At 43.3% G+C, this 144,179-nt stretch overlaps 3 protein-coding genes across 3 annotated transcripts in view; all 3 read left to right on the forward strand.

Moving 5' to 3' along the window:
* Positions 1 to 11,583: 11,583 nt before the first annotated feature.
* Positions 11,584 to 38,051, forward strand: LOC308289737 (protein NLRC3-like; the record flags this gene model as incomplete). Its single annotated transcript, XM_080731490.1, has 5 exons — positions 11,584 to 12,516; positions 14,165 to 14,265; positions 14,884 to 15,478; positions 15,674 to 16,420; positions 38,013 to 38,051. 5 exons carry the CDS (start codon positions 11,584 to 11,586, stop codon positions 38,049 to 38,051), a joined length of 2,415 nt encoding a protein of 804 aa, XP_080587616.1.
* A 1,301-nt stretch (positions 38,052 to 39,352) lies between these two features.
* On the forward strand, positions 39,353 to 68,880 carry LOC308289748 (protein NLRC3-like; the record flags this gene model as incomplete). Its single annotated transcript, XM_080731499.1, has 6 exons — positions 39,353 to 39,366; positions 51,528 to 51,721; positions 52,654 to 54,422; positions 67,149 to 67,202; positions 67,515 to 67,644; positions 68,843 to 68,880. The coding sequence occupies 6 exons, from the start codon at positions 39,353 to 39,355 to the stop codon at positions 68,878 to 68,880; spliced, it is 2,199 nt and encodes a 732-aa protein (XP_080587625.1).
* Positions 68,881 to 94,827: 25,947 nt separating this feature from the next.
* Positions 94,828 to 144,179, forward strand: part of LOC308289759 (protein NLRC3-like) — a gene marked incomplete at both ends in the record, with an annotated part of 53,663 nt that continues 4,311 nt past the window's right edge. The window contains 2 exons of the mRNA XM_080731510.1: positions 94,828 to 94,843; positions 94,975 to 96,739. Of these exons, the coding sequence (XP_080587636.1) occupies positions 94,828 to 94,843; positions 94,975 to 96,739 (1,781 nt within the window). The remainder of the gene's footprint in view (positions 94,844 to 94,974; positions 96,740 to 144,179) is intronic.

Here is a 144,179-nt window from a genome sequence, read left to right on the forward strand (position 1 = left end):
AATCAGCAGATCTGTTGACTTTATTTTGTTTTAACCCTGTAGATCGGCTGATTAGTTGATTTTTCTTATTTTTTTTATCCAGGCCCTGTTTTTTGCATGTGAACTGAATCTAACTGATGGCTTTGTTTTGTTTTCAGAAAAACTACATTTCCCAGAATGCAGCAGCTAAGATGGCTGCTTGTTGCAATCAGTTTGATTTGTCAGCACCTGGCCGCAACACAGCTTCTCCGAGTCAGGCAATCCAAATGTTTTTGCTCTTAACCACCGAGCTCTTCTTCACTGTGTAGCTGGCTCTCGAAGGGACTCTTCCATCGAGCAGTAAGCAACTATGTTCTCCTCTGTCGCACATTTGCTCTGTATTTTGCCACATTGCTAATGGTGGTTCTATCTGTTCCCATTGTAGGCAAATTAGGAGCTGCATCTGAGTCTTGGAAGAGAAATGGCATGTGTTAATGGAAGCAACGGCATACTGTGAAACATGTTTCGAATGTAACCCCTGTTTGTTAAGTTCTGGAAAGAAGCATATTTTGAGTTAAAAGCCCCGGTTTTGGGAAGAACTTTATTTCATGTTTTAGGGGAACGCCCCATTGAATAAAACAACGCTTATTGCGTTTTCACCTTGAGAACTGTTTCCGTGTGCTGGTTTGGGTTCAGACTTCACAATACTTAATGTTTAAAAACTTTATTTGAAGACGTTTACTACTTGAATTATTTGAAAACATTGTGATTTAAAAGACATGCCTGAAAATGGCTAGGTTAACCCTCTGTTTTGAAGGTTTACACCAATAACTATGCCGATTAGTGTAAAATCGGCAGAGTCCCTGTCATTTATAGCGCCACCAGAAGGCCGAAAACGCATTCTTCGATATTACTCCTTCAGATTTTATCCGATAATCACACAAATGGGCACACAGTATCTCTACAGTGATGTAATCATGACGGAGTTGTCCAATATCATATTCTATCTAATTGGCTAACATTGAATTCCAAGGTTTGCAGGATTGCTCCTTTTTGAACAAAATGTCTCAAACGCAGTGTGAGATTTTGCACGCACATTCCCACTAGGCCAAGGAACAGATGCCACCCTTCTCACATTGACCTGTTATAGCGCCACCAGCGGGTCAATTTTTGCAAAACCCTTTTTTGGAACAAAATGCCTCAAATCCCGCATGCAGCGTCCGATTGCCGTGAAAGGCCAAAGAACACGTGGTACCCTTTTGACTTTGGCCTATTATAGTCACCACTAGGCCAAAAAAAAAACACCTGACCTGCCGGAGACCTGTTCGGAAGAACACTGCTTCTAGTTGCCAGACCCAGAGGGTCGGCCTACAAAAGGCTTTGTCTGTCGGTCGGTCGGTCGGTCGGTCCCTCTTTTCCTCAGTGTGCACACACAGGTGACGGCACTCAAGGCAATCAGCCGAGCAAGGGAAGGGAGGGCCAGATGCGTGTGTGTGTAACACACACACACGCACACGCACACGCCCACACACACACACACACACACACACACACACACACTCACACTCACACTCACACACACTCATACACACACACGCACCCACACGCACGCACACACACACACACACACTCACACACACACACTCATACACACACACGCATCTGCCCCTCCCTTCCCTTGCTCGGCTGATTGCCTTGAGTGCCGTCACCTGTACGGGACCAGCTGAGTTGAGTTGGCTGACGAGCTGCTGAGACTATAAATTCCTGTGTGTTCATGTGTTAGTTCAGTGCTGCACCCCTTCCTTGCATTCTGATTTTCATTGCGGGTCTGGCAGAACCAGGTGACCTGGTCTAGTTTTTCTTTGATTTCTTCTTTGCTTTCCCTTGATGCTTTTTTGCTTTCCTACTTTTTCTACCTTGGCCACTAGCTTGCAGCTATATTTATGATGTTGATATTGTTGTTCATCTACTGTAGTCTCAGCATTATGATGGTGATATTGTTGTTCATCTACTGTAGTCTCATCATTATGATGGTGATATTGTTGCCTCATAGCAGACTCACAGTTAATATTTCATAATATCATCCTATGTCATTGGCATATCGATAATACAGAATGATATTGAAAATATTACTGACACCGTTCTAGAAATGTGTTGTCGGCAACTAAACTCTCTCTCTCTCTCTCTCTCTCTCTCTCTCTATTTTATTGACTGTAACCTTGACAGGTTTAATAAAGAGCAACATGGAGAGCAAGAAGGAGGAAGCTGACAAACATCACATCCACAGAGCAGAGTCTCCAACACCCAGCTGTGTGTCTATGAAGAGTGACCGCTCTAAAGGACATGGTCCTCTCTTCAGTGATGAACCTGGACCTCCACACACACAGTATGTCAATCCTCCTATACAATATAAAACACTATAACATGACAAAGTGATCTCATGCTAAGTTATATGTGCAAATTACTATAAAACAAGACGTGTTCGTATTCAATCAATAGCTATTAACTTAGTGATCAGATTGTGATTGAAATGGTACAAATCACAACAATATGGTGTTCAGAGGTGAAGTGATTTTTATCTCTGCCAGACTGAAGGCCAAGCATCTGCCTGTTTTCTGTCTGTCTGTCTGTCTGTGGCTAATTTAGCAAACTACTAGATTGAAAAGAGTCACATTTCTTCTGCACACTGCCAATAGGCAGAGGAAGCCAATCCCTGCATTATGTTTATATGTTCATGGTGGCGCTATACCAGCCCACTTTACATTTTGGCAAATGAGTCTTCAACCATCAAAGACTGATAATGTAGCCAACCCGGCCTGGTGGAGATATGCACTCTGCTACTCATTCTTATGTCATGTTGGACAGTCATGGTGTCACATGTGATTTACATGGGTTCTGTTCCCTGTCTGGTTCTGTACAAACATTAAGAGCGTGTTCACACCAGGGTCCTTTGGTCCTCTTAAAACGGACAATGGTCCTCTTTCTCCTTTGGTCCGCTGGTGTGAACGTGCATATGGACCGTCGCCCGGACCAAACAAAGGGACCATGATCCTCTTGAAAATGCAGGACTCGGTCCCCTTCCAAACGGACCATGGTCCGGTTCTCTGCGGGTGTGAACGCATCCGGACTTTATAGAGGACCAAATGTACTGATCAGCCTACAGTGCATTCTGCATTGTGTGCTGTTCATTGAAGAACAATATGGAAAATATAATACCACTACTCCCGCTGGGTGCTTCTCCTCACATGAAGTGCTCACTGTGTGTGTGTGTCCTCCTCTATACGTCGTCTGACTCTTCTCCAACCTGTGTATAACGTGTGTTGCATGCCAAAAATAGCTAATCTGCAAGCTCACAATGCGTCGCATCCACAAGATCACGTGAGGCTTGTATGGTATATTGTAACTTCTACTACAAGACACTACACACTCATCAATTTACATTTTGCAGTTGTGAAGCTGGATTAATAATTCGTTCTAAAAGCATGTCTTTCTTTACAGGAATCACTATTTGATATGATCGCGGCGCTGATATTTCCTCATGAGCTGCAATAGTAGGCTACGTTAATTTTATCATAGACTCTTCTCCCTGTGAGCCGGCGCTGCGATGTGTCTTGTACATGGAAAATGGTTACCCATCGTGTGCGGTGACTCCAGGGGTCGCACTCCGAAAACGGTGATCATTGTTTTGACACTGTTTAACTGTTTGACATTGTTTAACTCCATGGACTGTCAGAAAGAAAGTTTCAAGTGTAAAGATGTCAGCTACAGTAATGTAGCGCAATTGCTGTCTCCTTTAACGCGTCTCCGGCCTCAGACCCTCCCACACGTCAAGTGGTGAACCTCACAGTGAACACAGCTACGCAAAGGTCACCATCTTGTGTGTAACACCGTAACACGGGAGGGGAAGGAGGCAAGCTGCGCGCACAACTTTCATCCAAACGACCACGACACAGAAATGTCAAACTGGCTTTTCTTTCGAGGCATTATTTCTCTCTCTTTTCGCTCTCTCGCTGTTCCCCAGAGGAAAGGCATGAGTCAAACTCTTCACATTGTTGTTGGGACGGCAGTAAGATGTCATCGTGTGCGGTGCGCAAAAATAACTGATTTGCATGATAGTACAGTATAGGCTATAGGATTCCTTAGCACGGCAGTCATGTTTCAGGGCTAAATCCACAGATCTATATAGCATCCAATTCCTGTTAGATCTGTTCTTTTTAAGCATGCGCCACCGCATATAAAGCTATTATGGCACGCTCAACATTTAGGAGTATACATTATTTTATAGTTTTTATTGGTACAAGAAGAACGCTGACAACGTGTCTGCAAACTCTGCATCCCTTAACGCCCGGCACCTCCGTGTACTTCTCCGCCTCTGGTGAATTGCGTTAAGCAATATCATATTGTCCATATTCTTTATCAACGTTATCTCAATCCTATGCTCATCTGTTGCTCTCGACAACGACGAGTGTGCCAAAATGCCAAATGAGCAGGTAACAGAAAGTGATTCTACCCAGTAAATGTGTGCCTGCGTGTTTTTTCCTTCTTTTTAACATTTGGTCCGCTTACCAAAAGTTCTGTGTAAACGCTGACCGGACCAAAAAATGCAACAATGTAAACATTTGGTCTCTGATCCGGACCTCCTAAAAGGACTTTGGGTGAGAAAGGCCCCTAAGGAAACAAGACATTAACTCATACCCTGCCAAACCCGAGGAACCCGAGAATTTCGCGATGTCCCTCCCTGCCACGCCCGAGGAACCCGAGAATTTCCGCCTTTTTGAAAAAAAAAAAAAAAAAATTCAAAAATTTTTTTTTCAAAAAATGTTTTGGGACCCCAAAAACGTTAGTAGGCATGATAGCGATCGCGAAATTGCTTGTTTAACCCCCATACAACCCCCATACAACTCAGGTAGCAGACCTCCAAGCTCACAACAGTGTAAAACATAATGGCTGCTATCTCATGAATGCCTGAACGGATTTCCATTCGGATTTTTTTGTTTGAAAGCTGTGAGCAATGTGGACACACGTGGTGCATTATCTAGGCATGGGTGTGCATGATCCGTGCACTATGAATTACATGGAAGTCTATGGAGACGAATGGCAGTTAAAGAGTACGAAGGTATTGTTAAATGGCAGCATATGAGTTAACTATCAGCATCCTTTATTGTAAACATTTCATCACATTTGCACTGATCCTTTTCATGCGCAAACACACACACACACACACGCACACGCACGCAGCAACACACACACACGCACGCACGCACGCACGCACGCACGCACGCACGCACACGCGCGCACACACACACACACACACACACAGCAAATATAGAGCAGGAAATAGATAGGAATATCTGTCTGTCTGACTTTTTATTACTGTTTCTATTGCTATTTTTACAGTTTTTCCTGTGGTTTCAACATTGAAGAGCCAAAACAGTTCTACTCTCTCATACAAATAAAAATTACTTTTTCATTCACATGATAAATGTATAAACATTGTATGATTCCAGAAGTCACAGAGCAGAGTCTCCAACACCCAGCTGTGTGTCTATGAAGAGTGACCGCTCTAAAGGAAGAGGTCCTCTCTTCAGTGATGAACCTGGACCTCCACACACACAGTATGTCAATCCTCCTACACAATATAACACTATAATATGACAAAGTGATCTCATGCTAAGTTATATGTGCAAATTACTATAAAACAAGACGTGTTCGTATTCAATCATTAGCTATTAACTTAGTGTTCAGTTTGTGATTGAAGTGGTACAAATCACAACAATATGGTGTTCAGTGGTGTTCCCCAGGTTCTATGTTCCCCACCTCACAGCATTAGTTTAGTGAGGTTATGGTTAGGCACTCAATCACTGTGATTTGAGACGTGAGATTACAGAATCACTGTACACGATCTGACTACTCGTCTAGCCTCTGGTTTGTTCACACACAGCTGTCTGTGTCTGAAATGCCCAAGTTACTATGGTAACCCGACAGTGCACAGATCTAAAAGCTCAGAACGCGTCGCGGATGTGACGTGTTGTGAGCTTGTAGATCTGCTCCTTTCAAAGCCAGACCCGCTGTGCTGTACGGGGATGTATAACTCGGACAGTCAGGCTGTGGAGAGGCGACTTTTGGGAAGACGATTGCAATATTTTGGCTTATCGCCGAACCTTAATTAATAGATACAGGGGTGCGGTAATTACCGCAATACCGGCGGTAAATGGGAAGACGGTCACCGCGATAACAAAATGTCGATACCGCCCCACCCCTAGAAACATGTCATCACAATATCACAACAATATGGTTTTCAGTGATTAAGTGATTTTTATCTCTGCCAGACTGAAGGCCAAGCATCTGCCTGTTTTCTGTCTCTCTGTCTGTGGCTAATCTAGCAAACTACTAGATTGAAAAGAGTCACATTTCTTCTGCACACTGCCAATAGGCAGAGGAAGCCAATCCCTGCATTATGTATATATTTTCATGGTGGCGCTATACCAGCCCACTTTACATTTTGGCAAATGAGTCTTCAACCATCAAAGACTGATAATGTAGCCAACCCGGCCTGGTGGAGATACAGTGTGGGGTGAGATTCTGTGGCCTCGATTGGGCTCGGTGAGCCCAGACGTATCAAGCTGCACACACACGTGCCCCACATGCACGCACACACACACGTGCCCCACATGCACGCACACGTGCCCCACGTGCACGCACACACACACACACACACACACACACACACACACACACACACACACACACACACACACACACACACACACACACACACACACACACACGTGCACGCACGTGGTCAAGGTGTGTGACCCACGGTCAACACTACACTTCAATCCCCTACCTGGCTGCTTTGCATAACAATACTCTGGTAGGCAGTTCTCACCTACGTCCTCATTTACACTTGTATATGAAGCCAGCAGAACGTTGGCCTTGCATTCTTTGTAGACTTTTAGCTCCTTTGGGAACCTCTCCCTCCGCTATGCAGCTCCGAGATGAGGTTCCTCACACTTGTCATCCACAATCGGTCCGTTGGCGGCAAGCTCTGCCGTTCGTGAACACTTCTTACCTTTTGTGAACATTCTATCCAAAAAGTAAAGGTCCTATACCGGTCTCTCATCTGTTTACTTCTCAAGCGTGGAAGAAACACTAAGCAGCGTGTTGAAATAAAGAGTTTAAATCGCTCATTTTGTCACAGCTGCATAGCGGAGGTAGAGGAAAGGAGCTAGCAGACTTTACTGTGTGTGGATGAGTCTATGTAAAGTTATTTTATATAAAACCTAAATGAAAATACATGAATTGAAACAAATGTTACTAAATAATAAGAAATATAATTACATTGACAATGTTGTGTGTTGTTGAATAGCCTACAGTATTTCAACTATAGCACCGTGCGGCAGGGATGCGCAATAGCATCTGCATGTACACATGGCGCATGCACATGGCACATGCACGTGACGTGCACGCGTGCACCTGACATCATGAATTTAGAGGGCCACCACTTCAAAAATCCATATCACACCACTGGAAACATTATGCTTTCTGTTCTACTTATTCTTATGTCATGTTGGACAGTCATGGTGTCACATGTCATTTACATGGGTTCTGTTCCCAGTCTGGTTCTGTACAAACATTATGGACACAAGACATGAACTATCAGCATCCTTTATTGGAAACATTTCATCACATCTGCACTGAGCCTTTTCAAACACCCTCTCACACACACGCACACACACACACACACACACACACACACACACACACACACACACACACACACACACACACACACACACACACACACACACACACACACACACACACACACACACACACACAAATGTAGAGCAGGAAATAAATAGGAATATCTGTCTGTCTGACTTTTAATTACTGTTTCTATTGCTATTTTTACAGTTTTTCCTTTGGTTTCAACATTGAAGAGACAAACAGTTCTACTCTCTCATACAAATAAAATGACTTTTTCATTCACATGATAAATGTATAAACATTGTATGATTCCAGAAGTCACAGAGCAGAGTCTCCAACACCCAGCTGTGTGTCTATGAAGAGTGACCGCTCTAAAGGAGAAGGTCCTGTCTTCAGTGATGAACCTGGACCTCCACACACACAGTATGTCAATCCTCCTACACAATATATAACACTATAACATGACAAAGTGATCTCATGTTAAGTTATATGTGCGAATTACTATAAAACAAGACGTGTTCGTATTCAATCATTAGCTATTAACTTAGTGTTCAGTTTGTGAATGAAGTGGTACAAATCACAACAATATGGTGTTCAGTGGTGAAGTGATTTTTATCTCTGACAGACTGAAGGCCAAGCATCTGCCTGTTTTCTGTCTCTCTGTCTGTGGCTAATCTAGCAAACTACTAGATTGAAAAGAGTCACATTTCTTCTGCACACTGCCAATAGGCAGAGGAAGCCAATCCCTGCATTATGTATATATTTTCATGGTGGCGCTATACCATGGCAGAATACCTGAGCAAAGTGGCCGACCCAAAACAAAGAAAAATCTTGACTAGGTACAGACTCAGTGAGCACAGTCTTGCAATCGAGAAAGGACGTCACAGGCATACCCGGCTCCCTAGAGAAAACAGACTTTGCACCCACTGCACACAAAATGAAGTGGAAACTGAGCTACACTTTCTAACCACCTGTCCGCTGTACCAAGACATCAGAGACACATACTTCCCACAGATCATAACCACCCAAGGAGAGTTTCAAAATATGACCAATGATGAAAAACTCCCATACCTGCTGGGGGAAGTAAAACAATGTGCAAACACAGCAGCAAGATTCGTGAGCTGCTGTGATAAGAGAAGGATATCAAATGGAACCCAACCACCTTAAAAACCATTGTATATATCACTGCTCTGCCTGCACGTTACCGTGATGCATGAAAACTGTTTTCACCTGTATATATTCTGTTCTGATTGTATTGTATTGTATTGTATTGTGTACAATTCTGCTTTGGCAATGTAAACGTATGTTTTCTCATGCCAATAAAGCCCCTTGAATTGAATTGAATTGAATATACCAGCCCACTTTACATTTTGGCAAATGAGTCTTCAACCATCAAAGACTGATAATGTAGCCAACCCGGCCTGGTGGAGATACAGTCTGGGGTGAGATGCTGTGGGATCGTTTGGGCTCGGTGAGCCCAGACGTATCAAGCAGCACGCACACCTGCCCCACATGCACGTGGTCAAGGTGTGTGACCCACGGTCAACACTACACTTCAATCCCCTACCTGGCTGCTTTGCATAACAATACTCTGGTAGGCAGTTCTCACCTACGTCCTCATTTACACTTGTATATGCGGCCAGCAGAACGTTGGCCTTGCATTCTTTGTAGACTTTTAGCTCCTTTGGGAACCTCTCCCTCTGCTATGCAGCTCTGAGATGAGGTTCCTCACACTTGTCATCCACAATCAGTCAATTGAGGGGAAGCTCTGCCGTTCGTGAACACTTCTTACCTTTTGTGAACATTCTATCCAAAAAGTAAAGGTCCTATACCGGTCTCTCATCGGTTTACTAAGTGTGGAAGAAAAATGAAGCAGCGTGTTGAAATAAAGAGTTTAAATCGCTCATTTTGTCAGAGCTGCATAGCGCAGGGAGAGGAAAGGAGCTAGCAGACTTTATTGTGTGTGGATGAGTCTATGTAAAGTCTATGTAAAGATATTGTATATTAAACTTAAAGGAAAATACATGAATTGAAACAAATGTAACTAAATAATAAGAAATATAATTACATAAAAATGTTGTTTGTTGTTGAATAGCCTACAGTATTTCAACTATAGCACCGTGCAGCAGGCATGCGCAATAACATCTGCATGTACACATGCACATGATGTGCACGCGCGCACGTGACGTCATGAATTTAGAGGGCCACCACTTCAAAAATCCATATCACAAAATTGGAAACATTATGCTTTCTGTTCTACTTATTCTCATGTCATTTTGGTCAGTCATTTACTTGGGTTCTGTTCCCAGTCTGGTTCTGTACAAACATTATGGACACAAGACATTAACTATCAGCATCCTTTATTGGAAACATTTCATCACATCTGCACTGAGCCTTTTCACGAACACGCACACGCACACGCAAACGCGCACACACGCACGCACGCACGCACGCACGCACACACGCACGCATGCATGCATGCACACACACACACACACACACACACACACACACACACACACACACACACACACACACACACAGCAAATATAGAGCAGGAAATAGATAGGAATATCTGTCTGTCTGACTTTTTATTACTGTTTCTATTGCAATTTTTACAGTTTTTCCTGTGGTTTCAACATTGAAGAGCCAAAACAGTTCTACTCTCTCATACAAATAAAATTACTTTTTCATTCCCATGATAAATGTATAAACATTGTATGATTCCAGAAGTCACAGAGCAGAGTCTCCAACACCCAGCTGTGTGTCTATGAAGAGTGACCGCTCTAAAGGACAAGGTCCTGTCTTCAGTGATGAACCTGGACCTCCACACACACAGTATGTCAATCCTCCTACACAATATAACACTATAATATGACAAAGTGATCTCATGCTAAGTTGTGTGCAAATTACTATAAAACAAGACGTGTTCATATTCAATCATTATCTATTAACTTAGTGTTCAGTTTGTGATTGAAGTGGTACAAATCACAACAATATGGTGTTCAGTGGTGAAGTGATTTTTATCTCTGCCAAGTTGAAGGCCATGTGTCTGTCTGTCTGTCTGTCTGTCTGTCTGTCTGTCTGTGGCTAATTATCTAAACTAGTAGATTGACAAGAGCCACTTTTTTGTGCACACTGCCAATAGGCCAAGGAAGCCAATCCCTGCATTATGTTTATATTTTCATGGTGGCGCTATACCAGCCCACTTTACATTTTGGCAAATGAGTCTTCAACCATCTGTCAAAGACTGATACTGTAGCCAACCCGACCTGGTGGAGATAAAGTATGCTCTCTGTCCTACTTATTCCCATGTCATTTTGGTCAGTCATGGTGTCACATGTCATTTACATGGGTTCTGTTCCCAGTCTGGTTCTGTACAAACATTAAGGAAACAAGACATTAACTATCAGCATCCTTTATTGGAAACATGTCATCACATTTGCACTTAGCATTTACTCACACACACACACACACACACACACACACACACACACACACACACACACACACACACACACACACACACACACACACACACACATTGCTATTTTTACAGTTTTCCTGTGGTTTCTGCATTGAGGAGCCAAAACTGTTCTACTCTCTCATACAAATAAAATGACTTTTTCATTCACATGATAAATGTATAAACATTGTATGATTCCAGAAGTCACAGAGCAGAGTCTCCAACACCCAGCTGTGTGTCTATGAAGAGTGACCGCTCTAAAGGACAAGGTCCTGTCTTCAGTGATGAACCTGGACCTCCACACACAGAGTATGTCAATCCTCCTACACAATATAACACTATAATATGACAAAGTGAAAAGAGACGCATTTATTGTGCACACTGCCAATAGGCCAAGGAAGCCGATCTCTTTATACCAGATCCGAGATGATGAGCTCATCATAGACTCCATGGTGTCAATGCTCCACACTGGACCGCCGTCGGATGCCTCCAAGCCCGGAGTTCACCCAGCGGTGCCGTTGGCGTACGATGACACCCTCCCGGCATGCTTGGACGTCCCCGGACCGGGAAATACTGTATCTAGCTGCCACGCTGAGGCCCGAGTGGCCGCACTGGACGATACGATCCCAGAGCGTCGGTTGGCTGTTGGTCTTGGGGTACCGGAGACTGCTGCACATCTGCCCATGTCCCCTCCCCCGGCTAGCTCTACTCCGGTTCCATCGTGGAGGCTGAACGGCCGGGGTAGGGGACGGGGAAAGCCTCCTCTTACCCTCTCACCCATAAAATCCTCCAATATTAAGAAAAAGTCTCAACCCCCTCCTCTACATGTCCACAAAAACTCCCCACTGGCCCCTGGTTCGACTTCCATCCGTAGCAAGCTCCTACGTACAGCCGTTGCCCGTCACTCCAGGGGCTCCCCCTCCCAAAATCCAGTGGCCCCTCCTGGCCCCATGGCTAGCATGGCTCTGCCGGCCACAGCTGTCCAGGCGGCTGCTCATTCCCAGACGCAGGACAGCAGTACCCGAACAACTGTCTCTCCCGCTTTGCGTCCTCCCAGGCCCACTCTGCTTCCCTTGTTTACTCCCTCCATGGCTATCATCGGGGACTCGATCATGAAACACATCCAATTCCTCAATGCAAAAATCTGCTGCTTCCCAGGTGCAACCACTAATGATATCCTCATCAAACTCCCTGACATTCTCGCCTCTCTCCCGCCCACCACTACAAGCATCCTTCTCCATGTTGTAACCAATGACCATTTCTCAGAGGAATGTAGGTCAAACTTTAAAAAGATCTTCATCCTCCTGAGTGGCCGTGGATTATCTGTCCACATCTCTGGACCATTGGCCACGCTGAACCACGGAGATCTCCGCCTCAGCCGTGTGATGTCGCTGCATTACTGGCTCCAAACGAGCTGCCACTATACTAACTTTCACTATATAAATAACTTTTTACTATTCTGGGATCGCCCATCCCTTTTCATTGCAGATGGCCTACATCTGAGTAAACTTGGATGCAAAATGTTAATGGATAATCTTCGCCGTTCCGTGGCTGCTTACAGAGCACACACGCAGCAACAACAACTCTACGTGTCATGCTATTTAGTATTTGTGCAGCTTCCCTGCTTGAAAGGGATTGGTACAGACCATAGGAGGTTTAACTGGGTTCCACTCATACAATGACCACACCGTTTTCCTTCTTTTACTCTTCTTTACTTTAGTTTGCAGGTTTAGCAGGTGAGCAGTAGGTAGGTATTGTGGGTAAATAAGTTGTAAGGTGAAAAACCTTTAAAGAAAATAAGAAATGACTACAGTAAATACAATGCAGATGAAATAGGAAATGCAAATAAATATACATGCTCTTCATATATGCTTTTAAACAGTCTTGTAAATACTGTTTTTAATTTCTCAGACACTTGTAAATACCTTTTTTAATCTCTCAGTGCCTTTTCATGAATTCACTTTTAATTGTTTTAATTATATTCAGTCTCAATTGAAATGTAATATGAATAGATAAATAAAGTAAAATAGAATTAACTTTAGCAGTATACAGACTGTTTCTATCAATCTACAGATCAACTAAATAAATCCCATTTGTTTTCAAACAACAGTCAAACAATCATGTTACTTTAGCTTCTAAACATCAAACAACAAACAATTGTCCATGAACTAGACCGCACGTTCCAACGTGCGCTACAAACGGTTGTGCAAGAGTTTTACGATCGTTAAACACAACAGTCCGTCTCTCACCGGCCGTTTCTCCAGGCTTTTTATGGCTGCACCAGTGCTGCTTCATTCATCTTTTCCAGCGCAACGTCGCTGCTGCTGGACACGCTGTCTGCTTTGTTTGTAATGGAGGTTACTGAAGGATTCTTCCCTTCTTCTTTCTGTCCTCTGGTGCGGTGACGTGCAAAACGCTGATTTGTCAGGTAACGCTTTGGGAAGGGATTCAGACAGCTGTCACTCACACTCCACTTGTTAACCCCTTCATTTCCAGCTGGGATTTTCCAAGTTGACTTCACACTATGAGTCTTCAACCATTGTTCAAAGACTGACACTGTAGCCAACCAGGCCTGGTGGGAGATACAGTATGCTTTCTGTTCTACTTATTCTCATGTCATGTTGGACAGTCATGGTGTCACATGTCATTTACATGGGTTCTGTTCCCAGTCTGGTTCTGTACAAACATTATGGACACAAGACATTAACTATCAGCATCCTTTATTGGAAACATGTCATCACATTTGCACTGAGCCTTTACACACACACACACACACACGCACACGCACACGCACACGCACACGCACACGCACACGCACACACACACACACACACACACACCAACGCAATGTCAACACGACACACAGACACATGCACACAGCCACATACAGCCACACACAGCAAATATAGACTAGGCAATAGCCTCCAAGCTCACACCACACTGCAATGTGAGTTTGTAGATAATAATAATGGATATGATAGGTTCATGTTCTCGATTTCACTGAATAATGTAATTAATTTGTGTTTGTAGAATGCAGATCGGCACACCCATTCAGACCACACCTGGACTGAAGACATCCAGTCAGACCACACCTGGACTGAAGACACCCAGTCAAACCAGCATTGGACAGAGTAAGACCAGACACAATGTCATCATCAGTATCCATGTTTAAATTTCGATGCTAAACATGTATCAACTCTGTATGAAAACCAGTGATCCACTGTTGTTTCTTTTGCCTCTTTTTCTTAAACCCTATGTGTTGTTTTGTGTATTTTCGGTTTTCACTCAACACTCTAAACATTTTAGGTGAAAATAGCAGATCTACAAGCTTACAGACCAGCTTGTAAGTTTGTAGATCTTCTATGTTCTGTCAAGGTTTTCCCTAGAATACGAATGCTGGGATTTAAGTGGTTAAATTAATATTGTGCATACACATCTGTAGGATGTAAAGTTATAAATTCAACTGAATGTTTAAAATGTCTTCATTGTCTTCTCATAGCAGGTGTCAGTGTGCAGGAGGATTTAAAGGTTTATAAGATCACTTTGAACAGTCTGGATCGTGTGACAGACGTCACTGAAGTGCCCTCCCTCAGCAGCATCTTCACAGCGCTCTACATCACAGTGGGAGAGAGTGAAGGGGTTAATAACCAACATGAGTTCTACCAGCTTGAGACGCTCTCCAAGAAGAACACCCTCCATGACCAACCAATCAACTGCTGTGACATCTTTAAGCCCCTCCTCCTTGGTAGAGAGACACCAATCAGAAGAGTTCTGACCAAGGGAGTCGCTGGCATTGGAAAAACCTTCTCTGTGCGTAAGGTCGCTCTGGACTGGGCAAAGGGTTTGGAAAATCAAGATGTCATTCTCCTGGTTCCCTTCTCATTCCGGGAGCTGAACTTGGTCAGAGATGAGCAGCACAGTCTTCTCTCACTGATCCATGTTTTCCATCCAACGTTGAAGAATGTCACGGCAGAGCAGCTCGCTGTCTGGAAGGTTGGCTTCATCTTTGATGGTTTGGATGAAAGCAGGTTGTCCTTCAACTTCAACAATTACCTCATCTCTGATGTCACAGTGACATCCTCAGTGGATGGGCTGTTGACAAACCTCATCGGGGGGAATCTGCTCCCATTGGCTCTCATCTGGATAACCACCAGACCTGCAGCAGCCAATCAGATCCCTCCTGCATATGTTGACCTGGTGACAGAAGTACGAGGGTTCACAGATCCCCAGAAGGAGGAGTACTTCAGGAAGAGATTCAGTGATGAGGAGCTGGCCAGCAGAATCATCTCACACATGAAGACGTCAAAGAGCCTCCACATCATGTGTCACATCCCAGTCTTCTGTTGGATCAGCGCTACCGTTCTGGAGGACATGATGAAGACAGACGAGACAGGACAGCTGCCCACGACCCTGACTGCCATGTGCTGCCACTTCCTGTTGGTCCAGACAAAGAGGAAGGAGCTGAAGTATGATGAGCCTCATCAGGGGAAAAAAAGAAACAAGAAAAGAAACAGAAAAGAGAGAGAGAATCAAAAGAAGATCATGGTGAAGGACAGGGAGGTTCTTCTGAAGCTGGGCAGGCTGGCGTTTGAACATCTGGAGAAAGGCAGCATCATGTTCTACCAAGAAGACCTGGAAGAGTGTGGTCTGGATGTGAAAGACGCCTCGCTGTACTCAGGAGTGTGCACAGAGATCTTCAAAAGAGAGGGCGTGCTCTTCCAGAGAGCAGTCTACTGCTTTGTTCATCTGATCATCCAGGAGTTTCTGGCTGCAGTCTACCTGTTCCACTGTTTCACACAGAAGAACATGGACGTCCTGAAGACATTCCTGGGAGACGGTGTCAGTTCTTTGGAGGACTTCCTGGACGCAGCCAACCGTAAAGCCATAGAGAGTAAGAATGGTCACCTGGACCTGTTTCTCCGCTTCCTTCATGGTCTCTCACTGCCGTCCAACCAGAGTCTGTTAGGAGGTCTACTGGTTCAGACACAGTACAGTCCAGAGAGCATCCAGAGAGCCATCAACAACCTGAAGGAGATGAATGATCCCAATGCCTCTCCTGACAGATGTATCAACATCTTTCACTGTTTGATGGAGATGAACGACCACTCAGTGCATCAGGAGATCCAACAGTACCTGAAGTCAGGGGACAGATCAAAGACAACACTGTCTCCAACCCAGTGTTCAGCTCTGGCCCACATGCTGCAGATGTCAGAGGATGTTCTGGAGGAGTTGGACCTGGACAAATACAACACAGACCAGTGGGACCGACGCAGACTCATCCCAGCTGTGAGGAACAGCAGAAAGGCTCGGTTAGTAGTCATGTGAATAGAAAACTTAGAACAGAAACAATGTCCTGTACCTTCACACCACTACCCTACAACTAAAACATAATAGTTAAATCAACAGTGATACGCACGCACGCACACGCACGCACGCACGCGCACAAACACACATACACACTCACACACACACACACACACACACACACACACACACACACCCTCAAAGTTACAACGGCCAATCTAAGGCTAAAGGGTGACAGAGCTTTTTCTGTGGCTGGCCCAGCTCTCTGGAACAGCCTTCCATCCCACTTAAAACACACCTCTTCACCCTAGCATTTGAGCCCTAGACCCCTCCCTCCCTGTGCCTTTTATCTGTCATTGTTTTATATCTTAAATGTTTTGTTTTTATAGCTGTTCTTACAAGGTTTTAAATGTTTACAAATGTTTCTATTGTTTTTGCTTTGTATTGTATTTGTTTTTACTGCGTTCTCATGATGTACAGCACTTTGGTCAACCTGGTTGTTTTTAAATCTGCTTTATAAATAAATGGACTTGACGTGTGTGTGTGTGTGTGTGTGTGTGTGTGTGTGTGTGTGTGTGTGTGTGTGTGTGTGTGTGTGTGTGTGTGTGTGTGTGTGTGTGTGTGTGTGTGTGTGTGTGTGTGTGTGTGTGTGTGTGGGGGGTCTGATTGACCACCTCTATTTACAGACTTGTTGGCTTTGGTAGTCTCCTCCAGAAGGAACACATGGAAGTTGTGTCTTCAGCTCTCAGTTCTAATCCATCTCATCTGAGACACCTGGACTTAAGTTCCAACCACCTGGACCTGGATCTACTCTGTGCTGCACTGAAAAGTCCTCATTGTAGACTGGAGACTCTACTGTAAGATTAATTTACAGTCATTATTTCCATCAGTGATTTATCATGTGATTATAATATGAATACTGTGGTGAGACTTTAATTGAAGAGTAGGGATGGGTATCGTCTGCGATACTTTTAATGGTATCGATTGCATGACGTCGATACTATCGGGTATCGGTTCACGTAAAAACGAACGATACCTCGTTTCGATACTCTGGAACGTACCCCTGGCCGGTCGCATCTGTAACAGTTGGGCTACTGAGAGTTTAATGACTGCTTTAGTAGGCTACACTTGTTACTGTGGAAAATAGCCGACAATAGCCTATGATGTTTATTATAATGATGATTATCCAACGTCTATACTCTCTGCTCCGCCACACTGTGTGATCATCATCATCACCTCTGCTGTGGTAGAGCAGTTAAACTTAAATAAAAAGTATCGAAAATGGTATCGTATCGATTCCCAGGTATCGAAAAAGGTATCGTATCGATTCAAAGGTGAACGATACCCATCCCTATTGAAGAGTATGAATAAGGTTAATATCATAGTAACACACATTGACTGGGATAATGAGGAGGTACAGTAACTACAGTGTGTACATGTTCACTAAATAAACTCAAACCATTCAAAGACTGTCTGTCTGTCAGTGTAAGTGGCAATACCACAATGCAGCTCTGTTACTAGTAAAAGTAATAAATACACTTTATTACCCAATACTCAATATGCAAAATGCCCCCTTTTTATGTTTTCAAAATTTGTCGAAGTAAAAAAGTGTATAATAGGTGATAAAATAGCTGGTTTATGTATATTGCAATAATCTAAATCAGATCTGAAGTAAATGGTTACTAAAGTTTTCAAATAATTAATGAGTAAACGGCAGGATTTGAGAGAAAATCAAGCGCTCCCTTCTCTAGTTCAGCTTCACAACACTGTGATTTAGACTTAGACATTGTGTGTTTTATTTCTCATTTAGACTGATGAACTGCTGGTTGTCAGAGAGAAGCTGTGAAGTTCTGGCCTCAGCTCTCAGATCTAATCCTTCTCATTTGAGAGAATTAGACTTGAACTTCAACGTGTTGCCGGTGTCTGGACTGAAGAACTTCTCTGGACTGGAGTCTCTGCAGTGAGTAGACTTGGACTGTGTCCATGTTGGTTAGTGCAGTGATTCCCTTGTTTCATGTTCCAATGGCATAACGTCTATTGTGCTAGTCTGCCCCAACAATCCCCTCCTCCCACCCCATTTATACAGTCATACACCTGCTGAAGATTCATGTTTATGTGTGTAATCTGTTGCAGTAAAATATACAGGCAAAATACGCACAATAAGCTGGGCTTGCATGATTTAATTAACCCTGCATTTTTCCAGTGGTGTAAAGTAACTAAGTACTTTTACTTAAGTACTGTACTGTACTGTACTGTACAGTTTTGAGGTATTTGTAGTTCCAAATTCCAATACTAAAACGTTACTAGTTACTTTGCTGATCTAAATTAAATATGTTAAAACATACATGAACCACTTTAGCCCTATTTTATACAGAGGCTATTTGAAAATAGCAGATCTACAAGCTCACATCGCGTGACGCGTTGTGAACTTGTAGATCTGCTATTTTCAAACATTTTGGACTTTTACTTTTAGTATTTTAAGTAGATTTTGATGCCAATACTTTTGTACTTTTACTCAAGTAAATTTTGAATTCTGGACTGCTACTTGTAACAGAGTACTTCGTTCATAAAGTTATACCACAGTAGCCTAGTAAGAAAAGGGTGTCAGCTTTACATCAACTTTTTTTAATCAAAACACATATTTTTCTTTTGCAAGTTCCCACAATTTTAGCAAATTCATGTAATTTCACTAGTAGCAGAAACACTGTACACTGTCAGGTAGTGGAGACGTTGTGTTAGGCAGTCAGACATTGATGCATTGTTGTTCTACTTCCTACAGAGTGAAACATGGAGGAGAATTCTGGAATTCTAATCCTAATCCTCAACTCCTTTCAAGATGTGAGTATTTGTCTGTCTGTCTGTCTGTCTGTCTGTCTGTCTGTCTGTCTGTCTGTCTGTCTGTCTGTCTGTCTGTCTGTCTGTATTTGTATACAGCGTTTTATCCTCTGTTGGCCCCTCCCTCCCTGGATGCTGTCCTGAAAGCTCTTCAGTAGAGCTTCCAGTGAATGCAGGAGGTTTCTCTGCTCTTGGCCTGGTCCTTCACACCAGCTGATGCTTGTTTACAAAACACAAACACTCCCTCTACCTGACACCTTCTGCAATGTTCAACCCTCCTTCTAACACACATTCTGCTTAATGTCCCTCAAACACACTGGCCCTCATTTATCAACGTGGTGCAGATCAAAATGTTGGCGTACACCGACATTTAGGCAAGTCTCTGCATTTATCATTTCAATGTGACTTTGACGTTGGTGTAGGGCGGGATCAAATCTCACATCAAGTTCAGAGGTGGTGTAGGATTCATCTTACACCTCTTATTCCATTGTAGACATGCAGGGCAGCATTGTCTAACTATCTGACAGACAATGGACACATGTATTCACTCGGAAATGCATATCTAATACACTAATAAATAATCCTGTGAAAATATAACATTTTATAAAAATATATAACCAGCTACATCATGGACATGTACGCTGATTTTATTTCCAAGTTACAATGACAAGCAATCAAAATCTAGCGATATGGAAGCAATCTACATTAAGTGCTTTAACACTAACAGTCTATTGCAGATCTGGCTCAGAACAACCATAGATACGAACGCATGCGAGAGCATTTTCGGGAACTGTGAGCCTCCAATTTATAGTGACGTGAATCCTTTATTAAGGATAAAACCTGAAGGTCCAAACCTGGCTGTGCCCAGCCCAGTGCACACTGTGGATGATTTATTTGAGGGTCCACGGCCCACCGGGGAGATGGCCAGCCAGTGCGGAATACCGGTACATGATTGCTATAGTTTAAGCACTCAAACGTGCCCAAACATAACCGTGGGGTCTCTCAATGTATACAGTAGCTACTGTACATGCTGGAGTTAATGATGAAACCCGACGCTCCACCTGTGCCCACAGCGCACCATCTTCCCCGTGGGCGCCGTGGATTTATTTATGCCACCTGGAGATCACTCAACACCAGCCAGCCTTCATCCATCAATGCTTAGAGCCTCATTCATTCTGCAACCACTGCATTCAGATGACCTTTAGTTTCCAGGATATCTGTCATTAATGTGGCGAGCCTGTGAGATCATGGCCATGGGGAATTATTGCTTGTAACCAAATGAACGCGCACGGGTATGGTTTAAATTAATATCCCAAAGTATTCATGGCAGTGACTTGTGTCATTCATGTCGGCTGCAGTGCTATAGCCTCCTTGTCAAAGATTGTACCGTTGGTTAATCCCACATTCCCACTGTCAAAGACTGCTGTGTAAACCAAAATGCTGCTGTTCCAAGCCTAGTTGTGTGTGTGTGTGTGTGTGTGTGTGTGTGTGTGTGTGTGTGTGTGTGTGTGTGTGTGTGTGTGTGAGTGTGAGAGTGTGTGTTTGAGCTTAAAAATTCAGCCCGAGCCCTGTTGTTGTTAGGACGTATTCCACTTGTTCTGGCCGTAAAGTCGGGGCCGTCCGCCGCCACCTACCTGTAGACCCCCACCTACCTGTAGACCCCCCCCACCTACCTGTAGACCCCCACCTACCTGTAGACCCCCACCACCTACCTGTAGACCCCCCCCACCTACCTGTAGACCCCCACCACCTACCTGTAGACCCCCACCACCTACCTGTAGACCCCCCCACCTACCTGTAGACCCCCGCCACCTACCTGTAGACCCCCCCCACCTACCTGTAGACCCCCACCACCTACCTGTAGACCCCCCCACCTACCTGTAGACCCCCCCACCTACCTGTAGACCCCCACCACCTACCTGTAGACCCCCCCCACCTACCTGTAGACCCCCACCACCTACCTGTAGACCCCCACCACCTACCTGTAGACCCCCACCTACCTGTAGACCCCCACCACCTACCTGTAGACCCCCCCACCTACTTGTAGACACCCGCCACCTACCTGTAGACCCCCCACCTACCTGTAGACCCCCCCCACCTACCTGTAGACCCCCCCACCTACCTGTAGACCCCCCACCTACCTGTAGACCCCCACCACCTACCTGTAGACCCCCACCTACCTGTAGACCCCCACCACCTACCTGTAGACCCCCCCACCTACCTGTAGACCCCCGCCACCTACCTGTAGACCCCCGCCACCTACCTGTAGACCCCACCACCTACCTGTAGACCCCCACCACCTACCTGTAGACCCCCACCACCTACCTGTAGACCCCCACCACCTACCTGTAGACTCCCGCCACCTACCTGTAGACCCCCCCACCTACCTGTAGACCCCCGCCACCTACCTGTAGACCCCCACCACCTACCTGTAGACCCCCCCACCTACCTGTAGACCCCCGCCACCTACCTGTAGACCCCCACCACCTACCTGTAGACCCCCCCACCTACCCGTGGACCCCCGCCACCTACCTGTAGACCCCGCCACCTACCGGCAGGCCCCGCCACCTACCGGCAGGCCCCGCCACCTACCGGCGGACCCCCGCCACCTACCTGTGGACCCCCACCACCTAGCTGTGGACCCCCGCCACTGCAGCCCGCTAAAAAGGCCGTAACTCGGGCCCCCAGCGAGAAACGGGGCCGGCATCTAGGGGGTACCCAGGCGGACCCCGCAGACCCCCACGCCGCTTGGAAAAACATATGGGAAAATAGTCTAAGGTAGCCGATCTACAAGCTACTGCTCCACTCCACGGCCCCTGGTGTATACATGTGACCTGACGGTCAATTATCTCCCCATTAGGGAGTCTTACTGGTAGATCTGCTATTTTCAGAGCACAACACCCGAGCTGAACCAAACATAAAATGACTTGTCTTTTAGGTCTACTGGATCTCGTCTCCACTAGTCCCTCCCTAACATTTTAGTCTACTTTTATTTATTTTTACAAAATTGTCAGTAAATTTAGTCTTAGTTTTAGCCATATTATCTTAAATGTGTGTTTAGTTTTTATTTAGTTTTCCACAGTGAAAAAAGTTGACGAACATTTTTCGTCATAGTTTTAGTTTAGACAAAATCAACACTAATAGCCTATCAATCATAATGAAAATAGACGTTCTTACAAGCAATTTTTACTTAAAAACAGGGCATAATAATTCATAATAAATAAATGTTTTCTCTTCCTACAAATGTAGTGGAGTTAAAAGTACAATATGTGTCTTTGAAATGTAGTGAAAGTCACAAGTATCCAGTAATACAAATACTCAGGTATTAGTACCTTAACTACACAACATTAACTTATTGTGTACTCAGTTACTGCTGGAGATTGTACCGTTGGTTAATCCCACATTCCCACTGTCCAAGACTGCTGTGTAAACCAAAATGCTGCTGTTCCAAGCCTAGTTGTGTGTGTGTGTGTGTGTGTGTGTGTGTGTGTGTGTGTGTGTGTGTGTGTGTGTGTGTGTGTGTGTGTGTGTGTGTGTGTGTGTGTGTGTGTGTGTGTGTGTGTGTGTGTGTGTGTGTGTGTGTGTGGTTTGTGTGGGATGCGGACATGAAGGGAAGTTTATTAGCTTTCCTTTCGTTGTTAGGACGTATTCCACTTGTTCTGTCCGTAACGTTGGGCGTTTCAAGAATATTTAAGGCGTGTTATTTAAATTTCAGCCTACGCATTTATCAAGGCTGAGATCAAATGTACTCCAGGTGTGTCTGTTTAGGACGTGTTCGTAAATGCCACTTGAACTTGGCCTTCGCAAAAGTTGGGGAAAAAACTGTTTTTTACACTCCATTGATAAATGAGGGCCACTGTCTCTGGGTCACTCCTCCTTTCAGTTGGCTACAGACCATGACTGGAACAAGATGCAAATAAGCCTGGAAATGGAGACTTTTAGGCCCTGTTTTGAACAAGCTCATATTCCTTAATAAAGTGATAACGACACCATCTTATGTGCAATTGGTACAGTATTATGCAAGTGGCACTGAACAGAAACATGCTATTATGAACCTTGACCTGAAAACATACAGTTTAGAGGATCAGACCAGCTTTTATGCACAAACATAAATGTTTATTAAGACAGAGCCTCCTCACAGTCCTCAGGTATTAGTGAGGTACTTGTACTTTACCAGGTTGTTTCATTTCTTCAATACTTTGTAGCCTATACTTATACTCCATACTTTCTGAGGCAAATATTGTACTTTTTACTCCACTACAATTATTTGACAGGGTTAGTTGATAGTTACTTTTCAGATTTAAATTATTAATAAAATACACACAGAACCTAAAAAGCCTATAACGTGGCTTTTCAAACAAATAGCAGATTTGCAAGCTCACAACGCGTTGCATCTCAGTGTGCTGTGAGCTTGTAGATATGCTATTTGTGAAAGAAAAATGAAAAACAGTAGCGCTCTTACTTTGTTGGTATAATGACATTTTGTTGAGTATATTTTGATTCCATTACTTTTGTACTTTTACTCAAGTAAAATTCTTAATACCAGCCTTTTATTTTTTTACTGTGTTATTACTACGTTTACTTAATTACAACCGTCAGGTCGCAAGTTACTATGAAAAGCTCCACCAGCTGTCTGTCTGTCCGTCTGTCAAGTCACACGTCACGTCACACTTTTGGCTCTATTCTTATCTCTGCCACCGTTGGCCCTATCAATGCCAAACACTGCACACACACTCTTGGATGGCAAACCACAACCTCCAGCCCTGATTTCTCACATGGCCCTCTTCTAGCGCCACCATCAGGCCGATTTTAGCAAAACTCATTTTTGGACACTGCTCCTACAGATTTTGGCCTAAAATCACACAAAGCGGTACACAGTATCTCTAAAGTCATGTCATCAACATGGATCTGTCCCATTTCCCATATTCCCTCCTGATTGGCTACCATTGCCTTCTAAAGTTTGTGTATGCGACGTGATGGTCGCTTATCTCCCGATTAGGGAGTCTTACTGGTAAGTAAAACATTTGAATAGTTATTCCACCACTGGCCTCATGTGTGACGTGTTGTGAGCTTGTTGCGACCGTCAGGTTGTAGTTATTATCAAAACCTCCACCGCCTGTCAGTCAGTCCGTTCGTCAGTCAGTCTGTCTGTCTGTCTGTCACGGCACGTCACGTCAAGTCACGTCACGTCACGTCACGTCACGTCACGTCACACTTTTTCCCTACTCATATCTCTGCCACCGTTGCCCCTATCCATGCCAAACTTTGCACACACACTCCTTGCCTGCCAAACCACAACCCCCAGGGACCCCCTGGTGCCACTGACAAAAAGTGCAAAAAATACGAAATGACCACCCCAACGGGGCTGCTCACAGGGAATTCCCGGGGACCACCGACTCCTGGTGCTCCAGAACGTTTGCAAAAGTGCTCACGCCACCTACCGGTAGACCCCCGCCACCTACCTGTGGACCCCCGCCACCTACCGATAGACCCCCGCCACCTACCTGTGGACCCCCGCCACCTACCGATAGACCCCCGCCACCTACCTGTGGACCCCCGCCACCTACCGATAGACCCCCGCCACCTACCTGTGGACCCCCGCCACCTACCTGTGGACCCCCGCCACCTACCTGTGGACCCCCGCCACCTACCGGCGGACCCCCGCCACCTACCGGCAGAACCCCGCCACCTACCGGCAGAACCCCGCCACCTACCGGCAGAACCCCGCCACTGCAGCTTGTGAAAAAGGCCGTAACTAAGTAGGGGTGTTTCTGAATAGAGGTCTGCCCCCCATTTTAGTCTAGTTTTATTTATTTTTACAACATTGTCAGTAAATTTAGTCTTAGTTTTAGTCATATTATCTTAAATGTGTTTTTAGTTTTTATTTAGTTTTCCACAGTGAAAAAAGTCAACAAAAACATTTCGTCATAGTTTTAGTTGACAAAATCAATACTAATAGCCTATCAATCATAATAAGAATAGCCGATCTACAAGCTATTTTTGCTAAAAAAAAAAACACATAGGGCATAATAATTCATAATAAATAAATGTTTTCTCTTCCTACAAATGTAGTGGAGTTAAAAGTACAATATGTGTCTTTGAAATGTAGTGAAAGTCACAAGTATCCAATAATACAAATACTCAGGTATTAGTACCTTAACTACACAACATTAACTTATTGTGTACTCAGTTACTGTAAACCAATCTCTCTCTCTCTCTCTCTCTCTCTCTCTCTCTCTCTCTCTCTCTCTCTCTCTCTCTCTCTCTCTGTGAATATTTTAATACTTTTTCAATATTACATATTTTTCCTGTTTCCTGCCTTGTTCTCTCATCAGACTTCCATCGTCTCACTCTGGATCCAAACACAGCGAGCAGAACACTCTGTCTGTCTGAGAACAACAGGAAGGTGACTCGGCCAGTGAGGGAGGAGCTTCAGTCATACCCTGATCATCAGGACAGATTTGATGATAAGTGTAGACAGGTTCTGTGTACAGAAGGTCTGACTGGACGCTGTTACTGGGAGGTAGAGACGAGTGGAGAGGTTAGGATAGGAGTGGCTTACAGAGGAATCAGCAGGAGAGGAGAGGGTCCTAATGGACTTGGGGACAATGATCTGTCCTGGAGTCTGGACTGTTGGGGAGGCGGAGGCTTTTACTGGGTCTCTCACAATAGTAGGAACACTCACCTCCCTGTTGTTTCCTCTGGCTCCAACAGAGTAGCAGTGTATGTAGACCATGCTGCCGGGACTCTGTCCTTCTATGAGGTGTCGTCTGACTCACTGAAACACATTTACACCTTCCAGTCCTCATTCACTGAACCACTCTACCCTGGGTTTAGGCTTGACTCCTCCTCCTCCTCAGTGTGTCTTTGTGAGGACAGATAATGTCTCTGATGAGTTGACATCAACCAATATGGTTGTTATGGATGTGTGTTTGAACACAGGAAGCATTTTGGACATCCAAGGTTTCCAGGCGACAGCAACATAGTTTATGTATATATTTATATTTTATATGTCTACAGTACAGTCAATACTGCAACATAGAAATACTCTGATAAAAGTAAAAGTCCAGAATTCCAAGTAAAAGTGCAAAAGTATTGGCATCAAAATGTACTTAAAGTTGTGTTGATTTCACCGACTAAAAATATGATGAAAAATGTCTGTCGACTTCCTTTTTTCACTGACTAAATAAAAGCTAAACAAACACTGAGCTATGATGACTAAAACTAAGACTAAATATAGAATTGTCAATTTCGTAAAATGTCAGGGAGGGACTATTAGTGGAGAAGAGATCCAGTAGAACTAAAAGACAAGTCATTTTATGTTTGGTTGCGCTCGGGTGTTGCTCTCTGAAAATAGACGATCTACAAGCTCACAACGTGACGCAGCGCGACAGGTTGTGAGCTTGTAGATCTGCTATTTTCAGCACACAACCAAGTATAAAATCAGGCATGCCATCATGGCCGCCAAATAACATTTTAGTCGACTAAAACTAAAATAAAATCAGATGACAAAAATATGACTAAAACTAAATGGAATTGTATTCAAAAGACTGACTACGACTACATAATAATTTGCTGACAAGATCAACACTGACTTGAAAATAGCTGATTCACAAGCATCACAAAGTCATTTCAACACATACCTACAATAGGCGGAAATTAAAATCTATGTAAAATGCTTTGTTTACTTTGCAGTGACTCTGTGAAACGTGTGGTTCTACTGAATCCAGCAATACCAATGTGTAAATGTAGCTTGTATACTCATGCAGTTTATATGTCACTCTATGTATATGGTGTCCCAAATGGGGTGTCGCTCATAAGGATTGCATTGGCAGCTGCAGTACTCAGTTCTCCCTTATACTTCAGTGGTGGCGGTGTCTCAATCGTAAAACCACTCCAACTTCTATCTGAATAATGTAAGTCTGAAATCAGATATGATCTGCCAGTCTGTAAGAACAAATTATTTTATCCAAATATTTTATCAGACTATATTCCCCTTTGATGTGAAAATCTTTTTTATTTTTATAAAATAAAATGTTTATATGAACCCCTGAATCTTTGCAGTTTTCTTAATAGTGGTATACTTTAAATCCTCAGGTTAAGCTCATTATGTCTAATCATGTGTGTACTTAATAAATGCATTATGACGTTAATGATGATGCTCTATGAACCCTACTATGATTTTTTTATAAAATAGTCAATATTTGTTTATTTTATTATAAAGCATCCTGAAGTATAATCATATTCTATGTGAATAAGGGTGACCAGATGTCCCAACATATCCAAAGCTATAGTGTTAAGTAAACGTGTTTTAAATAATTTAACCCAGTTTTGGGTTTTTATGGGTCACAACTCCAGTACATATCCCATAGAAAAATTTGATTAATTGTAAAAAATAAATAATAATGCTTGGCTCTCGATCTAAAACGTTTGGGAACCACTGGTTTGAACTGACGTGAAAATATTATCATAATCACAACACCTCACAACACATATTAGACGTCTAATATACCTCAAAATGTTTGCTGGGAAAGCATTATAGGAATATTTCACTTCCAAACAGTGTTGCCGTGGTCTTGGGTTGCGCGCCCCCGGCAAACCATATCTTTTCTGAGCCGGGGTCTCGCACCCCCCCAAGTTATAGCGTTAGGGTTAGCAGCTGGTGCAATGGTTTTATCAGTATCTTACCATCCACTTGAATGGAGAAATAAGAGATTGTTTATCTGTTATCTGGCCCAGTGGGAATGGGCCTTAAGTCTTACGTTTTCATAATTACCAACCCTTCCTGCATGGTTCCTGGACCAAGGCCTAACATACAGCCTATACAAATCACAGTGGTTTACATTACAGAATATGTGCATGCATACATGTCTGTCTGTCTGTCTGTCTGTCTGTCTGTCTGTCTGTCTGTCTGTCTGTCTGTCTGTCTGTCTGTTTACACAGGCTGGGATAGTGTTTAGGGTTTAAATTCAGGCTATTCCATTTCAAATGATGTAAAACATGTAATACAGGCTATATGTATTGTAATGTGACAGTTTGTCCACAAGGGGGCACACCGACACCACATCTGCAGGGTTCTGGTGACCGTCAGAGCAGTGAGTCAACAACTGCCAGACATAACAACAGACATAATACTTGTGTTTATAGGCCTATACAATAACAGACACAATACAGACATTATTGCATTTCTGTCTATACAAAAACAACAAACTAATATTAATATACAAATTATACCACAGTTTATTTCATTTAATATTACACATAGGCTTATGTTTTGTCATAGATTTCCATGTATGTATGTATTGTTTCTATTATGTAGGCCTGGCTATTATTGATGAATTGAGTACAATATACCACAGTGGAAACAAGCCCCCTGGGTTCTTTTTGTGTTATCCTTTTAGCAGTGGCTCAGGGGTAGAGTGGCCGGATGTTCGATCCTTTGCTCCCCCAGGGTTAGTGTTGAAGAGTCCTTGAGCAAGACTCTGAACCCCTAACTGCTCCTGGTGAGCAGGTTGGTGCCAAGCATGGTTTCCTCTGACATCAGTGTATGAATGTGAGATCAGATGGATGGATGGATGGATGGATGGATGGATGGATGGATGGATAAATGACCACATTGTAACTTGTAAGATTTGATTCCATTTGTTGATGTATTTCTTCCAAAAATAGTTTTTGTACTGTCCACACTCACTGGCCTCATTGTTAATAATAGCTGATCTGAACACAACATGTGAACACACACACACACACACACACACACACACACACACACACACACACACACACACACACACACACACACACACACACACACACACACACACAGGAATACAGTAGGTTTATTTTTAAATAAAAAATCAAGACTGCTTCATTCAGTATAGGGAACGTGCGTATGACGTTTTGTAGGCCGATTTGGAGTCATCGGCCTACAAAACCAGCGCCATTGCCGAGGGGGACCAGTAAAAAAAAAAAAAAAAAAAAAAAAAGAAGCAACAGTACTGAGAGATCAGATGTTGAAACATTTTCCAGTGACTACATATAAAATAGCCTACAATTTAAAAAAAAGTGTCCCCATTATGCAAGTAAACAACATTCGATTGTGATTTAATAAATAGGCTTAGGCCTAAAGAGATTATATTTTAATCGGCAATGCAACACAGGTCCCGTCTTACAATACAAAGTGAAGCTCACTCGACCATTTCTCTCTCTAAACGGAAAATGACTTACTTACCTCTGTAGATAGAAAATAGCCTAAAAGCATTCCTTTCTCCCTGGCTTTTGTTTCAATGTTAATATTATAGATTCCTAGGCAACCAACCAGCAGCATTGACAATAGTCTACATTTATGATAAAGTTTACACCGCTCTGACTTCTGACAGTGCCTGTCAATCAGTTCACACAGCTGCAGACAGTATGTTAGATTGAGTAGACCTCACCACATGAAAGGCAGAGGCACGCATGGACTTTTAATAGCCTAATAATAAGCTAAATGCTCGGGTCTCTCTGAACCTCGGAAATAAACGGATTTCAGGACAATGTCACAAGTCTCAAAAAAAAAAAAAAAAAAAGGAATCAGAACGGGACGGAAATGGACAAGACCATTTACGGGGCCACTCGTCTTTGGTTTTGTAATTTGGCATAACACATATATTTCTATTTAATATATTATAGGCTTGAGCATGTCTCTCTCTCTCTCTCTCTCTCTCTCTCTCTCTCTCTCTCTCTCTCTCTCTCTCTCTCTCTTCTGTTGGATAATTAGAGAAAGCGCACCTCTCTCTCTCTCTCAATACAAAGTGATCCTTGCTTGACCACAATGTTCTCTCTCAGATGATCTGCGTAAAGTGGCAGAGTTGACTGAAGTGTCTAGGCTAATACATATTACACGGGAGGTTGAGGCCAGTAAATCTGTCATAAAAATATATCTATTGAATATATTAGGCCTATAGGATATAGCCTACAATGAGATTGAGCAAACGGTTTTGTTTAAAGAGAAAATATATCTGACATGGCTGAACAAGGGACAGACACATGATCTTTACCAGGATAAGAAATAACACTAGAAAAGTTGTTATTTTGAGAGAGAAATGTCCCGCACACTTTGATATGGTTTATTTTGATGATAACTGTTGTAGCCTACAACAATCTATCTCAATACATACAGTAATAGGATCGTCATGGAGGTTGTGTAAACGTTGTAGTGCACTTATTATTATTATTATTATAAGTGACGTCCCTCGAGGATGGCGACGGGAAATACGTCATCTGGAGCGAAACTCCGCCTTACGCTCACTTTCTATATGTTCCCTTCTCCCCCTAGTGGGCTGCAGGTGTAATGCAGGTAATCACAGTGTTGCCAGATTTAGCCAAGTCTATGATAACATATGGTATGCACAGTCAGCAATAGGTAAAATATAGATTATTAGTAATAATAAACTTAGTAATAAACTTACTTACAGACTGTGTGGGCTAGAACCAGGGGTCTTCAACGTTTTCAGGCCAAGGACCCCTTAGTTGAGAGAGAGATGAAGCAGGGACCCCCACAATCTGTTCATAGATTCCATAGTTTCATTGTTTGACAGCACAATCATCAGTGTATTTTGGATTCATGTCAATTTGTGTTTTCAGATATTTAACCACTTGAACCTTCAATACTTAATAAACTTGACCTTTCACTCTGTACTTAGTCTGCTCTTTTTCCCCTCTACACCAAACCTTGTTAACAAAAAAAAAAAAATAGCAGATCTACAAGCTCACTGCGAGGTGTTGTGAGCTTGTAGATCTGCTATTTTCGGCTAAAAGAATATGGGCACTATGGTTCAAGTGGTTAATATAAAAAAGGATAAAAAAGGAGTTTCTGTCACACAAAGATTTGGAGGACCCCCTGTACTCTGAGGACCCCCTAGGGGTCCCGGACCCCCTGTTGAAGACCCCTAAACTAGAGCACTAATACTCTACAATAACTCACTACACACTTTATCAGATACTGTATTAAGCTTTAATTTAATGTTTCACATTGCAAAGTGTTGTTAGCTTGAAAATGATTTATTGGTGACAAATGACAGGTCAAACTACAGTGTATAATTTAGGCTTTAACTTTGACATGTTCTCTTCTCTATGTGTCCATTTATTTTACTTCTAGACGTCAGAATCTGATCATCCAATCATAGTCTGGTTAGGGGAAAAAACGCGGCTTTCTCATTGGCTGTGCTGAACCGCATCAACCCTGCTGACAAGTGGTGTCAGGTAAATGTTTTGTTTAGAATCACACAAGTTCTGCCTCTGTTTAGGGTTAAATGGTAAATGGTGCATTCATATAGCGCTCTTATCCAAGGCGCTTTACATAGATTGTGCATTACATTCACCCATTCAAACACACATTCACACCGGTGGCGGAGGAAACCATGCAAGGCACCAACCTGCTCACTGGGAGCAGTTAGGGGTCTTGCTCAAGGACTCTTCAACATTAACTCAGGGGGAGCCCAGATTCGAACTGAGAACCCTTCGGGAACCCTTCATGCTCTAATAACGGTTTCTCTTCCCCTGAGCTATGCCGCCCCTTAGAGTTAGGGTTTTAATCCACATGTAGATCCAGTAGATCCATGAGGAATGAATCTAAGTCACTGTTCCTGGTTTAATCCACATGGGAGTCTTCAATGTTTTCAGGCAAGGGACCCCTTAGTTGGAGTAATGTGTTTCAGACATTTAACCACTTGAACCGTCAAATACTTTAGTCTGCTCTTCTTTTCCCTCTACAAACCTCTCTGCCAAAAATAGCCGATCTACAAGCTTACAACACCAGGGACCCCCAGGGTTCCTCCAGTGGGTTCTAAATGGACCCTTACAGGTCCATGTGTTTCCATTTATTCATTCTCCAGAACCAACCGTCTCAGTTCAGTCAGTGTGTTGGTGTTTGCATGACTTTCATCATTGACTGATTATTGTTGTGATCAGTGAAGTGTAGTTACCCAATGTGGCCACAGGGTGGCATCTCAGTGCACCATCATGTAGCAAAAAAACATTATTTTTAGTTTGCCTGTTTGTGCATGTTTTTTTTTTGTTCTTCAAAATACAAAAAGCACATACATAGCACATGTACATGCTTTTGATGTGCTGTGAGCTTGTACATCTGCTATTTGTGACGAAGTATACAATAGGTTACAATTATTGTGGCTCTGTATTTGGCATAAAATGATGTTCTAAGCCATTGGTTCTCAAAGTGAGGTTTGGGGACCCCCAGGGGTCCTTGGGGGGGTTCCAGGGGGTCCCCAGGAAAAGTAGTCAACATAGCATCATAATCATTTGAACCACTTTATCCATTGGTAGGTTGCCTATTCAAAAATAACATGAGCTACAAGCTCACAGCTTGTACAGTACATGTTTGAAAATATTTGAAAAAAAAAAAACATATCAAAAATGTTTAGAATATTTAGAATAATTGTGAAAAGTGTTTAACACAAATGCTCTCTTCCAGGGGTCCCTGTTCAAAATCATTTTCAGATGGGGGTCCTCGGCCAAACATACATTTAGGGGTCCTTGGCATGAAAAGGTTAGAGAACCAAGGCTTAAAGGACATCCCTCATCTTACAGGATGTCATTTGTATAAACTGTAGATGTGAGTGGACTAGGATTTTCTCACTCTTCTGCCAGTGATCAGTGATCACCCTTTTTAATTTGGGTTTAGCTTATGACTTTATATCAATTTCACCACTTTTGCAGTAAAATGTTTTCATACAAGAATCCATGTCATGCATGGGAGGCCTTAGAGAGAGTTGTGTTTGGTCCTGTGTTTCTGTGTGTTTGTCTCTGTGTGTTTGGTCCTGTCTTTCTGTGTGTTTGTCTCTGTGTGTTTGGTCTTGTCTTTCTGTGTGTTTGTCTCTGTGTGTTTGGTCCTGTCTTTCTGTGTGTTTGGTCCTGTCTTTCTGTGTGTTTGTCTCTGGTCTGTTGCTGTTGGACTGGTTTGACTCACAGAGAGAGATGGGTGCAGTCTGGCACCATGCCAAGAGCACTTGAGGACGTTTAGAAGGTGTGTGTGTGTGTGTGTGTGTGTGTGTGTGTGTGTGTGTGTGTGTGTGTGTGTGTGTGTGTGTGTGTGTGTGTGTGTGTGTGTGTGTGTGTGTGTGTGTGTGTGTGAATGTAATGAATGTGTGTCAGTGTGTGAATGGTAATGTAATGCACAATCTCTGCAAAGCACCTTGGATACACACACACACACACACACACACACACACACACACACACACACACACACACACACACACACACACACACACACACAGGGTGGGGATGGTGTTACGTTACAGCACACACTTGTGTTTGTCTTTCTCTCCTGATTTCGTCAAAGTGGAGAAACTCCTGTTTAGTTTAAAGACATACCGTATCGTCTGTTCTGTTTTATACACTCCTGTATAGCTGCACTTGAACAACCGTTCCAGGCTGCCATATCCAGCCCAAGAAACCGTAGAAACAGGGGAAAAAATGTATCATACCTGTTGCTAAGGTATGGCAACATGACTGGTGCTTCACGCGTGTGCAAGACACCAGTCATGTTGCCATACCTTTTGATCCCATCCTATTCTACAGTACACATTAAGACATAATAAGACATAATAAGACAGAATAAAGCCATTATAAGAAATAATGTGTTGGTAATTAGAACTAATATTATTTTATAAGATAATAAAGCAGTCCCGGCAGTAGGACCGGCGGCTGCCGCACGGAACGGTAGGTAGGACCGGCATCGCTGGTAACAGCCGCTGCAGCCACCACCACACGGACGGGAAGTTTACCTCTACGGGACCTGCTGGTCCGTGCGGCGGGAATGCTGGTCCTATCGCCGGTGATGCAGTGCGACTGCTGGTCGAACTGCCAGTCGTGTGGCAGTGTCTGTCGCTGCAGTTCCGCGGCAGGTGCCGGTGCCAGAGAATGTATTTGCTCTTTCTACTATTCTGTCTTTGTTTCTGTCTAATAAAATATATTAGCTCTAATTACCACCACATTATTTCTTATTATGGCTTTACCCTTATACACTGCTCACCTGTGGGGCAGGTACATGGCTAAATCCTTAAAGCGACTGAATGTAGCCTACAATGATGCTCTGCGGCTGTTATTGCGTGTGCCTAGATGGCACAGCGCCAGCCAATTATTTGTTAGCCTGCAGTTACCTACTTTTAAAGCCCTTCTAAGAAACTTGATGTACAGATTCATGTGTCGGTTGAATGAATCTGAGAATGACATTCTAATGAAACTAACGGACCCTACTAAAAGCTCTCTTAGGTATAGCTCAAGTCTGTGGCGCCATTGGCGCAGAAGCCTTTTTGTTGCGCACTGACAGCATATGGTAGTTATGTGCCTTTTATGTATTTTATGTATTTTTGTATAATGTATTGTTGCTGTTGTTGTCATTGGTGTTTTTGATATGGACCCCCTGTGTGTTTCCTGAATAAAGATTATATATATTCTGTCTTATTATGTCTTAAAGTGTACTGTAAAATAGGATGGGACCAGCTTTTTCTGAACTGACTGATTCATTCAGACCAACACTCCATTATTCTGTATAAGAATTTGTCTTTAAAACATTGAAATGTAGACACCCCCCACCCATTCATTATGATTAGATCTAGTTGATCCTGCTGGGGAAATATTTAGCTCCACCCAGGTGACCTCTATCACAGTTAGAGGGTCAGATAATTCATAGACATGGTGACACATAGCGGGGCTTGGAATGGAACCCTGAAACTTGCTTTGCAGGTTGGCTCTGTTTCTACCCATATATCACTGAGAGAGAACAAGCATGGTGTCTTATCTTACCAGTCACACAATATGGTTAAACATTGACCGTGTGTGTGTGTGTGTGTGTGTGTGTGTGTGTGTGTGTGTGTGTGTGTGTGTGTGTGTGTGTGTGTGTGTGTGTGTGTGTGTGTGTGTGTGTGTGTGTGTGTGTGTGTGTGTGTGTGTGTGTGTGTGTGTGTGTGTGTGTGTGCGCGTGCGTGCGTGCGTGCGTGCGTGCGTGCATGTGATATGGCTGCAGGTCAATGTACCACATTGTTTCATAATGGGGGCAGGGCAGTCCGTCCTCTAGGATTGAGAACAACACACAGCTGTTAGTGAGTTGATTCACGTTCACCTGAAGAGACTGGACTCCATTTAGTTTGATTCACCTGAAGGGACTGGACTCCATTTAGTTTGATTCACCTGAAGAGACTGGACTCCATTTAGTTTGATTCACCTGAAGGGACTGGACTCCATTTAGTTTGATTCACCTGAAGGGACTGGACTCCATTTAGTTTGATTCACCTGAAGAGTCTGGACTCCATTTAGTTTGATTCACCTGAAGAGTCTGGACTCCATTTAGTTTGATTCACCTGAAGAGACTGGACTCCATTTAGTTTGATTCACCTGAAGAGTCTGATCCGTTTTACTTGGCAAAACAAAATGGAGTCCAAGGCGTAAAGATTGTTGCAGGGTAAGTGATTTTAATCACTACCGTGTTAAATGGATTTTTCATCCCCAGAATTGTGTTTTTTCCTATCCATTACTCACCCCATGGAGAATGAATTCATGGACATTTGTCTTTGTTTGTTTTTATCGCATTCCAGCGACAATAATTTGAGGAGGCTCTTTGTGTCTCTATAGGGAACAAACCAGACTCTTTGCAGGCTCTTTGTGTCTCTATAGGGAACAAAGCAGACTCTTTGTGTCTCTATAGGGAACAAAGCAGACTCTTTGCAGGCTCTTTGTGTCTCTATAGGGAACAAAGCAGACTCTTTGCAGGCTCTTTGTGTCTCTATAGGGAACAAAGCAGACTCTTTGCAGACTCCTTGTGTCTCCATAGGGAACAAAGCAGGCTCTTTGTGTCTCCATAGGGAACAAAGCAGGCTCTTTGTGTCTCAATAGGGAACAAAGCAGGTTATTTGTGTCTCCATAGGGAACAAAGCAGGCTCTTTGTGTCTCCATAGGGAACAAAGCACTCTTTGTGTCTCCATAGGGAACAAAGCAGGCTCTTTGTGTCTCCATAGGGAACAAAGCAGGCTCTTTGTGTCTCCATAGGGAACAAAGCAGGCTCTTTGTGTCTCCATAGAGAACAAAGCAGGCTCTTTGTTTCTCCATAGGGAACAAAGCAGGCTCTTTCTGTCTCCATAGAGAACAAAGCAGGCTCTTTGTGTCTCCATAGGGAACAAAGCAGGCTCTTTGTGTCTCCATAGGGAACAAAGCAGGCTCTTTGTGTCTCCATAGGGAACAAAGCAGGCTCTTTGTGTCTCCATAGGGAACAAAGCAGACTCTTTGTGTCTAGTTGTAAAAAGGACAACTGTCAAAATGTTAAAATAATATATATAATAATTGTATCTAATAATAATTGAGTGTGTGGCCAGGGCATGCACACTGACTGCACACAGAGAAAGACAGTTATACGTTTTGCTCTGTGTATGTTAGTGACACCCGACACCGTTGTTTCAGCTGCAGACAGAGGAGAGGCAGGAAAAGACTGCTCTCCTCTCTTCCTTAAAGTTCCCTCCATGAGCTTCTCTTGAAAGAAACATTTAAGAAACTGTAATAATTATGACAACAGTGAAAATGTAATGTAATATTTGTCCGTCTGTAATGTAAAGGAGCTCTAAGCAGCTTCTCTGTTCTCTGCTGCTCTCTGTCACTCACTGGTTTCACTCCAGACTCACTGCCTGCTCTCTTCACTCGTCTGTCTATGACCACAACATTTAGTTGAGTTAGCTCCGCCCCAGTCGATCTGCAAGCCCACAACGCACCGCTGACATAACGTGGTGTGGACTTGTAGGTTAGCTTTTTTGTCCCAGCACGAGGCCATTGTACGTTGAAGCAAATATAGCAGGCACCAGCAAGCAGACCCTATAGCCGCTTTCCAATCCGAAGGGTTCACACTTTGAGGTGCGCATTTAAAGGGCTATGACGTCACTGGGCCAAATAGCAATCTACAAGCTTACAATGCGTTGCGTTGCGACGCATTGTGAGCTTGTAGATCTGTGACCAGTGATGTCATAGCCCTTGAAATGCGCACTTCAAAGTGTTTGAACCCTTCGGATTGGAAAGCGGCTTATGACATGAAAGTAGCACTGCTCTGTGTGTAGCAGGTGTAGGTTAGCCTTGTAAACTGACTCCTCCCATCTACGAGGCTAGGTGTAGGTGTGGCTGTGAGGAATGACAGGGAAGTGATCCCACAGAGGAGGGGTCTTCAACGTTCTAAGGCTAAGGACCCCTTAGTTGAGAGAGAGATGAAGCAGGGACCCCCACAACCCATAGATTCCATATAGTTTCATCATTTGACGGCACAATCATCAGTGTATTTTGGATTCATGTCAATTTGTGTTTTCAGATATTTAACCACTTGAACCGTCAATAATACATTTGGCCTTTCACGCTGTACTTAGTCTGCTCTTTTTCTCCTCTACACCAAAGCTCTTTACCAAAAATAGCGCTGCGAGGCGTTGTGAGCTTTCAGATCGGCTATTTTTGGCTAAAGTTATCAGAATATGGACGCTAGGGTTCAAGTGGTTAATATAAAAAAGGAGGAAAAAAAGCTTCTATCACACAAAGATTTGGAGGACACCCTGTAGTAACTCTGAGGACCCCCTAGGGGTCCCGGACCCCCTGTTGAAGACCCTTGCCACAGAGTGACTGTCAATCAACAACAGCCGTGGTGGACTGGAGGAGTACAGAATGAGTTCCTATGAGCTTAGACTGTGTGTTTGTTTCTGTGGTGTGAATGCAGCTTCACCCTCATGATGAGCAATGGCTTTCTGTGGTGTGAATGCAGGTTCACCCTCATGATGAGCAATGCCTTTCTTTACTTTACTTTATTTGTTTATTTAGACAATGCATATTAATGAACACTACATAAATGCAATGTAAATACACCGGAATTAGCAAGAATGCTAAATTTCATCCATAGTCCCCACATGAAGACAAAACAATACATACCAACAAACAGTAACCCTACATTAGGAGAGGGCATTTAAAACATACATACAAGTACTATATCATTCCTCCTGTAAACAAGAAACAACACATATTACCAACAAAACCCTACATTCGAAAAAAATTAAAATCAGATGAAGCCACTCCTCCTGGACTCTTTGCACATGTATTTCTGCCATGCACATCAGCAGCATCTGAACAGTCAGGGGACAACCTTTAACAATGGATTCACAAAGTCATGTCAATTCCAAAATGTTGACTTTCACTACAAAAATGCTGTTATTTTATCTATGGTTTTGATTGATTGAAGAGTTTATTAGCAGTTTGCAATAGAAATAAAGTATACAGTTTCATGACAGCACAAATGACTGGTACAAGTTCAACTACATATTAGGAGATCCAAATAAGCTTTACGGCTTATTTACACAGGAACCACTTCATGTATCTCATATAACACTGAAAGACAGACGGAGAGAACATAGTACTATGCATAGGATAACATAAATTACAAAAGCAGAAAAAGAAAAAAAACAGGGCAATAAAAACTACAGATGGGTCTAGTGTATTTAGGCCTGAAGGTGACTTTTCAGACCATTTTTGAAGGAGGCAAGGGATTCGCTCTCCTTTAAGGCCTGTGGTAGGGTGTTCCACATGCTGGTGGTATAGCAGGAGAATGAATTAGAGCCTTGTTTAGTGATGAATCTAGGTTGAACATGATTAGTGGAGCTGCCTCTGGTGTTGTGATCGTGGACATCCTTGACCTTTAGTTTGTCAGGTACATGGGTATCCCTCTTTCTACTTTACTGTAAACCACGTGTCTTCAGCAGCAGTTGGCCAATGGCCATGAGAGAGAGAGAGAGAGAGAGAGAGAGAGAGAGAGAGAGAGAGAGAGAGAGAGAGAGAGAGAGAGAGAGAGAGAGAGAGAGAGAGAGAGAGAGAGAGAGACCTGGGTGTCATATAACAACAGCAGCAACAGCCAGTGATAAAGATACAATAAGATTAGAATATAGACTGGATATGAACGACATCTATCTAAGCCCACACTCACCTCCCCTTTCCACTGTAAACATCAGCTTCTTCTGTTTATTTTATTGTTGTCAGGCAAATTCGCCTAAAACTATTGGTGTGATTACTATGGAGTTCATAAGGTCAGGATAGCCGTGTGTATACCAGACCTACTAATGGTCATGGTTTGACAGGTGTCACCACTGTCAATTTAAATTACAAAGGGATAATATGCAAACATGGACAGAGGGTAGGCGAAATGGCTCTTAAACGGCCGTGTCTGTCTGTTGTGTGAATAGGCTAGTGTGCCAATTGTATTTCAGCTTGTGTTCATGCAGGGTGAACCCTGTCCTCACGTCAGTCAGCCCAATGATCTTCTATTGTGTGTTTAAACACTGACTACAGTCATAGCATAGGCTACTCATAACATAATAACTTGGAGTTGGAATGAGACATGGTGGGACTTGCCCAACTCCTTCCCTGACTATCATGTGTTCACCTGTGTATGACGATATCATCTGACTGACTGTAGCCCTAGAGCTGTAGAGGCGGGTCAAAGTCACATCATAAAGGAAATTAAAGTGCGCAGCTCGGGAACCATTTTGAGACACGACAACAACTGTGAACTTGACAGCCTTTGCGGATGACAAAACAAAACAGAATGGACCAAACTTAACCAACTTTACGTAAAGTAAGTGTTGTTGTTTTAATATTCACTACTAGAACCACTTGGTTCTCACAGGAACAGTTTATAGGCTACTTTATGCTTCTGGTTTCTACTAAAGCTACCACTCCCTGTTGTCTAGTCTGCCTGTCTGTACTCTGTGGTTAATCTGGTTATGAATCTTATGATTGATGTCACCAGCAAAATACTTATTTAGACGGAGCAGAACATTATTACATAATTATGTTGATTATTTAACCATATAAGTGACGCATGCATTTGGTATAATTATTTATGACCTTTTATGACGGTAAACCTGCTGCTTCAGCGTTGCACTCTGCAGTCTTTTCCCACTTGGCTGAAACCTTGTCGGTTTCATTGTGAGTTAACAGTGTCATCCGGTCTAGAGCCCGCCTACTGTATCCTGTTATTTGCACACACACACACACACACACACACACACACACACACACACACACACACACACACACACACACACACACACACACACACACACACACACACACACACACACACACACACACACTGCTAGTGGAATGGAGCACACATGCAAACACAGAGCGTTTCCGTTGCAGACCAGATGTGCAACATGCAGATAGACTTGATCCCAGTTTCAATGTCTACTCTGCTTGAATATAAGAGGAGGTTGCCTATGTCTGCCTATGCCTATGACTCACCTTTTCAGACTCTACCTAAACCCATAGCACTACTGAAACACTCAATGACCATACATGAAGCTAGTTAGCATTTGTTTTTAGTTTTTTTTTAGAATCCTTTTTTTTTAACTGATTATAGTGATGTATTATCTGCTTATTGTAAGTCGCTTTGGATTAAAAGCGTCTGCTAAATGCCTAAACTGTAAACTGTAAACTATGTGAGGGAAGTTGTTTTAAGGGTGTGGTGGGGTTTGGTTGGTTTCCTTTTGAGTATTTAGTGTTTGTGAATGTAGTAAGCAATGTTACAATTAACAGTTTTAGAATAAAAATAATTGTAATCCAATCAAGAACAATATGTACTGTATATTTTAAATATTTTAATACAAAGGAACTAACCGACATCTCAAAGCTGCCAGCAGTCCATGACTTGGTTTAGTGAATGAAACATTATTTTAACCAGGGTAAAGTATGTTAATCAATAGTATTATTAACATGATATTCAAAGGTCTACCTTGTTCTGTTGGAACATGAGCGTCTCCCTGTTCTTCTATTGTGATATTTCAATTCTGTGGTGCAGTAGGACACCTGTTGGTTGACAAGAGCTACTGCATGCATCTGCATCTACTGTAGTCTCATCATTATGATGGTGATATTGTTGTTCATCCACTGTAGTCTCATCATTATGATGGTGATATTGTTGTTCATCTACTGTAGTCTCAGCATTATGATGGTGATATTGTAGTTCATCTACTGTAGTCTCAGCATTATGATGGTGATATTGTTGTTCATCTACTGTAGTCTCATCATTATGATGGTGATATTGTTGTTAATCTACTGTAGTCTCAGCATTATGTGGTGATATTGTTGCCTCATAGCAGCTCTAATATTTCAACATATCATCCTATGTCAATGGCATATTGATAATACAGAATGAGATTGAACATATTACCGACACTGTTCTAGTTGTTGTCGGCAACTAAACAGGCGGCCAGGTGCGAGGCCTTTGCAACCGCACCACTTGCACAACCCTAGTGGCTGCTCTGTGTGTGTGTGTGTGTGTGTGTGTGTGTGTGTGTGTGTGTGTGTGTGTGTGTGTGTGTGTGTGTGTGTGTGTGTGTGTGTGTGTGTGTGTGTGTGTGTGTGTGTGCAGGCTTGTGCACACATAGACATCAAATGGGGCTTGAACCCCTGCCCTTTTATCTCTCTATAAAAAAGTGCCCTCTCCAGACCATGAATGCAGTTTTTACTATGGTGAAAGAAATGCAAATGCTCTCTTTCCATGCCATACCTGAAGGCAGCATTCAAGAGAATGCCATGTCCAAACTAGGGCATTCACCAAATATTCAAATATCAAAGTCACTATTCGAACTTTTTCACCGAAGTCGAATATTTGCTTATTTCTTTATTTATTTTTCTCTTAAAAAATATATAGTTTATAAAGCTTGGGTAGATAGGAAGTCATAAGAATGAGTTGTCAATGCCCCTGGTGGATGAATTTGTTAATGCTCTATACCAGGGGTTCTCAAACCTTTTTAGGCTGTGACCCCCAAAATAAATATATTTGAACTGGGGACCCCCGCCCTGACAAGCATTTAGAATTGTAGTTATTACATTTAATGTGACTCGGTTCCGCAGATAAATATTGTAAAAATAGCAGATCTACATGTGTTGTGAGCATGTAGATCGGCTATTTTCACAATGTTCACCTCTTGCTTACTTAATATTTGACAGTTTGGCCAGTCCTGCCGAATATTCAACTATTCAAATACTTTGAGGTTGAATAATTCGAATTCTAAAAATCACTATTCGTGAATGGCCTAGGCCTAGTCCAACTCTCTTGAACTTGAATGCAGCTTGTTATTATGTTGAAATAACTTATATTGAAAGCATTACCCTCTCTGTGTAGAAATCCATGCCGTTACACCACATCTACAGTATTCACTTGATTGCTTAGTTCAGTGTGGTATCAAGCTCCGTAAATAACCGACCTCCAAGCTCACAACGCGGCGCGGCGCAGCGTCACGTGTGCGCGCGCGTGTGTGTGTGCGTTTTGTACATTCATTCATTAATCATTTACTATTTTCTGCTAATCTTGACAGGTTAAATAAAGACCAAAGATGAGTGAGTGTGTGGAGAGAGAGGAGGAGGAGGGAAGAGACAAACATCTCATCCACAGAGCAGAGTCTCCAACAGCCAGCTGTGGGTCTAAAGATGAACCTGGACCTCCACGCTTAAAGTAAGACAATCCTCCTGTACCATATACACACAATGGCAGTGGTGTAAAGTAACTAAGTACACTTTTGAGGTATTTATACTAGGGCTGGGACTTTAACTGATTAATTGCGATTAATTAATGACAGAACATTAACGCGATTAAAAAAATTACTTATTTTAATCGCACTTAGTTTTTGCACCACAGAACCTTCAGTTTCGGGCAAACCGATCATAGCGATGCACCAACCAAGAAGAGACAACAAACGCAAAGGGAGAAGTAGCCGATCAGAGCGCTTTGCTTTGCCCAGTGGATGCGAAATTTAGATTAAAAAAACTCACTTGTTGATTCACTCGTACAACAAAATGTGTTTTACTTGAAAAAAAAGCTTCTCAGGTCAAATATTTATATGCGATTAAACATGTGATTAATTTCGATTAATTAATTACAAAGCCTCTGATTAATTCGATTATTTGTCTAATCGAGTCCCAGCCCTAATTTATACTTTATGGGTACATCCAATTTGCACCTACTTTTACTTCTACTCCACTACAATTATATGACAACTTTAATTATGGCTTTTTAAGAAAGTCCAAAGCAAAGCCCATTGCCTCCAAAGCATGCTAACATGTCTTTTACGTTTCTTGACTCAGTCACATTGTTGGAAGTGGAGGACATAATTATGGTCAAGAGATGGGGACAGGGGAATTGGGAGGAGAGGGATCTATGTGTTCATTCACATGATCATTGTATGAATATTGTTGTGATTCCAGAAGTGTTGACCACAGAGCAGAGTCTCCAACACCCAGCTGTGTGTCTATGAAGAGTGACTGGTCTATGGGAATACCTCTTCACTTCAGTGAACCTGGACCTCCACATACACAGTATGTCAATCCTCCTATTAACACTATACAATATACACAACATCATAACACAACACAGAGTCTAATAACAGTATCCTCCCCTTTCAAGCTTTATTCATAGCAGTGGTTCTCAACCTTTATAGGCCTTGACCCCCAAAATAATCATATTTCAAACAGGGACCCCCACACCCTGACTTGGAATGTAGTAGTTGAGGCATTCAATTTAGTTTCACTCCGTTCCATAGATAAATAGTGAACATAGATCAAGATCTACAAGCTCACAACGCCTTGAGATGTGAGGTGTTGTGAGCATGTAGATCGGCTATTTTCAAATGTACTTTCTTGTTGTACAATTTACTGTGAGTGAAAGAATTGAGTGGGCCAACAAATGATCATGAACACATTGACTTCACAATGATAATTGTATGAATATTGTTGTGATTCCAGAAGTGTTGACCACAGAGCAGAGTCTCCAACACCCAGCTGTGTGTCTATGAAGAGTGACCTCTCTAAACATCATCCTCCAGACTTCAGTGAACCTGGACCTCCACACACACAGTATGTCAATCCTCCTATTATACAATACACACTATAACACTATACAATATACTAGGGATGACCAAATATAGAATTTTTCTTAACCGATAACCGTAAGGCCCTATCGGTTAATTAACCGTTAACCGTTAAGGACATGTGTTAAAAAATAAGCTATTTTAGAGATTTAAAAAAGGAAAATACACGATACTGTTTTTCCCCATAATCAAGTGCCATATTTACACACTAAAAACAATAAAACTAGGAGAAACAAGAATACAAATGTTTCCTAAAAGAAATGTGTTTTTGCAAAGAAACAATGGGATTGAAATAAAAAGTCTAATGTGATGTGGCAGTGCCAGGCACGTGCACACATAGACAAAAGGGGGCTTGAGCCCCTGCCCTTTTATCCAAGTGCCCTCTTCAGACCATGAATGCATTTCTTTTTTACTATGGTAAAATAAATGCAAATTTCCCCTTTCCATACGATAACTGAAGGCTGCATTCAAGAGAATTGTCCACCTTACTTTTTTATAGTTTGATTAAAGGGTTCTTCTTTTTTTCAACTTTTTCAACTTTTTTTGAAATTTTTTAGGAAAAAGGTTACTTAAATTGTCACTGTCATTTGGCGACCCCCCAAAAATCATATGGGGACCCTCCTGGGGGTCCCGACCCACAGGTTGAGAACCACTAATCTATAGAATTCAAGGTACTATGTGTGCTGTTTGTGAAATAATTCATGTTGACATTCATTCAGTAATCATTGTGTCGTGTTCCTTTGTTTACATGAAGTTCAACTATACAACAATGTACAGGAGATAAACCCTGAGATGTTGTGCTATGTTATTGTTCTGTATTGGGACAACAAATGATCATGAACACATTGACTTCACGATCATTGTATGAATATTGTTGTGATTCCAGAAGTGTTGACCACAGAGCAGAGTCTCCAACACCCAGCTGTGTGTCTATGAAGAGTGACCGCTCTAAACATCATCCTCCTGTCTTCAGTGAACCTGGACCTCCACACACAAGGTAAGATCACCTACGTATATCTGTGAAGTTCAACTGGAAAGTGTTTGGTTACAGATATGGACTGTAAGAAAATACCAAATACACACATTATAGTGAAACACTGATCTTCTGTGGAACAACACAAACAATGTCTTGTATCTGCTCACAGATGTGGACAGTAGGGATGGGATGATATGCGATGTTATCGTTTATCATGATAAAAAAGATTTAATTCATTGTGATATCGTCCTCCGTCATTCACTGGAATCAATTCACCTTTAATTTACTGAGCTGCATATCCGGTACCATTTAAACCCGCTATAATTGGTAAAAGATACTTATACTATATGTACTTGATACAGTCTTTTTTTAAATGTTTAACTTTTTTTACATAAATGATTTGTCGACGCATCGGAATAACCCCCGCGAGTCGACTTGATAAATCCTGAGTCGAGGACAGCTCTATTTGAAACAGGGACCCCCACACCCAAACTTGGAATGTAGTAGTTGAGGCATTCAATTTAGTTTCACTCCGTTCCATAGATAGAGTGAACATAGAAGATCTACAAGCTCATAACGCCTTGAGATGTGAGGTGCTGTGAGCTTGTAGATCGGCTATTTTCAAAGTACGTTTTGTTGTACAATTTACAGTGAGTGAAAGAATTGAGATGTTGTGCTATGTATTGTTCTGTAATGGGCCAATGATCATGATCACATTGACTTTGTAAGGGATAACATCTCGCTCAGCAGTCATTATAGAGCGATAAAAGCCCTTCATATCAACCTGAAGGGCTCCTGTCACTCTATAATGACTGCTGAGCGAGATGTTATCCCGCTTATTACCTGGCTACTAAATAAAATGAATAATTTGACTAAAAACTAAAAACAAAACAAAGTATTTCCTTGTTTACAGACGGCTGAAAGTGCGTCCCCCCCAGCGTAACACGGTCGCCTTGGAAAACAAAGAAGTGCTGGTCAAATGGAATCCATCTCGCCTAAAATGTTTTTAAAGACATTCTTCAGAGCAATGTTTAGTTGTAAATGACGCTGTGTGTTTGTTTACATGGCTGCCATGTTGGATACAGCACTAAATTCACACAGCGCAGCCTGAATGCAGCAGCTGCTCTGAGCCTTTGATTAGGCAGCGGTGAATTATAGAGTGGAGCGGTCATTATACGCTCATACTTCACCGCTGATTTCAGTGCTCGACCAATCAGAATCAAGCATCCAAACAAGCCGGGTAATAAACAATGATAATTATGAATATTGTTGTGATTCCAGAAGTGTTGACCACAGAGCAGAGTCTCCAACACCCAGCTGTGTGTCTATGAAGAGTGACCGCTCTAAACATCATCCTCCTGTATTCAGTGAACCTGGACCTCCACACACACAGTATGTCAATCCTCCTATTACACAATACACACTATAACACCAGTAAGACTCCCTAATCGGGAGATAAGCGACCGTTGGTCGCTTATCTCCTGTCACACTGCTGACATCAGTATGGCATCACACCGTACACAAATGACCCTTATATAAGACCGGCATTATCTACTGACAGATTAGTAACAAGATGTCAAAATCATTGAAGGTTTACCCTACTAACCAACTGTTTACCATAGCAACCATGTTTTTTACCTTAGCAACCAACTGTTTACCCTAGCAACCAACTTTTTACCACAGCAACCATGTTTTTTTACCCTAGCAACCAACTGTTTACCCTAGCAACCAATTGTTTACCATAGCAACCATGTTTTCTTACCCTAGCAACCAACTGTTTACCCTAGCAACCAACTGTTTACCATAGCAACCATGTTTTTTACAGGGCCTGGGATTGATGACATCAGAAATCTCCATATATGGGCATGAAAGGGATTTTGTTTCTGGAAATATGTCTGTGGGGTGCCACATTTGGAAAAAAACACTTACATCACACATCTGGATATCCATACAGCCCATCTAGTTTGCCTGTGTCCATTTATGCCCATATATCTGATGACATTGGGACAATGATCTCCATATATGGGCATAAAACTTATGTTAATTAGTAAAGCCTGGGGATCTCCATATATGGGCATGAGGGGTACCCTAAAAGGGCATCATCTGGGAATAGCAAATATAGTTATCCTAGAAAGTGAAAATCTTACATCAAAGGCCATAACTACCTACCTACCACCATACTGCATTCCTCATTAAACTACCTACCAGTAAGATGCCTAAGGGAGAAAAGCAAAGGGTGAGGTTGCACCATTTCTTGGTCTTCTGGCCAGTGATGTATATCGGACCATTTAACCATATATGGAGACATCTGGTACCCAAAGATATTCACAGATATGGGCTTAATATTGATGACATAAGGGATCTCCATATATGGGCGTAAAAGGGATTTGGTTCCCCTGGCATCACAGGGATCTCTATATATGGGCATAAAATGGATTTGGTTACCCTGGCAACACGGGGATCACCATATCTCCATATATGGGCATAAAAGGGATTTGGTTCCCCTGGCATCACAGGGATCTCCATATATGGGCATAAAAGGGATTTGGCTCCCCTGACATTACAGTGATGTCAGTGGCTGGTTCTACAGAGGGGATCTCCATTTATGGGCATAAAAGGGAATGTATGTATGATGATGTCAGATATCATAGACGTCATAGGACTTTCACATAACGAATAACTGAGTAAGCATGTAAACCCGTAAAATCTATATTTGGGCTTGGCTGATTTATGACCTCATCATGATGACACGAGCGCAAACAGCTGAATTGTATAAACTAGAAGCTGGGCCACCCTTCGGGCGGCCCAGCGTCTAGTCGGCGACCTGGCCAACTCGGAACAATGTAAATAGGGAATGAATGCCCAGCCCTTTAGGACCCGTTTTGACCATCTGTCTGCCTGTGTCCATTTATGCCCATATATGGAGATATCTGTATCTGTCTGTCTGTCGGTGTCCATTTTATGTCCATATATGGAGATCACTGCAGTTATAGTTCTGGGTCCATTTTATGCCCATATATGGAGTATCTGTCTGTGCCTCCAACTGTGTTGCAGACACAGTGCCGGTTCCCCCTTTAATGCAAACCTCATTATACCTGTTGTCATAGGACCCGTTTTGAACATCTGTTTGCCTGTGTCCATTTATGCCCATATATGGAGATATCTGTATCTGTCTGTCTGCGTCCATTTTATGCCCATATATGGAGATCTTTGACCATCTGTTTGCCTCTGTCCATTTATGTCCATATATGGAGATATCTGTATCTGTCTGTCTGCAATCCATTTTATGCCCATATATGGGGGCATTCATTTTATGCCCATATATGGAGAACGCGCGTGCCCGTGGGACGAACGGTTCTCGAGATACGCGGATTATCTTTGACCATCTGTTTGCCTCTGTCCATTTATGTCCATATATGGAGATATCTGTATCTGTCTGTCTGCAATCCATTTTATGCCCATATATGGGGGCATTCATTTTATGCCCATATATGGAGAACGCGCGTGCCCGTGGGACGAACGGTTCTCGAGATACGCGGATTACATACATACATACACACTCACAGAGATTTTTTTGTTGACTCATGTGGCGTACGTGATGTCAGAGCCTTTTATGAAGTGATGTCACAATGAGTCAGAGCTTTCGCCGATTTCCTCCGGAACAGCCTGATGTCAACAATCAACCCCGCATAAGGAGATTCCGAACGTTTCGCGCCGGTTCGGGAAAACCACGCGTCGGGTCGGGTCGAGACCCGGCACTGCACTCCGTGCCGCGGCGGGGAACGCGCGTGCCGAATCTGAAGCCGGTGGGACGAACGGTTCTCGAGATACGCGGATTACAGACAGACAGACACACAGACACGCAGAGACTTCTCGCATTTATAGATAGATGATCAGTGCAGAAACCAACAGAAGTATTTGACCAAGACTCTTCGATTTAAACATCAACAAAGGTGTGGCGTTTGACGTGTGACCGACCGACCGACCGACGGACGGCCGGTGGAGGTTTTGATACTAAACTGCTCCCTAACGGTCGCAACTATGCAATATACCCAACGCTATAGATATACAAGCTCACAATGCCTTAAGATGTGAGGTGTTGTGAGATTGTAGATTGGTTATTTTCAAAAAATGAGCATCTCTCTTATATTATTTGACCATTTTCTTACTTTTTTATAGTTTGATTAATTTTGATGGAGTAATAAAGGGTTCTTCTTTTTTTGGTAACTTTTTTGGTATGAAAAAGGTTACTTAAATTGTCGCTGTCATTTGGCGACCCCCCAAAAATCATATGGGGACCCTCCTGGGGGTCCCGACCCACAGGTTGAGAACCACTGATCTATAGAATTCAAGCTACTATGTGTGCTGTTTGTGAAAGAATTGTACAATTCACAATGTGTTCAGTATACAGACTGACTGACTGCCTGTTACTTTGTTTATATGATTTATACCCAACGCTATAGATATACAAGCTCACAATGCCTTAAGATGTGAGGTGTTGTGAGATTGTAGATTGGTTATTTTCAAAAAATGAGCATCTCTCTTATATTATTTGACCATTTTCTTACTTTTTATAGTTTGATTAATTTTGATGGAGTAATAAAGGGTTCTTCTTTTTTTGGTAACTTTTTTGGTATATGAAAAAGGTTACTTAAATTGTCGCTGTCATTTGGCGACCCCCCAAAAATCATATGGGGACCCTCCTGGGGGTCCCGACCCACAGGTTGAGAACCACTGATCTATAGAATTCAAGCTACTATGTGTGCTGTTTGTGAAAGAATTGTACAATTCACAATGTGTTCAGTATACAGACTGACTGACTGCCTGTTACTTTGTTTATATGATTTTATTTCATCCATGTTGATGTTCATTCAGTAATCATTGTGTCGTGTTCCTTTGTTTACATGAAGTTCAACTATACAACAATGTAGAGGAGATAAACCCAGAGATGTTGTGTTATGTTATTGTTCTGTAATGAGACAACAAATGATCATGAACTTATTGACTTCACAATGATCATTGTATGAATATTGTTGTGATTCCAGAAGTGTTGACCACAGAGCAGAGTCTCCAACACCCAGCTGTGTGTCTATGAAGAGTGACTTGTCTAAACATCATCCTCCAGACTTCAGTGAACCTGGACCTCCACACACAAGGTAAGATCACCTACGTATATCTGTGAAGTTCAACTGGAAAGTGTTTGGTTACAGATATGGACTGTAAGAAAATACCAAATACACACATTATAGTGAAACACTGATCTCTGTGAACTTCAACTGGAACAACACAAACAATGTCTTGTAACTGCCAGGGCTGTAACCGAACGTTCGTAGGTTCAAACCTCCGTTCATTATGTGGGCAATCAAAGTTCTAAATTAATGGGTTCTTTTTTTCATTTTTTTTTCATGAAAAATATATTATCAGAACATGATTCAGAATATCACAGTAGTAGAGAAAGCCAAATAGTTTACCAGTAAACACTAACGGTTAATTGTGACTGTTAATAAGTAGTTTTAAAATGCGCCAGAACAGCTTGGAGCGATCGAGGATCGTCCTCCGCTCCAATTCCGCTCCTGTTGGCAGGGGTGTCGCACCAAATTCTGGGCCCTGGGTACGAGGATTCACTGCGGGACCCCCATGAATGTTCTTCATAGGGGGGTGGGGTTTAACCCATTTAGACTGGGAACGCATTATTACACGTTATTTTGTGCTTTAACTATTGAAAAATAGCAGATATACAAGCTCACAGCGCGGCACAGAGTGCCTTATTGGGCCCTAGTAACTCAGTCCAACCCCCGCCCCCCACCATTTAATACCCAAAGGGTATTAAATGTAGAATATCAAATAATGTAATGTTAAAATATGTTTTCACATAGGATCAAAGGTTTTATGGTCATGATTCACTGCAATCCTGGATGGCTTGGTTCTAGGCTTAACATAATTGTTTTGTCATATTTTTGTAAAAGTCTATGGGGAAAATGAATGGGAGATTTTTTAGAGGGATCAGTAAACCACCTCCGCTGCGATGCTCTATAGGAGTGTATTCACTTTTTTACTAATTTACAAATGTACACATTGTATTAATTTACAGAGCAAATAAGAATCATGAATAATTCCAACCCCAAGCAGTATAAGAAATATCCTTCTATCCACCAGGAATATAATCATAATGAATAATATAAATAAATATCCTTCTATCCTCCATGAATATAATCATAATAAATAATATAAATAAATATCCTTCTATCCAGCAGGACTATAATCATAATAAATAATATAAATAAATATCCTTCTATCCACCAGGACTATAGTCCTAATACATCATTCTTCTCCTCCACAGGAAGAGGAAGAGGGTGTGTGTTGTGACAGAGCAGGCGTCCAGGTGTTCAGTGTGTGAGGAGGTTCTGACAGATCCAGTCTCTAGCAGCTGTGGACACTGGTTCTGCAGACAGTGCATCACCTCATACTGGGAGCAGTCTGCTCCAACAGGACACCATGACTGTCCCCAGTGTGGAAAGATCTTCAGGACCAGACGTAGACTGAAGACACCCAGTCACACCAGCAGTGGACACAGTAAGACTGGACACAATTTACACTAATTAACATTCACTGTTAATTACTTTAATATTTAGATGGTAGAAGACATTTTCAAATAGTGTAGCTAAAGACAAAAATATCACACACTATTATTTTCCTGGCATTTATTTTCTTATTGCGACCGTCAGGTAGCAGTTACTATCAAAACCTCCACCGGCTGTCAGTCAGTCAGTCAGTCAGTCTGTCTGTCTGTCCCTCCGTCACGTCACACGTCACACTTTCCCCCGCCTCATATCTCCGCCACCGTTGCCCCGATCCATGCCAAACTTTGCACACACACTCCTTAGCTGCCAAACCACAACCCCTCATTTCTCACATGGCCCTCTTCTAGCGCCACCATGAGGCCGATTCTTGCAGACACATTTTTGGACACTGCTGCTACAGATTTTCCCTAAAATCACGCAAACTGGTACACATTATCTCTACAGTCATGTCATCAAAATGCATCTGTCCCATCTAGCGCCACCATCTGGCCGATCTTTGAAAAACACATTTTTAGACACAGCGCCTACAGATTTTGCCCTAAAATCACACAAAGCGGTACACAGTATCTCTAAAGTCATGTCATCAATATGGATCTGTCCCATTTCCCATATTCTCTCCTGATTGCCTACTAACTAGTTTGTTTATGCGACCTGACGGTCGCTTATCTCCCGATTTAGGGAGTCTTACTGGTTCTATTTGTATTAAATTATTTTTCTAACAGAGGACATGTAACACTAATGTATGTACACATCTGTAAGAATGTAAAGTTATGAATGAAGCTGAATGTTTAAAATGTCGTCATTGTCTTCTCATAGCAGGTGTCAGTGTGCAGGAGGATTTAAAGGTTTATAAGATCACTTTGAACAGTCTGGATCGTGTGACAGACGTCACTGAAGTGCCCTCCCTCAGCAGCATCTTCACAGCGCTCTACATCACAGTGGGAGAGAGTGAAGGGGTTAATAACCAACATGAGGTCTACCAGCTTGAGACACTCTCCAAGAAGAACACCCTCCATGACCAACCAATCAACTGCTGTGACATCTTTAAGCCCCTCCTCCTTGGCAGAGACACACCAATCAGAAGAGTTCTGACCAAGGGAGTCGCTGGCATTGGAAAAACCTTCTCTGTGCGTAAGGTCGCTCTGGACTGGGCAAAGGGTTTGGAAAATCAAGATGTCATTCTCCTGGTTCCCTTCTCATTCCGTGAGCTGAACTTGGTCGGAGATGAGCAGCACAGTCTTCTCTCACTGATCCATGTTTTCCATCCAACGTTGAAGAAGGTCACAGCAGAGCAGCTCGCTGTCTGGAAGGTTGGCTTCATCTTTGATGGTTTGGATGAAAGCAGGTTGTCCTTCAACTTCAACAATGACATCATCTCTGATGTCACAGTGACATCATCAGTGGACGGGCTGTTGACAAACCTCATCGAGGGGAATCTGCTCCCATTGGCTCTCATCTGGATAACCACCAGACCTGCAGCAGCCAATCAGATCCCTCCTGCATATGTTGACCTGGTGACAGAAGTACGAGGGTTCACCGACTCCCAGAAGGAGGAGTACTTCAGGAAGAGATTCAGTGATGAGGAGCTGGCCAGCAGAATCATCTCACACATGAAGACGTCAAAGAGCCTCCACATCATGTGTCACATCCCAGTCTTCTGTTGGATCAGCGCTACCGTTCTGGAGGACATGGTGAAGACAGACGAGACAGGACAGCTGCCCACGACCCTGACTGCCATGTGCTGCCACTTCCTGGTGGTCCAGACAAAGAGGAAGGAGCTGAAGTATGATGAGCCTCATCAGGGGAAGAAAAGAAACAAAAAAAGAAACAGAAAAGAGAGAGAGAATCAACAACACATCATGGAGACTGACAGGGAAGTTCTTCTGAAGCTGGGCAGGCTGGCGTTTGAACATCTGGAGAAAGGCAGCATCATGTTCTACCAAGAAGACCTGGAAGAGTGTGGTCTGGATGTGAAAGACGCCTCGCTGTACTCAGGAGTGTGCACAGAGATCTTCAAAAGAGAGGGCGTGCTCTTCCAGAGAGCAGTCTACTGCTTTGTTCATCTGATCATCCAGGAGTTTCTGGCTGCAGTCTACCTGTTCCACTGTTTCACACAGAAGAACATGAAGGTACTGAAGACATTCCTGGGATGTGACGAATATGGACGTGAATACAAAAGTGACTCCTTGGAGGACTTCCTGGACTCAGCCAACCGTAAAGCCATACAGAGTAAGAATGGTCACCTGGACCTGTTTCTCCGCTTCCTTCATGGTTTCTCACTGCCGTCCAACCAGAGTCTGTTAGGAGGTCTACTGGTTCAGACACAGTACAGTCCAGAGAGCATCCAGAGAGCCATCAACAACCTGAAGAAGATGAACGATCCTTTAGGCCGCCACTTCTCTCCTGACAGATGTATCAACATCTTCCACTGTTTGATGGAGATGAACGACCACTCAGTGCATCAGGAGATCCAACAGTACCTTAAGTCAGGGGACAGATCAAAGACAGAACTGTCTCCAATCCAGTGTTCAGCTCTGGCCGCCATGCTGCAGATGTCAGAGGATGTTCTGGAGGAGTTGGACCTGGACAAATACAACACATCAGACGAGGGCAGAGGCAGACTCATCCCAGCTGTGAGGAACAGCAGAAAGGCTCGGTTAGTAGTCATGTGAATAGAAAACTTAGAACAGAAACAATGTACTGTACCTTCACACCACTACACTATAACTAAACATAATAGTTAAATCAACAGTGATACGCACGCACACACACACACACACACACACACACACACACACACACACACACACACACACACACACACACACACACACACACACACACACACACACACACACACACACACACACACAAACACACACCTCAAAGTTACAACGTCCAATCTAAGGCAAAACGGTGACAGCTTTTTCTGTGGCTGGCCCAGCTCTCTGGAACAGCCTTCCATCAGACTTAAAACACACCTCTTCACCCTAGCATTTGAGCCCTAGACCCCTCCCTCCCTGTGCCTTTCATCTGTCATTGTTTTATATCTTAAATGTTTTGTTTTTATAGCTGTTCTTACAAGGTTTTAAATGTTTACAAATGTTTCTATTGTTTTTGCTTTGTATTGTATTTGTTTTTACTGCGTTCTCTTGATGTACAGCACTTTGGTCAACCTGGTTGTTTTTGAATCTGCTTTATAAATAAATGGACTTGGCGTGTGTGTGTGTGTGTGTGTGTGTGTGCGTGTGCGTGTGCGTGTGCGTGTGCATGTGTGTGTGTGTGTGTGTGTGTGTGCACGTGGTCTGATTGACCAACTCTAATTACAGACTTGTTGGCTTTGGTGCTTGCCTCCTGAAGGAACACATGGAAGTTGTGTCTTCAGCTCTCAGTTCTAATCCATCCCATCTGAGACACCTGGACTTAAGTTACAACCAACTGGACCACCTGGATCTACTGGATCTACTCTGTGCTGCACTGAAAAGTCCTCATTGTAGACTGGAGACTCTACGGTGAGATTAATTTACAATCATTATTTCCATCAGTGATTTATCATGTGATTATAATATGAATATTGTGGCATGAATAAGGTTGATATCATAGTAACACACATTGAGTGGGATAATGAGGAGGTACAGTAACTACAGTATGTACATGTTCACTAAATTCACTCAAACCACTCAAAGACTGTCTGTCTGTATCAGGGTAAAACAAATCCAAGTGGCAATATCACAATGCAGCTCTGTTACTAGTAAAAGTAATAAATACACTTTATTACCAAATACTCATTATGCAGAATGCCCCCTTTTTATGTTTTCAAAATGTGTAAAAAAAAAAAAGAAAAAAGAAAAAAAATAGCTTGTTTATGTATTGCAATAATCTAAATCAGATCTGAAGTAAATGGTTACTAAAGTTTTCAAATAATGAATGAGTAAAAGTACAGTATTTGCCTCTATAGATGTAGTGCAGTAGAAGTATAAACTATACAAAGTTGACATAATCAAGTAAAGTAAATTAAAGTAAAGTAAACTTGTACTTAAGTACAGAAGTTGAGTAAATGTACTTAGTTCCATTCCACCACTGGTCTGTATCGTCTCTTTCTCCAGCAGATGTCCTTCCTGTGTCTGTGACATCAGCAGTTATCAGCTTCACTTGTCTTAAACTGTCCATCAATTGACCTTTGACCTGTTAGGTCTTATGTGTATAATGAAGCAATAAGCCACAAGAGGCATGTGGTTACCCACTATTTTATAACATCTGAAAGGCGTGGTGAGACACGAAGCGAAGCCGAGTGTCTCCAACCCTCTCAGCCGTTATAAAATACAGGTAACCACATGCCTCGCGTGGCTTCTTGCTTTTCTAAAACCGTTACAATATGTCAACATGATAAATCATAGACATGTACCAACTAAAACTGTTCTATTTCACTAATAATTCACTACAAGGTCTGCAAGAAAGGAGTTCCCAGCTACAAGAAAGTAGTTCTACAAGAAAGTAGTTCCCAGCTACAAGAAAGTAGTTCCCACTTCCCAGCTACAAGAAAGTATAGTTCCCACTTCCCAGCTACAAGAAAGTAGCTCCCAGCTACAAGAAAGTAGTTCCCAGCTACAAGAAAGTAGTTCCCAGCTACAAGAAAGTAGTTCCCAGCTACAAGAAAGTAGTTCCCGGCCAGGCTGCAGAAACACCTGTTGCATTCAGAATGGGGTATAGGGGTGGAGCGCTTGGTGTTTTTACAAGCCACGTCCAGTCACTCAGTTACCGTCCTATGTGTGTGGGCGGTGCTTAGAAGCCCCGCACGGCAGGATTTGAGAGAAAATCAAGCGCTCCCTTCTCTAGTTGAGCTTCACAACACTGTGGAAAGAAATGACGCACCTGGGTTTGATATAAACTGATTCAAGGTGTGGATTATTGTGTCTTTTAGACACTGGTTTAATCAGAAACAAGCCAATCAGAATCAAGTATTGGAACTAACCATTTTATAAACTCTGTTTACAGTCACTTTGCTGGATCATCTGTTTTCAACATGTTGCTGTTTCCTGTCTGTTGGGAGATTAAGTAAAGATTATTTAGTTCATGTTACTCTGTCTGGTTTTCTACTCTAAAACCCAGACAGTCCATCCAGACCAGGTCTTTTAATAGGTGGTTGTAAGCAGGTTCTCAGAATAATGTATTTTATAGAAGACAATCAAACAGTGTGTGTTTTATTTGTCATTTAGACTGATGAACTGCTGGTTGTCAGAGAGAAGCTGTGAAGTTCTGGCCTCAGCTCTCAGATCTAATCCTTCTCATTTGAGAGAATTAGACTTGAACTTCAACGTGTTGCCGGTGTCTGGACTGAAGAACTTCTCTGGACTGGAGTCTCTGCAGTGAGTAGACTTGGACTGTGTCCATGTTGGTTAGTGCAGTGATTCCCTTGTTTCATGTTCCATGGCATAACGTCTATTGTGCTAGTCTGCCCCAACAATCCCCTCCTCCCACCCCATTTATACAGTCATACACCTGCTGAACATTCATGTTTATGTGTATAATCTGTTGCAGTAAAATATCCAGGAAAAATACACAAAATAAGCTGGGCTTGCATGATTTCATTAACTCTGCATTTTACCAGTGGTGTAAGTACTTTTACTTAAGTACTGTACTTAGGTACAGTTTTGAGGTATTTGTATTTCCAAATTCCAATACTAAAACTATAGTTACTAGTTACTTTGCTGATCTAAATTAAATATGTTAAAACATACATGAACCACTTTAGCCCTATTTTATACAGAGGCTATTTGAAAATAGCAGATCTACAAGCTCACAACTCGTCACATTGCGACGCGTTGTGAGCTTGTAGATCTGCTATTTTCAAACATTTTGGACTTTTACTTTTAGTATTTTAAGTAAATTTTGATGCCAATACTTTTGTACTTTTACTCATTTTGAATTCTGGACTACTACACTAGTCCAGCATTATTGTACTTCTACAATGCAGTATTGATACTTTTACTTAAGTAGAAAATGTAAGCACTTTTTCCACCACTCACGTTCACACAGAACACACAACTGTGCTGTGAAAAAACAGTGCTCCGGTGTGTGTGTGTGTGTGTGTGTGTGTGTGTGTGTGTGTGTGTGTGTGTGTGTGTGTGCGCGCGCATCAACTCTGTGCAGGCAGAAGATATAATCTCTTCCCTTTGCTCAATAAAACGCAATGTCTATATTATCTGCTCCGTTAAAATTCAAATAATGACAATTTAAAGCTATACTGTGTAAGATGCCCAACTAGTGGTCATTAGCCCTATAGCAAACCGCGGTCGCGTCCGCGTCTTTCGGACGTTTTTCGTACCTTCAGACCCCCGCGTCTGCCTCCACCTCGCTGAGATCTATCTTTTAAGGGGTCCCTTGTTCCTGTGCGTTCAGTAATTCCAGAGATACGGACTCCTTCACCCTGCCTGGTAGGCGAAATTACCTAGAGAAGGGATGGTACAAACAGGCGACAACAAATATGGCTGCCATAGCGACCCCACTTCAAGATGCGCTGTGATTGGCCGGCAGTTGTATAACCCTCGCTGTGATTGGCCGGTAGTATGATGACGCAATTTTGGCGCGAAAGACCGCCCCGGTCACTGCCCAGTAGAAAACATAAAGAAAAGGCTTTCAGAGCTGAAATTCACGGAGTGGGGGTTCTAAAACTTTAGCGATTTAACAGTTAGGACAATTTTAAGATTTGTTTTATAAAAAAAGTTACATAGTATAGGTTTAAATGAATCCTACTTGATGCAACATTCATTGCACTGCTTGTAAACTGAGCTTTGCCACGTTCATAAAGTTATAGTGTCATTTCACTAGTAGCAGAAACACTGTAGTGTCAGGTAGTGGAGACGTTGTGTTAGACAGTCAGACATTGATGCATTGTTGTTCTACTTCCTACAGAGTGAAACATGGAGGAGAACTCTGGACTAATCCTGAACTCCTTACAAGATGTGAGTGTCTGTCTGTCTGTCTGTCTGTCTGTCTGTCTGTCTGTCTGTCTGTATTTGTATACAGTGTTTTCTCCTCTGTTGGCCGCTCTTCAGTAGAGCTTCCAGTGAATGCAGGAGGTTTCTCTGCTCTTGGCCTGGTCCTTCACACCAGCTGATGCTTGTTAACAAAACACTCCCTCTACCTGACACACCTTCTGTAATGTTCAACCCTCTTTCTGCCACACATTCTGCTTAATGTCCCCCAAAAACACAGTGGCCCTCATTTATCAACGTGGTGCAGATCACAATTTTGGCGTACACCGAAATTTAGGCAAGTCTCTGCATCTATCATTTCAATGTGACTTTGACGTTGGCGTAGGGTAGGATCAAATCTCACGTCAAGTTCAGAGGTGGTGTAGGATTCATCTTACACCTCTTATTCCATTGTAGACATGCGGGGCAGCATTGTCTAACTATCTGACAGACAATGGACACATGTATCCACTCGAAAATGTATATCTAACACACTAATAAATAATCCTGTGAAAATATAACATTTTATAAAAGCATATAGCCGGCTACGTCATGGACATGCACGCTGATTTTATTTCCAAATTACAATGACAAGCAATTTAAATCTAGTGATATGGCAGCAATCTACATTAAGTGCTTTAACACTAACAGTCTATTGCAGATCTGGCTCAGAACAAGCACAGATACGAACGCATGCAAGAGCATTTTCGGGACCAGCTCGGCGCCGCTGTAATCTTACATTTTCGTGGACTGTGAGCATCCAATTTAAACAGTGACGTGAGTCCTTTATTAAGGATAAAACCTGAAGGTCCAAACCTGGCTGTGCCCAGCCCAGCGCACGCTATGGATGATTTATTTGGGGGTCCACGGCCCACCGGGGAGATGGCTAGCCTGTGCGGGAAATATACTGTATATACCGGTACATGATTGCTATAGTTTAAGCACTCAAACGTGCATTGCACTCGTCACAGATATTGGGTTAAATTTATATCCAAACATAACCGTGGGGTCTCTCAATGTATACAGTAGCTACTGTACACTATGCTGGAGTTAATGATGAAACCCGACGCTCCACCTGTGCCCACAGCGCACCATCTTCCCCGTGGGCGCCGTGGATTTATTTATGCCACCTGGAGATCACTCAACACCAGCCAGCCTTCATCCATCAATGCTTAGAGCCTCATTCATTCTTCAACCACTGCATTCAGATGACCTTTTTTTTTGCGTCCATAAAGTTATTATTATTATCCATGACGGAGGCGATGAGCCGACTCAGCGCCGTTATCGAGTTATGTGAATAATGTAATAATAATAATAATAACTTTATCACCGAAAAAAAAAAAAAAAGCCATCTGCGGTGGGCAAGCGGGGACGCGAACCCGCGGCTCATGGACCGAAAACAGAATGCCTTAACCGCTCAGCCACCAAACTACAACTTTGAGGAAGGTATTCAATATCTATTTATAGGAAAGAAAAAGCCTAACGTGCGTTGTTGCTTCTTGCGTTTCTGCCGTTCACTCGGTGACATGGACACTACATCATTTCGGCTTCATATGAACGCTTGATAAAAAAGGCAAAACGCAACGGCAATATCCCGGGACCTCGCCGTTTTCTCTACAGAGCGTTACCATATGTACGGGGCCTTAGTTTCCAGGATATCTGTCATTAACCCTTTCAAAGCCACGGGGAGCCCCTTAATGTTAAAACCGTACTATATCGCACATCCCAGCAGGGAGTCTCAGCCACGCCGTACTTTCCCGGACTTAGTCATTAAAACCGGAATAAATGATTTTGATCCGAAAATCGGCGATCGTCTAACCTTCCCTAGTCACCACTCGTGCATTGATAGCTCATGCACGGTCTGACATGAAGCAGAGGTGACGTCAGCTCCTTTCCTTCTCCAAGTCTACTCCCAGCCATTCGTTTGCTGTCTGTACCCTGGTGCTCCTACAGCAGCCATGCTAGGGGCTATGCTAGCGAAAATTTTCAGTTCTGCTTTTGAGTCACACATGGATTATTTGCGGGGACATTTACGTGAAGGGATCGCGCACGCGAAACGCACAGGGAGATCGATGATCGGCCAAAACCCCCATTCTATCCCAACGGAGAACCAGATAATCACGGTGAGTTTATGACCTGGGGGGAAAAAAAAAGAAAAAACAACGGCGCTGTCCAAGAAGGAAGGGCGGCGGGCTCATGTTTATAAACATAATATTATGTCTCAGATCACAATACAATCATAGAAATTTCACGGCTAATCTACCAACCACCATTCTATTTCGGACGGCAAAGTGTTAAAGGACAACTCCGCCCTAAATCACTTCTAGGCTAATTTTCCTACTTATATTGATCCAAAAAGACTGTCCATGGGGTCTATTAGGCAATAATTCCCCTGTTGTCCAGTTTCCCCAGCAGAACCCAGCAGCTGTCATAGCATAGAGTGGAGCCTATAAGCCTATCACTTTGACACTATTTGTTGTGGTCAAAAGTGTTTTTATTTTTCATGAATGTGGTACTAGTTGTCCTTACAAACACATCCATGTCATCGTTGTCCCACACAAGCCATCACACTCTGCTAACAGATGTTATGCTTTTATGTGTTTTGCCAAGTCCTGGAAAAGATGCCCTGTGATTGGCCAGTGCAGTCACTTTGATTGGCACTTGTGCCGAATGCTCACCCCAAAACATTATTTATGAGATTGTGGTGGCTTGTGTGGGACAACCAAGGCATGGATGTGTTTGTAATGACAACTAGTAACACATTCATGAAAAAGAAAATCACTTTTGAACACAACAATTATAGTGTAAAAGTGATAGGCTTATAGGCTCCACTCTATGCTATGTGTGTGTGTGTGTGTGTGTGTGTGTGTGTGTGTGTGTGTGTGTGTGTGTGTGTGTGTGTGTGTGTGTGTGTGTGTGTGTGTGTGTGTGTGTGTGTGTGTGTGTGTGTGTGTGTGTGTGTGTGGTGGGTGACGTGACGTAACGTTTTCGCTGTCCTCGGTGTCAAACATGTATAAATAAAAAATATATTTGTCAAAAACCTTCTGAATATTGTGCAGGACATTAAGCTTTATGTGAACTTACTCAAGATTAAAACATTTCATTCCTCATTTCTTCAGAATCTTCAACCAAACATGGCAAAACTCATATGGTGTGACTGTCCTGACCTTGTTTCTCAAAGTGGGAACTTGAATAAAACTAAGAAAAAGAATTGCTAAAAATCATTTGAAAATGAATTTAGGCTAAAAAAAATGTCTATTTTGAGCCTATATCTTTTCAAAGTCAAAGCATAATGTTTTCAGTCATTTCTGATCAAAAACATTTTGTCCCCCAACCCAAAATCATTTGGTGTGACACTAGTTTGGAAAAATTAAACAGGCAATTATTTGGACACCTATTGGCTAGAGAGGTCCTTCTTCTGTAAGGCTATTCAGCACTCCCAGCACAACTGCAAGACAGGTGTCTGAGGTGAGTTATGATTTTAACATTTTCATGAAATGCCATCTTGTTGAAACGTTCACAAACTCACCATTCTGGATGTCTTTTGGTGTGACACCTTTTCTTTAAAAAAAGCTTAAGTTATTTGAAGTTTTGGTCATATTTCCATGTAGATCTAGGCTGCTTTGTTATAGCTAGCATGCTGTTAGCATGCTAATGTGTACATAGTAGCCTCAAGGTAAACCTAAATGCAGAAAACAGTAATATGGTGTGACACTTAATCATATGGTGTGACAGGTCTGCTTGTCACGCCATATGACTTGATTGTCACACCATATGATTTATACTGTATTTAACTACAGATATAACAATAAATAACAAAGTTCCATGTTTCTTTTGTACATTTAAACATTTGTTTTAAACATTTTTACATAAAATGTAATTTAGCTTCATTCAGTGATACTTCAAATTCATCAGACAGAGCAGAAACCCCTTCACAGAAACCTTAACATATTGTTTCAATCTAAACAATATTTTCTCTTTGTCTTAAACTATACATTCCATTTTCTTTTGTCAGCTGGGAAATGACAAGTGCTGAGAGAACGAGAAAGTACAGGGAGAAACTAAACAATGACCCAGCAAGGAGAGAGGAGCCAAAGGGGCGAGACTGCATTTTAAGAAGAGCAGGAGGTTGTCTGTGGCATAGCAGAACCACAACAAGGCAGCCGGTTTGCTACCCTCACCAAATACGACTGGCTGATGTACAATACAGTCTAAATGTATAATCTAATCTGATCTAATACTTTTGTACTTTCACTCACTGGACTGGACAGTGGACAGTGTTAAGGTAGGACCCGAGACAAAACTAGCGAAAATAGCTGATCTACAAGCGCTCAACACGTTGTGCTTGTAGATCAGCTATTTTTGGAGTTGCGCAACCCAGCACTCTTTAGCTAGTGGAGATGTGGTGTAATGTCATGATTCCTAATTACATTTGTTCAACACAAAATGCTGTGTTCAAGTTCAGGAGACTTCGGAAAAAAGCAATTTACCTGAATGCTGAGTTCTGTTTCCACTAATTGGTGTTAATAAAATGTTGCCTTGGCTCCAAGTGTGGCTATGCGCCTTATTGTCTCTTTAGGATCCTTCTGCCGTGGGCCGGCAGAAGACTTAGGTGTGTGTAGCATTCCTGTGCACATCCTCATCATCCATCTACTACTACAATTCTTTCTTATCCCATGTTAAAGCCCTACAATAATATCCTGTTCAGAAATATTAAGGCCATGTTATCCTGGGTAATTGTTTAATCAATCAGTAAAGTTCAGTACTCACTAATAGGTAGGTTAAACACAGTTTGTTTTGACACATGAAGATATGATCATACGGTGTGACACTAAATCATTTGGTGTGACATTCCAAATAGTGAAAAATCATACCTTTATTAATGATTAAACCAAAAAAATGTTTATGCATTACATAGAGAATATTATCAGGAAGAGTCACAAATATTTGTGTAATTTTAGAGAAAGTTTTGACAGAATACATTTAAAATATGTTGTAAGATCATGAACATGGGCCTCACACAGAGTGTCGATTATGAAAAAAACATACAGATATAATTAATTTTCAAAAAACTATAGTGGATCACTGGTTAGTTATGATAAAGGACTTTGATAAAGTGAGTAACTTAAGAAAGATGTACTCCATTTTCATTTTATGAACAATTATTTTCATGTCACACCATATGACGATTTTAGGCACAAGTACAACAAACTGCTGAATAAAGTCTGATTCCAATAAAATATCTAAAAACAGAATGTATTTCCATAAGGTTGAGAGTGAGTAGAACAAAAGTAAATAACTTTTATGCCTGCAATTTAAAGTTTTTTTAAAAACACATTTTTTGGGGCGTCACGTCACTGACCCGTGTGTGTGGTTTGTGTGGGACGTGGACATGAAGGGAAGTTTATTAGCTTTCCTTTCGTTGTTAGGACGCATTCCGCTTGTTCTGGCCGTAAAGTCGGGCATTTCAAGAATATTTAAGGGCGTGTTATTTAAATTTCAGCCTGGGCATTTATCAAGGCTGAGATCAAATGTACTCCAGGTGTGTCTTTAGGAAGTGTTCATAAATGCCACTTGAACTTGGCCTACGCAAAGTTTGGGAAAAAAAGAATTACTGTTTTTTACACTCCATTGATAAATGAGGGCCACTGTCTCCTCCTTTCAGTTGGCTACAGACCTATATTGTACTTTTTACTCCACTACAATTATTTGACAGGGTTAGTTGATAGTTACTTTTCAGATTAATAAAATAAATACATAAAAAATACACACAGAACCACTTAAAGCCTATAATTTGGCTTTTCAAACAAATAGCAGATTTGCAAGCTCAAAACGCGCTGCATCTCAGCACGTTGTGAGCTTGTAGATATGCTATATGAAAAGCTCCACTGGCTGTCTGTCCGTCCTTCTGTCAGTCAGTCTGTCTGTCACGTCACGTCACGTCACGTCACGTCACGTCACGTCACGTCACGTCACACTTTTGCCCTACTCATATCTCTACCCCTATCCATGCTAAACTTTGCACACACACTCCTTGCCTGCCAAACCACAACCTCCAGGACCCCCGGAGCTCCAGGGACCCCCTGGCGCCGCTGCCAAAAAGTGCAAAAATGACCAAATGACCACCCCAACGGGGCTGCTCACGGGGAATTCCCGGGGACCACCAACTCCTGGTGCTCCAGAACGGATGCAAAAGTGCTCGCGCCACCTACCGGCAGACCCCCGCCACCTACCTGTGGACCCCCACCACCTACCTGTGGACCCCCACCACCTACCTGTGGACCCCCCACCTACCTGTGGACCCCCACCACCTACCTGTGGACCCCCACCACCTACCTGTGGACCCCACCACCTACCTGTGGACCCCCACCACCTACCTGTGGACCCCCACCACCTACCTGTGGACCCCCACCACCTACCTGTGGACCCCCCACCTACCTGTGGACCCCCACCACCTACCTGTAGACCCCCACCACCTACCTGTGGACCCCCCACCTACCTGTGGACCCCCACCACCTACCTGTAGACCCCCCACCACCTACCTGTGGACCCCCACCACCTACCTGTGGACCCCTACCACCTACCGGCGGACCCCCGCCACCTACCTGCGGACCCCCCCCACCTACCGGCAGACCCCCGCCACCTACCTGTGGACCCCCCCCACCTACCTGTGGACCCCTACCACCTACCGGCGGACCCCCGCCACCTACCTGCGGACCCCCCCCACCTACCGGCAGACCCCCGCCACCTACCTGCGGACCCCCCCCACCTACCGGCGGACCCCCGCCACCTACCTGTGGACCCCCCCCACCTACCTGTGGACCCCCGCCACCTACCTGTGGACCCCCGCCACCTACCTGTGGACCCCCACCACCTACCTGTGGACCCCCGCCACCTACTTGTGGACCCCCACCACCTACCTGTGGACCCCCCCCACCTACCGGCAGACCCCCCCCCACCTACCGGCGGACCCCCGCCACCTACCGGCAGACCCCCCCCACCTACCTGTGGACCCCCGCCACCTACCGGCAGACCCCCCCCACCTACCGGCAGACCCCCCCCCACCTACCTGTGGACCCCCACCACCTACCGGCAGACCCCCCCACCTACCGGCGGACCCCCGCCACCTACCTGTGGACCCCCCCACCTACCGGCAGACCCCCCCCACCTACCTGTGGACCCCCACCACCTACCGGCAGACCCCCCCACCTACCTGTAGACCACCACCACCTACCTGTGGACCCCCCCACCTACCGGCAGACCCCCCCCACCTACCGGCGGACCCCCGCCACCTACCTGTGGACCCCCGCCACCTACCGGCAGACCCCCGCCACCTAGCAGCAGACACTGCAGCCCAATAAAAAGGCTGTAACTCGGGCACCCCGGCGGACCCTCGCGGACCCCGCAGACCCCCACGCCGCTGGGAAAGAAATATGGGAAAATAGTCTAAGGTAGCCGATCTACAAACTACTGCTCCACTCCACGGCCCCTGGTGTATACATGTGACCTGACGGTCGCTTATCTCCCCATTAGGGAGTCTTAAGCTGGTTGCACACTGCTGCGTTTTTCGTTGCAAAATACGTTTTTCAGGGCAAGGAGAGAGAGAGAGATAGAGAGAGCAAGGGACCGAGTGGTGCGCGAAACGGGCGTCAGTGTGCAAACGTGACTGACATAACGTGAGGTTGATTTTTTTATTCACGCGCTCCGAAATTCACCCCGATATTCGTCCCGAAAAACGCAGCACTGTGCAACCTGCTTTACTGGTAGATCTGCTATTTTCAGAGCGCAACACCCGAGCAGAATCAAACATAAAATGACTTGTCTTTCAGTTCTACTGGATCTCGTCTCCACTAGTCCCTCCCTAACATTTTAGTCTACTTTTATTTATTTTTACAAAATTGTCAGTAAATTCAGTCTTAAATGTGTGTTTAGTTTTTAATTAGTTTCACACAGTGACAAAAGTTGACAAACATTTTTCGTCATAGTTTTAGTTGACAAAATCAACACTAATAGCCTATCAATCATAATAAAAATACCCGATCTACAAGCTATTTTTAATGAAAAAAACTACATAGGGCATAATAATTCATAATAAATAAATGTTTTCTCTTCCTACAAATGTAGTGGAGTTAAAAGTACAATATGTGTCTTTGAAATGTAGTGAAAGTCACAAGTATCCAGTAATACAAATACTCTGGTATTAGTACTTTAACTACACAACATTAACTTATTGTGTACTCAGTTACTGTAAACCAATCTCTCTCTCTCTCTCTCTCTCTCTCTCTCTCTCTCTCTCTCTCTCTCTCTCTCTCTCTCTCTCTGTGTGAATATTTTAATACTTTTTAAATATTAAATATTTGTAATGTTTCCTGTCTTGTTCTCTCATCAGACTTCCATCGTCTCACACTGGATCCAAACACAGCGAGCAGAACACTCTGTCTGTCTGAGAACAACAGGAAGGTGACTCGGCCAAAGGGGGAGGAGCTTCAGTCATACCCTGATCATCAGGTTCTGTGTACAGAGGGTCTGACTGGACGCTGTTACTGGGAGGTAGAGACGAGTGGAGATGTTAATATAGGAGTGGCTTACAGAGGAATCAGCAGGAGAGGAGAGGGTCCTAATAGACTTGGGGACAATGATCTGTCCTGGAGTCTGCGCTGTTGGGGAGGCAGAGGCTTTTACTGTGTCTCTCACAATAGTAGGACCACTTTCCTCCCTGTTCGTTCCTCTGGCTCCAACAGAGTAGCAGTGTATGTAGACCATGCTGCTGGGACTCTGTCCTTCTATGACGTGTCCTCTGACTCACTGACACACATTTACACCTTCCAGTCCACATTCACTGAACCACTCTACCCTGGGTTTAGGCTTGACTCCTACTCCTCCTCCTCCTCAGTGTGTCTTTGTGAGGACAGATAATGTCTCTGATGAGTTGACATCAACCAATATGGTTGCTATGGATGTGTGTTTGAACACAGGAAGCATTTTGGACATCCAAGGTTTCCAGCCAACAGCAACATAGTTTATGTATATATTTATATTTTATATGTCTACAGTACAGTCAATACTGCAACATAGAAATACTCTGATAAAAGTAAAAGTCCAGAATTCCAAGTAAAAGTGCAAAAGTATTGGCATCAAAATGTACTTAAAGTTGTGTTGATTTCAACGACTAAAAATATGATGAAAAATGTCTGTCGACTTCCTTTTTTCACTGACTAAATAAAAGCTAAACAAACACTGAGCTATGATGACTAAAACTAAGACTAAATATAGAATTGTCAATTTCATAAAATGTCAGGGAGGGACTATTAGTGGAGAAGAGATCCAGTAGAACTAAAAGTCATTGTATGTTTGGTTGCGCTCGGGTGTTGCTCTCTGAAAATAGACGATCTACAAGCTCACAACGTGACGCAGCGTGACAGGTTGTGAGCTTGTAGATCTGCTATTTTCAGCACACAACCAAGTATAAAATCAGGCATGCCATCATGGCCGCCAAATAACATTTTAGTCGACTAAAACTAAAATAAAATCAGATGACAAAAATATGACTCAAACTAAATGGGGGGTAGGGGGGCTGTCTCATAAGGATGCAGCTGCAGTACACAGTTCTCCCTTACCCAAAGTGGTGGCAGTGTCTCAATCGTGGGCTGGAATGTGTAGGCGTAGGCGTCCGTGTGTCTCTATAGAATCAATGTTCAATTTCAATTCAAAGAACTTTATTGGCATGAGAAAACATATGTTTACATTATCAAAGCAATGTAATGTCACACTGCGGTGCTCTAGACATGTTCTCTGTCTACTGTCTCCCCTCTGCTCTGTATGGCTAACACATTCAAGTATCAAATTAAATGTTAAACACTTCATCTATTTAGAAAACAAGAAGGTATGTTGACTAAGACAGTCCATACATTTGGAAACATATTTTTACTTCAATATTGTCTTCAGTTCATGTAGGATTATTTTAAAAGTAGGCTAACTACAGTTGAATTGCAATTTGACTTCTATGAGCTGGCTTGCAGTGCACCGTTCTCCCTTACCCCAAGTGGTGTCACTGTCTCAATTGTGGGTGTGAATTTGTAGGTTCCCGTGTGTCTCTATAGATGCCTTAACAATGCAGGCGCAGGTCTGCACCAAATGAACCCCACCGCCCATATGATGCAATGGATAAGTGGTCACTGCACTCACCTTTAAAAATGCATTCCATGTTTATATTGCATGTGTCGTTGTTGCTTATGTTTAGCATAACATCCACTGGCAAATCAATTTCTTGTCCAAACAATACCCTGTAAGGCAGGGGTCTTCAACGTTTTCAGGCCAAGGACCCCTTAGTTGAGAGAGAGATGAAGCAGGGACCCCCACAACCCATAGATTCCATATAGTTTCATTGTTTGACGGCACAATCATCAGTGTATTTTGGTTTCATGTCAATTTGTGTTTCAGATATTTAACCACTTGAACCGTCAATACTTAATACATTTGGCCTTTCACTCTGTACTTAGTCTGCTCTTTTTTCTCCTCTACACAGAAGCTCTTTGCTGTGAGGCGTTGTGAGTTTGTAGATCGGCTATTTTTGGCAAAAGTTATCAGAATATGGACGCTAGGGTTCAAGCGGTTAATATAAAAAGGAGAAAAAGCTTCTATCACAAAAAGATTATAGGAGGACCCCGTGTAGTAACTCTGAGGACCCCCTAGCGGTCCCGGACCCCCTGTTGAAGACCCTTGCTGTAAGGAGTCATGTGACATCTTCATGTATTTGTGTCTGTTAAGAGGTTGTTGTATTTTTGGACGTAGTCCATTATGTATGTTGATGATTGGTCGCAGTCACTGTCAGTCATTTATTTGTATATTTAAGTCAAGACTCTGAACCCCCAGTTGCTCCTGATGAGCAGTAGGTGGCGCTGTATAAATGCACCATTTACCTTTTTATGTTCTATGCAACTTTTATTTACAAAGCCTAAAAGGCAAGTCTCATTTATATGTTCCAATGTCCAAAGCCAAATACACAAATCATTGATTGCAATAATTTGTACGACAATCAATTTGCACTGTCCTAGTGTCTATTACTGATTTTTATTATTATTATTGCCATGTTTTTGCTTTTACTTATGCATTATTTTAATTTTGTGTGAAGCATTTGTTGTGTGATTTGTTTTTGTTCTTTGCAACAAAGGAAGGTGACTCTGCCAGAGGGAGAGTCACAAATTATTTTACCAAATATGTTTATATCCATCAGACAATTCCAATTTACTGTGGACCTTTTTTCTACTTTTATAAAAAATAAATGTTAATACAACCAAATCTTTGCAGTTTCCTTTATAGTGGTGTACTTTAAATCCTCAGGTCAAGCTCATTAAGTCTAATCAGCTGTGTGATTAATATGAAATGCATTATGCTGTCTGGGCCCGTTCCCATACACACCCATTGTAACTTCAAACTCCATTTTAACCAGGATAAAGTCATCAAAAACACCCTTTTTTCTGGTGACTCATACTGTCCTACTAATACATTTAGTTTTTAATATTCTTTTGTGGGAAATGGAAACATTCAATACAATCAGATTAACGTTCATGTTTCAGCATGGATTTATCACCTTCTGTTTTTAGTTACTGCAGTATCCCTCTTCAACCTGTAGGTGTCCTACCTGACCACAGGAACATAACATAACATACTCTATACTCCAGAGTGGTCAAAATAATGTCCTATTCACAAAAGAAAAAACTAGAAGCAGTGCTCTTCCGAGCACAGGTCTCCACCAGGTCAGGTAGGTCCTGGTGGCGCGTCGCTAAATGTGGAAAGGGTGTCATGTTTTCTTTGGCCTTTAACGGCAATGTGACATGATTGCATGCATGATTTGAGGCATTTTGATCCAAAAATGTGTTTGGCAAAAGTCGACCTGCTGGTGGCACCATAACAGGCCAATGTGAAAAGAGTGGTTGTTCCTTGAGCTAGTGGGAATTTTATAAGCATCTCTTAATTTAGAAAAAAATATATTGCTTTCTACAAAACAAATACCTTAAATTAAATACATTTGTTCAACCAATGAAAAAAAGGAGAGCACTCAAAATGGCCAAGGGGACAGGCGGGCAGATTTGTGCACTTTAGACAAAACATGTTCAATAAAATATATTTTTTGCGTGCACTTTTTAACTATCAATACAAATAAAACAATTGTGGGAAATACATATGAATTCTATTATGTTTAGTTGTTTTGTAATAATTTAATTTAAGAGTAGGCCTAATCATGTCATGTGACATGATTTTCTTTTGGCATTCACGTGCGATGGAATGGAAGACGGAAGTAAGTGAGTCTTCCCTCTTCCTACCTGAACCCACAGAATAAAAAGGTTGACGCCTCTTCCGGCTCTCTGGTACCCGTCTCGCCTTGGTGGCCATTTTTGATTGACAGGCTTGGAATTCTTCTGTGTGCGTAAGGTCGGTGGGCAGGTTTGAATGGAAAAGTCCCGGAAAAGACACGTTGTGATTGGCCAGTAGTGTTTTTGAGTGGCAGCCTGCCCTCGACACTTCCTCTTTTGAGCCCACCAAGGCGAGACGGGTCGCTCCAATCAACTGCAGTGGGTGGACGAGGTATCTAGCTTTTTATATCTGTGGTGTGTACTAGAGCTGGGATACCCGACCGAAATCCGACGGGACCCGACAAGCCCGACGGGCTCGGGCTCGGGTCGGACGCATTTTCACAATTAATTGTCGGACGTCGATTCGGGTCGGACATAATTTTGATTTATAGAAAATAAAGTGTAAAACGATACAACTATCGTCTCTGTGTGTGCTATTTCCTTGTCTTTCTGGTGCACGTGACTACGCTCAGTGCGTTGTTTTGACAACCATGCACATGTTCATGGGGAAAAGGAAGTGGGAGTGTCATATGTGATAGAGAACAAACAAACAAACAGATACACGAGAAGAAAAAGCGAATGAGTGAGAGATAATGTTGCCGCCAGCCGAGATAAAAGTTAACTTGTATACGGGAAAGTTTAAAGCAATTGAAAACGAAAGAGCGAAATCAGCGGTATGGACGCATTTCAACGCTGTTGTCAACGCAGATATAATTAAAAAGTCCGATGTTGAATGTAGCCTAAGCCTAAAACCCATAAACCATAATGGTTGGATTAATAATAGTTTTTGATTAAGAAAGACGGCCAAGGCCGCTGTTACGTGGACTGGAGTTTGCGGACGCTGGATATTAAAAGCAGATGTCAGATTCGTCTATGCTGGTAAGACTGAATACATTTTTATATTGATTTAACTGCGGAAAAGGTTTGTGTGTGAATACTTTATTAACAGTTTGTAAAAGAGGATTTTAAGTGTGTGACTGCAGCGAGTCACTGACTGCAGTCGGACCTGAGTCACCAGACGCGCAGTGCACGTTATAGCCTATTATTTAATAATCAAAGTAGCCTACTTATGTAATTATCTAAAACACTTTGACAAGCCACAATGTGGCTTAATATTATTAAAGACAAACAGGCACGCTGCATGCACTCACTGCACATTATAACACGTTTGCTAGTGAGTGTAAATCAGTGGCTTCCTCAAAGAAAAAGAAACGAGGTGAAAAAGCGTTGAAAACATAAGGTTCGGGCCTCGGCTCGGGTCGGACGCTTTTTCATGATTAATGCTCGGACGTCGACTCGGGTCGGACAGAAAACTGTCGGACACAGGTTCGGGTCGGACAGAAAAAATGGGCCCGATCCCAGCTCTAGTGTGTACCTGTAGCGTGACTGATAGCTCAAACAAATTCAGCAGCAAACATGGATATCCGTCCATTTCTGAAGCGTAAAACGCCAACACAGGAGCCGCAGCCGCCTGACGACGGCAGCCAACAGAAGCCGGTCCCGACCATAGCAGCAGATTCTGCCGAGATACCAGCGGCCCCAGCAGAGCCGCCAGGCCCGCAGGCCCGGACGCTAGCAGCAGCCCCAGAACCACCACCCAGCCCGGGGCCATCAGTTAGAGTGGATGAGGCCCCAGAACCACCACCCAGCCTGGGGCCATCAGTTAGAGTGGATGAGGCCCCAGAACCACCACCCAGCCCGGGGCCATCAGTTAGAGTGGATGAGGCCCCAGAACCACCACCCAGCCCGGGGCCATCAGTTAGAGTGGATGAGGCCCTAGAACCACCACCCAGCCCGGGGCCCATCAGTTAGAGTGGATGAGGCCCCAGAACCACCACCCAGCCTGGGGCCATCAGTTAGAGTGGATGAGGCCCCAGAACCACCACCCAGCCCGGGGCCATCAGTTAGAGTGGATGAGGCCCCAGAACCACCACCCAGCCCTGGGCCATCAGTTAGAGTGGATGAGGCCCCAGAACCACCACCCAGCCCTGGGCCATCAGTTAGAGTGGATGAGGCCCCAGAACCACCACCCAGCCTGGGGCCATCAGTTAGAGTGGATGAGGCCCCAGAACCACCACCCAGCCCGGGGCCATCAGTTAGAGTGGATGAGGCCGCGGGGCCTTCGGTGGATGATCTTGGGGAAAAACACAAGCAACCTGTTCTATCTGAATTCCCCGAAAAAATTATTGGAAAAAGCAAAAGATCTTTTTCCACCATTTATTGCAATAAGCACCCATGGATGGAATATTCTATTGCAAAGGACGCCGTCTTTTGTTTTCCCTGCCGGCAGTTCCAGAATGACAGCAGCGTCAAGGATTCATTTCGTAAGGATGGAGTGAGTGACTGGAGTAAGCTGGGCTCTAAACTGGACAAACACGCAATATCTGAAGGCCATAAGAACTGCATCATTAAATGGGACAACTTTAAAAAGAGCACATCTACAGGCTCTATTGCAGCTAAACTATCAGATAGTCATAAAGCTACTGTTGAGAAGAACAGATCTTATTTGTGCAAAGTGGTTGATGTCTGTTGTCTGTTGTCTAAACTTGGATTGCCTTTCCGTGGACACAGGGAGGGGAAAGAGTCAGACTCACAGGGCAATTTTCGTGATTTTTGCAGCTGGTATTCTAAATATGATTCTGATTTTGAAAGCATGCAGTCAAATTATTTTAATTCTACAAGTCCAAAATTACAGAATGAAATAATTGAAATATGTGCTAACTTGGTTTATGCAGACATTGCAAAAACTGTGCAGGATACGTTTTTTTTTTTTCTATTATGGCAGACGAGGCCAGGTCCTCCAAAACGGAACAGTTGTCGATTTGTTTAAGATATACAGAGCAGCTTGAAATCAAGGAGCGTTTTCTGTGTTTCCTTGACTGTTCAGCATCTCGTGATGCGGCTGGGATCGTGGACGCTATAAACACAGGACTGGAGATGGGTGGTCTCAAAAACATCCCAATTGTTGCACAGAGTTACGATGGTGCCTCTGTAATGTCGGGGCACCTGTCAGGAGTACAGCAGCGCATCAAAGAGACCTATCCCTACGCAGCTTATATTCACTGCTTGGCACACAAACTAAATCTGGTGCTTGTAGAGTGTTGCACTGTCAATCGCAGCGTGAAAACATTCCTGAACGTTATTGATAAACTGTTCTCTGTATTTGCACAACCGTCAAATCACCATAAATGTATTGAAATCCAGAAATCACTGCACATGAAAAAAAGGAAATGGTACAGCCCAGTGAGACGAGATGGGCATGTAAGTGGAGGGCCGTGCATGCAGTTAAAACCCACTACTCTGCTATCACTGGGTGCCTAAAAGACATTAGTGATGAGGGAGGGAGATGGGCTGTTGATGCCACTGGCCTAAATGAACACATGACAAGAATGTCATTCATTGCATGTCTGGTTTTATCTGAGGATATACTGCGTGTGATCCACGTTACACACAAGGCCCTGCAGTCCAGCAACTCCACGCTCTGCCAGGCTGCAGAAAATCTAAAAGCTCACTTCAAATCTCTGAGGCAGGCAAACACTGATACGTGGAGCACGGTGTGGGAATCAGAGAAAAAGTTCAGCGAGGACAAGGTGAAAGACGTGGCGGCGGTGACTGTAACTGAGGAGGATGCTGAAGCAGCAGCAGCCCCTGCCCCTGGCCCAACTGCAGACCACTCCAGTGACTCCACCCCCCTCCTCCCTGTCGGGTTTCCTGATAACGTCTACTTTGGGCCAACGCCAAATGGATGATGAAAGTGAGACAGTCACAGAAGTGAGTCAGAGTGTGAACACCAACACCTTTATCTGCCCGTATTGGATTCTCTGATCGCAGAACTTGACAGGCGGTTCACAGGGGAGTCAATAGAACTTGCACAGGCATGTGCAGCAGTGTTTAAATGTGACAAGAACGGAGTGGAACCTCTCCTAGAAAGATATGCACAGCCACTGAAAATCCATCCTGTCCTGCTTGGAGCAGAGATGGATCTGGTGAAAGCCTCGGCTGCCTCGTCAAGCACAACAGTTTCACTTGACCTTGACCATCTTAAAAAGACAGTTAAAAAGGACAGCTATCCCAATCTGTTCAAGATGCTACAGTTGGCACTGACTCTGCCAATTGGATCTGCTACCACAGAGAGGAGTTTCTCTGCCATGAGGAGGATTCCATGTTGACTGCGCTCAACAACACTTGCCATTCTGAACATCGAGGATGACTTAACAGCAAAGTTGTCGCCTGAGAAGATTGTGGATGTATATGCAGGACGCAAGAACAGGCGTTTACTTCTACACTAGGTGAGACAATGATTCAATATGACTTACAGCCTGCTGTATACTGTTTACTGTACTGTGTGTGTGTGTGTGTGTGTGTGTGTGTGTGTGTGTGTGTCAGAGATTCCGTTAGCCGGTATTTACCGGCCATTGGCCGGTTAAATGTTTAATTGGCCGGTAATTATAAAGTCCACCGGCCACCGTGGCCGGCTGGGAAAATGCCTCTTAGGCTATTTTATCATTTAATCTTATTGTACACATAATTATTTGTCTAAAGTAGTAAAGCTACAACCATTAAAACCCATCACAATTTTAAATTTGTATCATGTTCTGTGAGTCTGTCTGACGACAGCGGAGCTCACCGCCACTGCTGCTTCTTCATGCTGCGCTGTAGAGGTGGGACGTTCGCGAACGAATCGAGTCTTTTGAACGGCTCCTTGAAATGAACGATAGCATTGTGAGCTTGTAGATCAGCTATTTTCAAATGGCAGATATGTAGTCTACCTATATATGTCTGAAATAAATGTATATAGGGTTGAAGTTATTTGTAATTATAATCAAAATCTACAAAGTAACTACTAGAATGAGTCTTTTGAACGGCTCTTTGAAAGGAACGGATCCCAGAGATCCGGCTCACTTTAAATAGCCATAAATCCCATCTCTACTGCGCTGTGGGCATTAGATCAGTCTTCGTCGTACGATGGTTACGAGCATTGGAAATATCAGAGCTTCAAGCTCACAACAAGGCGAAACGCGCCGCGCTTTGAGCTTGTGTAGGGTTTCCATTGTACACTCTGGGATTGTTTGGTTATGCCTAAACGATGATGTCATAAGATGGGGACGTTGTTGTTCTGTGGTGTTGGAGAGAGACACGTGTGCAGATATATAATAAATGGTTTAGCCGAGTTGGCGTTCCAAAGAGTTACCTCCTGGTCATCTTGTCCTCCGCGCTCCCCTGCATCCTGGCTCTTGCGGCCACTCGCTCTCAGCTCCTGCACCTCAGTCTGTAAGTTGTCCACCTTCAAGGTGAGGCGTTCCACAACATGGATGAGCTTCTCTGCCGCGTTAGCATTACAGTCCACAACAGCAGCCGGTGCCGGTGAATTGAGATGGGCCACAACAGCCGGATGTGGGCCACAATAGGGTGACACAGGTGGCGTGCCAGCCCCCAGCACAGCCTGTCGCGCACGCTCACAGCGGTTTGCTATTATCAGAGCCTCTTCCATGTCAGTTGCCCCCTGTTCATGGCACTTGGACTGAAGAACAGGGTCCAGGCCGGCAAGAAAACGCCTGAATTTCTCACCATTCTGTGCAACCCAGTCATAGTCGGGAAATGCCTCTGCCACGAGCCTGGAAATATCCGCTGCATACACCTCCAAGCTCTCGTTTGCCTGGCGGGGACGCGCATTCACGCAGGTCTGGAAGTACAGCAGTTATTGCTTCATCCCAAAAGCATCATTCAGCCTCTCCTTCACACGTCCATAATCCCACTGTACCTGTCCAGGCAGACTGTCCCACAACAGGAACGCTGCCCCGTCCAGCCTGGTAGGCAGAATGTTGGCCAGAGTATCATTGTAGCCTGTGGACGACGCCCCCCTCGTCTGAGCGCGGACCGCGGCTTCGAACTGCTTTATCCATGTAGCAAACGGCTCCTGGCCGTTTCCCCGCACGTCTCCGTTCTTGTCACATTTAAACACGTCCGTAATCTTCTCTCTCTCCGTCCATATCCCACGTCGTGCTCTCTTTCTTACAGTCCTCACTCTTACGTCCACCAAGCATAGTGCTCGAGTCCAGCGTAAACACAGACAAAGTAGAAACTCCAAGTAACTGTCCACGGAGAGAAAACAGTCTTAATGATCTCTTTATAAAGACAAGATGACCAGGAGGTAACTCTTTGGAACGCCAACTCGGCTAAACCATTTATTATATATCTGCACACATGTGTCTCTCTCCAACACCACAGAACAACAACGTCCCCATCTTATGACATCATTGTTTAGGCATAACCAAACAATCCCAGAGTGTACAATGGAAACCCTATACTTGTATGTCTGCTATTTTAGACACGCACACAGCCTTACGGAGAAGCACACATTATGTTTCACAGCTGACAGTTCCAGCACCTTGTATAACAATCAGCGCAATACAGCGTGGTTTTAGTGTTATAATCAGAACAGAACTGGGGTTCTTCCGAGGTAATCTATACCAAGCTGGACCCAGTAGACGATAATAAAAAAGGGACCCGAACTCTGTGGAATCATGGATATTATACAAGCACGCACGCACATGACTTTCTGATTGCATGGATGTGATGCCATCGTGGTCAAAGCAACAGAGGCAAGTCAACCTTCCTTGCGCCATCATAACATAACATTAACAAAATAAAACAAATGTTGTGTGTAAAAGGTTTAATGAGACGTGAAGCCAAAATCATATAGACTACTATTAACTTTTGTAGGCCACTGTGTGGCAGGGCGCGCAAACGGTTGGCTTGAGTTGCGCGCCCACTTTAACCTATTCACTTCTTTTTTTGGCAAGCAATACCTCTACATGAGTAGATAATAGGATAATAGGATAATAATATTTTGTTGGAACATATTGCAATTGCATCTGTGATAAAGAGGAAGGAAGCCCAGCGCAAACATAAAATGGTGTAATTATCAGTTGGGTGCACGGTGCACCATGCACATGCAGTATCTCATCTGCAAACACGTATGTGACGTTCATTATAATATGGCCGATAAATTAATTGATTGGCCGGTAAAATATAATCCTGCCGGCCCCAAAAATGCCTAGCGGAAACCCTGGTGGGTGTGTGTGTGTGTGTGTGTGTGTGTGTGTGTGTGTGTGTGTGTGTGGCTATGTGTGGGCGTGTGTGTGCATGCACGGCTGTGCATAATTTGGTTGACTCAGTGAGTACTGATATATATAGGCTGTGCTTCAGACAGTTGCCCAACTCGTTCCCTGACTACTATGTGTTGGTTCCCCTGTGTATTCAGTGGTTCTCAACCTTTTCAGGCAGCAACCCCTGAAATAATCATATTTGAACTGGGGACCCCCCTGCACAAGCACTTGGAATTGTAGGAGTTGGCAGTTGGCATTACATTTAGTTTGACTCGATCTGTTCCATATTGTGAAAATAGCCGATCTACATGCTCTGTGAGCATGTAGATCTGCTATTTTCACAATGTCTGCCTCTAATATTTGACAATTTGACCAATGTTTGACCAGAGGTACTAAAAAGGTCTTTAAAGTCTTTAAATTGTCACTTTATAAATGTGAGATACACTAAGACCAACATACATTATAAGTTATAATGTATGTTGGTCTGTTAACTGTTGAGAGAGAAAACAATGTTAACATTTAGCTAAACGTCTGGGGACCCCCCCAAATAATTTGGGGGTCCCGACCCGCAGGTTGAGAACCACTGATCTAACTGACTGTAGCCCTAGAGCTGTAGAGGCGGGTCAAAGTCACAGTATAAGGAAATGAAAGTGCACAGCGTATCTCAGGGAGCCATTTTGAGACACGACAACAACTGTGAACTTGACAGTGTGGACAACATGTGAGGAAGACAAAACAAAACACAATAAGGACCAAAAGCTAACGTAAAGTAGGTGTTGTTGTTTTAATATTCACTACTAACCACTTGGTTCTCACAGGAACAGTTTATAGGCTACTTTATGCTTCTGGTTTCTACTAAAGCTACCACTCCCTGTTGTCTAGTCTGCCTGTCTGTACTTGTTCTCTGTGGTTAATCTGGTTATGAATCTTATGATTGATGTCACCAGCAAAATACATTTAGACAGAGCAGAACATTATGACATCATTATGTTGATTATTTAACCCTAAGTAACGTGTGTATTTGGTAGCATTATTTACCAGTAAGACTCCCTAATCGGGAGATAAGCGACCGTCAGCGTGATTTTAGGGCAAAATGTGTAGGAGCAGTGTCCAAAAATGTGTTTGAAAAAATTGGCTCGATGGTGGCACTATATGGGACATATCCATGTTGATGAGATGAGTGTAGACATACTGTGTACCGATTTGCGTGATTTTAGGGCAAAATCTGTAGGAGCAGTGTCCACAAATGTTTGAAAAAATCGTCCTGATGGTGGCGCTAAATGGGACAGATCCTTGTTGAAGACATGAGTCGATGAGTGTAGACCAAGTGTGTACTGATTGCCAAATTTTGGCATGGATTGAGGCAACGGTGGCGGAGATATGAGAAGGGCAAAAGTGTGACGTGTGACGTGTGACTGACAGACTGACCCTTCGTAGTCAGGCTTACTCATCTCACCGAAGAGAAAAGCCTGGTTACGACCATAGGCTGAAACGGCATGAAACGGTGCTACTTCCGCCGGGAGAATTTCACCGGAAGACTGCAACGCATGACGTAACTTCCGTTAACCTCGGCACTTCTGGTGTCTTCAGATTCATGCCATTTACATTGCCTCTTTTGGCCAGGGTGCTGACTGACTGACTGACTGACTGACTGACTGACAGCCGGTGGAGGTTGTTAACAGTGTCATGCGGTCTAGAGGCCGCCTTCTGTATCCTGTTATCCTGTACACACACACACACACACACACACACACACACACACACACACACACACACACACACACACACACACACACACACACAGTGTTTCCGTTGCAGACAGCAACATGCAGAGAGCAGGCTGCTGCTTGCTCCCTGCTTCTCTTGAATATAAACCACGTGGTTGAGGGGAAGCTGTCTGTGTGGAACACATGTTTTAAGGATGTGGTTTGGTTTCCTCTTGACGGCTCTGGGGGAGCTGGAAGGCTTAGCACCCCCTGAGGCCCCCCTCCCCACGAACCCAATTGTGATGAAAAATATTTAAGGAATACATCTATAAAATATCTTTGAATATGTGAAAGACAATTATGTTTTATGTTGGAAAGCGTCTTCAGTCTCACAAAAACCCTATCCAATCACCTACAGTCCTCAGATTTGGAGTTGGAAACTGCCAATGACCTGGTCTGTTCACAGTTATCAATACCCTAAGGGAGAGAATCTCGTTTGTCGTAAATTTGTATTATTCATTATTGTTTGTTGACAATTCGCCCCTGCTCTACAAATGCCAGCTCCCCCATCGTCCCCCCAGTTACAATTATCTGTTCACCGCTGAGTGTTTGTGAATGTAGTAAGCAATTAACAGCAGGTAGGCCAATGTAAAGGCTCAAAATAAAAATTAAAACAATCCAATCAAGAAAAATATCTATTTAAATATTTTAATACAAAGGAACTGTTGAACTATCCGACATCTCAAAGCTGCCAGCAGTCCATGACTTGGTTTAGTGAATGAAACATTATTTTAACCAGGGTACAGTTAGTCTGGTGGTGCCAGCCTCACTGGGTGGGTCTGGTTTATTAACCAGGCTATGATGATACATTATTTTAACCAGGGTAAAGTTAGCCTGGTGGTGCCAGCCTCACTGGGTGGGTCTGGTTTATTAACCAGGCTATGATGATACATTATTTTAACCAGGGTAAAGTTAGCCTGGTGGTGCCAGCCTCACTGGGTGGGTCTGGTTTATTAACCAGGCTATGATGATACATTATTTTAACCAGGGTAAAGTTAGCCTGGTGGTGCCAGCCTCACTGGGTGGGTCTGGTTTATTAACCAGGCTATGATGATACATTATTTTAACCAGGGTAAAGTTAGTCTGGTGGGGCCAGCCTCACTGGGTGGGTCTGGTTTATTAACCAGGCTATGGTAAAGAATGTTAATCAATAGTATTATTAACATGCAGTAGTGGAAAAAGTAGCCTGCTCACATGTTTTACTGAAGTAAAAGTATCAATACTGCAATATTGAAATACTCTGTTACAAGTGAAAGTCGAGAATACAAAATGTACTTGAGTAAAAGTACAAAAGTATTGGCATCAAAATGGACTTAAAGTACCAAAAGTAAAAGTACAGATCTACAAGCTCACAACGTGTTGTGATGTGACACGTTATGAGCTTGTAGATCGTCTATTTTCAAATATCCGTGGTATAAAATAAGGCTAAAGTGGTTCATGTATGTTTTATAATATAATTTGTATCTGCAAATTATCTAGTAATTAATGTTTTCAAATAAATGTAGTAGAGTAAAAGTACAGTATTTGGATCCATGATGTAGTGGAGTAGAAGTAAAAGTATTGGACATTGGAAATATTCAAGTAAAGTACAACTACCTCAAAATTGTACTGAAGTACAGTACTTAAGTAAATGTACTTAGTTACTTTACACCACTGTTAACATGATATTCCAAGGTCTCCCTGTTCTTCTATTGTGATATTTCAATGCTGTGGTGCAGTAGGACACCTGTTGGTTGACAAGAGCTACTGCATGCATCTGCATCTACTGTAGTCTCATCATTATGATGGTGATATTGTTGTTCATCTACTGTAGTCTCATCATTATGATGGTGATATTGTTGTTCATCTACTGTAGTCTCATCATTATGATGGTGATATTGTTGTACATCTACTGTAGTCTCATCATTATGATGGTGATATTGTTGTTCATCTACTGTAGTCTCATCATTATGATGGTGATATTGTTGTTCATCTACTGTAGTCTCAGCATTATGATGGTGATATTGTTGTACATCTACTGTAGTCTCATCATTATGATGGTGATATTGTTGTTCATCTACTGTAGTCTCATCATTATGATGGTGATATTGTTGTACATCTACTGTAGTCTCATCATTATGATGGTGATATTGTTGTTCATCTACTGTAGTCTCATCATTATGATGGTGATATTGTTGTTCATCTACTGTAGTCTCATCATATATGATGGTGATATTGTTGTACATCTACTGTAGTCTCATCATTATGATGGTGATAGTGTTGTTCATCTACTGTAGTCTCATCATTATGATGGTGATATTGTTGTTCATCTACTGTAGTCTCAGCATTATGATGGTGATATTGTTGTTCATCTACTGTGTGTGTGTGTGTGTGTGTGTGTGTGTGTGTGTGTGTGTGTGTGTGTGTGTGTGTGTTTGTGTGCGCGCGCGCTTGCAGGCTTGTGCACACATAGACATCAAAATGGGGCTTGAGCCCCTGCCCTTTTATCCATCTGTAAAACGTGCTCTCTCCAGACCATGAATGCAGCATTCAAGAGAATGTCCTTGTCCAAACTCTCCTGAACTTGAATGCAGCATCTTATCTTGAAAGAATTGCCCTCTCTGAGTAGAAATCCATTCCGTTACGCCACATCTCCAGTGTTCACTTGATTGTGCTTAGTTCAGTGTGGGATCAAGCACAGAAAACTCACAACATGTGTGTGTGTGTGTGTGTGTGTGTGTGTGTGTGTGTGTGTGTGTGTGTGTGTGTGTGTGTGTGTGTGTGTGTGTGTGTGTGTGTGTGTGTGTGTGTGTGTGTGTGTGTGTGTGTGTGTGTGTGTGTGTGTGTGTGTGTGTGTGTGTGTGTGTGTGTGTGTGTGTGTTTTGTACATTCATTCATTAATCATTTCCTATTTTCTGCTAATCTTGACAGGATAAAGACCAAAGATGAGTGAGTGTGTGGAGAGAGAGGAGGAGGAGGGAAGAGACAAACATCTCATCCACAGAGCAGAGTCTCCAACAGCCAGCTGTGGGTCTAAAGATGAACCACCTCCACGCTTAAAGTAAGACAATCCTCCTGTACCATATACACACAATGGAGGTGGTGTAAAGTAACTAAGTACATTTACTTAAGTACTGTACTTGCACTTTATGCATATTTTCAGTTTACAGTACTTTTACTTCTACTCCACTACATCTCGGATCCATATTGTACTTTTACTTTACTACAATAATTTGGCAATCTTAGTTATGGCTTTTTAAGAAAGTCCAAAGCAAAGCCCATTGCCTCCAAAGCATGCTCTGTAGCAGGTCTGAATCAGTCACATTGTTGGAAGTGGAGGACTGCGGTCAAGAGACGGGGACAGGGGAATTGGGAGGAGAGAGGAGGGGCCAGGGGGGCTGGAGAGTGAGGAGCTTTGGTTTATTTTGAGGCTGGAGATGGGGGGGGGGGAGGGGGGGGGGGGGGGAATTGGGAAATGATCTGAACTTTCCTCCACTTGGAGACATCATCTGCTCCGGCGCCTGACATTATCATTCAGGTCCAGTCTATGTGTTCATTCACATGATCATTGTATGAATATTGTTGTGATTCCAGAAGTGTTGACCACAGAGCAGAGTCTCCAACACCCAGCTGTGTGTCTATGAAGAGTGACTGGTCTATGGGAATACCTCCTGTCTTCAGTGAACCTGGACCTCCACACACACAGTATGTCAATCCTCCTATTACACAATACACACACTAGTGTCATGTCACACACACACACACACACACACACACACACACACACACACACACACACACACACACACACACACACACACACACACACATACATACACACACACACACACACACACACACACACACACACACACACACACAAAAGCATTACTCAAAGAACAGCTTAACTAAGAGCCAACAGCCTAACAGAGCAAAAAAAAAAGTGTTCATAACGGTCAATGCTAGTCAGTGCAACACAAGTATCTCACCACCATATCAACACAGCAATAGTACTCAATTCAACCAACACAACCAATAGTTCAGGGCCAAAATAAGTGTCCAGAGTCAGAGTAAATAAATCAAGAATAACAAAATAAAAACGCAAGAAAGGGAGCCACAGCAAGACGCCACAAGCAACCCTCTCAGGGAAAATACTTAGCGATCAGAGTCAGTACAATTTTTGTTCCTGTAGTGCAAGGTAACAGTTGTCCTGGACCTAGGTTATCCTAGGTTATCCTAGTTGGCCTTGGCAAGCGACCGTCATGAGTCTCATTGTATTGCTTGAGAGCGACCGGCACAAAGGACTTTTCTAGTCTCTCGCACCTCCGTCCTGGGTAGCAGAAACGGATGTTTCCTCTCTTACTCCAGTAACTGAAGATCTCAAGGTATATAGAATTCAAGGTACCATGTGTTCAGTATACAGACTGACTGCCTGTTACTTTGTTTATATGATTTTATTTCAACCATCATGTTGTATCCGAGACTGTTCCATAATGCTCATTATCATCACAGCTATTCAACCAATCAGATTGCTTTGTCAGAACTACCTGTTGTGTAATCTACAATATATGTACACTCAGTGTTGCCATGCAGATCTACTGTATGGCTCCATTTTAGAACATTTTACTGCTTTCCAGTGATATTTTATCACAATGTTTTTCCTGTTACTTCAACATGGAGTTTTACTCTCTTGTAAAATGCAATGTAACAATACAGAATCTATAACAAACAGACTCTTTCATTCACATGATCATTGTATGAATATTGTTGTGATTCCAGAAGTCTTCACCACAGAGCAGAGTCTCCAACACCCAGCTGTGTGTCTATGAAGAGTGACTGGTCTATGGGAATACCTCCTGTCTTCAGTGAACCTGGACCTCCACACACACAGTATGTCAATCCTCCTATTATACAATACACACTCTAAGACTATACAATATACACAACATCATAACACAACAAAGTGATGTCACGATAATGTGCAAATATGGATACAAAAAAAGACACAGAGTCTAATAACAGTATCCTCCCTTTTCAAGCTTTATTTATAGTATTGGTTCTCAACCTTTTCAGGCCGTGAACCCCCAAATAATCATATTTGAATCGGAGACCCACAAAATAATCATATTTGAATCAGAGACCCCCAAAATAATCATATTTGAACTGGAGACCCTAAAATAATCATATTTGAACTGGAGACCCCGACATAATCATATTTTAATCTGGGACCCCCATACCCTGACTTGGAATGTAGTAGTTGAGGCATTACATTTAGTTTCACTTGGTTCCATATATACAGTAAATAGAGTGAACATAGAAGATCTACAAGCTGACAATACCTTGAGATGTGAGTTGTTGTGAGCTTGTAGATTGGCTATTTTCAACATCTTTGCCTCTCTCTTATATTATTTGACAATCTTGGTAATTTGACCATTTCTTCCTTTTTTATAGTTTGTTGATTACTTTCGATGAAGTTATAAAGGTCTCTTCTTTTTTAAACTTTTTTGGTATGAAAAGGGTTACTTAAATTGTCACTGTCATTTGGCGACTCCCCAACATTCATATGGGGACCCTCCTGGGGGTCCCGACACACAGGTTGAGAACCACTAATCTATGGAATTCACTGTACAGTAGTCTACTATGTGTGCAGTTTGTGAAAGAATTGTACAATTCACAATGTGTTCAGTGTACAGACTGACTGCGTGTTACTTTGTTTATATGATTTTATTTAATTCATGTTGATGTTCAGTCATGTTGTTTCCATAATGCTCATTATCATCACGGCTATTTCAACCAATCAGATTGCTTTGTCAGAACTACCTGTTGTGTAATCTACAATATATGTACACTCAGTGTTGCCATGCAGATCTACAGTATGGATCCATTTTAGTACATTTTACTGATTCCCAGTGATATTTTATCTCAATGTTTTTACTGTTACTTCAACATGGAGTTTTACTCTCTTGTAAAATGCAATGTAACAATACAGCATCTATAACAAACAGACTCTTTCATTCACATGATCATTGTATGAGTATTGTTGTGATTCCAGAAGTGTTGACCACAGAGCAGAGTCTCCAACACCCAGCTGTGTGTCTATGAAGAGTGACGCGTCTATGGGAATACCTCCTGTCTTCAGTGAACCTGGACCTCCACACACACAGTATGTCAATCCTCCTGAGCTTCTTAAACGGTAGCTTACTGTATGTGGGAGCCGCGGGTGAAGAGAAACACTCCCATTTCTAGTGATATTTTATCAGAGAACAAGAACACGATTCCTGGGCAGAATCTCCACTTTTGTCAACAAAAGTGCCCTCAGGACTCTTGCTGGGCCCTCATTCAGTCCCACTTTGACTACGCTTGCACCTCATGGTACTCCAACATCAAAGAATCACTAAAGACTAAGCTCCAAACCTCCCAAAACAAACTGATTGGGCTACTTCTCGACCTGGGGCCCATGACCCATGTTTCTCCCACACATTTTGCTAGCCTAAGATGGCTCTGCGTTGAAGACAGAGTTAAACAACTAAAAATGGGAGTGACTTTAAAAAATAGTCAACGCAAATCTGCCCTCCATCCCCTAAGTACCTGCATATCTGACCAAACATCTCCAAAAAGTTAGCGACACCCACAACCACTAGGCCTGGGGCGGTATCGTCATTTTGTTACCGCGATTACCGTCTTCCCATTTACCGCCGGTACTGCGGTAATTACCGCACCCCCGTATCTATTAATTAAGGTTCGGCGATAAGCCAAAATATTGCAATCATCTTCCCAAAAGTCGCCTCTCCACAGCCTGACTGCCCGAGTTATACTTCTCCGTACATCACAGCGGGTATGGCTTTGAAAGGAGCAGATCTACAAGCTCACAACACATCGCATCCGAGACGCGTTCTGAGCTTTTAGATCTGCACTGTCGGGTTACCATAGTAACGTAGGCTAGCTACTTGGGCTTTTCAGACACAAACAGCTGTGTGAACAAACCAGAAGAAGACGGGTAGTCAGATCGTGTACAGTGATTCTGTAAACTCACGTCACGTCTCAACTCTCAAATCGCAGTGATTGAGTGCTGCTATATACAGGTTTTAGTTACAAGACTTGACAGAAAAGGTTATAAAATCGCAGACGCGCCGCCGGACGGGGCACAACGGGCGACGCGGTGGAAAAAGTAAAATAGTTTAATTTTCGGTTTTAGTCCACGCGGCCCGCGCTCCGCCAGTAATCCGTATGAATAAAAAAAAGATATGCCACAACACAAGATTAACATCCTTGTGTCGAGTGGATTACAGAGAAAGTTTATGCTGCTCCGTCATAGTTGTGCTCCGTACTCTCCTGCCCTGTGCACTGTGTGCAGGTCTGTGTCTGAGTGACATGTGGCTTCCAAACATGTGGTACACGGCCCAGAGCATAGCGGCATGGAGCGCATGCGGTCCTCGCTTCTCCACCGTTTTAAAACTCGCTTGTTTTCCAATAAAAAATATACCTTTTTTGGTCTTTTTTACCGCGGTAAGCACACTGACACCGCGGTAGAACTCGGTATAGCGCGGTACGGCGGTTACCGCCCCCAACCCTAACAACCACAACACCAGAGGGAGCGCACACAATGACCTGATAACACAAATCCATAAGACAGATATGGGTAAATTCTCCTTCTACAACACTGCCACCCAGGTGTGGAATTCCTTGACTACCTCCCTTAAAACATGTAGCTCGCTGGCATCCTTCAAAACTGCCCTGAAAACTTACCTTTCAGGAGGCCAGAGAAGGAGGTAGTTGTCACTTCTCCCATAGACAGGTGAAAACTCACCTTTCAGGAGGCCAGAGAAGGAGGTAGTTGTCACTTCTCCCATAGACAGGCCAGAAGTGAGCACCCCCACCTTTACCTTAGCCCCACCCCCTTGTTTCCCCAACCCTGTACATATAGTGTTTTTATAACTGTGATATTATTGAATGTTTTCTTTGCTTGCTATTTATTATGTCCATTAATTAAATACTGAGGGCTTTCAAAAATAAAAAAGACCGTAAAAGGTCTTATTTGAGATGTTCCTTTTAGGCAGGGTGTTTAACTGTACTTGTACTGTACTACATTTATATTGTATTGACTATACTTTTACTGTTCTCCATTTTTGTCTAACCAGTAAGACTCCCTAATCGGGAGATAAGCGACCGTCAGGTCGCAGCGTGATTTTAGGGCAAAATGTGTAGGAGCAGTGTCCAAAAATGTGATGGTGGCGCTATATGGGAAAGATCCATGTTGATGAGATGAGTGTAGACATACTGTGTACCGATTTGCGTGATTTTAGGGCAAAATCTGTAGGAGTAGTGTCCAAAAAAGTGTTTTAAAAAATCGGCCTGAAGGTGGCGCTAAATGGGACAAATCCATGTTGATGACATGAGTGTAGACATACTGTGTACCGATTTGCGTGATTTTTGGCCAAAGATTGTAGGAGCTGTGTCCATAAATGTGTTTTGCAAGAACTGGCCTCATGGAGGCGCTATAAGAGGGTCATGTGAGCATTGATGCTTTGTGGTTGTGGTTTGGCAGGCAAGGAGTGTGTGTGTGCAAAATTTGGCATGGATCGGGGCAACGGTTGCGGAGATATGAGCAGGGGAAAAGTGTGATGTGTGACAGACAGACAGACAGACAGACAGACAGACAGACAGACAGACAGACAGACAGACAGATGGTCGAGGTTTTAACAATACAGAATCTATAACAAACAGACTCTTTCATTCACATGATCATTGTATGAATATTGTTGTGATTCCAGAAGTCTTCACCACAGAGCAGAGTCTCCAACACCCAGCTGTGTGTCTATGAAGAGTGATGCGTCTATGAGAACACCTCCTGTCTTCAGTGAACCTGGACCTCCACACACACAGTATGTCAATCCTCCTATTATACAATACACACTATGCAAACTTCTAATAAAGTCTTCAAACTATAACACTATACAATATACACAACGCTATAAAACAACAAAGTAATGTGACAATAATGTGCAAATAATGGATAAAAACAAGACACAGTCTAATAATCCCCTTTCATGCTGTATTCATAGTAGTGGTTCTCAACCTTTTCAGGCCGTGAACCCCAAAATAATCATATTTGAATCGGAGACCCCCAAAATAATCATATTTGAACTGGAGAACTCAAAATAATCATATTTGAACTGGAGACCCCAAAATAATCATATTTGAATCAGAGACCCCCAAAATAATCATATTTGAACTGGAGAACCCAAAATAATCGTATTTGAACTGGAGACCCCAAAATAATCGTATTTGAAATGGAGACCCCAAAATAATCATATTTGAACCCTGACTTGCAATGTAGTAGTTGAGGCATTACATTTAGTTTCACTTGGTTCCATATATACAGTAAATAGAGTGAACATAGAAGATCTACAAGCTGACAATGCCTTGAGATGTGAGGTGTTGTGAGATTGTAGATCGGCTATTTTCAACATCCTTGCTTCTATTTGACAATCTGTCTAATTCGACCATTTCTTCCTTTTTTGTATAGTTTGTTGATTACCATTCACAGCGTCAGAATGGACACGTATGACAATAACGTTCATCAAACGGAAACAAAGAACGTTCAGTTCACATTCGCCCAAAATATGAACGTGTTCATGAACGATCGTTCATTGAGCGTGTTCGGGTACAACCCTGATATTATGTACACTCATGTTGATCTACTGTATGGCTCTATTTTAATACATTTTACTGCTTTCCAGTGATATTTTATCACAATGTTTTTCCTGTTACTTCAAGATGGAGTTTTACTCTCTTGTAAAATACAATGTAACAATACAGAATCTATAACAAACAGACTCTTTCATTCACATGATCATTGTATGAATATTGTTGTGATTCCAGAAGTGTTGACCACAGAGCAGAGTCTCCAACACCCAGCTGTGTGTCTATGAAGAGTGACGCGTCTATGGGAATACCTCCTGTCTTCAGTGAACCTGGACCTCCACACACACAGTATGTCAGTCCTCTAGAGGTTCTTAAACTGTAGCTTACTGTATGTTGTAGCCGCGGGTGAAGAGAAACACTCCCATTTCTAGTGATATTTTATCAGAGAACAAGAACACGATTCCTGAGCAGAATCTCCACTTTTGTCAACAAAAGTGCCCTCAGGACTCTTGCTGGGGCCCTCATTCAGTCCCACTTTGACTACGCTTTTACCTCATTACCTCATGGTACTCCAACATCAAAGAATCACTAAAGACTAAGCTCCAAACCTCTCAAAACAAACTGATTCGGCTACTTCTCAACCTGGGGCCCATGACCCATGTTTCTCCCACACATTTTGCTAGCCTAAGATGGCTCTGCGTTGAAGACAGAGTTAAACAACTAAACATGGGAGTGACTTTAAAAAATAGTCAACGCAAATCTGCCCTCCATCCCCTAAGTACCTGCATATCTGACCAAACATCTCCAAAATGTTATCGACACCCACAACCACTACACCAGAGGGAGCGCGCACAATGATCTGATAACACAAACCCATAAGACAAATATGGGTACATTTTCCTTCTACAACACTGCCACCCAGGTGTGGAATTCCTTGACTACCTCCCTTAAAACATGTAGCTCGCTGGCATCCTTCAAACTGCCCTGAAAACTCACCTTTCAGGAGGCCAGAGAAGGAGGTAGTGATCACTTCTCCCATAGACAGGTGAAAACTCACCTTTCAGGAGGCCAGAGAAGGAGGTAGTTGTCACTTCTCCCATAGACAGGTGAAAACTCACCTTTCAGGAGGCCAGAGAAGGAGGTAGTTGTCACTTCTCCCATAGACAGGTGAAAACTCACCTTTCAGGAGGCCAGAGAAGGAGGTAGTTGTCACTTCTCCCATAGACAGGCCAGAAGTGAGCACCCTAACCTTTACCTTAGCCCCACCCCCTTGTTTCCACAATCCTGTACAAATAGTGTTTTTATAACTGTGATATTATTGAATGTTTTCTTTGCTTGCTATTCATTATGTCCATGAATTAAATACTGAGGGCTTTCATCCTAAAAAAGACTGTAAAAGTTTGAGATGTTCCTTTTAGGCAGGGTGTTTAACTGTACTTGTACTGTACTACATTTATATTGTGTTGACTATACTTTTACCGTTCTCCATTTTGTCTAATAAAATAATCAATCACAATGTTTTTCTTATTACTTCAACATGGAGTTTTAATCTCTTGTAAAATGCAATGTAACAATACAGAATCTATAACAAACAGACTCTTTCATTCACATGATCATTGTATGAATATTGTTGTGATTCCAGAAGTGTTGACCACAGAGCAGAGTCTCCAACACCCAGCTGTGTGTCTATGAAGAGTGACTGGTCTATGGGAATACCTCCTAACTTCAGTGAACCTGGACCTCCACACACACAGTATGTCAATCCTCCTGAGCTTCTTAAACTGTAGCTTACTGTATGTGGGAGCCACGGGTGAAGAGAAACACTCCCATTTCTAGTGATATTTTATCAGAGAACAAGAACAAGATTCCTGGGCAGAATCCCATAGGCAGGTGAAAACTCACCTTTCAGGAGGCCAGAGAAGGAGGTAGTTGTCACTTCTCCCACAGACAGGCCAGAAGTGAGCACCCCCACCTTTACCTTAGCCCCACCCCTTGTTTCCCCAATCCTGTACATATAGTGTTTTATAACTGTGATATTATTGAATGTTTTCTTTGCTTGCTATTCATTATGTCCATGAATTAAATACTGAGGGCTTTCATCCTAAAAAATACTGTAAAAGGTCTTATTTGAGATGTTCCTTTTAGGCAGGGTGTTTAACTGTACTTGTACTACATTTATATTGCATTGACTATACTTTTACTGTTCTCCATTTTTGTCTAATAAAATAATCAATCACAATGTCTTTCCTATTACTTCAACATGGAGTTTTACTCTCTTGTAAAATACAATGTAACAATACAGAATCTATAACAGACTCTTTCATTCACATGATCATTGTATGAATATTGTTGTGATTCCAGAAGTGTTGACCACAGAGCAGAGTCTCCAACACCCAGCTGTGTGTCTATGAAGAGTGACGCGTCTATGGGAATGCCTCCTGTCTTCAGTGAACCTGGACCTCCACACACACAGTATGTCAATCCTCATGAGCTTCTTAACATGTTAACACGTTCAGAGCAATGAATGTGTTGAGCAAAACTACTCTGCCTGCTCATAAACTACTGTAGTTTACCATGACTATGTGGGAGTTTAAAGTGAGAGCAAGAGAGGAAACCTCAACCATCTTTAGTATAGAGAGGAGCTGGTAGTTTACATACATACCTGTCATAAGTGGTTTCCAACCTTTAAGCCCAAGACCCAAAAGAGAAATTAGACGTTTGCCCGGGAGTCCAGGACCAAACTAGTGAAAATAGCAGAAATCTCAAAATGTGTCGCTTTGTGCCACGTTGCGAGCTTGTAGATGAAGACATCTCTGAATAAATAAATAAAGATACTGCTGTGACCACAGTAACTACTACTTTATACTAATGATAATACAAATAATCTTTATTGTCCCCGAAGTGAAATTTGTCGCTGTCTTTAAAAAAAAAAGAAAAAAAAGAAAAAGAAAAAACAACACATAACACAACACAAACATATCACAAGACAGAACATCAGGTCTCCACAGTACACAGAAAACCATCCTATCGACAGGGGCGAAGCAGTTTGTTTAGTGCAGCGATGGCTGAGGAAACAAAACTAATGATGAACCAACCTTGTACCACTTCAGGGTTCTGTATCTTCACCCTGATGGCATGAGGTGGAAGTAGAGATAGAGAGGATGATCAGTGTTATTGATATAGTTATTGATACAGAGGATGATCAGTGTTATTGATATAGTTATTGATACAGAGGATGATCAGTGTTATTGATATAGTTGATACAGAGGATGATCAGTGTTATTGATATAGTTATTGATACAGAGGATGATCAGTGTCATTTATTATTGAGTGCTAAGCGTGTGATGGCCTTATTGTTCATACTTCTCTACTGTCCAAAAACACAAAATGACAAGAATTGGGCAGAATTCCAACAATAAGCAATGGAGATTAATGTTATAACTAACAGTTACAGATCAATAAACAAAAAGATAAATGTCTAAACCAGTCAAACAAAAAGTGCACAATAATATAAGGACATGACAGAGTGGACCCTGTTATTGTATATTGATACCAACACCAAACAGTACAGAAACATCCATCAATCAGTGAAGAATGATTATGATAATGATTGTATTTATAAAGCATATTTCCAGACATCACAAAGTGCTTTACAGAGCAGGGTAAAAGAACAACATGATATGTATTTATTGACAATCTACAACAAACGATCAGTGAATAAAAAGTAGGCACACATTTTAAAATAGACACATGCAGATATATATATATATATATATAAAAAAAAATGGCAGGAACAATTTTAGAAAAGGTTTGAACATAGAGGTGGGTTTTAAAGGGGCTTTGAAAGATGACACTGAATTCACACGTCGTAGGTCAACAGGTAGGGTGTTCCACAGCTGAGGGGCCCAGACTGTGAAAGCCCTGCCACCCTTTGAGACAAGCTGTGCTGTGAGCAGGGGTGTTGCACCACATCCTGGGCCCTGGGTTCAAGCATTCACTGTGGGCCCCCCATGAATGTTCTTCAGGGGAGGGGGTTTAACCCATTTAGACTGGGAACGCATTATTACACGTTATGTTGTGCTATTGAAAAATAGCAGATACTGTATACAAGCTCAAGTGCAGCACAGAGTGCCGTGCTGCAAGCTTGTAGAACTTCTATTTTCTTCTAATCATGAACATTTGTGCAAGTCTGTCAATAGTTTCTTTAAAACCTATGTTTCTGTCAGCGGTGCTCAAACTGTTTCATGTGAAGGACCCCCAAAATGATATGTATTTGGCCATGGACCACCCATCTAAAAATATTTAGCAAACAAAGCTACATTTTATTTCAAATGTTCGCTTAAAAATACTTGCAGTATATTCAAAGATTTGCACACATGTTCACAACTTTTCAAAAATAGCAGATCTACAAGCTCGCAGCGCGGCACTTGGTGCCTCGCTGTGAGCTTGTATATCTGCTATTTTTCAATAGCTAAAGTATAAAATAATGAAGGCCCCTCCACCTTGGGCCCTGGTAACTCAGTCCCACTACGGAGAGCAGCTAAGATGGGGCATATAGTCCTAATAAAGTTCTTCATCTCCACAGAGAGAGGAAGAGGACTGAGCAGACGTCCAGATGTTCAGGAGAGACATTCACAACCACACCTGGACTGAAGACATCCACTCAGACCAACAGTGGACACAGTAAGACTGGACACAATTTACAATATTTAAATAGCAACAAATACAAATAAATAAAATAAACATTGTCAAATATCAACTCTGTACCAAAACAATTCAGATAAATATCTTTATTATCTCACAAGGGAACATCAATCGCCCAATTCAACATTATTATTGCGACCGTCAGGTCGCAGTTACTATCAAAACTCCACCGGCTGTCAGTCTTTCTGTCTGTCAGGCTGTAACGTCATGTCACACTTTTGCCACTTTTGATTTCTCACATGACCCTCTTCTAGTGCCACCATCAGGACGATTTTTGCAAAACATTTTTTTTAACACTGCTCCTACAGATTCTGCCCTAAATTCACGCAAAGCGGCGGGTACACAGTATCTCTAAAGTCATGTCATCAACAAGGATCTGTCCCATTTCCCATATTCCCTCCTGATTGGCTACGATTGCCTTCTAAAGTTTGTGTATGCGACCTGACGGTCACTTATCTCCCGATTAGGGAGTCTTACTTGTTTTATATTGGTTATTGTTCCCTAATGTATGATATTTAACACATTAATAATGTGTTTAAACAGTTGTAAGAATGTAAAGTTATAAATGAAGCTGAATGTGTAAAATGTCTTCATTGTCTTCTCACAGCAGGTGTCAGTGTGCAGGAGGATTTAAAGGTTTATAAGATCACTTTGAACAGTCTGGATTGTGTGACAGACGTCACTGAAGTGCCCTCCCTCAGCAGCATCTTCACAGCGCTCTACATCACAGTGGGAGAGAGTGAAGGGGTTAATAACCAACATGAGGTCTACCAGCTTGAGACACTCTCCAAGAAGAACACCCTCCAAGACCAACCAATCAACTGCCGTGACATCTTTAAGCCCCTCCTCCTTGGCAGAGAGACACCAATCAGAAGAGTTCTGACCAAGGGAGTCGCTGGCATTGGAAAAACCTTCTCTGTGCGTAAGGTCGCTCTGGACTGGGCAAAGGGTTTGGAAAATCAAGATGTCATTCTCCTGGTTCCCTTCTCATTCCGGGAGCTGAACTTGGTCAGAGATGAGCAGCACAGTCTTCTCTCATTGATCCATGTTTTCCATCCAACGTTGAAGAAGGTCACAGCAGAGCAGCTCGCTGTCTGGAAGGTTGGCTTCATCTTTGATGGTTTGGATGAAAGCAGGTTGTCCTTCAACTTCAACAATGACATCATCACTGATGTCACAGTGACATCATCAGTGGACGGGCTGTTGACAAACCTCATCGAGGGGAATCTGCTCCCATTGGCTCTCATCTGGATAACCACCAGACCTGCAGCAGCCAATCAGATCCCTCCTGCATATGTTGACCTGGTGACAGAAGTACGAGGGTTCACAGACCCCCAGAAGGAGGAGTACTTCAGGAAGAGATTCAGTGATGAGGAGCTGGCCAGCAGAATCATCTCACACATGAAGACGTCAAAGAGCCTCCACATCATGTGTCACATCCCAGTCTTCTGTTGGATCAGCGCTACCGTTCTGGAGGACATGGTGAAGACAGACGAGACAGGACAGCTGCCCACGACCCTGACTGCCATGTGCTGCCACTTCCTGTTGGTCCAGACAAAGAGGAAGGAGCTGAAGTATGATGAGCCTCATGAGGGGAAAAAAATAAACAAGCAAAGAAACAGAAAAGAGAGAGAGAATCAACAGCAGATCTTGGAGAAGGACAGGGAGGTTCTTCTGAAGCTGGGTAGGCTGGCGTTTGAACATCTGGAGAAAGGCAGCATCATGTTCTACCAAGAAGACCTGGAAGAGTGTGGTCTGGATGTGAAAGACGCCTCGCTGTACTCAGGAGTGTGCACAGAGATCTTCAAAAGAGAGGGCGTGCTCTTCCAGAGAGCAGTCTACCGCTTTGTTCATCTGATCATCCAGGAGTTTCTGGCTGCAGTCTACCTGTTCCACTGTTTCACACAGAAGAACATGGAGGTACTGAAGACATTCCTGGGACGTGACATACAGGGATGTGAATACACCAGTGACATGTCCTTGGAGGACTTCCTGGACGCAGCCAACCGTGAAGCCATAAAGAGTAAGAATGGTCACCTGGACCTGTTTCTCCGCTTCCTTCATGGTCTCTCACTGCCGTCCAACCAGAGTCTGTTAGGAGGTCTACTGGTTCAGACACAGTACAGTCCAGAGAGCATCCAGAGAGCCATCAACAACCTGAAGAAGATGAATGATCGCCTTGCCTCTCCTGACAGATGTATCAACATCTTCCACTGTTTGATGGAGATGAACGACCACTCAGTGCATCAGGAGATCCAACAGTACCTGAAGTCAGGGGACAGATCAAAGACAGAACTGTCTCCGACCCAGTGTTCAGCTCTGGCCCACATGCTGCAGATGTCAGAGGATGTTCTGGAGGAGTTGGACCTGGACAAATACAACACATCAGACGAGGGGCGACCGAGACTCATCCCAGCTGTGAGGAACAGCAGAAAGGCTCGGTTAGTAGTCATGTGAATAGAAAACTTAGAACTGAAACAATGGACTGTACCTTCACACTACTACACTATAACAAAAAATGATAGTTAAATCAACAGTGATTCGCATGCACGCACGCACGCACGCACGCACGCACGCACGCACGCACACACACACACACACACACACACACACACACACACACACACACACACACACACACACACACACACACACACACACACACACACACACACACACACCCCTCAAAGTTACAACAGCCATTCTAAGGTAAAAGGGTGACAGAGCTTTTTCTGTGGCTGGCCCAGCTCTCTGGAACAGCATTCCATCCGACTTAAAACACACCTCTTCACCCTATCATTTGAGCCCTAGACCCCTCCCTCCCTGTGCCTTTTATCTGTCATTGTTTTATATCTTAAATGTTTTGTTTTTGTAGCTGTTCTTACAAGGTTTTAAATGTTTACAAATGTTTCTATTGTTTTTGCTTTGTATTGTATTTGTTTTTACTGCGTTCTCATGATGTACAGCACTTTGGTCAACCTGGTTGTTTTTAAATCTGCTTTATAAATAAATGGACTTGTGGACTTGTGTGTGTGTGTGTGTGTGTGTGTGTGTGTGTGTGTGTGTGTGTGTGTGTGTGTGTGTGTGTGTGTGTGTGTGTGTGTGTGTGTGTGTGTGTGTGTGACCGTGGTCTGATTGAACACCTCTAATTACAGACTTGTTGGCTTTGGTCGTCTCCTCCAGAAGGAACTCATGGAAGTTGTGTCTTCAGCTCTCAGTTCTAATCCATCCCATCTGAGACACCTGGACTTAAGTTACAACCACCTGGACCTGGATCTACTCTGTGCTGCACTGAAAAGTCCTCATTGTAGACTGGAGACTCTACGGTGAGATTAATTTACAATCATTATTTCCATCAGTGATTTATCATGTGATTATAATATGAATATTGTGGCATGAATAAGGTTGATATAGTAACACATTAACCTGGATAATGAGGAGGTACAGTAACTACAGTATGTACATGTTTACTAAATTCACTCAAACCACTCAAAGACTGTCTGTCTGTATCAGGGTAAAAAATAATCCAAGTGGCAATACCACAATGCAGCTCTGTTACTAGTAAAAGTAATAAATACACTTTATTACCAAAAACTCAATCTGCAGAATACCCCCTTTTTATGTTTTCAACATGTGTCAAAAAAAAAAAAAAGTGTATAATAGGTGATACAATAGCTGGTTTATGTATATTGCAATAATCTAAATCAGATCTGAAGTAAATGGTTACTAAAGTTTTCAAATAATTAATGAGTAAAGATTACAGTATTTGCCTCTATAGATGTAGTGCAGTAGAAGTATAAAATATACAAAGTTGACATAATCAAGTAAAGTAAATAAAGTAAACTAAACTTGTACTTAAGTACAGAAGTTGAGTAAATGTACTTAGTTCCATTCCACCACTGGTCTGTATCGTCTCTTTCTCCAGCAGATGTCCTTCCTGTGTCTGTGACATCAGCACTTATCAGCTTCACTTGTCTTAAACTGTCCATCAATTGACCTTTGACCTGTTAGGTCTTATGTGTATAATGAAGCAATAAGCCACAAGAGGCATGTGGTTACCCAGTATTTTATAACGTCTGAAAGGCGTGGTGAGACACGAAGCCAAGCCGAGTGTCTCCAACCCTCTCAGCCGTTATAAAATACAGGTAACCACATGCCTCGCGTGGCTTCTTGCTTTTCTAAAACCGTTACAATATGTCAACATGATAAATCATAGACATGTACCAACTAAAACTGTTCTATTTCACTAATAATTCACTACAAGGTCTGCAAGAAAGTAGTTCCCAGCTACAAAAAAGTAGTTCCCAGCTACAAGAAAGTAGTTCCCAGCTACAAGAAAGTAGTTCCCAGCTACAAGAAAGTAGTTCCCGGCCAGGCTGCAGAAACACCTGTTGCAATCAGAATGGGTTATGGGGGGGCGCTTGGTGTTTTTACAAGCCCCGCCCAGAGGCACTCAGTTACAGTCCTATGTGTGTGGGTGGAGCTTATAAGCCCCGCACGGCAGGATTTGAGAGAAAATCAAGCGCTCCCTTCTCTAGCTCAGCTTCACAACACTGTGGAAAGAAATAATGCACCTGGGTTTGATATAAACTGATTCAAGGTGTGGATTATCATATCATTTAGACACTGGTTTAATCAGAAACCAGCCAATCAGAATTAAGTATTGGAACTAACCATTTAGAAACTCTGTTTGTCTGTTGCGAGATTAAGTAAAGATTATTTAGTTCATGTTACTCTGTCTGGTTTTCTACTCTAAAACCCAGACAGTCCATCCAGACCAGGTCCTTTAATAGGTGGTTGTAAGCAGGTTCTCAGAATAATGTATTTTATTGCAGACAATCAAACATTGTGTGTTTTATTTCTCATTTAGACTGATGAACTGCTGGTTGTCAGAGAGAAGCTGTGAAGTTCTGGCCTCAGCTCTCAGATCTAATCCTTCTCATTTGAGAGAATTAGACTTGAACTTCAACGTGTTGCCGGTGTCTGGACTGAAGAACTTCTCTGGACTGGAGTCTCTGCAGTGAGTAGACTTGGACTGTGTCCATGTTGGTTAGTGCAGTGATTCCCTTGTTTCATGTTCCAATGGCATAACGTCTATTGTGCTAGTAAAAATATACAGGCGAAATATGTAAAATAAGCTGGGCTTGCAAGATTTCATTAACACTAGTTACTTTGCTGATCTAAATTATAATATGTTAAAACATACATAAACCACTTTAGCCCTATTTTATACCTTGGCTATTTGAAAATAGCCAAGCTACAAGCTCACAACGCGTCACATCGTGACACGTTGTGAGCTTGTAGATCTGCTATTTTCAAACATTTTGGACTTTTACTTTTAGTATTTTAAGTAGATTTTGATGCCAATACTTTTGTACTTTTACTCAAGTAAATTTTGAATTATGGACTGCTACTTGTAACAGAGTACTTCTACAATGCAGTATTGATACTTTTACTTAAGTAGAAAATGTACTTTTTCCACCACTGCATTTTTCCAAATAAAGTTTATAAAGTCATCCTCACCAGTTGTTCACTGTGCTCCTGTGTGTGTGTGTGTGTGTGTGTGTGTGTGTGTGTGTGTGTGTGTGTGTGTGTGTGTGTGTGTGTGTGTGTGTGTGTGTGTGTGTGTGTGTGTGTGTGTGTGTGTGTGTGTGTGTGTGTGTGTGTGTGTGTGTGTGTGTGCGTGCGTGCGTGCGTGCGTGCGTGCGTGCGTGCGTGCGTGCGTGCGTGCGTGCGTGCGTGCGTGCGCACACCGACTCTGTGCAAGACAGAAGATATAATCACTTCCCTTGCTCAATAAAACATAGTGGCCCTCATTTATCAACGTGGTGCAGATCAAAATTTGGGTGTACACCAAAATTTAGGGAAGTCTCGACATTTATCATTTCAACTTGACTTTGACGTTGGCGTAGGGTAGGATCAAATCTCACGTCAAGTCCAGAGGTGGTGTAGGATTCATCCTACACCACTTTGTTCCATTGTAGACGTGCGGAGCAGCATTGTGTAACTATTTGAGAGGCAATGGACACATGTATCCACTCGAAAATGTATATCCAACACAATAATAAATAATCCTGTGAAAATATAACATTTTATAAAAGTATATTATAGCCAGCTACATCATGGACATGCATGCCGATTTTATTTCCAAGTTACAATGACAAGCAATCAAAATCTAGCAACATGGAAGCAATCTACTGTTAAATGCTTTAACCGTCTATATTTTAAGATTGCAGACCTGGCTCAGAACAAGCACATTATAGCCTACGAACGCATGCGAGAGCATTTTTGGGACCAGCGCGGCGCCGCTGTGATCTACCGTGAGGCGTGAGCCTCCAATTTATAGAGTGACGCGAGTCCTTTTAAATATGGATAAAACCCTAAGCTCCAAACCTGGCTGTGCCCAGCCCAGCCCAGCCCCGCGCACGCACGCTGCGGATGATTTATTTGGGGGTCCACGGCCCACCTGGGAGAAGACCAGCCCGCGCAGGAACGGTACATGATCGCTAGTTCAAGCACTCAAAAGTGCATTGCGCTCGTCACCGAAATTGGGTTAAATTAATATCCAAAACGTAACCGTGGGGTCTCTCAATTTATACAGTAGATACTGTACACTATGCTGGAGTTAATGATGAAACCCGACGTGGCGAGCCTTGAGATCATGGCCATGGGGAATATGATTGCTTGTAACCAAATGAACGCGCTCTGTCTGCGCACGAACGGCACGGGTAGGCAATGGTTTAAATTAATATCCAAAAGTATTCATGGCAGTGACCAGTGACTTGTGTCATTCATGTCGGCTGCGGTGCTATAGCCTCCTTGTCAAAGATTGTACCGTTGGTTAATCCCACGTTTCCACTGTCAAGGACTGCTGTGTAAACCAAAATGCTGCTGTTCCAAGTTGCCTAGTTGCGTGTGTAGGTGTGTGCGTGCGTGCGTGCATGTGTGCGTGGTCTGTGTGGGACGCGGACATGGCTTTTCTTTGGTTGTTAGGTCGTATTCGGGTTGTTCTGGTCGTAAAATCGGGGTGTTTCGAGAATAATTAAGGGCGTGTTATTTAAATTTCAGCCTGCGCATTTATCAACGCTGGGATCAAATGTACGCCAGGTGTGTCTGTTTAGGAAGCATTGATAAATGCCGTACGCAAAATTTGGTGAAAAAAATAGACCATTTTTTACACTCCATTGATAAATGAGGGCCAATGTCTATCTGCTCCGTTAAAATTCAAATAATGACAATTTAAATTAATCCACCTTGATGCAACATTCATTGCACTCCTTGTAAACTGAGCTTTGCCACGTTCATAAAGTTATACTACAGTAGCCTAGTAAGAAAAGGGTGAGTCACCTTTTCAATCACCTTTTCTAATCAAAACACATATTTTTCTTTTGCAAGATCCCACAATTTTAGCAAATTCCCGTCGTTTCACTAGTAGCAGAAACACTGTAGTGTCAGGTAGTGGAGACGTTGTGTTAGACAGTCAGACATTGATGCATTGTTGTTCTACTTCCTACAGAGTGAAACATGGAGGAGAATTCTGGAATTCTAATCCTAATCCTCAAAACCTTTCAAGATGTGAGTATCTGTCTGTCTGTCTGTCTGTCTGTCTGTCTGTCTGTCTGTCTGTCTGTCTGTCTGTCTGTCTGTCTGTCTGTCTGTCAGTCTGTATTTGTATACAGTGTTTTATCCTCTGTTGGCCCCTCCCTCCCTGGATGCTGTCCTGAAAGCTCTTCAGTAGAGCTTCCAGTGAATGCAGGAGGTTTCTCTGCTCTTGGCCTGGTCCTTCACACCAGCTGATGCTTGTTTACAAAACACTCCCTCTACATGACACACCTTCTGCAATGTTCAACCCTCCTTCTGCCACACATTCTGCTTAATGTCCCCCAAACACACTGGCCTTCATTTATCAACGTGGTGCAGATCAAAATGTTGGCGTACACCGACATTTAGGCAAGTCTCTGCATTTATCATTTCAATGTGACTTTGACGTTGGTGTAGGGCGGGATCAAATCTCACATCAAGTTCAGAGGTGGTGTAGGATTCATCTTACACCTCTTATTCCATTGTAGACATGCAGGGCAGCATTGTCTAACTATCTGGCAGACAATGGACACATGTATTCACTCGGAAATGCATATCTAACACACTAATAAATAATCCTGTGAAAATATAACATTTTATAAAAATATATAACCAGCTACATCATGGACATGTACGCTGATTTTATTTCCAAGTTACAATGACAAGCAATCAAAATCTAGCGATATGGCAGCAATCTACATTAAGTGCTTTAACACTAACAGTCTATTGCAGATCTGGCTCAGAACAAGCATAGATACGAACGCATGCGAGAGCATTTTCGGGAACTGTGAGCCTCCAATTTATAGTGACGTGAATCCTTTATTAAGGATAAAACCTGAAGGTCCAAACCTGGCTGTGCCCGGCCCAGTGCACACTGTGGATGATTTATTTGAGGGTCCACGGCCCACCGGGGAGATGGCCAGCCAGTGCGGAATACCGGTACATGATTGCTATAGTTTAAGCACTCAAACGTGCCCAAACATAACCGTGGGGTCTCTCAATGTTAGTAGCTACTGTACATGCTGGAGTTAATGATGAAACCCGACGCTCCACCTGTGCCCACAGCGCACCATCTTCCCCGTGGGCGCCGTGGATTTATTTATGCCACCTGGAGATCACTCAACACCAGCCAGCCTTCATCCATCAATGCTTCATTCTGCAACCACTGCATTCAGATGACCTTTAGTTTCCAGGATATCTGTCATTAATGTGGCGAGCCTGTGAGATCATGGCCATGGGGAATTATTGCTTGTAACCAAATGAACGCGCACGGATATGGTTTAAATTAATATCCCAAAGTATTCATGGCAGTGACTTGTGTCATTCATGTCGGCTGCAGTGCTATAGCCTCCTTGTCAAAGATTGTACCGTTGGTTAATCCCACATTCCCACTGTCAAAGACTGCTGTGTAAACCAAAATGCTGCTGTTCCAAGCCTAGTTGTGTGTGTGTGTGTGTGTGTGTGTGTGTGTGTGTGTGTGTGTGTGTGTGTGTGTGTGTGTGTGTGTCTGTGTGTCTGTGTGAGAGTGTGTATTTGAGCTTAAAAATTCAGCCCGAGCCCTGTTGTTAGGACGTATTCCACTTGTTCTGGCCGTAAAGTCCGGGCCGTCCGCCGCCACCTACCGGCAGACCCCCCCCACCTACCTGTAGACCCCCCCCCACCTACCTGTAGACCCCCACCACCTACCTGTAGACCCCCCCCCACCTACCTGTAGACCCCCACCACCTACCTGTAGACCCCCGCCACCTACCTGTAGACCCCCCCACCTACCTGTAGACCCCCCCCCACCTACCTGTAGACCCCCACCACCTACCTGTAGACCCCCACCACCTACCTGTAGACCCCCGCCACCTACCTGTAGACCCCCACCACCTACCTGTAGACCCCCGCCACCTACCTGTAGACCCCCCCACCTACCTGTAGACCCCCGCCACCTACCTGTAGACCCCCCCCCACCTACCTGTAGACCCCCCACCACCTACCTGTAGACCCCCCCCCACCTACCTGTAGACCCCCACCACCTACCTGTAGACCCCCGCCACCTACCTGTAGACCCCCCCACCTACCTGTAGACCCCCCCCCACCTACCTGTAGACCCCCGCCACCTACCTGTAGACCCCCACCACCTACCTGTAGACCCCCGCCACCTACCTGTAGACCCCCCCACCTACCTGTAGACCCCCGCCACCTACCTGTAGACCACCACCACCTACCTGTAGACCCCCACCACCTACCTGTAGACCCCCCCACCCACCTGTAGACCCCCCCACCTACCTGTAGACCCCCGCCACCTACCTGTAGACCCCCGCCACCTAGCAGCAGACACTGCAGCCCAATAAAAAGGCCGTAACTCGGGCACCCCGGCGGACCCTCGCGGACCCCGCAGACCCCCACGCCGCTGGGAAAGAAATATGGGAAAATAGTCTAAGGTAGCCGATCTACAAACTACTGCTCCACTCCACGGCCCCTGGTGTATACATGTGACCTGACAGTCGCTTATCTCCCCATTAGGGAGTCTTAAGCTGGTTGCACACTGCTGCGTTTTTCGTTGCAAAATACGTTTTTCAGGGCAAGGAGAGAGAGAGAGATAGAGAGAGCAAGGGACCGAGTGGTGCGCGAAACGGGCGTCAGTGTGCAAACGTGACTGACATAACGTGAGGTTGATTTTTTTATTCACACGCTCCGAAATTCACCCCGATATTCGGCCCGAAAAACGCAGCACTGTGCAACCTGCTTTACTGGTAGATCTGCTATTTTCAGAGCGCAACACCCGAGCAGAATCAAACATAAAATGACTTGTCTTTTAGTTCTACTGGATCTCGTCTCCACTAGTCCCTCCCTAACATTTTAGTCTACTTTTATTTATTTTTACAAAATTGTCAGTAAATTCAGTCTTAGTCATATTATCTTAAATGTGTGTTTAGTTTTTATTTAGTTTCACACAGTGACAAAAGTTGACAAACATTTTTCGTCATAGTTTTAGTTGACAAAATCAACACTAATAGCCTATCAATCATAATAAAAATACCCGATCTACAAGCTATTTTTACTGAAAAAAACTACATAGGGCATAATAATTCATAATAAATAAATGTTTTCTCTTCCTACAAATGTAGTGGAGTTAAAAGTACAATATGTGTCTTTGAAATGTAGTGAAAGTCACAAGTAATACAAATACTCAGGTATTAGTACTTTAACTACACAACATTAACTTATTGTGTACTCAGTTACTGTAAACCAATCTCTCTCTCTCTCTCTCTCTCTCTCTCTCTCTCTCTCTCTCTCTCTCTCTCTCTCTGTGTGAATATTTTAATACTTTTTAAATATTAAATATTTGTAATGTTTCCTGTCTTGTTCTCTCATCAGACTTCCATCGTCTCACACTGGATCCAAACACAGCGAGCAGAACACTCTGTCTGTCTGAGAGCAACAGGAAGGTGACTCGGCCAGAGGGGGAGGAGCTTCAGTCATACCCTGATCATCAGGACAGATTTGATGATAAGTGTGATCAGGTTCTGTGTACAGAGGGTCTGACTGGACACTGTTACTGGGAGGTAGAGACGAGTGGAGATGTTAAGATAGGAGTGGCTTACAGAGGAATCAGCAGGAGAGGAGAGGGTCCTAATAGACTTGGATACAATGATCTGTCCTGGAGTCTGGACTGTGGGGGAAGCCTTTACTGGGTCTCTCACAATAGTAGGACCACTTTCCTCCCTGTTGATCCCTCTGGCTCCAACAGAGTAGCAGTATATGTAGACCATGCTGCCGGGACTCTGTCCTTCTATGAGGTGTCGTCTGACTCACTGAAACACCTTTATACCTTCCAGTCCACATTCACTGAACCACTCTACCCTGGGTTTAGGCTATATAAGGACCTCATCTCCTCCTCCTCCCCCTCCTCCTCCTCAGTGTGTCTTTGTGAGGACAGATAATGTCTCTGATGAGTTGACATCAACCAATATGGTTGTTATGGATGTGTTTGAACACAGGAAGCATTTTGGACATCCAAGGTTTCCAGCCAACAGCAACATAGTTTATGTATATATTTATATTTTATATGTCTACAGTACAGTCAATACTGCAACATAGAAATACTCTGATAAAAGTAAAAGTCCAGAATTCCAAGTAAAAGTGCAAAAGTATTGGCATCAAAATGTACTTAAAGTTGTGTTGACTAAAAATATGATGAAAAATGTCTGTCGACTTCCTTTTTTCACTGACTAAATAAAAGCTAAACAAACACTGAGCTATGATGACTAAAACTAAGACTAAATATAGAATTGTCAATTTCGTAAAATGTCAGGGAGGGACTATTAGTGGAGAAGAGATCCAGTAGAACTAAAAGACAAGTCATTTTATGTTTGGTTGCGCTCGGGTGTTGCTCTCTGAAAATAGACGATCTACAAGCTCACAACGTGACGCAGCGCGACAGGTTGTGAGCTTGTAGATCTGCTATTTTCAGCACGCAACCAAGTATAAAATCAGGCATGCCATCATGGCTGCCAAATAACATTTTAGTCGACTAAAACTAAAATAAAATCAGATGACAAAAATATGACTCAAACTAAATGGGGGGTAGGGGGGATGTCTCATAAGGATGCAGCTGCAGTACACAGTTCTCCCTTACCCAAAGTGGTGGCAGTGTCTCAATCGTGGGCTGGAATGTGTAGGCGTCCGTGTGTCTCTATAGAATCAATGTTCAATTTCAATTCAAAGAACTTTATTGGCATGAGAAAACATATGTTTACATTATCAAAGCAATGTAATGTCACACTTTTGGCATAACATGCTGGGGTGGCAACAACAGAGCAGGTGACACGTTTAACCTAAACAGACTGGTGAAGAAAGCAGGCTCTGTCGTTGGGTCCTCTCTGCAGGGGGTGGAGGAAGTAACCAGGGTGCGCACTGCGAAGAAGCTAGATTCCATCTTGGAGAACTCCTCCCACCCCCTCCATCTAGAGATCACCAGTTACTGGAGTAAGAGAGGAAACTACCGCTTTTCCTACCCAGCACGGAGATGTGAGAGATTAGGAAAATCTTTTGTACCGGCTGCCCTTAAGCTGTACAACGAGACACATAACGGACGCTTGAAAAGGTCCCCCTTCCTAACTTAGACTTACGGAACCATTGCCATTGCTGTATTGACTTTTGACCTCTAAGGAACAATTGCTGTATTGACTTTGACCTCTAAGGACCTTCCAGGAAGAGTGCTCATGTGCGCCTTGCGGTGACACGCTTCCTAGTTTCTTCTTTTTTTCGCACTGATTTTTGACACTGCACTATTAGGTTGTTAGTGTTGGTAGTTTCTGAGTAATTGACAGTGAGATACTTGTTTGCACTAACTAGCATTGACTGCTATGGTCTCTTTTGCAAGACACTTTATTTATATATTCTTATATATTATTCGCCCCCTCTATTGATGCACCTTCTCCTTATTGGTACTGTACTGCTCTTGTCTTTGTTTTGTTTTTTTCCCTCTTATCTATCTTTCTTACGTCTCTGTACCTTTGTAAATAACTGTATACTGCTGTGCTACTACTGGACAACTAATTTTCCCCCTTGGGATAATAAAGGTATCTATCTATCTATCTACACTGCGGTGCTCTAGACATGTTCTCTGTCTACTGTCTCCCCTCTGCTCTGTATGGCTAACACATTCAAGTATCAAATTAAATGTTAAACACTTCATCTATTTAGAAAACAAGAAGGTATGTTGACTAAGACAGTCCATACATTTGGAAACATATTTTTACTTCAATATTGTCTTCAGTTCATGTAGGATTATTTTAAAAGTAGGCTAACTACAGTTGAATTGCAATTTGACTTCTATGGGCTGGCTTGCAGTGCACCGTTCTCCCTTACCCCAAGTGGTGTCACTGTCTCAGTTGTGGGCGTGAATCTGTAGGCGCCCGTGTGTCTCTATAGATGTCTTAACATTAAATGCACGCGCAGGTCTGCACCAAATGAACCCCACCGCCCATATGATGCAATGGATAAGTGGTCACTGCACTCACCTTTAAAAATGCATTCCATGTTTATATTGCATGTGACGTTGTTGCTTATGTTTAGCATAACTTCTACTGGCAAAACTATTTGTTGTCCAAACGATACCCTGTAAGGCAGGGGTCTTCAACGTTTTCAGGCCAAGGACCCCTTAGTTGAGAGAGAGATGAAGCAGGGACCCCCACAACCTGTTCATAGATTCCATATAGTTTCATCGTTTGACGACACAATCATCAGTGTATTTTTAGATTCATGTCAATTTGTGTTTTCAAATATTTAACCACTTGAACTGTTAACACTTAATAAACTTGACCTTTTACTCTGTACTTAGTCTGCTCTTTTTCCCCTCTACAACAAATCTCTTTGCCGAAAATAGATGATCTACAAGCTCACAGCGCCTCGCAGCGCGAGGCGTTGTGAGCTTGTAGATCTGCTATTTTTGGCTAAAGTTATCAGAAGATGGACGCTAGGGTTCAAGTGGTTAATATAAAAAAGGGAGGGAAAAAAAAGCTTCTATCACACAAAGATTTGGAGGACCCCCTGTAGTAACTCTGAGGACCCCCTAGGGGTCTCGGACCCCCTGTTGAAGACCCTTGCTGTAAGGAGTCATGTGACATCTTCATGGATTTGTGTCTGTTAAGAGGTTGTTGTATTTGTGGACGTAGTCCATTATGTATGTTGATGATTGGTCGCAGTAACTGTCAGTCATTTATTTGTATATTTAAGTCAAGACTCTGAACCCCCAGTTGCTCCTGATGAGCAGTAGGTGGCGCTGTATAAATGCACCATTTACCTTTTTATGTTCTATGCAACTTTTATTTACAAAGCCTAAAAGGCAAGTCTCATTTATATGTTCCAATGTCCAAAGCCAAATACACAAATCATTGATTGCAATCATTTGTATGACAATCAATTTGCACTAACATGTAATGTCCAAAGAGTTCTTGTCTGCGTGTCTTTGCCCTCATATCTTATTGGTTTGGTTTCTCAGATCCAATGTTCAACACCACCATTAGAGATGTGCTCTGGTTTAAACAACGTTCACATACAGCATCTGCTTTAGTTTGGTTTGGTGACGAGACTCCATAAAACCAATTGTAAGCCAGAAATCACATCAGAGCTGCCAGTCTGTATGCTAACCAGGCTAAGAAATGATTTTAACAAAGAGGCTGCAAAACAGCCAAAAGACACGCACATCCAAGGCCAATATCCACCTGTTTCCACGAGAATTTACTGTAGCATTATTTGCAGGACACTTCCGGTTAACAGCAGACATACAAGCTCACGTCGCGTCGCAGATGCAACCGTTGTGAGCTTGTAGATCACTCTCGGCTGCGGCGCCGGAAGCTGCCTGCACATTCTGCGCAATGCATGATGGGATGTTGGAAAGTTGTGGACAGGCTGTATGATGTAGATATATACATCTACATACATAAATACAGGCTGGATGCTGGACTACAGAATAAAGTACATACAGGCTGGATGCAGGACTACAGAATAAAGTACATACAGGCTGGGTGCTGGACTACAGAATAAAGTACATACAGGCTGGATGCTGGACTACAGAATAAAGTACATACAGGCTGGGTGCTGGACTACAGAATAAAGTACATACAGGCTGGATGCTGGACTACAGAATAAAGTACATACAGGCTGGGTGCTGGACTACAGAATAAAGTACATACAGGCTGGGTGCTGGACTACAGAATAAAGTACATACAGGCTGGGTGCTGGACTACAGAATAAAGTACATACAGGCTGGGTGCTGGACTACAGAATAAAGTACAAATAGTAAAATAAGAATCTGCTCACCAAACTTGTGGTTTCAAGCCTAAGCTCTTCATCAGAGCTGAAATTATTTTATCCAAATATTGTTATATTTAACAATATTCCCCTTTACTGTGAACCCCAGCTTTTTCTATTTTTATAAAATAAAATGTTGAATATGATCACCTGAATCTTTGCAGTTTTTTTTGTTGTACTGTACAATAACTCACTACACACTTCATCAGATACTGTATTAAGCTTTAATTTAATGTTTCACATTGCAACGTGTTGTTAGCTTGAAAATGATTTATTGGTGACAAATGACAGGTCAAACTACAGTGTATAATTTAGGCTTTAACTTTTACATGTTCTCTTCTCTATGTGTCCATTTATTTTACTTCTCTAGACGTCAGAATTTGATCATCCAATCACAGTCTGGTTAGGGAAAAAAACGCTGCTTTCTCATTGGCTGTGCTGAACCGCATCAACCCTGCTGACAAGTGGTGTCAGGTAAATGTTTTGTTTAGAATCACACAACTTCTGTTTAGTGTTAGGGTTTAATCCACATGTAGATCCAGTAGATCCATGAGGAAAGAATCTAATTCACTGTTCAGGTTTAATCCACATGTAGATCCAGTAGATCCATGAGGAATGAATCTAAGTCACTGTTCAGGTTTAATCCACATGTAGATCCAGTAGATCCATGAGGAATGAATCTAAGTCACTGTCGGCGACCTTGAGTGCCCTGAAAGGCGCCTTATAAATAAATGTATTACTGTTCCTGGTTTAATCCACATGCAAATCCTTGAGAAAGAGCATAAAGTCTAAGGTGCCGGCTACACAGAGCTGGATATTTCTGAAGCTAGACATTTGCTAGACATTTTTTTATGCGGTTGGGGCTTGCAGCCACACAGAGCTGGATATTTTGGCCGCAAAGCTGGATATTTTTTAAACCGGATAAATAAGTGGAGACATTGAAAAATATCCGATTCACTGGATCCGTGTAGACACGGAACCCGGATATCTCTGAAGACTTTACTGTGTGTGTGCTTGTCCCCCTAGTGGAGGTCTGGGGACTCAGATTATTTTAGACCTAGATATCTTTGTCGTGTGGACCTAGATATTTTTTTTTTTTATGTGGATATCTGAAAAACCGGGATATATGAAATATCCAGCTCCGTCTGGCCTAAGCCTTAGACCAGCCTGACGAGTGCCTATAGTACCCAGGTGGAAGTGTAATTACCAGCACTGTAATCATGCAACTGATCATCAGTTTTAAGGTTAATGTAGTAAAACCTATGGTTGTCTTGAACCTAGTATGACGGAGGACAACTTCACCATGAATTAAAATCTCTGCCATGCGATTATTGTAAGCGTTTCTAATTATAACGGTGATCGTCCCATTCCTATTAGTGACAGGATACAGTATACATGTACAGCAGGGGTTTTGAGCGTTTTCAGGCAAGAGACCCTTTAGTTGGAGTAATGTGTATTTTCAGACTTTTAACCACTTGAACCGTCAAATACTTTAGATTGCTCTTATTTTCCCTCTTCAAACCTCTTTGCCAAAAATAGCCGATCTACAAGCTTACAACACCAGGGACCCCCAGGGTTCCTCCAGTGGGTTCTAAATGGACCCTTACAGGTCCATGTGTTTCCATTTATTCATTCTCCAGAACCAACCGTCTCAGTTCAGTCAGTGTGTTGGTCAGGGGTGAAAGTGGTTTGAAATTCTTGCCGGAACTGTCATAAATTGGCCGCGCGGCGAAGCTGCGCGGCCGAAAAAAATTGGGAGGCTCTAACCCCCCAAAACCCCTGAAATGCATAGAAAAATGCATTTTGGAACAGTAAAACACTACAGGTCCTACACCTGAATTAGGCAACACACTTACTGTAACATGAAACATGATTGAAATCCTAAATGAAATATCTATAATAAGCCTCTTCATATTGTTCATTGTTCCATACAGAAGGGTAAGCATATATATATTATTATTATATTTATTATATTATTACCCATATTATTATTAATATTATTATAACCAGTTATCTAAAGTAACTAAGTACATTTACTAAAGTAGTGTATTTAAGTACAGGTTTTAAGTATAGCCTAGCCTACTTTACTGGAGTATTTCCAATACTTTTAATTCTACTCCACTACACATGAAGAATAGAATCATTTTGGTCTATTCTGCATCTAGCTTAAGGCCGCATCCATGCAGGCACAGACAGACACAACCCGAGTCCTCCTAGAGATGGGATGTATGGCTCTTTGAAGTGAGCCGGATCTCTGGGATCCGTTCCTTTCAAAGAGCCGTTCAAAAGACGGCCACTGTTCATTAGAAAGGAACGGCTCCCTACTGTGAACCGAATCATATCGTTCATTTCAAAGAGCCGTTCAAAAGACTTGATTCGTTCGCGAACGTCCCACCTCTATTAGCTCCGTGCGCTCCGTGTCAAACAAACACTGTAACGCAAACAGACTGGATCACACTGACCTACACAAACCCACGGGAATAATTTAGAAGCCCTTTATCAGAAAATATAACTAGTAACACTTGTGTTGCCTACTGTATGTTAATCTGACTTTGGTATAGGCTATTGTTTTCTTCCTGGACGTGTGTTTGTGGCAGGTTTAACATGGGATTTTGACAGCTGGCTTCTCCTCGTCTTAACGGAACTCCGTTCCGGCCCCAAATGTTTTAACGGAACGGGGGTTCCGGCCGTTCCGGCTCACTTTCACCACTGGTGTTGGTGTTTGCATGACTTTCATCATTGACTGATTAATGTTGTGATCACTGAAGTGCAGTTACCCAATGTGACCACAGGGTGGCATCTCAGTGCAGCATCATGTAGCAAAAAGAAACCCATTATATTTAGTTTCCCTGTTTGTGCATGTTTTTTGTTCTTGAAATTACTTAGAAAATAGCACATGTACAAGCGTGTGATGTGCTGTGAGCTTGTACATCTGCTATTAGTGAATTATACAATAGGTTACAATTATTGTGGCTCTGTATATGGCATACAATGATGTTCTAAGCCATTGGTTCTCAAAGTGAGGTCTGGGGGGCCCCAGGGGTCCTTGGGGGGGTCCCCAGGAAAAGTAGTTAACATAGCATTACAATCAATTGAACCACTTTATCCATTGGTGATTGCGACCGAAGGTCGCATATACTCTGAAAAAACGTATCGCTTGAGTGACCTTCCTTCCTTCCTTCCTTCCTTCCTTCCTTCCTTCCTTCCTTCCGTAACCTTCCTTCTGTATGGGAGTGATGTCAGTGTGATGTCAGGAAATGTCACGAAATGTGGATAACACTATATAAGGAGATAGTCCAGTCCATCATGTCATATGGGACTACTGTCATAGACAGTAGCCAAAAGAGAAGGATACACAAAGAGAAGAAAGGGTGGATGAGATACAATGTGTCTCAGAAAAGAAAATGTAACAAGGAGGTGGCAACGGGGCGGCTAGATAAAGTTATTAGGCCTGGATCCGACTTTAAGTCGACGCACAGGATTCCAGAAGTGTAGCGCTTATTCGCTCTTGTATCAAACTGGTACTTGAAACGTTCTTAGAATTTAATATATATTTTCTAAAGTAAATATGGGGACGGCTGTGAAAAAAGAGAAGAATAAAAAAGAAAAAAAGGAGGAGGAGGATAAAGATGCCAAAAGGAGAGAGAAGAAAGGGTGGATGAGGTACAATGTGCGGTATCCTCCTTGTCAAGCTCGACGTTGGGCATTTGGACCTATACATGGAGAAATGGAGCGAACCTGTTTGGCCTAAACATGGAGATGTGGTACAGAATGACTCATATATGGGCATAAAAAGTATGTCATGTGACATCACTTCCTGTACAGACAGACAGCCATTGACTCTGGCCTAACAATGGCTACTGTCTATGACGGTAGTCCCATATGACATGATGGACTGGACTATCTCCATATATAGTGTTCTCCACATCTCCATGTTTAGGTCCTATCGCTCACACCCTAGGTGGGGTTGGCGATAGGGCCTTTCTGTGTGGAGTTTGCATGTTCTCCCCGTGTCTCCTAGGGTTGATACCCTCACAAAAACATGAACAAACTCCCCCCAGAATGATAACAACTAGAATCGTCCACCCTCAGGGGTCTTACAAGTATATATTATATATTTGAAGAAAAAAAATATCGAAAATGTTTAGAATATTTAGAGTAATTGTGAAAATTGTTTAACACAAATGCTCTCTTCTGGGGGTCCCTGTTCAAAATCATTTTCAGATGGGGGTCCTCGGCCAAACATATATTTGGGGGTCTTGGCATGAAAAGGTTAGAGAACCAAGGGTTAAAGGACATCCCCATCTTACAGGATGTCATTTGTATAAACTGTAGATGTGAGTGGACTAGGATTTTCTGCCTCTTCTGCCAGTGATCAGTGATCAGTGATCAGTGATCACCCTCCAAGGCTTATTTGTAGTTTGGGTTTAGCTTATAACTTTATATCAATTTCACCACTTTTGCAGTAAAATGTTTTTATACTAGAATCCATGTCATGCATGGGAGGCCTTAGAGAGGAGGAAAAGCTGTGTTGTGTTTGGTCCTGTGTTTCTGTGTGTTTGTCTCTGTGTGTTTGGTCCTGTCTTTCTGTGTGTTTGTCTCTGTGTGTTTGGTCCTGTCTTTCTGTGTGTTTGTCTCTGTGTGTTTGGTCATGTCTTTCTGTGTGTTTGTCTCTGTGTGTTTGGTCCTGTCTTTCTGTGTGTTTGTCTCTGTGTGTTTGTCTCTGGTCTGTTGCTGTTGGACTGGTTTGACTCACAGAGAGAGATGTGTGCAGTCTGGCACCATGCCAAGAGCACTTGAGGACGTTTAGAAGGGGTTTGTGTGCGTGTGCGTGTGCGTGTGCGTGTGCGCGCGCGCGCGTGTGTGTGTGTGTGTGTGTGTGTGTGTGTGTGAATGTAATGAATGTTTATGTGAATGGGTGAATGTAATGCACAATCTCTGTAATGTGCCTTGGACACACACACACACACACACACACACACACACACACACACACACACACACACAAAATAAAGATAAAATAAACAAAAATGAAAATAAAACAATTCAAAGGAAGCAAGCAGTGATCACCCCATGATGTTCACTGCAATGTAATTTCAAATGCACTTCATTGCAGATGCTTTTTTGAGAGTAAAAAATAAATAAAAAAGAAGAAGACACGTGTGACATGCATGATCTGGGCAGATTGACCCAGGAAATGTGCCAATCTCAACCCAAAACAACGGTATCGTCTGTTCTGTTTTATACACTCCTGTAGTCTAGTGCAGTTTCTCAAATGGGGGTACGTGTATACCTAGGGGTACGCAGGGGTACTGCAGGGGGTACGTGAGAAAAACTAGAAAATGACAATATGTATTTTACTGACAGACTTTGTGTGAACCTTCTTATTTGTAAATTATTAAAGCAAATGATATCAATGCCTTGACTCCTACCACTGTCATTGAATAGGAAGCATTGACTCCTACCACTGTCATTGAATAGGAAGCCATTTGCTGTTGTATTTTGAACATAGTGACATTGGAACTGGATTTTTGATGTCAATATTTCATAGCAAAATGCTGTGTTCAGGGGTATCACTAGACCAGTGACCAGTGGTCTAGTGTGTAATCACTAGACTCTAGTGATTAATTCAGGGGCGTCATTTGGGTATGGCAGGGGTATGCAGCTGCAATACCCTGGGTCAAGGGGGGGGGGGGGGGGGGGAATAAAAGCTACTTTAAAATATAAATCCATGAATGTTTCTTTGTCTATCAATTACAGTATAATAACTACAAATGCAAACTTTAACAAGGTTTTATAATTATATTCTCCACACTTGTATTCTCCCCATCTTGACTAGATGGTATATTCCCAGGTTCTGCAGGTCAGCTGCACAGGTGCAATGCATTATTGTTAATTGTGCCACGTTAACTAACATGCCATGTTTAGCTGCACTTGAACAACCGCTCCATGCTGCAATATCCAGCCCAAGATAGGGGGGAAAAAATGTAATGTATCATGCCTGTTGCTAAGGTATGGCCTGTTGCTAATATGACTGGTGTCTTGCGTGCAAGACACTAGTCATGTTGCCATACCTTAGCTTTTTTCTGACCAATTCAGACCAACACTCCATTATTCGGAGAATGTAAACCTAAACAATTAAATATGTCTAAAAAGCGTTCACAAAAAATAGAACTTAACTGTACAAAAGTACAATTTTGAGGTATTTGTCTGTTACTTTACTTGAGTATTTCCAATTTGCAATACTTTCACTTCGACTCCACTAAATCTCGGATCCAAATATTGTACTTTTACTCCAATACATTTATAAAAAAAACGTAGGTTTTAATGTCACGTTTTAACATTACGCCGGATAGACGCCCTGGGCGAACGGCCGGGCGGGCAAAACGATTGGTGTTCCCTCTGTGTATGTTAGTGACACCCGACACCGTTGTTTCAGCTGCAGACAGAGGAGAGGCAGGAAAAGACTGCTCTCCTCTCTTCCTTAAAGTTTCCCTCCATGAGCTTCTCTTGAAAGAAACATTTAAGAAACTGTAATAATTATGACAACAGTGAAAATGTAATGTAATATTTGTCCATCTGTAATGTAAAGGAGCTGTAAGCAGCTTCTCTGTTCTCTGCTGCTCTCTGTCACTCACTGGTTTCACTCCAGACTCACTGCCTGCTCTCTTCACTCGTCTGTCTATGACCACAACATTTAGTTGAGTTAGCTCCGCCCCAGTCGATCTGCAAGCCCACAACGCACCGCTGATATAACGTGGTGTGGACTTGTAGGTTAGCTTTTTTGTCCCTGCACGAGGCCATTGTACGTTGAAGCAAATATAGCAGGCACCAGCAAGCAGACCCTATGACATGAAAGCAGCACTGCTCTGTGTGTAGCAGGTGTAGGTTAGCCTAGTAAACTGACTCCTCCCATCTACGAGGCTAGGTGTAGGTGTGGCTGTGAGTAGGGTTACCAACCGTCCCGTAAAATACGGGATCGTCCCTTTTTTGGAAACTAAAAGACGTGTCCCGTAGTGAACTGAAACGGGACGCTCTTTGTCCCGTATTTTAAGGTTGGGGGATAAATATGAATGACGGGATGATTTAATTGAGAAATGACAGCGATTCTGCCTGTCAGAGAGCTTCCACTTCCACTCTGCTCTCCTCTGAGACGATAAGTGCTGCATCCCATTGCTGTGAGAGGCGCTGCGCTGTTTGTAAGCAGCTGATTGGCTTATTAACATACGGCTCTGAGTGTTGCTAAGACACAGTCTCCGCCCCCTACACACTCCCTTCCCAAGCATGGGCTGTAGGTTCACTCCACAAGTTGCCTGCGAGAGACGAAACGAGTGCGTGCGAGCGACCATACGACAGTGCTCGGCTCAGAACATTGTTTAATGTCTTAAAAAAACGTGTGACAGAAGATTGTGTACAAACATATTAGACATGAATCTATGATAGGTGATAGGCTAAACAAAAAGGTGAAAAAGCAGGCAAGCAACAGAAAATAAGCCATGGATATTGGTATTCCTGGGAACACTACAGTAATCTTGTCTGCCAACTAAAGCGACCCCAGACAGGCTGGTATGTGAAATAACATAAGCATGCGTTGATTTTGTTTTTAAAACCTAATGGTTATTGCTGTATGCCAATATGATTAAACTAGTGTTGGGTACCAGAGAGTGGGCACATAAGGACCAGGTAGACCTAGGCGATATGTTTTGGAAAATTGAGAGACACCCGAATTAATATTGTGAAAGGAAACATATGATTTAATATAGGAAAATGCCCGTTTTAGCCAACTTTATAACCGAAAATATGCGATTTTTCGGCCCAAAGACACCCGAATTAATATTGTGAAAGGAAAAATATGATTTAATATAGGAAAATGCCCGTTTTAGCCAACTTTATAACAGAAAATATGCGATTTTTCGGCGCCGCCTTCGGCGGCGCATGTTTCCTTATAAAGTGTCCCGTATTTGAAACTCTGGGAGTTGGCAACCCTAGCTGTGAGGAATGACAGGGAAGTGATCCCACAGAGTGACTGTCAATCAACAACAGCCGTCGTGCAGGGGTGTCGCACCACATTCTGGGCCCTGGGTACAAGGATTCACTGTGGGGCCCCTGTGCTTTAACTATTGAAAAATGGCAGATATACAAGCTCACAGCGCGCTGCGAGCTTGTAGATCTGCTATTTTTGAAAAATCATGAAAATCAGCTAAAACCTTTTCATGTGAAGGACCCCCAAAATGGTATATATTTGGCCACGGACCCCCATCTCCAAATATTGAGATCCAGGGACCCCCCCCCCAGAAGCAAAATATGAGTTACAAAATACATATATTCAAAGATTTGCACACATTTTCCACGACTTTTCAAAAATAGCAGATCTACAAGCTCGCAGCGCGAGTGGAGGGGCACAGAACTCATTCTGTGCCCCTCCACCACCTTGGGCCCTGGTAACTCAGTACCCCTTGTGACGCCCCTGCGTGGTGGACTGGAGGAGCACAGAATGAGTTCCTATGAGCTTAGACTGTCTGGAGGAGCACAGAATGAGTTCCTATGAGCTTAGACTGTGTGGTGGACTGGAGGAGCACAGAATGAGTTCCTATGAGCTTAGACTGAGTGTGTTTCTGTGGTGTGAATGCAGGTTTACTGTCAAGATTCCAGGATGACCTCCCACTTGGGTAATGACGCCCCCTGGCGATCATTCAGAGAAACTACTTCAGCTCCCGTACTAACGTAGGTAGGAAGGGCCTGTCACTCAAACCGGAGTGACCCGCCTCCAGGCTATATAAGCCCCCGGAGGCGGAAGTAACATCCTCTTTTCACTCTCTGCGATATCACATTCAGATAAGTTGAAACTCAGCCTTTGTATTATTATTCTTCGCGCATTAGCCTAAAGCGGTGGCATTGGAGTCGCCCACCGGCGAGTGTTGAATTAACCCGTACTTAAGAATACTTATTCTTGTCCCGTCCTAAAACGACGGTTATTTCCTTCTATAACAAAGGATTATTACTGCTTGTTCAGGCCTCCGCCGAAGCAAGCGTGGCATAGCATTAGCCGTTAGCTTGTTAGCTCGTCTGCTCCTTGTTAACTCTAGCTACATTGCTTCGCCATGGATCCTCTGGCCTTCCTGCCGAGGCAATGTCCAGGCTGTCCAGGACTCATCGACGGACAGGATCTTCACCCTCTCTGTGTCGGCTGCATGGGCGTTGCACACGCCTTTTCGGCACTGAGTCCTCAGGGGAGAGCAGGACCCTTCTGTGACTTCTGCGTGGCCTACGACCACGATGTACTGGTACACCGCTTCTACCTAGCCAGGGCAGGCCTCGGGGCCTGCGCTCCACCAGGTGGGTCCACTGCTCTCAACCCCACAGCCCAGTCTTTCCTTCCCCAGGCGGCCCGCACCGTTGGTCAAGGTGCGGCGCTGCCTTCCGGAGATCCGTTTGGCAAACAGCGCGCCATTCCAAGTCAAGATGGCGCCGTGCTACATGAGACACCGCCTGCCGCGCAACCGACCGCAGCTAGCTCCACTGTCACTGGAGCTGGCGGGTCTGGTGAAGTCGCCGCTAAGAAGGCGACCAAGAAGGCTAACATCCCTCCGGTAGCCTTTTCCCCTTCGGGCGCGGTGCCCAAAAAGAAACGCTCGGATGTGACCGTCGGGGACGTTCCCCTCAACGTGAGCATCACCAAAACAGTCCAGACTTTCAGGCGTGAGTCGGACCTGAGCTCCTGTCAGAGCGAGGGTTCTGGTTCTGAATACTCTGGATACACGGCCGAGGAGGAGGAGGACTCCGTCGAGGACGATGGTTCTCGACTCACGGTCACAGTGAAAGGTAATACCCCTGCGGCCCCAGCACGTCAACTGGACGCCGCAGGGAGCTCCCAGTCCTCCTCAGGCGCCACTGCCCCTCCACCCGCCAGTCAAGCGGGTGAAGCGGGAGCAGAGGACGTCGATTCTGCAGCAGAAATGCTGGATCATCTCACGGTCTACATGAGGGCTCTTGCCAGAGTTGGAGAGGAGTTGCCACCTCCTCTCCCCTCTGAGGAGGCCGAGGATGATGACGAAATGCCCGGGCAGGAGCCTTCGGTTCCCGCCCCGTATGTCCTCTCCAGGCTGCCACTGGTGAAGGGATTCACCAAGGCCCTCCATTCCTCTTGGAAGACACACAAAGACCCCAGGAAGCTGCCTTTTTCTGTGTTGGATGTGGTTGGCGGTGCGGAGGCAGGCATGTCCACCTGCCCTAACCTGGACCACCTGTTGGCACAATCCTTTCTGGGTTCCGTCAGACCCCAGTACAAGGATGTGGGCACGGCTAAAAACGGGCCGTTTGTCGGCCCCGTCGGCACCAACCCGCCGGGGTTCACTGTCCTGGAGGACAAGATGCAGTCGGACAGGGCTCGTAACGCCTACCGGTCCGCTGCTCTGGCTGCTAAGGACCTTAACCTTATCCAGCTCTTGCTAGCTTCCACCAAGGACCTGGTCAAAGGTCTGCCCACGGGGGAGCACACTGCGGAGCTAAACACCCTATTCGACATCATGCTGAAGGTCAATTGGCATGCGGTCAAGTGGATGGGCAGGTCCATGGATTATAACCTCCAAGCTGAGAGAGCCCGCTGGCTCGACTATGTCGACCTCGAGCCTAAGAGGGACGTGGGCGAGAAGCCTCTGGGTCCTCGCGGGGAGATGTATAAATCCCTCATCAACATGGAGAACAGTCCCACCACCCTCATGGGCGGCGGTTTGGAGCTGCTGCAGGGCAGAGTCACGTTCTTTAAGGCTGCTAAGGACATTGTCGAGTCCACCACAGTGCCACAGGAAGAACCGCAGCAAGCTAGGAGGGCGTCCCGCTCCTCCCGCGTCAAGGAAAGGGGCCGCTCTGCTTCTTTTAAGAAGCACTCGTCTTCCTCCAGGGGAGCCTCTGCAGCCAGGGCGCCTGACAGGCCCCGCAGCAAGGTTGTGGTTCCCGAGCGCGCTCAGCCGCGCCGCCCGTCCAAGGATGGCAGGCAGCCGTCTTCCTACCGCGGTGGCCGCGGTAGGGGACAGCGCAAATGACACTCGGAAGAGGGGGATTGTGCTGGGGCGGGGGTCCGAGGTGTCTCTCGGTCCCCCTCCCCCCAAACGAGGGCGTTTTTCTGTACCCCGTGTCGGGGAAATGAAAATGTTGAATTTGATGCCTCCTGTGTCAGCAATAAATATGTTGAAAGAGCAAAGTCTGTCTCTGTCCAACTCTCTCGCACTAGCACAGACGACCCCATCATGCATGCCTCCTGTAGTAATGATGAAGTCCTGTCAGGACTCGATAATCAATCACAGGTTTTATCAGCAACCAGTAATGTTATTGTCAAACAATTATGTGGTTCCTCAAGCGCGCGAGTGGGATATCCCTCGCGTCGACAATATGACTCCTTTATGCATGCCTCCTGTAAGAATGATGAAGTCCCGTCAGGACTCTTTAATCAGTCACAGGTTTTATCAGCAACCAGTAATGTTAACGTCAAACAATTATGTGGTTCCTCATGCGCGCGAGTGGATTTTCCCTCGCGTGAGCGATGCTATGAATTTAACTTTGAGTCAGAAATTCTGTCGGCCTACTATGAGCCCGGGTCAAGGGACAAGCATAAAGGCCTTAGAGCAGGTATTAAACGTAAAAGTTCCTCTCCTGTCAGGGGAGAATGCTTTAGTTGTGGGCGAGTCTGTTTATCAGTCGAATCGCTTTGCTCTTCCTGTTGCTCTATCGAGCGAAAACCGAACGCTTCCGGTTTCACCGGATACGGATTCGCTAGCTCCCCGCTTCCGGTCCGGCCGCAAAAAAGCTCCGCTAGTCAAGCGGTACAATCAGAAGGTGTTCCCGCCTTGCGGCCTATTGAACCCCTGCGCTCCGCATCCGGGTGTTCCGGATACGGATACGCAGGTTCCCCACTTCCGGTCCGGCCGCCAAAAAGCTCCGCCGTCACGGAAGCACAGTGGTGGGGTTTCTCTCGCTCAAAACACGCTAGCACGCTGCGCGCGCCAGTGGAAGTTATGCAACCCGAGCCATTGGGTATTTCGAACGATAACCAGGGGTTACAGGTTACAGTTCGCAGACATACCCCCGCTTTCGAGCAGGGTTATTCATACCAGGGCGCGTGGTTTAAAAGCAAATCTTTTGAGAGAAGAGATCAGCTCCTTGCTAAGCAAGGGTGCTATAGTGGAGCTGGACAGGACCCAATCCCGCATGGGATTTTGGAGCCGTTATTTCCTGGTGCCCAAAAAGGGGGGGGGGCTACGCCCCATCCTGGACCTAAAGGCACTAAACGTGTACCTGAAGAAATACGTTTTCAGGATGCTAACTGTACCCACCATGTTACGGTCGGTCAGGCAAGGGGATTTCCACTGTTCAGTGGATCTGAAGGATGCTTATCAGCACGTCCAGATTGTGGTTTTGGCTCACCTGAAGGCCTTAGGTTTCATAGTCAACCACGGCAAGAGCATGCTGACTCCAGCAAGTCGTCTTACATTCATTGGGGTCCTTCTGGACTCATCCGACATGTCGGCCCGTCTCTCAGAGGAGAGGGTGGACAGGTTTCGGGAATGTCTCGACTCTTTCCAAGTGGGCCAGGAGGTCACTTACAGGAGTTGCATGGTACTGACGGGAATGATGGCTTCCGCAGTACATCTGTTGCGTTTGGGCAGGTTTCATATGAGACCTTTTCAAAGATGGATGTTATCCCTCGGGATCCCGCCCTCCTTGAAGTACAAGAAGGTTACGGTTTCCCCTTCCTGCGCGATCGCCCTGTCTCCGTGGCTGGTGGAGGGGTTCCTCACCAGCGGAGTCTCGATTGGCGAGGTGGTTTCCCGCAAGTCGATCACGACAGACGCCAGTCTCAGTGGATGGGGAGCCACTTTCGAGGGGCGCACAGCGCAGGGGCTTTGGCCTCTGGAGATGAGGGGTCGTCACATCAACTATTTGGAGTTGATGGCTATACTCCTGGCGCTCAAGCATTTCGAGCCTTGGATTTTGCATTGTCACGTCCTGGTCAGGACAGACAATACGACGGCCATGTTTTATGTCAACAAACAGGGGGGCCTGTCGTCGTTGCCACTGGACCGTCTGGCTCGAGAATTGACGGTTTGGTGCTTGTCGCGCCTCAAGTCGATCAGGGCCTTACACGTCCCAGGTCTCCTCAACAGCGGAGCAGATCTCCTGTCCAGGGGAGGTTCTCGCTACGAGGATTGGTCTCTCCACCCCAGGGTGGCGAGCCAGATTTTTCGCAAGTTCGGTCAGCCAGTGGCGGACCTGTTTGCGTCAGCGGAGAATACGAAGTGTCCGTTGTTCTTCGCGGTGAAGGGCAGTCCTCCCTTGGGGTTGGACGCCTTAGCGCACACGTGGCCGAGAGGTCTACTGTACGCGTTTCCCCCCTTCGACTTAATCCGACCCACTCTGGAGAGAGTCAGGAGGTTCGGTCTGGAGATGCTCCTGGTGGCTCCCTACAAGGGCACGTGGAGGTCGGCGATCGCCCCTCTCCTTTGCGAACCGGGTTGGCAGCTGCCTCAGTGCAGGGATCTGCTGAGTCAGGCCAGGGGGGAGATCTTCCACCAAGACCTGCAGGTCCTAGACCTGTGGGTTTGGCACGTGAAAGGTTAAACCTGCTGGCGGCTGGTTTTTCTTCTGAAGTGGTTGCTACCATTCAGAGTGCTAAGGCGCCTTCTACGAGGGCGTCTTATGATGGAAGGTGGAATGCTTTTGAGGACTGGTGTGAGTCGCGTGTTCCACCGGTGGTGGCCCATGTGGCGTCAGCCCAGGAAATTCTGGAATTTATGCAGGACCGCTTGAGAAGTGGTCTTGCATTTTCTACCCTTAGGGGGTATTTGGCGGCTATTAATGCCTGTCACCTGGGGGTGGCGGGCAAGGCACCTTCTAAAGTCCCGGAGGTCATCAAGTTCATGCAAGGAGTTGAACGTTTGAGGCCGGTGACTAGGTCTTTGTTCCCAGTTTGGGATCTGCAGGTGGTTCTAGGGGGCCTATGTCGGGCTCCCTTTGAGCCGCTTGTAGGGATGCCTTTGAAACTTTTGAGTTTCAAGACGGCTCTTTTGCTGGCTTTGGCCACGGCTAAAAGAGTTGGTGACCTGCAAGCTCTCTCGGTGTCTGCGGAGTGCATGCAGTTTATGAACAATGATCTCAAGGTGTTGCTCAAGCCTCATCTTAAGTTTGTTCCTAAGAACATGGTGGTTCCTAAGGAGCCTGTTGTTCTTCTGGCTTTTCATCCTCCTCCGTTTGTCTCGGTGGAGGATGAACGGCTGAATTGCCTTTGTCCTGTCAGGGCATTGAAGGCCTACTGTGACAGGACTGCTGGTTCTAGAGCTTCTTCTCAGCTCTTCGTGGAAATGGGCAATGTTCTTGTCAGAAAGCCGGTGTCTAGACCCACTCTTTCGAGGTGGATTGTGGATGCTATTAGGCTGGCTTACTCTAGTGCGGGTGTGGAAGTGTCGGCGGCACTTAAAGCCCATAGCACTAGAGGTGTGGCTACTTCGTGGGCACTGGCAAAGGGAGTCTCCGTTCAGGAGATTTGTGTTTCGGCGAATTGGTCTTCGCCTTCTACCTTTGCAGCCTACTATCACCTGGATATCGAATCCTCTTCGCTAGCGCATTCGGTTCTGGGTGCAGTTGCCTCCTCTACGTCATAGAGGAGTCGGATCTTCCCCTCCCACAGGTGGGCATGTAGCCACCTGGGGTATTTTGGGGGGGACCCTGTGTTTTCCTTATATAGTGTGTCTTACTTATAAGGCGGACTTGTCCTTTTCATTTAGTTGAATGAGGCGGACTTCGGTCTGTCAGGGTCTCTCCTTATTTTCTCATGCCTTCACACCCAGGTCCGGTGGGCCTGGGACCTTCTGGGTGATGGGTCACGCCCGTTTGGGCTGTGCTCACCCGTATGAGGGGTGTGTGGGGGTATGAGAGTAGGTTGTGGCTTAGAGGGGAGTTTAAGAATCCCAAGTGGGAGGTCATCCTGGAATCTTGACAGTAAACGGTAGGTTCCGTACGGAACCATTGTTTACTTAGAGATGGAAGGATGACCTCCCACGTAATGCCCCTCTGTTTCACTGAATGTGGCAGAGAGTGGTATTAAGAGGATGTTACTTCCGCCTCCGGGGGCTTATATAGCCTGGAGGCGGGTCACTCCGGTTTGAGTGACAGGCCCTTCCTACCTACGTTAGTACGGGAGCTGAAGTAGTTTCTCTGAATGATCGCCAGGGGGCGTCATTACCCAAGTGGGAGGTCATCCTTCCATCTCTAAGTAAACAATGGTTCCGTACGGAACCTACCGTTCACCCTCATACTCATACTTTACTTTATTTGTTTATTTAGACGGGACAATGCATATTAATGAACACTACATAAATGCAATGTAAATACACCGGAATTAGCAAGAATGCTAAATTTCATCCATAGTCCCCACATGAAGACAAAACAATACATACCAACAAACAGTAACCCTACATTAGGAGAGGGCATTTAAAACATACATACAAGTACTATATCATTCCTCCTGTAAACAAGAAACAACACATATTACCAACAAAACCCTACATTAGGAAAAAAAAAGAAAAAGAAAAATCAGATGAAGCCACTCCTCCTCGACTCTTTGCACATGTATTTCTGCCATGCACATCAGCAGCATCTGAACAGTCAGTGGACAACCTACAACCTTTAACAATGGATTCACAAAGTCATGTCAATTCCAAAATGTTGACTTTCACTAATCACAAATCACAAATGCTGTTATTTTATCTATGGTTTTGATTGATTGAAGAGTTTATTAGCAGTTTGCAATAGAAATAAAGTACAGTTTCATGATAGCACAAATCACTGGTACAAGGTCAACTAAAAGGAGATCCTAGTAAGCTTTTCGGCATATTTACACAGGAACCACTTTATGTATCTCATAACATTGAAAGACAGATGGATAGAACATAGTACTTTGCATAGGATAACATAAATTACAAAAGCAGAAAATAAAATAATTTAAAAAAAACAGGACAATAAAAACAACAGATGGGGGCTTACACTGGGTGAAAAGATAGATTATCGGACCGGTATACTACATTCTATGACAGTATATTCAGTAAATAAACCGGCATAAACATGAGGTAATCAGCCAGATATTCAGGAGTATTCAGTTCGGTATATAGCCGTTTTGTACCACTACTTAAGTATTCGTGAACCCCTGCTGTGGCTGCTGTCCCCCTCCCTATACCTGAATTTTCATTGAGCATGTGCACTGAGCCAGCTGTGATTGGCTGTGATCTGTGTGTGTGTGGGGGGGGTATTCGTGGAGGGGGGGTTATGGGGGGGGGGGGGGGTATTCGTGGACCCTCCTTCCACATTGGGTCCATTATATATTATATATATTGTATATTATTGTATATTTATATCTATGTCTATTTACAAGTCACGAGTAGCAGCCGCCTGAAGGTGACTTTTTAGAACAATTTTGAAGGAGGCTAGGGATTTACTCTCCTTTAAGGCCTGCGTTAGGGCGTTCCACATGTTGGTGGTATAGCAGGAGAACGAATTAGAGCCTCTGGTGTTGTGATCATGGACATCCTTGACCTTTAGTTACTGTAGTTGGGTACATGGGTATCTTGGAGGTGTAGTGTATCTTGTACACCAGGCCCATTGCAAGATACTGTACTCTGTCATTAGTTTATTGTTATGTGGTATTCATAATGCTTTGATGTGCCAAATCTCCCTGCCTCCCTCCCTCTCTCTACTTTACTGTAAACCACGTGTCTTCACTCTCTCTCTCTCTCTCTTGTGTGTGTGTGTGTGAGAGAGAGAGAGAGAGAGAGAGAGAGAGAGAGAGAGAGAGAGAGAGAGAGAGAGAGAGAGAGAGAGAGAGAGAGAGAGACAGAGACAGAGAGACAGACACCTGGGTGTCATATAGCTAGGTGTCATATAACAACAGCAACAACAGCAACAGACAGTGATAAAGATACAATAAGATTAGAATATAGACTGGATATGAACGACATCTATCTAAGCCCACACTCACCTCCCCTTTCCACTGTAAACATCAGCTTCTTCTGTTTATTTTATTGGTGTCAGGCAAATTCACCTAAAGCTATTGGTGTGATTACTATGGAGTGCATAAGGTCAGGATAGCCGTGTGTATACCAGACCTACTAATGGTCACCGTTTGACAGGTGACACCACTGTCAATTTAAATTACAAAGGGATAATATGCAAACATGGACAGAGGGTAGGCGAAATGGCTCTTAAACGGCCGTGTCTGTTGTGTGAATAGGCTATTGTGCCAATTGTATTTCAGCTTGTGTTCATGCAGGGTGAACCCTGTCCTCACGTCAGTCATCCCAATGATCTTCTATTGTGTGTTTAAACACTGACTAGAGTCATAGCATAGGCTACTCATAACATAATAACTTGGAGTTGGAATGAGACATGGTGGGACTTGCCCAACTCGTTCCCTGACTATTATGTGTTCACCTGTGTATGACGATATCATCTAACTGACTGTAGCCCTAGAGCTGTAGAGGCGGGTCAAAGTCACATTATAAAGGAAATTAAAGTGCGCAGCTCGGGAACCATTTTGAGACACCACAACAACTGTGAACTTGACAGTCTGTGCGGATGACAAAACAAAACAGAATGGACCAAACTTAACCAACTTTACGTAAAGTAAGTGTTGTTGTTTTAATATTCACTACTAGAACCACTTGGTTCTCACAGGAACAGTTTATAGGCTACTTTATGCTTCTGGTTTCTACTAAAGCTACCACTCCCTGTTGTCTAGTCTGCCTGTCTGTACTTGTTCTTTGTGGTTAATCTGGTTATGAATCTTATGATTGATGTCACCAGCAAAATACTTATTTAGACAGAGCAGAACTTTATGAAATAATTATGTTGATTATTTAACCCTATAAGTAACGCTTGTATTTGGTATAATTATTTATGAAATTTTATGACGGTAAAACTGCGTCAGCTTTGCACTTTCCCACTCGGCTGAAACCTTTGGTTTTCATTGTGAGTTAAGAGTGTCATCCGGTCTGGAGCCCGCCTACTGTATCCTGTTATTTGCGCGCACACACACGAACACACTGCTAGTGGAATGGAGCACACATGCAAACACGGAGCGTTTCCGTTGCAGACCAGATGTGCAATTCATGCAGAAAGACTTGATCCCAGTTTCTATGGTCTACTGCTCTGCTTGAATATAAGAGGAGGCTGCATGCTTATGTCTGCCTATGCCTATGACTCTTTTCAGACTCTACCTAAACCCATAGCACTACTGAAACACTCAATGACCATACATGAAGCTAGTCAGCATTTGTTTTTAGGTTTTTTAGAATTCTTTTTTCTTTACCGATTATTACACATCACTATACCGATATTATAGTGATGTGTATTACCTGCTTATTGTAAATCGCTTTGGATTAAAAGCGTCTGCTAAATGCCTAAACTGTAAACTGTAAACTATGTGAGGGAGAAGTTGTTTTAAGGGTGTGGTGTGGTGTGGTTGGTTTCCTTTTGAGTATTTAGTGTTTGTGATTGTAGTAAGCAATGTTACAATTAACAGTTTTAGAATAAAATAATTGTAATCCAATCAAGAAAAATATGTACTGTATATTTTAAATATTTTAATACAAAGGAACTGTTGAGCTAGCTGACATCTCAAAGCTGCCAGCAGCCCATGACTTGTTTTAGTGAATGAAACATTATTTTAACCAGGGTAAAGTATGTTAATCAATAGTATTATTAACATGATATTCAAAGGTCTGCCTTGTTCTGTTGGAACATGAGTGTCTCCCTGTTCTTCTATTGTTCAATTCTGTGGTGCAGTAGGACACCTGTTGGTTGACAAGAGCTACTGCATGCATCTGCATCTACTGTAGTCTCATCATTATGATGGTGATATTGTTGTTCATCTACTGTAGTCTCATCATTATGATGGTGATATTGTTGTTTATCTACTGTAGTCTCATCATTATGATGGTGATATTGTTGTTCATCTAGTCTCATCATTATGATGGTGATATTCTTGTTCATCTACTGTAGTCTCATCATTATGATGGTGATATTGTTGTTCATCTACTGTAGTCTCATCATTATGATGGTGATATTGTTGTTCATCTACTGTAGTCTCATCATTATGATGGTGATATTGTTGTTCATCTACTGTAGTCTCATCATTATGATGGTGATATTGTTGTTCATCTACTGTAGTCTCATCATTATGATGGTGATATTGTTGTTCATCTACTGTAGTCTCAGTCTCAGCATTATGATGGTGATATTGTTGTTCATCTACTGTAGTCTCAGCATTATGATGGTGAAATCTGTGTAGAAATCCATGCTGTTACGCCACATCTTCAGTATTCACTTGATTGTGCTTAGTTCAGTGTGGTATCAAGCACCGAAAACTCACAACACGTCACAGTGCGTGTGTGCGTGCGTGCGTGCGTGTGTGTGTGTGTGTGTGTTTTGTACATTCATTCATTAATCATTTCCTATTTTCTGCTAATCTTGACAGGTTAAATAAAGACCAAAGATGAGTGAGTGTGTGGAGAGAGAGGAGGAGGAGGGAAGAGACAAACATCTCATCCACAGAGCAGAGTCTCCAACAGCCAGCTTTGGGTCTAAAGATGAACCTGGACCTCCACGCTTAAAGTAAGATAATCCTCCTGTACCATATGCACACAATGGCAGTGGTGTAAAGTAACAAAGTACATTTACTTAAGTACTGTACTTGTACTTTATGCGTATTTCCAATTTAAAGTACTTCTACTTCTTCTCCACTACATCTCGGATCCAAATATTTTACTTTTACTCCACTACAATAATTTGGCAATTTTAGTTATGGCTTTTTAATAAAGTCCAAAGCAAAGCCCATTGCCTCCAAAGCATGCTCTGTAGCAGGTCTTTTACATTTCTGCTTTGGCTCAGCATATTGTTGGAAGTGGAGGACTGTGGTCAAGAGATGGGGACAGGGGAATTGGGGGCAGAGGGGTCTATGTGTTCATTCACATGATCATTGTATGAATATTGTTGTGATTCCAGAAGTGTTGACCACAGAGCAGAGTCTCCAACACCCAGCTGTGTGTCTATGAAGAGTGACGCGTCTATGGGAATACCTCCTCACTTCAGTGAACCTGGACCTCCACACACACAGTATGTCAATCCTCCTATTATACAATACACACTATAAGACTATACAATATACACAACGCCATAACACAACAAAGTATTATCACGATAATGGATAAAAACAAGACACAGAGTCTAATAACATTATCCTCCCCTTTCATGCTGTATTCATAGCAGTGGTTCTCAACCTTTTCAGGCCTTGACCCCCAAAATAATCATATTTGAACTGGAGACCCCCAAAATAATCATATTTGAACTGGAGACGCCCAAAATAATCGTATTTGAAACGTGTTCATGAACGATCGTTCAATGAGCGCGTTCGGCTACAACCCTGATATTATGTACACTCAGTGTTCCATGTTGATCTACGGCTCCATTTTAGTACATTTTACTGCTTTCTAGTGATATTTTATCACAATGTTTTTCCTGTTACTTCAACATGGAGTTTTACTCTCTTGTAAAATGCAATGTAACAATACAGAATCTATAACAAACAGACTCTTTCATTCACATGATCATTGTATGAATATTGTTGTGATTCCAGAAGTGTTGACCACAGAGCAGAGTCTCCAACACCCAGCTGTGTGTCTATGAAGAGTGACGCGTCTATGGGAATGCCTCCTCACTTCAGTGAACCTGGACCTCCACACACACAGTATGTCAATCCTCCTGAGCTTCTTAAACTGTAGCTTACTGTATGTGGGAGCTGCGGGTGAAGAGAATCACTCCCATTTCTAGTGATATTTTATCAGAGAACAAGAACACGATTCCTGGGCAGAATCTCCACTTTTGTCAACAAAAGTGCCCTCAGGACTCTTGCTGGGGCCCTCATTCAGTCCCACTTTGACTACGCTTGCACCTCATGGTACTCCAACATCAAAGAATCACTAAAGACTAAGCTCCAAACCTCCCAAAACAAACTGATTGGGCTACTTCCCGACCTGGGGCCCATGACCCATGTTTCTCCCACACATTTTGCTAGCCTAAGATGGCTCTGTGTTGAAGACAGAGTTAAACAACTAAAAATGGGAGTGACTTTAAAAATAGTCAACGCAAATCTGCCCTCCATCCCCTCAGTACCCGCATATCTGACCAAACATCTCCAAAAAGTTAGCGACACCCACAACCACAACACCAGAGGGAGCGCAGTCAGCGCACACAATGATCTGATAACACAAACCCATAAGACAAATATGGGTAAATTCTCCTTCTACAACACTGCCACCCAGGTGTGGAATTCCTTGACTACCTCCCTTAAAACATGTAGCTCGCTGGCATCCTTCAAAACTGCCCTGAAAACTCACCTTTCAGGAGGCCAGAGAAGGAGGTAGTTATCACTTCTCCCATAGACAGGTGAAAACTCACATTTCAGGAGGCCAGAGAAGGAGGTAGTTGTCACTTCTCCCATAGACAGGTGAAAACTCACCTTTCAGGAGGCCAGAGAAGGAGTTGTCACTTCTCCCATAGACAGGCCAGAAGTGAGCACCCCCACCTTTACCTTAGCCCCACCCCGTTGTTTCCCCAATCCTGTACGTATAGTGTTTTATAACTGTGATATTATTGAATGTTTTCTTTGCTTGCTATTCATATGTCCATGAATTAAATACAGAGGGCTTTCATCCTAAAAAAGACCGTAAAAGGTCATATTTGAGATGTTCCTTTTAGGCAGGGTGTTTAACTGTACGTGTACTGTACTACATTTATATTGTATTGACTATACTTGTACTGTTCTCCATTTTTGTCTAATAAAATAATCATCATAATGTTTTTCCTATTACTTCAACATGGAGTTTTACTCTCTTGTAAAATGCAATGTAACAATACTGAATCTATAACAAACAGACTCTTTCATTCACATGATCATTGTATGAATATTGTTGTGATTCCAGAAGTCTTCACCACAGAGCAGAGTCTCCAACACCCAGCTGTGTGTCTATGAAGAGTGACGCGTCTATGGGAATACCTCCTGTCTTCAGTGAACCTGGACCTCCACACACACAGTATGTCAATCCTCCTATTATACAATACACACTATAAGACTATACAATATACACAACGCCATAACACAACAAAGTATTATCACGATAATGGATAAAAACAAGACACAGAGTCTAATAACATTATCCTCCCCTTTCATGCTGTATTCATAGCAGTGGTTCTCAACCTTTTCAGGCCTTGACCCCCAAAATAATCATATTTGAACTGGAGACCCCCAAAATAATCATATTTGAACTGGAGACGCCCAAAATAATCGTATTTGAAACGTGTTCATGAACGATCGTTCAATGAGCGCGTTCGGCTACAACCCTGATATTATGTACACTCAGTGTTCCATGTTGATCTACGGCTCCATTTTAGTACATTTTACTGCTTTCTAGTGATATTTTATCACAATGTTTTTCCTGTTACTTCAACATGGAGTTTTACTCTCTTGTAAAATGCAATGTAACAATACAGAATCTATAACAAACAGACTCTTTCATTCACATGATCATTGTATGAATATTGTTGTGATTCCAGAAGTGTTGACCACAGAGCAGAGTCTCCAACACCCAGCTGTGTGTCTATGAAGAGTGACGCGTCTATGGGAATGCCTCCTCACTTCAGTGAACCTGGACCTCCACACACACAGTATGTCAATCCTCCTGAGCTTCTTAAACTGTAGCTTACTGTATGTGGGAGCTGCGGGTGAAGAGAATCACTCCCATTTCTAGTGATATTTTATCAGAGAACAAGAACACGATTCCTGGGCAGAATCTCCACTTTTGTCAACAAAAGTGCCCTCAGGACTCTTGCTGGGGCCCTCATTCAGTCCCACTTTGACTACGCTTGCACCTCATGGTACTCCAACATCAAAGAATCACTAAAGACTAAGCTCCAAACCTCCCAAAACAAACTGATTGGGCTACTTCCCGACCTGGGGCCCATGACCCATGTTTCTCCCACACATTTTGCTAGCCTAAGATGGCTCTGTGTTGAAGACAGAGTTAAACAACTAAAAATGGGAGTGACTTTAAAAATAGTCAACGCAAATCTGCCCTCCATCCCCTCAGTACCCGCATATCTGACCAAACATCTCCAAAAAGTTAGCGACACCCACAACCACAACACCAGAGGGAGCGCAGTCAGCGCACACAATGATCTGATAACACAAACCCATAAGACAAATATGGGTAAATTCTCCTTCTACAACACTGCCACCCAGGTGTGGAATTCCTTGACTACCTCCCTTAAAACATGTAGCTCGCTGGCATCCTTCAAAACTGCCCTGAAAACTCACCTTTCAGGAGGCCAGAGAAGGAGGTAGTTATCACTTCTCCCATAGACAGGTGAAAACTCACATTTCAGGAGGCCAGAGAAGGAGGTAGTTGTCACTTCTCCCATAGACAGGCCAGAAGTGAGCACCCCCACCTTTACCTTAGCCCCACCCCCTTGTTTCCCCAATCCTGTACATATAGTGTTTTATAACTGTGATATTATTGAATGTTTTCTTTGCTTGCTATTCATATGTCCATGAATTAAATACTGAGGGCTTTCAAAAGTAAAAAAGACCGTAAAAGGTCTTATTTGAGATGTTCCTTTTAGGCAGGGTGTTTAACTGGAGAACGGGGTAAGATGAACCACTTCGTGCTTATGTTGCCCTGGAAGCAAGAAAAAGTGAGCTGGCAGTAAATTCAAAACATCTAGACATATTTCAGGATGTCTGCTATCATTTGAAATTATAAGTAAGTGTCTATGACAAAGGACCATAAAAATATGACTTATTAAAAAAAAAGTGGTCATCTGGTTCAACTTGCCCCAGGTGAGGGGTAAGTTGATCCAGGTAAAGGGGTAAGTTGACCCATGTGATATTCTAAACTTTTAAGAGTTTAAACTTGAACAAAGAATGTATGTACTTATTAGAAATATTTGAATAACACATTTCCCTTTTACAAATAGTCTTATTTCCTTTCTTACGGTTATTTAAACCGTAAGAAAAACCATTAAAACCAATTAAATTAAGTTTGTTATTCAGAACCTTTTAACTCAGTTAGCGCCGGGCGACTTTACGAGCGACTAGTTCACTATGGCGTTTGGTGCCGAGCGACTCGGAGCGACTTTTATATAAAAGCATTGTTTAAGCTTTTAATATGTGTTTATAGACGGAGCGAAATGGTTAGCTTACCTCAGCTAATGTCCACACGTAAACCGTGAAAAAAAAGGATACGATTATGACGTCACCTTTAAACCAGGGCTTCCTGTTGACAACAGGCCTCTGCTAGCGTTAGCCTCAATGCAACCATCCGACCCTCACGTAGCTTCACTAGGTCGGATTTTGATTCTGAAACTTTCTGTGTGGCATCTATATACGTCCCGATGCCCATACCAATGGTGGTTTGAGACGATCAAGCACGAATTGAACAGTATTGAGCTGAAATGGTGACCGGCGGCCCGTCCATGTTAAGTCAATGAGGACCAAGTCAGCGTCTCATCCTGTTATGTGGATTTAAACAGGCTTAACATGGGACCATGTCAGTGTATGGTGTATGGTGGTCTCTAGTGGTCATCTGGTGGTATGGTATGGTGAACGTGCATTCGTTAAGGTGGTCTGGTTAAGGTGGTCTGGGGGGATACAAAATAGCTATTTCCTGGCGTTATAAGCGCACATTCATATTCATATTTTGGAAATCTGGCCCTGTATGAGTTAATATCTGCAATTATTAATATAATATTAAAAACTTCTCTTAAATTAGTGTATTCATCAAAATGAAAGATCATTCAGCATAAATTGAGTAGCAAAGACATAATACAAAATATGAATGGTGATTCACATAGTTCAATTTACCCCAAGGCATGTGGTTCATCTTGCCCCACGGCCACCATTTTGACAAAACCTGGCAAGCTTAATGCTTAAGGCTCATCTTTAGCTAAATGATTCACATAGTTTTATACATTGGGATATTACCAACATGCATGATATATAAGTTTAGACCTGGGTACATTTGCTTTAACATAAAAATCATTATACCATAAAAGTAAAAAATGTACTTCGACCAGCAAAAAACACTTTTTGGGGTAGAAATATGCTTTCCACTTTGCCCAGGTGTCTGTAAACTCCACAGCCAGGTGTAAATGATGTTTGCGTTCTTATTGTGGGGTCAAATGACAACTCATGTGTAGGCCTGGGGCGGTATGGACATTTTGTTACCGCGATTACCGTCTTCCCATTTACCGCCGGTACTGCGGTAATTACCGCACCCCCGTATCTATTAATTAAGGTTCGGCGATAAGCCAAAATATTGCAATCATCTTCCCAAAAGTCGCCTCTCCACAGTGGAGAGGCGACACCGCCTGACTGCCCGAGTTATACTTCTCCGTACAGCACAGCGGGTATGGCTTTCAAAGGAGCAGATATACAAGCTCACAACACATCGCATCCGCGACGCGTTCTGAGCTTTTAGATCTGCACTGTCGGGTTACCATAGTAACGTAGGCTAGCTACTTGGGCTTTTCAGACACAAACAGCTGTGTGAACAAACCAGAAGAGGAAGGGTAGTCAGATCGTGTACAGTGATTCTGTAAACTCACGTCACGTCTCAACTCTCAAATCGCAGTGATTGAGTGCTGCTATATACAGGTTTTAGTTACAAGACTTGACAGAAAAGGTCATAAAATCGCCGACGCGCCGCCGGATGGGGCACAACGTGCGACGCGGTGGAAAAAGTAAAATAGTTTCATTTTCGGTTTTAGTCCACGCGGCCCGCGCTCCGCCAGTAATCCGTATGAATAAAAAAATATATGCCACAACACAAGGTATGTATTAACATCCTTGTGTTGAGTGGATTACAGAGAAAGTTTATGCTGCTCCGTCATAGAGTTGTGCTCCGTACTCTCCTGCCCTGTGCACTGTGTGCAGGTCTGTGTCTGAGTGACATGTGGCTTCCAAATATGTGGTACACGGCCCAGAGCAGAGCGGCATGGAGCGCATGCGGTCCTCGCTTCTCCCCCGTTTTAAAACTCGCTTGTTTTCCAATAAAAAATAGACCTTTTTTTGTCTTTTTTACCGCGGTAAGCACACTGACACCGCGGTAGACCTCGGTATAGCACGGTACGGCGGTACGGCGGTTACCCTAACAACCACAACCAGAGGGAGCGCACACAATGACCTGATAACACAAATCCATAAGACAGATATGGGTAAATTCTCCTTCTACAACACTGCTACCCAGGTGTGGAATTCCTTGACTACCTCCCTTAAAACATGTAGCTCGCTGGCATCCTTCAAAACTGCCCTGAAAACTTACCTTTCATGAGGCCAGAGAAGGAGGTAGTTATCACTTCTCCCATAGACAGGTGAAAACTCACCTTTCAGGAGGCCAGAGAAGGAGGTATCACTTCTCCCATAGACAGGTGAAAACTCACCTTTCAGGAGGCCAGAGAAGGAGGTAGTTGTCACTTCTCCCATAGACAGGCCAGAAGTGAGCACCCCCACCTTTACCTTAGCCCCACCCCCTTGTTTCCCCAATCCTGTACATATAGTGTTTTTATAACTGTGATATTATTGAATGTTTTCTTTGCTTGCTATTTATTATGTCCATTAATTAAATACTGAGGGCTTTCAAAAATAAAAAAGACCGTAAAAGGTCTTATTTGAGATGTTCCTTTTAGGCAGGGTGTTTAACTGTACTTGTACTGTACTACATTTATATTGTATTGACTATACTTTTACTGTTCTCCATTTTTGTCTAACCAGTAAGACTCCCTAATCGGGAGATAAGCGGTCGTCAGGTCGCAGCATGATTTTAGGGCAAAATGTGTAGGAGCAGTGTCCAAAAATGTGATGGTGGCGCTATATGGGAAAGATCCATGTTGATGAGATGAGTGTAGACATACTGTGTACCGATTTGCGTGATTTTAGGGCAAAATCTGTAGGAGTAGTGTCCAAAAAAGTGTTTTAAAAAATCCACACACACAGTATGTCAATCCTCCTATTATACAATACACACTATGCAAACTTCTAATAAAGTCTTCAAACTATAACACTATACAATATACACAACGCTATAAAACAACAAAGTAATGTGACAATAATGTGCAAATAATGGATAAAAACAAGACACAGTCTAATAATCCCCTTTCAAGCTGTATTCATAGCAGTGGTTCTCAACCTTTTCAGGCTGTGAACCCCAAAATAATCATATTTGAACTGGAGAACTCAAAATAATCGTATTTGAACTGGAGACCCCAAAATAATCATATTTGAATCAGAGACCCCCAAAATAATCATATTTGAACTGGAGAACCCAAAATAATCGTATTTGAACTGGAGACCCCAAAATAATCGTATTTGAAATGGAGACCCCAAAATAATCATATTTGAATCGGGGGACCCCATACCCTGACTTGCAATGTAGTAGTTGAGGCATTACATTTAGTTTCACTTGGTTCCATATATACAGTAAATAGAGTGAACATAGAAGATCTACAAGCTGACAATGCCTTGAGATGTGAGGTGTTGTGAGCTTGTAGATCGGCTATTTTCAACATCCTTGCTTCTATTTGACAATCTGTCTAATTTGACCAATTCTTCCTTTTTTGTATAGTTTGTTGATTACCATTCACAGCGTCAGAATGGACACGTATGACAATAACGTTCATCAAACGGAAACAAAGAACGTTCAGTTCACATTCGCCCAAAATATGAACGTGTTCATGAACGATCGTTCATTGAGCGTGTTCGGGTACAACCCTGATATTATGTACACTCATGTTGATCTACTGTATGGCTCTATTTTAATACATTTTACTGCTTTCCAGTGATATTTTATCACAATGTTTTTCCTGTTACTTCAAGATCTTTCATTCACATGATCATTGTATGAATATTGTTGTGATTCCAGAAGTGTTGACCACAGAGCAGAGTCTCCAACACCCAGCTGTGTGTCTATGAAGAGTGACGCGTCTATGGGAATACCTCCTGTCTTCAGTGAACCTGGACCTCCACACACACAGTATGTCAATCCTCTAGAGGTTCTTAAACTGTAGCTTACTGTATGTTGTAGCCGCGGGTGAAGAGAAACACTCCCATTTCTAGTGATATTTTATCAGAGAACAAGAACACGATTCCTGAGCAGAATCTCCACTTTTGTCAACAAAAGTGCCCTCAGGACTCTTGCTGGGGCCCTCATTCAGTCCCACTTTGACTACGCTTTTACCTCATGGTACTCCAACATCAAAGAATCACTAAAGACTAAGCTCCAAACCTCTCAAAACAAACTGATTCGGCTACTTCTCAACCTGGGGCCCATGACCCATGTTTCTCCCACACATTTTGCTAGCCTAAGATGGCTCTGCGTTGAAGACAGAGTTAAACAACTAAACATGGGAGTGACTTTAAAAAATAGTCAACGCAAATCTGCCCTCCATCCCCTAAGTACCTGCATATCTGACCAAACATCTCCAAAAGGTTATCGACACCCACTACACCAGAGGGAGCGCGCACAATGATCTGATAACACAAACCCATAAGACAAATATGGGTACATTTTCCTTCTACAACACTGCCACCCAGGTGTGGAATTCCTTGACTACCTCCCTTAAAACATGTAGCTCGCTGGCATCCTTCAAACTGACCTGAAAACTCACCTTTCAGGAGGCCAGAGAAGGACGTAGTTATCACTTCTCCCATAGACAGGTGAAAACTCACCTTTCAGGAGGCCCGAGAAGGAGGTAGTTGTCACTTCTCCCATAGACAGGTGAAAACTCACCTTTCAGGAGGCCAGAGAAGGAGGTAGTTATCACTTCTCCCATAGACAGGTGAAAACTCACCTTTCAGGAGGCCAGAGAAGGAGGTAGTTATCACTTCTCCCATAGACAGGTGAAAACTCACCTTTCAGGAGGCCAGAGAAGGAGGTAGTTATCACTTCTCCCATAGACAGGTGAAAACTCACCTTTCAGAAGGCCAGAGAAGGAGGTAGTTATCACTTCTCCCATAGACAGGTGAAAACTCAACCTTTCAGGAGGCCAGAGAAGGAGGTAGTTATCACTTCTCCCATAGACAGGTGAAAACTCACCTTTCAGGAGGCCAGAGAAGGAGGTAGTTATCACTTCTCCCATAGACAGGTGAAAACTCACCTTTCAGGAGGCCAGAGAAGGAGGTAGTTGTCACTTCTCCCATAGACAGGCCAGAAGTGAGCACCCTAACCTTTACCTTAGCCCCACCCCCTTGTTTCCACAATCCTGTACAAATAGTGTTTTTATAACTGTGATATTATTGAATGTTTTCTTTGCTTGCTATTCATTATGTCCATGAATTAAATACTGAGGGCTTTCATCCTAAAAAAGACTGTAAAAGTTTGAGATGTTCCTTTTAGGCAGGGTGTTTAACTGTACTTGTACTGTACTACATTTATATTGTGTTGACTATACTTTTACCGTTCTCCATTTTGTCTAATAAAATAATCAATCACAATGTTTTTCCTATTACTTCAACATGGAGTTTTAATCTCTTGTAAAATGCAATGTAACAATACAGAATCTATAACAAACAGACTCTTTCATTCACATGATCATTGTATGAATATTGTTGTGATTCCAGAAGTGTTGACCACAGAGCAGAGTCTCCAACACCCAGCTGTGTGTCTATGAAGAGTGACTGGTCTATGGGAATACCTCCTGTCTTCAGTGAACCTGGACCTCCACACACACAGTATGTCAATCCTCCTGAGCTTCTTAAACTGTAGCTTACTGTATGTGGGAGCCACGGGTGAAGAGAAACACTCCCATTTCTAGTGATATTTTATCAGAGAACAAGAACAAGATTCCTGGGCAGAATCCCATAGGCAGGTGAAAACTCACCTTGCAGGAGGCCAGAGAAGGAGGTAGTTGTCACTTCTCCCATAGACAGGTGAAAACTCACCTTTCAGGAGGCCAGAGAAGGAGGTAGTTATCACTTCTCCCATAGACAGGTGAAAACTCACCTTTCAGAAGGCCAGAGAAGGAGGTAGTTATCACTTCTCCCATAGACAGGTGAAAACTCAACCTTTCAGGAGGCCAGAGAAGGAGGTAGTTATCACTTCTCCCATAGACAGGTGAAAACTCAACCTTTCAGGAGGCCAGAGAAGGAGGTAGTTATCACTTCTCCCATAGACAGGTGAAAACTCACCTTTCAGGAGGCCAGAGAAGGAGGTAGTTATCACTTCTCCCATAGACAGGTGAAAACTCACCTTTCAGGAGGCCAGAGAAGGAGGTAGTTGTCACTTCTCCCATAGACAGGCCAGAAGTGAGCAGAGCACCCCCACCTTTACCTTAGCCCCACCCCCTTGTTTCCCCAATCCTGTACATATAGTGTTTTTATAACTGTGATATTATTGAATGTTTTCTTTGCTTGCTATTTATTATGTCCACAAATTAAATACTGAGGGCTTTCAAAAATAAAAAAGACCGTAAAAGGTCTTATTTGAGATGTTCCTTTTAGGCAGGGTGTTTAACTGTACTTGTACTGTACTACATGTATATTGTATTGACTATACTTTTACTGTTCTCCATTTTTGTCGAACCAGTAAGACTCCCTAATCGGGAGATAAGCGACCGTCAGGTCGCAGCGTGATTTTAGGGCAAAATGTGTAGGAGCAGTGTCCAAAAATGTGATGGTGGCGCTATATGGGAAAGATCCATGTTGATGAGATGAGTGTAGACATACTGTGTACCGATTTGCGTGATTTTAGGGCAAAATCTGTAGGAGTAGTGTCCAAAAAAGTGTTTTAAAAAATCCACACACACAGTATGTCAATCCTCCTATTATACAATACACACTATGCAAACTTCTAATAAAGTCTTCAAACTATAACACTATACAATATACACAACGCTATAAAACAACAAAGTAATGTGACAATAATGTGCAAATAATGGATAAAAACAAGACACAGTCTAATAATCCCCTTTCAAGCTGTATTCATAGCAGTGGTTCTCAACCTTTTCAGGCTGTGAACCCCAAAATAATCATATTTGAACTGGAGAACTCAAAATAATCGTATTTGAACTGGAGACCCCAAAATAATCATATTTGAATCAGAGACCCCCAAAATAATCATATTTGAACTGGAGAACCCAAAATAATCGTATTTGAACTGGAGACCCCAAAATAATCGTATTTGAAATGGAGATCCCAAAATAATCATATTTGAATCGGGGGACCCCATACCCTGACTTGCAATGTAGTAGTTGAGGCATTACATTTAGTTTCACTTGGTTCCATATAAATAGAGTGAACATAGAAGATCTACAAGCTGACAATGCCTTGAGATGTGAGGTGTTGTGAGCTTGTAGATCGGCTATTTTCAACATCCTTGCTTCTATTTGACAATCTGTCTAATTTGACCAATTCTTCCTTTTTTGTATAGTTTGTTGATTACCATTCACAGCGTCAGAATGGACACGTATGACAATAACGTTCATCAAACGGAAACAAAGAACGTTCAGTTCACATTCGCCCAAAATATGAACGTGTTCATGAACGATCGTTCATTGAGCGTGTTCGGGTACAACCCTGATATTATGTACACTCATGTTGATCTACTGTATGGCTCTATTTTAATACATTTTACTGCTTTCCAGTGATATTTTATCACAATGTTTTTCCTGTTACTTCAAGATCTTTCATTCACATGATCATTGTATGAATATTGTTGTGATTCCAGAAGTGTTGACCACAGAGCAGAGTCTCCAACACCCAGCTGTGTGTCTATGAAGAGTGACGCGTCTATGGGAATACCTCCTGTCTTCAGTGAACCTGGACCTCCACACACACAGTATGTCAATCCTCTAGAGGTTCTTAAACTGTAGCTTACTGTATGTTGTAGCCGCGGGTGAAGAGAAACACTCCCATTTCTAGTGATATTTTATCAGAGAACAAGAACACGATTCCTGAGCAGAATCTCCACTTTTGTCAACAAAAGTGCCCTCAGGACTCTTGCTGGGGCCCTCATTCAGTCCCACTTTGACTACGCTTTTACCTCATGGTACTCCAACATCAAAGAATCACTAAAGACTAAGCTCCAAACCTCTCAAAACAAACTGATTGGGCTACTTCTCAACCTGGGGCCCATGACCCATGTTTCTCCCACACATTTTGCTAGCCTAAGATGGCTCTGCGTTGAAGACAGAGTTAAACAACTAAACATGGGAGTGACTTTAAAAAATAGTCAACGCAAATCTGCCCTCCATCCCCTAAGTACCTGCATATCTGACCAAACATCTCCAAAAGGTTATCGACACCCACTACACCAGAGGGAGCGCGCACAATGATCTGATAACACAAACCCATAAGACAAATATGGGTACATTTTCCTTCTACAACACTGCCACCCAGGTGTGGAATTCCTTGACTACCTCCCTTAAAACATGTAGCTCGCTGGCATCCTTCAAACTGCCCTGAAAACTCACCTTTCAGGAGGCCAGAGAAGGAGGTAGTTATCACTTCTCCCATAGACAGGTGAAAACTCACCTTTCAGGAGGCCCGAGAAGGAGGTAGTTGTCACTTCTCCCATAGACAGGTGAAAACTCACCTTTCAGGAGGCCAGAGAAGGAGGTAGTTATCACTTCTCCCATAGACAGGTGAAAACTCACCTTTCAGGAGGCCAGAGAAGGAGGTAGTTATCACTTCTCCCATAGACAGGTGAAAACTCACCTTTCAGGAGGCCAGAGAAGGAGGTAGTTATCACTTCTCCCATAGACAGGTGAAAACTCACCTTTCAGAAGGCCAGAGAAGGAGATAGTTATCACTTCTCCCATAGACAGGTGAAAACTCAACCTTTCAGGAGGCCAGAGAAGGAGGTAGTTATCACTTCTCCCATAGACAGGTGAAAACTCAACCTTTCAGGAGGCCAGAGAAGGAGGTAGTTATCACTTCTCCCATAGACAGGTGAAAACTCACCTTTCAGGAGGCCAGAGAAGGAGGTAGTTATCACTTCTCCCATAGACAGGTGAAAACTCACCTTTCAGGAGGCCAGAGAAGGAGGTAGTTGTCACTTCTCCCATAGACAGGCCAGAAGTGAGCACCCTAACCTTTACCTTAGCCCCACCCCCTTGTTTCCACAATCCTGTACAAATAGTGTTTTTATAACTGTGATATTATTGAATGTTTTCTTTGCTTGCTATTCATTATGTCCATGAATTAAATACTGAGGGCTTTCATCCTAAAAAAGACTGTAAAAGTTTGAGATGTTCCTTTTAGGCAGGGTGTTTAACTGTACTTGTACTGTACTACATTTATATTGTGTTGACTATACTTTTACCGTTCTCCATTTTGTCTAATAAAATAATCAATCACAATGTTTTTCCTATTACTTCAACATGGAGTTTTAATCTCTTGTAAAATGCAATGTAACAATACAGAATCTATAACAAACAGACTCTTTCATTCACATGATCATTGTATGAATATTGTTGTGATTCCAGAAGTGTTGACCACAGAGCAGAGTCTCCAACACCCAGCTGTGTGTCTATGAAGAGTGACTGGTCTATGATAATACCTCCTGTCTTCAGTGAACCTGGACCTCCACACACACAGTATGTCAATCCTCCTGAGCTTCTTAAACTGTAGCTTACTGTATGTGGGAGCCACGGGTGAAGAGAAACACTCCCATTTCTAGTGATATTTTATCAGAGAACAAGAACAAGATTCCTGGGCAGAATCCCATAGGCAGGTGAAAACTCACCTTGCAGGAGGCCAGAGAAGGAGGTAGTTGTCACTTCTCCCATAGACAGGTGAAAACTCACCTTTCAGGAGGCCAGAGAAGGAGGTAGTTATCACTTCTCCCATAGACAGGTGAAAACTCACCTTTCAGAAGGCCAGAGAAGGAGGTAGTTATCACTTCTCCCATAGACAGGTGAAAACTCAACCTTTCAGGAGGCCAGAGAAGGAGGTAGTTATCACTTCTCCCATAGACAGGTGAAAACTCAACCTTTCAGGAGGCCAGAGAAGGAGGTAGTTATCACTTCTCCCATAGACAGGTGAAAACTCACCTTTCAGGAGGCCAGAGAAGGAGGTAGTTATCACTTCTCCCATAGACAGGTGAAAACTCACCTTTCAGGAGGCCAGAGAAGGAGGTAGTTGTCACTTCTCCCATAGACAGGCCAGAAGTGAGCAGAGCACCCCCACCTTTACCTTAGCCCCACCCCCTTGTTTCCCCAATCCTGTACATATAGTGTTTTTATAACTGTGATATTATTGAATGTTTTCTTTGCTTGCTATTTATTATGTCCACAAATTAAATACTGAGGGCTTTCAAAAATAAAAAAGACCGTAAAAGGTCTTATTTGAGATGTTCCTTTTAGGCAGGGTGTTTAACTGTACTTGTACTGTACTACATGTATATT

This window comes from Nannobrachium achirus (assembly GCF_963921795.1).
Source record: "Nannobrachium achirus genome assembly, chromosome: 1".
NCBI classification, from domain to species: domain Eukaryota; kingdom Metazoa; phylum Chordata; class Actinopteri; order Myctophiformes; family Myctophidae; genus Nannobrachium; species Nannobrachium achirus.